This window comes from Platalea leucorodia (genome assembly GCF_965183815.1).
Source record: "Platalea leucorodia genome assembly, chromosome: Z".
Taxonomy (NCBI): domain Eukaryota; kingdom Metazoa; phylum Chordata; class Aves; order Pelecaniformes; family Threskiornithidae; genus Platalea; species Platalea leucorodia.
In genome coordinates, this window is record NC_138858.1 from 26,266,495 (window position 1) to 26,410,673 (window position 144,179).

The 144,179-nt window shown below is 40.0% G+C and overlaps 3 protein-coding genes across 3 annotated transcripts in view; 2 read left to right on the plus strand and 1 right to left on the minus strand.

Annotated features, from left to right (window-relative positions):
• Positions 1-23,096: 23,096 nt before the first annotated feature.
• Positions 23,097-41,555, minus strand: LOC309602433 (betaine--homocysteine S-methyltransferase 1; the record flags this gene model as incomplete). The annotated part of the gene is made up of 8 exons (XM_082336004.1): positions 23,097-23,271; positions 23,771-23,999; positions 29,054-29,236; positions 30,139-30,286; positions 30,888-31,079; positions 33,083-33,201; positions 37,352-37,484; positions 41,517-41,555. The coding sequence occupies 8 exons, from the start codon at positions 41,553-41,555 to the stop codon at positions 23,097-23,099; spliced, it is 1,218 nt and encodes a 405-aa protein (XP_082192130.1).
• A 379-nt stretch (positions 41,556-41,934) lies between these two features.
• On the plus strand, positions 41,935-92,056 carry DMGDH (dimethylglycine dehydrogenase; the record flags this gene model as incomplete). Its single annotated transcript, XM_082335988.1, has 16 exons — positions 41,935-42,056; positions 43,801-43,966; positions 50,899-50,997; positions 52,277-52,441; positions 52,663-52,867; positions 58,113-58,361; positions 59,569-59,767; positions 64,443-64,612; positions 64,777-64,930; positions 65,817-65,982; positions 68,513-68,643; positions 70,092-70,309; positions 71,207-71,364; positions 72,425-72,484; positions 91,027-91,161; positions 91,841-92,056. The coding sequence occupies 16 exons, from the start codon at positions 41,935-41,937 to the stop codon at positions 92,054-92,056; spliced, it is 2,613 nt and encodes an 870-aa protein (XP_082192114.1).
• A 5,459-nt stretch (positions 92,057-97,515) lies between these two features.
• ARSB (arylsulfatase B) overlaps positions 97,516-144,179 on the plus strand; it is a gene marked incomplete at its 5' end in the record, with an annotated part of 71,763 nt that continues 25,099 nt past the window's right edge. The window contains 5 exons of the mRNA XM_082335989.1: positions 97,516-97,803; positions 100,614-100,800; positions 106,315-106,505; positions 107,066-107,273; positions 135,863-136,106. Coding sequence (XP_082192115.1) covers positions 97,516-97,803; positions 100,614-100,800; positions 106,315-106,505; positions 107,066-107,273; positions 135,863-136,106 — 1,118 coding nt within the window. The remainder of the gene's footprint in view (positions 97,804-100,613; positions 100,801-106,314; positions 106,506-107,065; positions 107,274-135,862; positions 136,107-144,179) is intronic.

The window sequence follows — 144,179 nt, forward strand, 5'->3', positions numbered from 1 at the left end:
CCTTGTCCAGCTGAGGAGGGGGAGTGATAGAGTGGCTTGGTGGGCACCTGGCAGCCAAGTCAACCCACCACAGCCACTTATCTTTTTAGTGTGTGATCTTGGCATCTCCCATAAACATGTAAGCTGTGGTTCCTTTGGTCTGAGGGAGAAAAACTTTGAACGCTAAATGAGTCATTGATATTTCCAGTACGTTTCCAGACCATCTGACCCCTGCAGGATTCTGTAGGCCTTATGTTACTGCATTATACGCTGGCGGAGATGAGCATAACATACTACTGTAAGCACAGCCAATGCTGTCCTTGGGTCACAATTTGGATGGTAAAATTTCTAAATATATTCTCTAAAAGGCTAAGAATAGATAGAGTAATGGACCTAAATTACTCGACTGTGTGATTAATGGGTGAGTGTGCCATTTCTAGCCAATACTCAAGAGGTCTTAGCTTGAATCTGATAAATTTAATCTATTAAGGTGACAAAAATCTACACTCAGCAAAGAAAGCATCTGGATTTGTTTGAATTGTTTGTGACTTTCAAAGCTGTCTTACCAGACCTGGAATTTGATCTCCAATCAAGACAACACCTTCAGGGAGTGACAGGAAATTTGTATTTAGCTGTCCAATTAATCCTTGTTGCTTTCTCTGTATTGCTTAAGATTCTAAGCATGATAGAATCATATAATCATAGAATCATTAAGGTTGGAAAAGACCCTTAAGATCATTGAGTCCAACCGTTAACCTAGCACTGCCAAGTCCACAACTAAACCATGTCCGCGAGCACCACATCTACCCATCTTTTAAATACCTCCGGGGATGGAGACTCAACCACTTCCCTGGGCAGCCTGTTCCAGTGCCTGACTACCCTTTCAGTGAAGAAGTTTTTCCTAATATCCAGCCTAAACCTCCCCTGGCGCAGCTTGAAGCCATTTCCTCTTGTCCTATCGCTTGTTACTACGGAGAAGAGACCGACCCCCACCTCGCTACAACCTCCTTTCCGGTAGTTGTAGGCAGCAATAAGGTCTCCCCTCAGCCTCCTCTTCTCCAAACTAAACAACCCCAGTTCCCTCAGCTGCTCCTCCTAAGACTTGTGCTCTAGACCCTTCACCAACTTCATTGCCCTTCTTTGGACACGCTCCAGCACCTCGGTGTCCTTCTTGGAGTGAGGGGCCCAAAACTGAACCCAGTACTCGAGGTGCAGCCTCACCAGTGCCAAGTACAGGGGCACTATCACCTCCCTGGTCCTGCTGGCCACACTAGTCCTGATACAAGCCAGGATGCCATTGGCCTTCTTGGCCACCTGAGCACACTGCTGGCTCGTGTTCAGGAGGCTGTTGACCAGCACCCCCAGGTCCTTTTCTGCCAGGCAGCTCTCCAGCCACTCCTCCCCCAGCCTGTAGTGCTGCATGGGGTTGTTGTGACCCAAGTGCAGGATCCCGGCACTTGGCCTTGTTGAATCTCATGCAGTTGGCCCCGGCCCAAGGATCCAGCCTGTCCAGGTCCCTCTGTAGGGCCTTCCTACCCTCCAGCAGATCAACACTTCCACCCAACTTGGTGTTGTCTCATCAATTATCAAATTAAAGGTCTGTGATTTATAAAATCACAAGAACACTGTCATAATTTTTTTTCACCAAAATATTCTGATGTTTATCATTCTCCCCCTCATTCATACAGGTTCAGGGAGCCCATGGATACTTACTGGTTTTCTTTATTATTCGCTTACTGTCTCAAGGATGCCCAGTGCGTTTTGAGTCACTTGCTAGCCTCACCACAGAAACGAGTGTATCTCCAGCCTGTGTGTAATCTCCCTACTATTTCAGTTATACTCTTCTAAATACCCAACCTGCTTATGTTAAAGCTGCCTTGCATACATTTGTGCAGGATTCAGTCACAGCTCTGGCTGCAGTGTTGGCACAAGAGCAACAGAGTACGCTAAGAGGCAGAGTTGGGGCAGAAGCTAAAACACAAGGCAGACTAACACCAGTGTTAAACAGAATTTGGAACATAAAAAAATATTAGACTTGTATGATGTTTGCTAAGCACGGAGTATTTTCCTAGGCATTTTGAAATTCTGTCTCCTAGTAAAGCTCAAGTCAGCAGGCTAGAGCGAAGTTTAAAGTCTCACCAGCTTATGAGCAGAAATAACTACTGATAGCAGCGATAGTTTGGCAGATATGTGTTCCAGCATTTTGGGATTCAGTGAGATTGGAGACAGTTCAAGACAGAGGACAGCCTGCTGGGTAAAGAAATGCACACTAGTGAGAAAGTCTTGCAACAAAATTCTCCAGAGCACTATGGGAACACTCCACACAACGGCACAAACTGAGCTTGTGGAGTGAAAGGTCACAGCAGTGCTGCTGATGGTACAGGCAAGACTTCATCCCTCTGAGCGTTCATATCAAAGCATGTCAGGATGAAGACCCTACATCTAGGAGATCTGAGGTGTTCTCTACACATCAGTAGAAGGCCTGACATTTAGCTTCACTTACGAAAGAAGTTCTCATCCTGATTAAACTGTTCTGGAGAAATACCGGATAGCATCAGCTGCTTTCTGTAGACATAGCTACACCCAAAGCTGCTACATACTTGAGTCTGATCCAGTTACTCAGTACAGGAGAAACAGATGGTATCTTCATCTGGTTCCATCTTCAGCTGAGTTGCCATGTGATCCCACTGCCAGCACTGAGGAAGAGAAACAGTCCTGGTAAAAAGAAGACCAAATCTTCTGTTGAGGGGCCTCCATGCTTCCCAGTGGATGGATAAAATCCCTCCTTAAATCCAGATGGTCAGATTTTGAAGAGTAGCAAAGTCCAAGAGAGATCATATGGAGCTATAATTTGTAGTTTAAACAAGAGCGATGAAGGGGAGATGAGTTTTGTTTCTTTTTGTAATGTCACTGGGCATTACTGTTTGGCAAGCCAAAGTAGGCATTCTGCAGTGAAGCAGCAAAGTTCAAGGATGTGGGATGGGCGAGGGCGTAGTGTTAGAAATAATACACGTTTCTGTATCCAAATAATGTTTAGCATTTGTAGAAAGTGGTTGTTTCTCTGAGTCTTTATTACTGTCACGTGATTGGTGATGAATAGCTGGGCTGAAAGAAAATCAGGCTTGTAAAAAAGAAGAACAGCTTTTATTTTTAGAAATAAATATTTTTCCTCTCAAGCAGTATCTCAAACTCTTTGCACAAAAATTCACCTTCTGATTGTGGGCCCTTCAGAATGAAAACAACATCCATATCATTAATTTATAAGGTTGTTTTTAGGCAGAAATGAAACGTGGCCTTTTTAACTGAAATTAGAAGGTTACCTCTGTCAGATTTTATGCTACTCTTCTCTAGCCCATTAATGAGTCTTACTGTTTTCAGTTCTTACATTTATGCTTCAGGCAAACAATTTATTCTATGAGCAATGGAATATTCAAAACTATTTTCTTACAGATTTATGTTCTGTATCCTCAATTCAATGTGCTAACTCACCCTGCACCCCGCAAGGCACCACCCCATCTGGGTAAGCATCAGTATGTGCTATGAGTCATCTAAAGCTATGTTAATACGGGTATGTGTGTCTTAGTTAGTCGGTCAGCTGATACAAAGCATAAGCTGTGTGTATATGTGTATGTTAATGGCAGATTTTTTTGAAACTTGTAAAAAATGCATTTACCCTTTGACACTTCACCGGTTGAACCAGATGACCTTTTGAGGTCTTATCCAATCTGAATAATTCTGTGATTCAACACTGTTAAAATTAATATAGCTTTGGATACTTCAGCAGTTGGACTCATCCAACCTGAAGTATTTTGCAATTCAGTGGAAAAATTGGCCAGCACGTTCAAATATTATTAGGTGTGGAGTGACAGGCACATGGACTGATGGGTGGTGATTGTATAAGCAAGCCTTGTTTTCTCAGAAGAGCAGGCTAGCTTTGACATACCCAGCAGTGGGCTCTGAGACTGGCACTTCAGTGTTGCTAGCTCAGGCTCTGCTTCTCATATTACCAAGGTTTACTTTCAGCATCTGTTCAATAAATTTGCTCCATACCTGACATTACTGAAATGAAACCTAATGACACTATATGATACTATCATATATTTTAACGATCACCTATTTGGTTTTAGTATAATATACCATACCATACATAAGACAAACCAACTTTTATTATGGTATTGTATATTTGCTTTAAAGCTGTGGTCTTGTTTTCTTTTGCAGAGAAGCTGGTCATCCATAGGAATAGTTTTTATTAATGATTTCTCATGTGCTTGTCATTAATTACCAGCTGACACCTTTTCCAGCCAGTCTTTATTCCTAGAATTGCATCACATGACAAACACATCTTAACATCCATTGCTGTTGATGCAAGATCTAAAGAATTTGGAGTTGTTATTCAAGTTCCTGTGGTAATTTATTGTCATCATACTGTGGCAAATCCCTTCTATTTAATTTTATCAAAGCTATATTCTGTATGTTTACTCCTTTTGGAGACATTCAGCTTGTCATAACCATAGTTATGAAAAATATAAGATTAACAATGTTTAAAAAAAAGGGAGAGATGTCTTTTATTAGACAAATATAGTTGTGGGAAAAACATGCTCTTCTTTAAATATTATTAATTGATAAATCAGTAGCTGTTAAATTATATTCTTTTTCTTTTACACTGCTTACAGGATCCTTTTTGGTAGCATAAGATTTGTTTTCTTAATTATTATGTTATTTTCTATTTGTTGAACACTGAAAGATGGCTCTGTTTCTTTTGCTTGGTAATTCCTTGTTTAGAAAACTCATTTATGCATTAATCACTCTATTTGTGCTTATTTAAAATATCACTGGTTCTTCTGTAATTAACAACTGCATTCTTTTTAGTGGCTTCCTATTTTCTATAAGACTTGACAGACTAACCTATTCTGTCTTTTGATCATTTTCAGCCAAAGTTTTGAATATGTCTGCTGACAGAAACAGATCTCCTGAAGATCATCACCTGTTGCAACTGATTCAAGTCAGTTGCAATGTATTCTGACTTTATTGGATATGTCAGAGGAGTTCAACATCTTGAATCAAAAATTTCTGTCACCTCATCTCTTGTTTACCTTTGCTCCAGTAAGATACTGATCATTTCCTCTGGGAATGGATGTTTCACTGGTGATCTCATTAATAACAGGAGACTCCCTATCTGGTGCCTTTGTTTAGCATCCCTTCATTTTAATTTCACAAATTGCATTTAGAATTTTCCTGAGGATTCTGAGTGGTACCAAATGTATTTTATATGGCAATGAAAATTATTTTTTACTGCAGGACTCTCTTTTTAATTTGTAGACCTGCAAAAGCTTCAATGCCATTTCAGTTATCAAAAGTATAACTTCAGTGTAGTTGATTTGTAATTCCTTAATACAGCTTTCTGAATATGAGTCTCCACAGTCCCTCAAATCTGCATTGTTATTACACTGATATTTTACAGACGTGTATGTGCTTAACTTTACTACCCTGAATTGTCTCACTGACTTGAAAGGAACATCTTCCATTCCAAGTAGTATGGCAAATATTTCACATAAGCTATTTCTCTTGACATTTTGCAGTCAGAGCAGGCACTAAGAGGCAGGGGAAGAGATCTGGGAAGAGGCTGGTATAAAACGGGCAACCTGCAATGGGGCCATAGGTGGTGGCAACATACTTCTTTTGTTAAGCGATTACCAGGAGCCTGGCTGCAGTGTAATTTGACCACAGCTTTTAAGTGGCTGCTTGAACAGAACTCAGGGTAGGCTTACCTGGCTTAGGTGGAGTCAGATATTGCTACTTTTATGACAGAATCAGGAACCATGTCTGGGAAGGACCTCAACAGATCAGGCAGAACATCCATTCTCCCAGAACATAATCTGCTGCAGGTAATCTGTTCCTGCCAGATGTCCCTGCCCTCTCTTTTGTGATGTGTCCAACAACAGAGATTCCTCACTCTTGTTAGGTGAACTATTATACCACCAAGTTTTCTTTGTGATGGGAAGATGTTTCCTTGTGTCTAACTTATTCACCTTCTGCAGTTTCAATACTGGGTGAAGTCCTTTGGCTCTATATTGGCTAGAATCTGTAATATTAGCAGGGAATAATAAATTGGGGTAGGATGGATGCCTAGGAGTCATGCGTAGAGAGTCTTTCCAAGGAAAGTGGCCACACAGAAGACAGTGCGGAATGATGCTGTGGGAAGAAATGGAGATGCTGTAGTGGCTGCTGAGGCCAGAAGGGAGGGGTAAGCTGCAATGCAGTAACAAATTATACCATAGTTGTAGGACAGAATCTTGAAGGCAAGAATATGAATTATCTGAACTGTAAAAAGACACTCAGGCCTCATCTCATCATCATCATCATCAGAACTGTGTTTTCTCAGGTTTATGTAACCAAATGTAAAGAGACTGAGTTTTAGCATAAAGGACTGCCTTTCACTTCAGTAAAGGATATCAGGGTAAGAGCAGCTCTTTCCTGGGGAGAGCAGAGATGGTTGGAGCTCCTAAGTCAGTAAGGATGGGGAGGTAACCCAAGGAATGGGAGCTAAGCAGTGAGAGGAAGAGCACTGGGAAAAAGAAAATAATGAAGAAACAATGGCACAGTGGTTATAGAGTCATCCGTGGAGGATGGAGAGATGATAGTGGCATCCTGTATTAATTAGAAGCTTTAAGCCTGTTTTCCTGGAACAAATGAGTCAGGAGGGTCAAAGCTATTTATTTGTATGACCCACTGTACAATACTGAGTAATTAAAGTCTGGCCATTCAGCGACACCCAAATGTCCTTCAGCAAACACCCACATTATCTAAAAAAACCCCAGAAGTTTAAACCTTTATTAGCCACAAAGAAAAGAAATAAGCAGGGAAAGCAGCTGAGGAATGTTTTAACCACATCTCTTCCTTCCTTTCTCCATAGCTACAGTAGTGGTTGTTGGTTTTGTTTTGTATCTTATAATAAGGGAAACTGTTGTATTTGGCAGCCTTTTAGGTGGTATTAAAGATGGTAATAACTGTTCTTTTTGGATGAAGAAGTTAAGATGATGAGCCAGAGCTGCATTACTGTTGTGGTAAAAGCCGGAATCTGCCTCCTAAATCATAAATTAAGACAAGCATACACAAAAGGAGAAAGGAAAAAAAATCCAAGTTAGAAATTGCACCTTCTGTTTCTGCTCCTGACTTTAATTTACAGCATTGTTGCTAGAGGAGACGGAGCATAGCACATAGTGACTCCAAGATTTGGCTTTTATGAGCATTGAGCTTTTTAAAGGCATTGCTTTATTCTGCCTCCCTGTTTTAGACTTGCATTGGTGCTGCCAAAAAGAGCGATCTAGCTGGCTAAGAAATAAGCTGAAGGCATAGGAAGAGGAGCAGAAAGAAGATGTTGGGGAAGAAAGGGGGCACAAGTGAAAAGATGTGATGGCAGGAATGCAAGTTGTTTTCCAGCAGCTGCATTTGCTTAAGCTGGAGGAAGAGGCAGCGTCATGCACACAGCCTTCTAGGCACTGCTCTGGTCAGGGTGTTTCTAAGGACCGAGGAAAGGAGACCCAGAGGGGTCACAGTGGATCTACTTGTTTGCCACACAATCTTTTCATGGTCCTTGGATGGGTACCTGGAGACCTTTCTAGCTTTAATCTTTTCTGACTTGTATAGATAATACTGTTTTACAGCCCACTACCTCTGCTTAACACTGGTGTTTCCTGGCTGTCTTTTCCCTGTCTGAGCTTCTTTCAGGGCATGTGTCTTTGAATATCAGATAATCAGATAATCTGAGCTGCTATTATAGTTTGAGGGCCATGCATAACTCTTCAAATACCATGATTTAGCATGCTACTGACTGTGTTTTCTTTAAAGAACCATTACACTTTTATTTGAGCTGGAATGGATACAGGGTAAACATCAACTAGCTCTCACTAACTATTTTCTTCCTTACCTTGGGAGGAAAACCTAATTTAATAAAACAATCATAGAATGGTTTGGGTTGGAAGGGACCTCCAAAGGTCATCTAGTCCAATCCCCCTGCCATGGCAGGGACATCTTTCACTAGATCAGATTGCTCAAAGCCCTATCCAACTGATTTTAAACACTTCCAATGATGGGGCATCCACAACTTCTTTGGGCAACTTCTTCCAGTGTCTCACCACCCTCGTAGTAAAACATTTCAGGACAGTTTGTTTCATGTTTATTTTGCTATGTTTCTTTTAGGACCAAATGACCTCTCTACCTTTCGTTTTTCCCTGGTGTTCAAAACGGTTGGCCTGGCTGGGCTTCCACACGGGCGCCCAAGCCCCGTGTTACTCTTCAGCCAGCAGCATATGTTCTCTTAACCTACATATAATTATATTTCCCATCCTGCAGTCTACTTAGTAGTTCCTATCTTTACCACACAATTTCAGATTAACTGAATATCTTCTTCGTACCACCTGAGCTGGACTCTTGTACTTTGGACAACTTGGGACATGAGTTTCTGCCCCTCAGGCCAGGGCCTTGGTGGGAGGCCAAGCCCCTTCACACCCTTGGGCTTGTAGGCGAAACCAGCTGATTTTGTATGAAAAGATTTGAAGAAAACCAAAGACTTTTTTCAGTTATGTTAAAATTTCTTCTTCGCTTTGACTGGAAATAAAAATTGTTTCAGTGACATTAGATAGAAATGCAAAAAGTTATTTTATTTTTTGTTTTCCTTCTCAAAGGTCAGAGGAAAACATTTTTATTTCATTATGAAAATGAAATTTTGGGAATCTTTTAAATAATATAAGCATTTTCCTTGTGAAATACCGAGCAGTTTCAAATTTATTTTGCTGGAATACTATGGCTTGTAAAGTGCAAAGAAGCAATGGGAGCTATTGTGCCTTTGACCTACAAGACAAAAGGTTTTTGGGGCCCAGGAGGAATTAATTGGTGCCTGAAAAAGGGCTAAGGACTGTTTTGTAATCAGATCTTCCACTGCCCTGAATGAAGCAGTTTCTCCAATTTAGCCACATGAATACATTTTACCACATGTGCACTCTGTCAACGAGAGGAGCTGCAGCCTGGAGGGAAATGGAAGGTGCGGCTGTAGAGGGGCAGGAGACTGCTGGGTGGGAACCTGCAGTGTTGAGTTTGTTGGACTGATGGCTCAGAAGTGTACTCTAAGTAATTTTAATGGACTGTAGTCGATGGTGGAGGTGTGAAGCAAGTCAAGAAAAAGGAAGGTTGAAAAAATGCAGGATGTGCTGTGATGCAAATGCATTTTCATGATGATGCATCTCTACAGTTGTGAAACACTGAGATCTTTGGGAAGGACATGGTAAGTGTGAAAGAGAAGTGAAACAGAAAAGCTTTCTGAGCGCTGCAACAAGAGGTAAGCGGTTTGTTTCACTCTTTCCTTCTGTTCTACTTTCCCTGCTTTTGTTTTCTTCCTAATTTGTTTGTTTGCCTCTTTCCTCTCTAATTCCATCACTTGTATTCTTGTTGCTTGGCCTTCTTTGGGTGTCCCAATTAAAATCTAACTATACTTTTGGATCAAAAAAGGGATTTTCTCTACTACATTTTCCTTTGACAATGTAATTTGACTTAAAATGGTTTTGGTATGTGACAAAATCTAATTGAAATTTTGACCCTATAATATTTTTAAAAGTTTCAAGTTGTTTTCTCCCTTGCTCATGAGTATATACATTATAGAGATAAAGATACTTTATTTTCTTATGTGCTTCCTTCAAAAATCACTAAAATTTAAATCAAAGCAATAGTCTTTGTGCCTTCATCTTTGACCAGCTCTTCTCTGCATACTTTTTATTTCCATTTTCTTTCATCTTGCAATTGGCACTGCCAATTGCAGAGGTTATTTCTGATTTCTAGCTACAACTCCCAGTTCCTGTGAGACATTTTGTAGCCTTTTGATTCCAGTGTGGAGCCATCTCTATGAAAGGGACATCATTTACAACCTCTTGTAAGCTCTTACAATAACAACAGGGAGGAAAATAATATTCTGAGTATATTCCAGTGTTCAGCAAGTACATAGGTTTGTACCTCAACCAAAGTGGTGTCTGGAGCAGCACAGATACACTTCACTGCTCTGGGTATCTGTACACAGACACAATGTAATATATTGGTCTGGTTAAATCACTGCATTGTTTCTTCTTTTTAACTTTTCTTTTTGGTTAAAGGAAATCAAGCAAATAATTGTCTAATTAATTTGTAATACATATATGTGCTATATTTTCTTTTCCAATATAGTAATTTCAGTCAGTAAGAACAACTGTTGTTCTCACTAACGCTGTTTGTATGTGCATTCAGTTTGCTTCCTGATAGACAGGCAAGACGAGGAAGGAGCAGGCGAGACTAAGATGGCAGTCTGCATTCTGGACGTAGCAGTTTGGCTGCTCGAGAAGGCGCTAAGGAGGTCCGTTTGCATCAAAACTGAATTCCAACCTAAGTTTTTTTTTGGTCAACAGTTTTATGTTGACATAAAGTACAGGCATAGCATTGCGCAACTTTCATAAATCAAGTAGTTGAAGACATTCCTTATTTCAATTTCAAAAGCAGATACGCAAACCCCAGAAATTAAACTAGTTGCAGATACATTCCAGCTAATCTTCTGATTTTAGATTTTAGTTCTAGTTCCTGTACAGCTTCCCAAATTTTCTACCTTAATATTGTTACTCCACTTTGGCATGAATAATTCATCAGTTTGGAAGGAATCACAGCGTATTTCCAGTAAAAGAAGAAAATAAAGATGCAGCTAGGTATTTTATAATGCAACCCAGGGCTTTTTAGAGAGGCTGAGCATATTTCTTTGCGTATATTTGAGCTCAAGTAACAGGAGCAAGTTTCTCTGCTGTCAGTTCCAAGCGTTTTTCAGCACAGACAGCCCAAAAGCTGCTTTAGTTTTGTTCATGGCCGTGTTCCTGTCGCTGTTTCACTGGTCGTGTCTTGCCTTTTTTGCCGACTTGTTTGTCTGTATCATCTGCAGAGATTCTCTTCATTGCTCTGTTTGTTAAAAACATGTATACATGTGAATGCCCACACACACACACACACACACACTGCTCTGCATTCAAATCAGTCCCATACGTCTGCGCTATTTCCCACACTTGGGGAGAACCCATGGGACCTTACAGCTCAGCTGTCGCCTCACCCTCGGCGTGGCTTAGTCCTTGTGTGAATGATTTGCTGCAATTCTAGCCATTGCTGAACAAAGGGGTCCCTCTAAATTGTTTCCTGAAATAGGCTGAGTGGAAGATAATTATCATGCCAGCAACTTCAGCAAAGTGCTGCAATTGCTCACAGATCAAAGACTCATTCACTGGGAACTTAGCTGATGGAGAGCTACAGAATATTCTTTATGGCTCTATCATAGGAAATTGAGTAAAACACAGGGGTTTAGTTCTACTTCTGGAATTGCTCTTCAGTGAGCACTGGGTTGTCTAAATGCTACACATTTTAATGACATTTTTTAGTAAAAATTTCAGGTCAACTTTTCTACTTTTTCTTTTCCCATCAGCTGTCTAGTGAATCTGATCATTATTTTCATTAAAGTCTGAGGTTTTTATTAAAGTGCAGGCAGATAGCGCCTAAAGACAGAATTTAGGGCCCAGACTGCCAGTGTGTTCTTAGTTTCCAGAGATATACAGATGGTTATGGTGTGCTGAGACTGAAGTGCAGCGTTAGCTTGAAGTTTGCTACAGGTTAGTCCTGCTTTGGCAGACTCTTCCCATTGCTTAAAGTTTCAAGAGTTCAAAATTCCTTTGTTAATTTTTTAATTTTCTTTTCTGCTGCAATTTTAAATTTAAAAGGGATGTCTTGTAGGTTCTTCTCTGCTGGATCCCATATCTGCCAGCCTTCATTTGTGACACACATCTGAAACGTATATAGAGACTTTTCCTTGCCTAGCACAGAACACACCTCATGGCTGGGTTTACCTTTTCCTCTGGCTCTTGGATGAAGAAGTATTTTTGTCAGTGCAACTTATCAGCTAGCTTGAAACCGCTTAGACAAGCAGTCATTTAAACAATTTTATTTCCAGAGATTTAGCAATAAATATAAAATGCATATTGATCCTTGGAGCAAGTCTTACTTCTTTTTGATGAAGAGCTCTATTTAATTTATACCAGTAAAATCATCTGTTCCCTTGTGATGTTCCTTACCATGAAACAGACAAAGTTATGGTTTCCATGCAATGATATTATCTATCATGGTTAGGGACCTTGTATGTTATGTGCTTATTCACTTATTTTTATAGAATTTACATTTTAGCTTTCTGCAAAGTAATGAACAAGCAATTTTTAGATTTTAGGTTGGATGTGCCCTTGTAGTATATGTTCTTCTATCTTGTTTCCTTCTAGGTTCTCTCTTTGAATGCCACTGAAATAGGTATTCCACAGTTTTGCTTATTGCTATCAAAGCCAGAACCCTGTGAGCCAATGAGGCATTTGTTTCCTGCCCTGTGTCACAATTTTATGTTGTCATTGTTAATATGACAACATGACAATATGAGGTTTAGATTGGATATTAGGAAGAATTTCTTCACCGGTAGGGTTATCAAGGACTGGAACAGGCTGCCCAGGGAAGTGTTTGAGTCACCATTCCTGGGGGTATTTAAAAGACAGGTAGATGTGGCACTTAGGGACATGGTTTAGTGGTGGACTTGGCAGTGTTGGGTTTGCGGTTGGACTCGATGATCTTAAGGGTCTTTTCCAACCTAAATGATTCTATGATTTCCAGGCTGTGTTTATACAGATTGTGATTTAGGACAAGACTGGTGTGGCCTACTTGGGTGTGTGGAAAATGCAAAAGGGTTTTGGATGCCTTCTGTGCTCCCAGTTGTTGCTACCAGTAGAGTGACTAGAGCATGGACCGTAAGCAGATGCAGGTGATAGTAGCAGAGGGGACAAAGCTACTACTATAACCTACTGCAGAGCTTCTGTATAGTCACTGCATTCTATTACAAGCTGCTCGTCTTCTGACAGAGGTGGGAGAGGTGGTGCTCAAGCGTTAGCTCTACACTGGTTAGCTCCCAGACTATGTAGCAGTAAAGTGGGATACTTGCAAGAATACTTTTTCTTTCCCAGAGTAGTGCAAGGTCGTGAAAGGGAAGAATCAGAGGACTATGGAACTCTGATGATGTGGTTCCCAGCCTGTTGCTGGGAATAAAAGCTACATACTGCTTCAGTTGTGTAGGTCATGTCAGGCTGAGAACTGTCTTTTGCTTCTTGGAAAAAAAGAATTCAGAAACTGAGATGAAAAGGGACTTTTCCCAACAGTAAGAGAAATTTTCCAATGGTGGCATCTGGTTCATGCTTTCTTAGCAAAGTAAACTGTGCTCTGCACAAATCTTGGCTACTTTGATCTGAGGCCTCCAGGGATTTGACCCATCCCCAACAGAGAAGGGCAGCATTTATATATTTCTGAAGTATTTCAGCTATCAGCTGTCCTTCAGTCTGTTGCACCTCTCACTGTGGCATAGCCATCACATCCCTTCTGTCTTTCACTAGGAGTAGGGATGAGGATGAGATGGGTCACTATAGCAGCCCTTTATTGACTATAGATTTCTATACAGGGAAAATTATTTCTGTAAAAAGTGATTCTTCCTGGAACCATTACAAACCCAGATGTTGTAGTGGCAGAGAAATATACGCTACTGAGGAATGAGACAGCACTGTGGATTATCATTATTTGCTTTCCCACTAGTGCTCTCAAAAAGAAAGATATTAAATGCTGAAATACAAGAGAGAACGCAATGGAGAATTAGGGTATTATCGGCACCTGACTCTACAGTCATTATACTGTGGAATGGAAGGATGCAGGGATGTGAGGACAAATGACTAAAGAACAAAATATCCTAGCTGAGTTATGGTACTTTCTTGTAGGGAGTATTGTCTGGTTCTTCCACCAGCATTGGGGGATCCAAAATTGTTTCCATCATTTCAAATGCAGAATGATTATTTAATTGTTGAGAAGTCTCCAAACAGATCATCCTGACAGGATGCTTCAGCTGATAGAGATGGCTGAGGATATATTCAGTTTCCTAAAATAAAATCTTAGGCATCTAAGCTTTCACTGGAAACTTTGAATACATCCTCCTGTTCTTAGCATGCCCAATATTAAAAAAAAAATTTTAAAAAAAAAAAAAATCTAAGTCTTTATTTTCAGCCTTTTCTGCAGTATTTGAAAATACATTTGCTACATTTTCTGCAGATTTTTAAATCTCCAGTCAGGATCAGTAACAGGCACTATCCCAAAAGATATCAAAACAGTCCTGAATTCACTGACTGAACTCCCAATGCTGCAAGACCATTTGTAAAGGCAGACATTTGTGCCAGCAGTAAGATTCTTGCAGGACTGTGTCCTTACATCAAATAGAATAAAAGAAAGGAACCAGTGAAATATAAATGGTCTTACCATACATTTGTTTCTATTGCTAATATAGATAGATTAAGATGTTCATGGAATCTAAAGGACTACATTTTTGGCCATGGCACGACAATCTGTTTTATGTATGAGCTGTATGTAATTATATTGAAAACAAACTTTGTTTCGAGAACATTTTTGGCTCCACTGTGCAATAACACAAAGGGCCTTTGTTATGCTCTCAGCAGAGTTATTTATGGATTGCGAAGGACTTACTAAAGGACAGTTTCATCTGATGGTATTCATCTACTAACTCAAATTTAAATGTAGTGACTTATGTTCATACAAATCATAATTACTAATATGATCAACTAGACAAAGATTTCTGAAACTAGAAATGGGATTGCTCTACAGATTCAGACCTGGAACAGCAGTAAAAAGTGGGGTTTCAGATCCAGGGCTTTGAATGAGCCAGAATGGAAAATGCGACAAAAGGCTTTGCATAATTCACATCAATTATAATCATCTTCAGTTGAATTGAAAATGAGGCTCTTGGTCTCTTAAATGGAAAAAAAAGTCACAGAGAGCAGAGGGAGCTAACTGACTGTTGGGAAGAAAGGAATCCCAGGGCAAAGTGGGTTTGTGAACATCTGCCAAAAGCTCCTACAGGACCTTATGAAGGAGACCGTGCTTTCCTCTGGCTCACCTAAAACCACCATTACATTAAAGGATTACTTTCAGAAATCCTGCTTTCCCCCAATTTTTCCTTCCTGGCCTGTGTGACTTGGGAAGCATCCGACATCAACTTTCTGTTATACTTCAAACTCAGCATGACCATGGACAAGCTCTTTAGGGCCGTATTCAGACCACTTGCTATCAGTACAAACCTCTGGTTTTGCAACTGCTATGGCATCTAGGTTTAAGAGTGTGCCACTCAGCAATTCAGAGCACTGTTTGTACAGGACTGGAAGACCCAGCTTCCCTCTGGCACCAGTGGAGGAGGTATTTATGATAGTGAAGTTAACTTGCACCAGTCTGAACATAGCCCCTGTTCATTCTTTTGCTTTGGCTTCCCAACTGTAAAATAGATGGTCAGTAGTTATTTACCTCACTGAGTTCCTGTAAAATTAAACACTTCAAAAGAAAAAACACTTCAAAAGCACTGAGATATTGCAAGAAGGGAGGTTATATAAATGTAATCCAATTATATAAGCTTCTTCAGATGAATTGCACTTTCATTACCATAACCTTCTGCTACGTCCTTGTTGTTTATTCATGCTATTAGTGGCTGCAGAGACTAGATGTTATTTCAGATGAGGAATCCCAGTCTTATTTTCTTTACTCAGTGAAGAATTTTCTTTTGGCCATGCAAACTGCTTGCAGGTCACATTGGCTCCATCTGTAGTTACAAACACTGAATGCTTCTAACCATCAGGGCCCGTTTTCTGAAGAATTTCAGAATTTCTTTACTATAGCATTTCCCTCCTTGACATTGCCAGGATCCACTATGACCTATAGCTACCATTGAACTTAAAGGTCATTGTGACCCTATGGGAAATGACAAGAAACACTGTTTGGACGGAAGGAGGTACATGTAGTAGTCTCAGGAAATAAGTAGACCAACTTGGCATCATCATCAGTTCACTGTTTACAAACTATTCCTTGACATCGTGCTGTTCTTTAGTTATTAACCAAATAATTAAGTGTAATAATTAACTATTTAGTTAATTTAGTTATTAACCAAAAGCACTGGATTCTAAGCAGGTTCTTATTCTGAGTGATTGTTCTGTGGTTTACTTTACCCCGCTTGAGGGGGCAGCAGGTTTTTGCATGGAAAATATTACTGTCTTTCATGTGTAAGGAAATCTTGACCTGTGAGTATCACACATTTTATTATTTTAATGAACTCCATGCATCAGATCATTGAAGATTATAACAAAAATGTCACTGTGTGCTCCTGTAAATGAGTGTCATTTTTGCTGGTTTATGGAAGCTTGATGTATATGTTCTCTGAGTAGAAAGAAACCTGAAGAATGTCCTACCAGATGTGTCTGCAAAGCACATTTTGTAGCTGTAGGGTGCCCGTAGGATTGGATTCATAAGTAAGTCTATCACATGCACAATACACATTTAGACACTGCTTTTAGAAATGAGGCCAGGATATTAGGACAAAAGAATGAGAAGAGCTTTGATTTATTAGCTACAACTAGCTGGCCAAGTAATGGAATAGGCTATGTTACTCAGAAATCTCTTTATGCTTCAGATAAATAACTGTTTGTTAACCAGACACCCTATTAAAACAGATCCTGTTCTAGCCAGACTATTAAACTGAGCCATGAACAGTAAAGACATACCTAATAGGGAACGCAGTCCATGCTTGCTGTTAATGCCTCTGCTGTAGTTAGCTACACTGTGTGACTGTCTGTTTGCCTTGATCCTGGCTACTCAGCGATGCTGCAGGGAAGCACACCAGCCCAGGGGTCTGGAGTGAAGCACTTTGGTCTGTCAGCCTTGAATGCTCACCTGTGTGATATGCCCGACTATTAATAACTCAAGGGAATACTGATCTAAATCCATGATTTTCTGCCTATATTAGTGAGAACAGAATAGCTCATCAGGTTTGCAGAGAATTTCTGCACAGTTTATGCACAAAGCTTTGAACCAAGGGCCAAATCCTTGTTTGGCCAAGCAATTTTCTGCATACAATTTGAAAAGTGCTGACAGTTACCTTTTAGGCATACTCCTGTCTCCTTTCTGCCCTCAGCTGAGGACAATTTCCTGACACAGCTTTTCAGTAACACCTCAGGGTACTCTAAGCTAAATATTCTGGTAAATATTACAAGTAAAAATCAAAGGTCTGAGTTGCAACGCTGTTACACCTTGGGCAGTTCATAATGATTCTGTCCAGTATAAATGTAAAGCATGAACAGACCATAATTCTTTACTTTTGTACGTCTATGCAGCCTTCCTTCCATAGGATTACATAACAAAACTGATGAACTATTTTAATTTTCTAGCCAAAGGCAACTGGAATGCGAGCTGTCCTGGCTACTCTCTCACACCTTTGCAATGTTCCATATTCCCACATGTGGGAAGAAGCTAGGGGGTAAGAGTCAGGCATATCATCTTTATGCCACCCAAGGCTTGCTTCATTTCCAGGCAAGCACAGCGAATCCAGTTTCTGTCCCTTTGTGCTGCTGTACCAGGGTGAATAGAATGGAGCTCATACGGCTTCAGGTCCAGAAACAAAATGCAAGTTGTCTTTCAGGTCAATGGTGCAAATACTAATTATCTTTGAGTCCTGTCTGCCTAGCAGAACCAGCAGAACCAGTCACATTAAACATAGGTGTAGCAGTATGAAAGTAGGGTGGAATCACAATGATTTGTCTGAGACAAGCATTCTCATATGAATAAAAGCATCAGGAAAGGCAGTAGTAGGTTTAAAGAATAGAGCCTCAATTTGCTGTTCAGTTATGGGCAGTCTTGCCAGGACAGCAGACAGAAGCCTGGCAAGGTCTAGCCCTGCAGAAAGCAGTGGCTACAGTGGATGCAGCACTCCACGCCTGTCAGATCAGCTAAACTCTGCCCTACTGTGTGGTAGATGCTGTGCTGTACAGCATTCAGTATTACACACAGTGTCTCTTTGCCTCTGTATTACTCACTGTGTAGGACAAGCACACAAGTAGGCAGATTTAAGGACATCTGGTTAAATTTCTTAACTACTAAGAACTAAACTTTGGAAATTTGCATTCTAATAATGTTGGGACTTCAGAGTAGTGTTAGAGGGGAGGCAAGGAGAAGGTAGTGTTTAGATATATTTTAAGTTTTACATTTGTTAACTACCTTCCACCTTTTTTCTCCACTGTCCTGTGCCTTATAATTTAAATCTGTTTGTCTACATTGTATGCCATATGACTTTTTAAAATAAGAGCTGACCTGGCAATATTCAAAGAAAAACTTCAGTCCAGCCCTCTTATTCTGGCAGTAAAATAAGACTGAAATGTTCCACAACTGGCGACTTAATTAGCTTTGACAGTGCTTGTAAAGAAAACACTTCATTGTTAAGTAACAAATACAGGTGTAATTAAGTCTATTCTGAAATTAAATAGAAATTAATTGCTCTTCTGATTTCTGTCTGTGTATACAAACCTGAAAAGCCATTTGAGATTCCACCTTGCCTGTCCTATAGCCATACAAAGAGTCGCCAGGAGGCAGTATTTGCACAGATTGCTACAAGCCTGTGTATTTAAAGTACAATATGATGGGATTTCATATAGAAAAAGTCTGAGCAGAAATTATATAGAGAGAAACAAGATTTTTAAAAAGCTTTTTCCTTAATAGGACACATCTTTGATTTTCCATGAAGCTGTAGTACTGTGATACTACTGAGAAATACCTTTTTGCAGAGAGGTTTGTAGGAAGAGCCAGCAGGATCTTCCAGCAAGCCAGCTGACATAATTGAAAAGAACATGCAAGCTTTCCTGCATACAAGCCTTTCCTTTTACAGGAGATGACTTCCCTTCCAAATGTGGCAGAAGAACACTGCTGCTTGACCCAAAGAATAGTACAGCCTTTTTATTCTTGTTTTTTCTTGGGTGGAACTGCCCTACTGTTTTTTTATTTGATTAGAAATAAAAAATGGTCAAGGGATTTTGCATAACAGCTACTATAAACCTTGCTACCCTGCCTGCCAAAAGGCAAAGACTAGCTTACTGGGCTGAACAAGTCTGGTCTCTTTCTAGCACTCTTGTGATTTGCAAACAGGTACATTGCAAAGCAGGGCTTACTTGCTTTTGACCATTTCCCTCCTGTGTTTCAGATGTCACTTGATCTCCTTCTTCAATTGCACTGTAACGATGACATGCAAATGTTTGCAAATGAATGCTACAAAACACTCTTGAACCACCCATGGATAACTGGTAATGCTTGTAAAGTGGTTTTTTGATCAATGCATGTTTGCTGTTGCTTTGTTAGTTGTGAGACAGAATCCTGCTTCTTCTCCTTATTCCAAACATACATTTCTTCAATCTGCTTTGAAATTCATTTCTTAGCAACTACCCTCCACTCTGATTGCATCAAGTCCTGTTACCCAAATTTGCTTTTCTTTTCAGATTTACAACTTTACTGGACCCAGAAACTCTGAGATGAAGTTCACCAAAATATATGGAAAGTCCATCTTCAGATTCCTAAAGCTGGGATGTAATTGATTGCTGTCTGTCTCAGGAGTCGTGTGTTTACAGAGGTATACACCATTGACAAAATTTAGTATCTTAATTCCATGAAATTGTATGTAGTGGAGGCTGATATCTCACATAAAACTTACACCAGATACCATCTCTCTCAATAAAGTGGAACATAAAGAAAAGGTAATGAAGAATTTCTGTAATAAAGCAAGATGCTGAAATAATATATTTTATGATAATATTCTGCCCATCCTATTTCAATGGTGTCTATACTTAAAATAATTTAATGCATTGCAGGATGAAATGAGATTAGTTTATGTTCCATATTTTATAAAGTCAACGGAGTAGAACAAGACAGATATATGAATCCACTACTTTTAATGCTTAGGTTAAAAAATGTCACTGAATCTGCCCCTGCAATTATGTACAGAGTTGAAAAAGAAGCCATGAGCTTCTTTACAAAAAAAGTCTCCTTGCTTTTCTGCAGTTTACAGATTATCAGGCCAACACCTGACCATTAAACAGCAAGTTTCTAGGCTTCTTTTTGCATGGGGTTCTGGAAAACTTTGGAGCTGACTAAAGATGTAGCCATCTTCTCATGTGCAGCACAGAGAGCTAGTTTTTTCTGAAGTTTATTATTTGTTCAGATCCTTCTTGTCCTGACATTCAGCCTCATGAGTAATGGTTTATTCTTTAGATAGCAAAGACTTTGGATTTTTCTCTTCTGGATCTGAACTTCCAAGGTTCAGGTCACTTCACTTCTGCTTCCAGGTGAAAAAAAACATAGAGGTAGGAAGCTCTGGGAAAAGGTCTGATGGAGGAGATCTCTGGGTTTATGCTGAATATGACTCAGAGGCCACAGGGAAAGAATGAATGAACAGGGTCTGTTCAATTGAGAGAGAAACAAGGACTCTTCATGTGTATAAAAGACTTCAGCAAAGACAAAGGGAATAAATTCTTCATGTCTGTAATGAGCTGGGAACAAATAATGGATTTAAATTCCATCAAGGAATATTCAAATTAGGAAAAACTTGTTAAGAAGAGTGAAGTAACCACTTCACTGGTTCTGGGTTGGCACAGAATCTCCATCTTTAGATGTGTTTCCAAACAGGTTAAACAAATGTCTTCTCCTATGAATAGCTGCCTTAGGGTACTAAATACAGGAGTTGACCTTCTAAAGCCCCTTTCACTTCCTAATTTTTCAGAGAGGCTTTCTAAGGAAACAAATTTCCTAGGATTGTGCTGTCAGCCTGTCTTTTTTCTTCAACAAGTCATATAATAAATCATTAGAAAGCTTTAACAAATCTAACAGTTCCCTTACCCCTCACTAAGATGTTACACAGAAAGAAACAGGAAATAAAGCTTTGTTGTCTTTGCTGCTTGGGGGGGTGGGGGGGGTGTTAGTTTGTTTTTTGAGAGGGGTATGTGTTGGGTTTTTTGGGTTTTTTTGATAGTTTGGGGTTCTGTAGTGATCAATAAAGCACCCTGTCAACTTGTTTTCATGCTACTGTCAATTGCTTTCTAAGCCCAGCCTGTGATATGAATCAAACGGGGATTGTATAGTTTCCCCCTTGGGTCAGCTCTCATTTTGAATGGCTTCAAATAGCCTTTTAAGTATTTCTTGTCATTGTTAGTGTCTGCTAAAATTAATCCTTTTTAAACTGGGTATCTAAAAATAAATGTTTAAAATCATATTTGATCGTCTTCTTAAATACCATGGTTCTTCAACATTCTAGGTTGTGAACTCATTCATTTCAATACAAATTTTTGCATGTTTGGACAGTTTCAAAATTCAGGCCAGCTGCTTATATAGAGTATGATGGTCAAGCTGCATCCTTTGCCACAGGAAGTTCCTAAACTGGTAATGATTGTTCAAAACACTTCTTTATCAATCGTAGCTTGTATTTTAAGCCACCTTATCATGCATACATCTTTAATGCTGCATCCACTTTGGTGGTGATCAAAGATCTGGCCTTTTTGTTTTACAGATTTTGCATTATTCCACTTTCTGCAGGGGAAACATCCAAAGGGTTTAGGAAGGAAAGGATTTTAATGTAGTGCATATATACTTACATGGATGCTTTTCCATTTTAAAATATCCGCTTCCTTGATTTGTCTACTTTTGGCTTCCAGGCAAAATTTCCAGCTCGTAACTATTTCAATCTGTTATAACCTTGGTGAAGGCAGATGCCTTTTTCTATAAGCTGTCTGCCAATAACAGTCTGAAAAGGATACCTGAAGTTTCCCGTTGAAGTGTTGCATACTTAAATGCTTCCTGAACTGCAGAATATCAACATGGATAGAAATAATGAAATAAGCTTATCCATAAAAAGTAGTACAACAAAAGCTTTCAACACTAACTTTGAGAATGATATTTTAATAAAGGTAGTACCTTTAATGTAGAATGGGTGGGAATGAGATTCTAGAAGGAAATCCGTTGTGTGCTATTTCACAAAAATAAACTATGGAAACGTGTCCTTTATGGGTTCCAAGTGTAGTGATACCCTTCCTAAGAAAACCCTTCTCAACAAATGCAGTGTACAAATATCCATGGGCTTTCTTAACTTTGGTGGATTGATCCATTTCCTAACAGAGTTTTTAATGTATTCTTATAGCTATGATTCTACAGTGAATCAGTCTGCTTAAAAAAAAAAAAAACTTGGAATGTTCTAGTACTCTTACAAACAGGAGTTACATTTTACGAAGCTTCAGTTTTTAAGTACTATTTTCAGATAACCAAGTGTTTCCAATGAGATATCCAGAAATCGGCTGGATCATTTGAAAATTAGTTGTTTACTGGAGGTATGCAATTCTGTTTGAGCTCTTATGATTTAAGGTATGAAGATAATACAATACTATTCTGTCACATTATTTTTAATTTATTTGATTTTTTTAAAATTTCAGAATAATCTCTTAAGCCTTTTAGTCTCCAGAGGAGTAAATCTTGTGTACATAGTACCTTCAGACAAAACAGTGAGTTATTTACCTGTCATTTTTCTTTCACAAAAGTTCTCTGAACCTTTCTCCTGCATATAAGAAATTCCTGCAAGATCTCATTCTCCTTATCTTTTGATTCCAATTATAAGATGTATTTTCCAATTTACTTTTATTCTCTTGAAGTCAAGAAAGTGACTATAGATAAATGTGTGTCTGAAGCATTGGCAGCTTCTGTGTCCCTGAAGTAGCTCTCAACAAATCGTGACATCTGAGGAAGCTCCTACATAATCCCAAACTGAAAACAGACTCAGGAATGGAAGTCCATTGACACCGTATTTATAGATGCCTTTTTCTCTTTTCGCAGGTGAGTTGAGCCAATTATTAGTTTCCATATATTTCTGTGCCCAATGAATGGCACCTAGCTAAGAGAAGCTCAGTTATTACTAGAATCCAGACCTTGTTCTGACTGTGTATGCTCTACACTAGTTGTCCAGAGAAAGATTTTATTATCAAATTTTGACATATTTCATCTGTAATCACATTCTTTCTGCATTTTTTCTCTTTCATTACATGTTAACTGATAAATCAACAGGGTACTCATCTTCACAGATTTTCTTGTTAAGCATGAGATGGTCTGTAGATAAATCATTCTATCATTTATACAGCTGCAGTGGATTAGAACTTCTGCTTTTGGAAGAGCTCCTTCAGCTGTTGTTCACTTGTTGCTTCTTTCTGTTGCATCAGCTCCCTGGCTCCTTTGGTCACACCCCAGCCATCTGGCTTTGACATCGAAGGACAATATGGCCTGCCTGAAGCAGGCTTCAGATTCTCCCAGTATTCTTTTCTTGCCCTAAAGAAAGAAAAGGAAATTAGTTTTTTTTTCCAACACCTCACAATACTAAAGGAAATATGGCTTAAATCACCATTGCAAAGGGTCATCTAACTTGCACAGACTGACTTTATATTTAGATACAGAAGTATGAATGAAAGCATGCAATTAAATGCTACACGCTTTAAAAGTATCTTTTCATCCTTGAAAGGTACACTGTAAGCCACTCACCATTAGTGGCTGTTTTACAGCAGTCTTACTTTTTCATCTTAACTTCCATGAATTACTTTCACATTAATTTAGACCATATCTTAATTTTATAAGAGGGATGAGAATTTCTGGAGCTCTCCTACTGCCCCTTCACCCTCTTCCCCGCTCCCAGGTCAGATTTAATTCTTCAAAATTATTAACATGTACAATGTTTACACTGATATTTAGACCTCCATATCGGTTAAGCCAGTCTGCTGCATGGACCAATGAAAGCCTTTGCAAGTGTGCTTGCCAGTTCAGATATACATACCTTGCTCTGACCCAGGGTTTTGTATGCATGCTCAGGCCATCGCCCCAGCTACCATGTTTCTCAGAAGCTTCTGGCAAAAATCCTCTTTCAGGACCCAGCTCCTCAGCTATTGCTCGGATGTGATATGGCTCAAATCCACAGCAACCTCCAATGTAACGAATTCCTAAGTCATAGGCCTTTCTTGCATAGTTTTGAATATCCCATCTGGTTACAATTCTTGGCTCCAGACCTGCAAAGACATTCATATCTTAAGTTTCCACCATGCTCCATTTCATCACATTTTTTGTTAAGAAATCACGTTGTTGAGATACTTGCACACTGTTTGCAAAGCTGATTGTAGATGTAGATGTACATGTTTGAACTGTCTGAGCTAGAATTAATGATGCAAACTTTCAGAAGTCTAGCTTTTAGATTCTGCTATGCTCTGCTGAGCTATGCTCGTTATAAGCTTTTTTGGCCTTGACAAACAGCACCTAATACCTTCTGAGACTGATCAAGCCCCAAGTCACACGCTTGCCATTCTGCCAGAGTTCTTAGCTGGAGTACTTTCAATGTTATGCCTGCATTTCCAAAGAGTTCCTAATAAACAATCAATATCTGGGAAATCTGATTACAGTACTCTAATCTGTGAAAGGAGACGATATCAGCCTACCTGCAACAGGAATAAGCCTGCTCATTATTCCTCAGGAATGCTTACTACACTTTTTTCCATGGTCAGCTATTGGCAGCCAGTTGTTTCACTGACGGCTGGGATCTGTAGCTATTTCTTAGCCCATCCCTTGCTTAGTAATAATCCCCACCATAAGCAGCTTGCTGCCTCAAGCCACTTCATTCCTTGTGGGAAGTTCTGTGTGTAGGTAAGTTAGGATGCCATCTGTATGTTGAACCCTTCACCCTGTTGCAGGTTGTAGTGAGCAGAGTGAAGGGATAACAGAGCTGAGAGGAAGGACTTGGGGAAGGAAAAGAACAGAAAGTGAAAAGAAGAAGGAAAAGCATACCTCAAAGGGAAGGAGGCACAAGAGTGACAGAAGTGGAAATAAAAGACCAGGGACTGAAGAAGAAACTTTAAGGAATAGAAATACAGGAATAAAGGAATAAAAATCCTCGCACTTCTTTATGCACATCTGCAAGAGATGAACTAGCATGGTTATGAGGTGAGTGCAGCATGATGTCTGTGCACTGAACATTGTGCTGGGCAAACAAGCCGTGGTGAGGTAGTAAGGCTCCAGAAACACAGCAGAGAGGTAGGATTCTTCTCCCTACATCCTTTCCCAAAAATGACTAACATGCAAGAAGGTGATACAAAGCAGATCTACTCTAAGTCCAATGGGTAGTTAAGAGATAGGTTCAGAAAATAAAAAGCAAAGGAAAAAAATGAAATGTTCTTAAACAGAAAATTATTGATCTCAGAGGGAAAGACTGGACAAAGGAAAAGTAGATGGTCTAATATCAGAAGGAAAACCAGATGAAGCTGTCTTAGAAAGCTGTTTAAATAAAAGTAAGCTTGTGTACAGTCCTGCAGATGTGAGAGAAAGCATCAGAAGCACAAATTCATTCTTTCCTTTTCTCTCATATATCATTAAAAAGCTAATAGAAATTTGATACAAAATGATCAACAGTAAGAATGCAGCACCTTGCATTCAATTTATGCCTGCATAAGCAAGTAAACTCCAAGGCAACAGTATAGAGTGTTTCCCTGTCTTCTCCATCACCCACCATGTCACAATCCATGGGACCTGATGAGATGCATCTGAGGGTCCTTAAGAGAACTGGCAGAGGAAGCTGCTAAGCTACTATCCATCACATTTGAAAAGTCATGTCAGACTGGTAAAGTTCCCAGTGACTGGAAAAGGGGAAATATAACCCCCATTTTTAAAAAAGGGAAAAAAGGAAGACCCGGGGAACTACAGACCAGTCAGTCTCACCTCTGTGCCCAACAACATCATGGAGCAGATCCTCCTGGAAACTATGCTAAGGCACATGGAAAACAGAGAGGTGATTAGTGACAGCCAACATGGATTCACTAAGGGCAAATCATGCCTGACAAATTTGGTAGCCGCCTACAGCAGGGTTACAGCACTGGGGGATAAGGGAAGAGCAACTGATGCCATCTACCTGGACTTGTGCAAAGCATTTGATACTGTCCTGCATAACATCCTTGTCTCTAAAATGGAGGGACCTGGATTTGACAAGTGGACCACTCGGTGGATAAGGAATTGGCTGGATGGCTGCACTCAAAGAGTAGTGGTCAACAGCTTGATGTCTGGGTGGAGACCAGTGACAAGTGGTGTCTGTCAGGGGTCCATATTGGGACCCGTATTATTTAACATCTTTGTTGGGGACATGGACAGTGGGATCAAGCGCACCCTCAGCAAGTCTGCGGATGACACCAAGCTGAGTGGTGTGGTTGATGATACTCCAGAGGGTAGGGATGCCATCCAGAGGGGCCTTGACAGGCTGGAGAGGTGGGCCCATGCAAACCTCATGAAGTTCAACAAGGCCAAGTGCAAGGTCCTGCACATGGGTTGGGGGACTCCGAAACTCGGATACAGGCTGGAGGATGAAGGGATAGAGAGAAGCACTGCAGAGGACTTGGGGGTACTGGTGGATGAAAAACTGACTATGAGGCGGCAATGTGCACTCACAGCCCAGAAAGCCAACTGTATCCTGAGCTGCATCAAAAGAAGTGTGGCCAGCAGGTCGAGGGAGGTGATTCTGACCCTCTACTCTGCTCTGCTCTGGTGAGACCCCACCTGGAGTGCTGTGTCCAGCTCTGGAGTCCTCAGCACAGGAAGGACATGGACCTGTTGGAGCAGGTCCAGAGGAGGGCCACAAAAATGACCAGAGGGCTGGAGCACCTCTGCTATGAGGAAAGGCTGAGAGAGCTGGGGTTGTTCAGCCTAAAGAAGAAAAGGCTCTGGGGAGACCTTACTGCAGCCTTCCAGTACTTCAAAGGGGACCTACAGGAAAGATGGGGAGGGATGCTTTACCAGGGAATGTAATGATAGGACAAGGGGTAACAGTTTTAAACCGAAAGAGAGTAGATTTAGATTAAATATTAGGAAAAAAATTCTTTACTGTGAGGGTGGTGAGACACTGGAACAAGTTACCCAGAGAAGCTGTGGATGCCCCCTCCCTGGAAGTGTTCAAGGCCAGGCTGGATGAAGCTTTGAGCAACTCAATCTAGTGGAAGGTGTCCCTGCCCATGGCAGGGGGATTGGAACTAAATGACCTTTAAAGGTCCCTTCCAACCCAAACCACCCTATGATTCTATGAATCAGTCCTTGTGCTTCAAGGACTGTAAGGACAGCAACGACGTAACCTCTCTGAAGAAACAGGGATAGACCCTGCTGTAAGAACCAGCCACACATGGGGTGAACCATGGTGATTGAAAACAAGCATTATTCTATGAAAAGAAGTTGCCACATAGATCATGTTTTGTGGGATTTTCCCCTTCCCAAAACTGACTAACGTTCTATTTTCCGTGCCTGCCAATGCATTTCTTTTCTTGACTTTATCCAGAATTAAATATCTATAGCTTAACAGTTTATGTTAACACTGACAGTAAAAACAGATTGAAATTTTCATCAATTTTTGATGAGAAAATTGTAACCTGCTCCTAGATTTAGCCCCTCTCTATATCTACTCTTGAGCTAATTGGGTATGCTTTGTCTGACCAGGACATTTCTTTCTAAAACATTGTCCTTGCTTAACTGGTGACTTTTCAGAGCGATTGCAGTAACACAGAAGGGAAAACACAGAAAACTGGAAAAACTTCTACAGATGATAAGTAAATACTGCTGGCATCTAGATGCTGGAGTTTGCCAATACAACATAGCCAACGCTTTTCTAGAAACTGAGATCTTGTTGGCCTGTACAGAGGTAATGTACACTTCAAATATCTAAGTACCTCTCTGTGCATGTTGCCTGCCACAGAAAAAAGAGTTAACTGGATCAGTTTAACAATGATTTACCAAACTGTTTATCTGCTGTCAAGTGATCAGTTGCTCCTTCTGGGTATTGAAAACGTTCACAGAACCAGCCTTCTCCAATTGCCTCATGAAGTTTCTGAAAGCTGAGATCTCATACAGATTGCTTATAACATACAAGCCAAGAACCGTAACAAACCAAAGACTGAATCCTTCAATTCACTTGATTACTTACTGCATCTGTTCTATCTTTTTTTGCTTGCAATCAGAGGAGTTATATGAAGGAATGAATAGAATAAATGAGTTCCTAACACTTTTAAACAACCCAGAATATTTTCAGAACTCAGACATGTTATTAGAATTTAATCAATGCCTCAGGCTCACGCTTTATTCTCTGTCCTTCGTTTATGTAAAGAGTGGAAATTAAAAAAAAAAAAATCTTCCTGAAAATCACATCTATCCCTCAAATTTTTTGCTACAAATTCAAGTTTCAAATGTTTTAATACCTTATTTTACAGTCTGATCTTGAAAAGAGGAGTGTATGATACCTGAAAATGAAAGCATTTTTCTAATCAATTTTAAAATGTTTAGGCTGATTTTGTCCTCTTATCTTAAAGGGATGTGATCTTCTACATCCCAGGTGGAAATAAGCCCTAAATACACAAGCCTTGATACACATAAAGTTGTTGAATCAGTCAGTCTTTGTAGAATTTCTCCTGAGCATACCTGAGATGAATCCATCTCCAACCTGCTAACCCATTTGTTAGCAACATCAAAGAACATATTCCCTCTTCTGGTTTCTCTCTAATCTCACTTATATTAGACAGTTACACTTGCAAGACTGAACCATTATGAGTGCAATAATCATGCACCTATCTCCAGTTCTGCATAGGCATTGTACATTAAATCCTTATGCAGGTAAATGTTATCGTGCTTGTGGGATAGATGTCACAACCCAGAATGCTGTGGAGCTCCAATACAAAAACATTTACATCTGGGGGGTTTTACTGTATTTGCTCTTGCTAATTTCTTTGGACTGTTTACAGCTGTCCTGAACAAGGTTCTATAGCACAAGGAAGAACTACATTTTTCAACTGAGTTTATGTTGTGGCACTTTAACTATTTTCATCATAATTTCACTTTCAGTCACATGCTGTGATACTACGGAAATACTCTCACTATGTGGATGACCTTTAATCCAGTATTACACTGCAATCTCTCTATGGAAAATACCAGACAGGACAATTGGGACTGATCTTATTGTACAGAAGGACATCTTGCAGCTTCAGCTTTACTAAAAGCTGGGGGGAAAACGGAACAGACAACAACAACAACAAAGATACCCTTGTCTTACCAAAGGGAAATTCTGGAAGATCAATAAAGCCCTGCTTTCCGCAATCAGGTGTATGGAAAGCAAGTGGTTGGGACATCAGGTGGGCTTTCAGTTTAGCAGCCTGCAAGCCCTCTTTCATCAGTTTCACGGTTTCCAGGCAAGTATCTGGATCAAAATGGCAGTTGACTCCAACAATAGAAGCACCTAGGAGGAGGAAAAGAACTTCAAGTCACATCTCCCCAGGAAACGGGAGGTGAAAGTTCTTAGCCACACCACTCCAGCAGCAGAGCAGTCCATCTTTACACCAGCATTATGAAAACAAGGCAGTTGGGTTACAGCTAGCCTCAACTCTCCTGAGGTTAATCATTCCATTTACATCCCAGTTGCACTCTTCTTTATCTTCCTGATGATGAATCACATCTCCCACCCTCATGCAGTTGCTTTTCTTCTCAGTGCTTAATCAGTGAAGACTGATTATGTATAGCCACATATGCAAATAGCTAGCAGGTTCCTAACACAGGTTCTGCCTTTGGATCTCAACTCTAACTCCAAAGGAAAAGAGTAGTTCAGAACAGATATAATAAACACGTGTACCATCATTCATCATGGCCCTGATTAATTTCTTCTGCCCTTCCCCTTGTTCTGCAGAAAACACAGGCTTTGATAAGCAAAAAGATTAATTTTTTCATCCTCTTATTCTCTCATCCTGGCTTTGGACTATGCTCCATACATTTCTAAAAACAGGAGCAGAGAATAAAAGGTGGCTTTGGATTCTGATTATGTTTCATAATTGTGAGCCCAGAATTTGCAGTTGGCTCTGTAACCAAATTTGAGCAAGTTTAGGATTTTGCTCTATTCAGTATCAGCTGCCTGTGCTATTGCTCCCAATACCATCCTGGTTAACAAGGATTTCATAGCTGCATTTTCATATGTTTTTTACAACACTGCACTAGTAAAGTACACATAAAAACTTTTCTACAGGGTCAAAACTTTTATGAGATATAATTGGGAAGGTATCTACTTCAGATATGCATCCATTTATCTCAATACTTAAGGACTTTACTTTGTTCCATACTTTAAAAGGGCATATTAACACAGATTCTTACCAGCCTTTACCAGTTGGACAGCACATTGTCCAGGGGGCACGCCATGCATGTCTCCTTCTGGACCGATGCACATTGTAGCTGCAACTGGCTTTCCAGATTCTTTTAGAACTTCAACTGCCCAGACAGCCTCTTCAACATGTTCAAAATACTGAAAAAAATTGAAACTTGACTACTTTTGTTTCTTGGAGATGAAGCACAAACACATTAATCCAGACCACAAATTCACCAGCAATGCAATGACTTGATTCTTTTCTGATTTACACTGACAGAATTCAGTTGAGTTCACTGACCACACAGTTTAAAAAAGGATATTAAGAAGTCAGTAATTAAAACTAAATAAAAAATAATGACACTCTTATTCAGAGTAAGAATGCCCATACAGGAGGTTAATCAGGGATTTATCCCCAAAGAACTATTTTCACCTAGGAAAGTCACCTTACGTTGAGTGCCTACAGTGTATGGGAGGAAATAGGAACTAGTTAAGACCACATTAATCTATCCTCTTTGCACCAGTACAGAATTTGACTTGACTGAAGTAGAAATTTAGGTTTCAATGTCCTATTCTAGGACGCTTGGAGATACTGCTGTGCATTTAGAAAAATAGCTGATACTACTGGAATAAAAGTGTAACAGAAAATTTTAAAGGAGGACACAATATATACTTGTACTCCCTAAAGTAGACTATAGACATCTTAACATTAATAATGTGCCACAGGCACATGTGGCATGTACTTTTTTTACATATTTACCTCTGCAATTAGGAAGTCCACATTCTTCTTCATAAAGACATCTAGTTGCTTTCGAAAGGCAGCTTTAACCTCTGCCTTATCCTTGCAGCTTAAGTATGATGGTGTTTGACTGACTCCTCCAGCCACTAAAGCATCGCCTTCATTAGCCACTTCTCTTGCAATGTCACAAGCAGCTTCATTCACTTTCTGGCACTGTATGAACATAGATTATGTCAGTTTTACCTGGTCAGAGATATGAATGTAATTTCAGAGCACAAAAAAAAAGGACAAAAAGAGACAAAAGCCATAATGGCTTCTTCATATTCCTTTGTAATTTAAATGGATTTTTAATAATATTGATTAGGAAGATCAGCATCTTTAAAAAAAATAAGAAATATTAGGAAACAAATTTCTTGCCACGTCTAAGTTATTGTGTTATCAAATATTACAAAAACATATTACCTTTCATACATCTTACACAAATAGTCTATAAAAAGCAAATATTTGGTGTGAAGTGGAATTTTCTTTGCCTTTTAGAAAACGAGTTAGTTACACTTAAGTGTATGCTTTTATTCTGACATTTTATGGGTGGAAAACAAAATATGTACTAATTTCAATCGATTTTTCATTCTTTTAATATATTTTTATATTTAGTATTTTGATAATTTTCAAAAATTAAGATATAATATTCATATAGAGTTAAGGCATTTTTAAAAAGATATCATTAATTATCTGATGATAAAGTTACCAATTGAAGAATAGTAAAGGGAAACTTATCAGTATATATGATTAATCACCTAGACTGAAAGACACGTTCCCCCTGTACCTAAATCAGGATGACCAGAGCAGCTTGTGAAAAAGAGGTTAAGCTGGGAAAAAAAAGATTTTGGGAAAAGAATCATCATTTTGGATAGATAACAAGTACCGATTAGAGTAGGTTTCTCTGCAGCCCATAGACTACTTAGAATCTACACAGGTTTCTCTCAGCTGAAGTTTTCCATGGCTGCCTCAAAAGACCCAGCTGATTTTTAAGGCTATTGCTGACAGATTGTCTTCCATTTGCATTTGTGCTCAGGTACATCTTTGGGAACTCCGGGAGGTGGAGCCATAAACCAGTTAAAGCCTGGAGGAACCTGCTTCTAGAACTGGCAGTAAATCAATCTTGAAAATTTTGCTGCAATGCGTTCCCAATACCAGGTGCTCTTCCAGCCCTTCTTATAATTTTGCATGGCAGCAAGAGTTGCAGCATGGCGTGGTCCAGAGGCACTGTGTTTCTGGGACTACCACTTCAAACATTTCAATGTTGCATCTATTGAATGTAAAGCTACAGCATCGCAGATAAATTTGGTCATATGGCATTTTGGTATGACCTCTTAATTAAGCCTCAAGTGTTTCCCTAGTGTCCAGATTGTTCTAATTTCTGACTTGGGATATCTTTGCAGATACAAAGATATTCCCTCCTCCCTGCGCCCTGGAGAATCTTCTCTGTTTTGCAGAGGTTAAAACAGACAATAGTACCAAAGGGGAAAGGATCAGAGAAAACACTCAATGGCAAACCTTCTAGTCTCAAAGGAACTATCTAGAAATGTTTGTGCCAGAAGTCCCAGTGGAGCTGGGGCCTGCATCTGGTGAACACACTCAACATCCTCCAACTCCTTTGTGTAGGGGGTAAGAAAACACAAACATGGCACTTCTATTGCTGTAACAGATTACCCTTACACGAGAAGGAGAATATTGACCACAGTGTATACCTTGGATTTTTTAGTTGTTATTTTATTGAAGACATGGTTCTAGAAAACATTCTGTTCTCATTAGCCACTCATTATTCTCTAGGATTCTTCGCCATTTTTGCAGTTGACTTGTTTCTCTGGATGTTAGAGCATTTCTTTTTTTCAACTGATTTTATTCTCTGTGCATTTAGTCCTCCCTATACTCTTTGTATCAAAACTCCAGTAAACTAATCTCCTCAGATGGGAAAAACATGATGTGGGCATCCTCTTTCCTCTCTTCATCCTTGCCCCATTTTGTTATTTTTTTGTCCTTTAACTTTGTCTTCCTTGCTATTCCAAACTCTGAAAACGAATCATCTCATTCTCTGGTCCTCAAATATAGCCAAAACTGTTACAACAAACTATGAAAGTACTCAATCTCTCTACTAAACCTTTTGAAATTAATCCATTTCTTTAGTACCTCCATCAAAACAGAGTTTTACTCACACTTATTTTCTCTGCTACATAATTGCCTCTGTTCTCTAGTTTGTCCTCACTGGCATAAAAGGTGAATGTCTGCAGAACATTGGATCCAGCTCTGAGGAATTCCCGGTGAAGCTGACGAACTGCAAAGAATTAAAAGAGACAAAAAAGACATGTTTGGTACAGTTATTACTGTTGTTATACCAAAATTAAATGTTTATTGAAGGAATGTACTGTAAAATAAGTGATACTGTGTTTACTAGAAGAGCCATTATGAGAGAGTAGAAGCAGTACCCCAGTCTCCGTAGAATTCCTTTCTTGCCACTCTCAAAACATTAGGTAGAAAACCTTCTCCTTACTTATTCTCTGCTAAGAATGGCTGAAGATTTCTATTTAGTTTATCACTAGATTCAGTTTTGCATGCCACCTTGCCTATCTTCTGCTTTCTGCAATCCTTCAGACCTTTGAAGTTCACATAGTGGTTTCGGAAGGGAAAGCAGACATCTGACAAAAGAACATGAAAGCATAACAAGGAATACCAGACAAAAAGATCATCAAATGAAAAAGCCATATTTTCTTAGCTTGTAGACTGTGAAGAGGAAAACAGAAGACTGTATCGTGGCAACAAATTAAGGGACAAGATGATATTTATGTGGAGGAATACAGTGTTCCGTTACCTGCTCTATTTTGTATTTTCTTGGTTTCTCCCCCTACAAAACTCTAGTTGAGTCTAGTCAGCCAAAACCAAAGCTCTATTTTGCTAAATACACTCTTAATTAAAAGATTATTTGTTGCTCCAGGAGAGTGACTTGCAACACAGACTTAATTCTTCTCGTAAGTCAGCACATGATGATTTTACTACAGAGCCAACACTTCTTTTGAAGGGAACGTTGGCATTACTTTTAATGGACAAGTTTCCTACATTACGACTTTGGGAGCAAGCTCTGTAATGGTAGTTCTGCCTTCATCGCTCTAAGTAGTACATTGCAATTGCCACAGCAGGAACAGAACAGGAGCCATCAATTGATTTTATATGTATACCCATAGAACAATAATTATAATAATTTCTAGAACACTACTGATCATGTAAAACAGAGTTAAAATGCTCAACAGTTTATAGCAAATACAGGAATAAATTATTCCCTAGATACTGCACCCAGACACAAGAACACTGCAGTTTCTGTGGCAGATACTTGGAAAAGTTTTCCTGAAGTCCTGGTTTATCATACCTCATTGTCTACAGACAATCTGTGCCACTAGGAAAATGCGTGAACGTGTCACAAGAATGAAATCACTCCCTTCAGCTGCAACAAACACAGTCTTCTATGCCAGAGAAGCTCAAATGGCAGTTTGAGTTGCTAGAGTCAATCTGTGTACATACAACCACGTCTGCTTTCAGTGAAGGAACAGCGTAGTGTCCCTTGCTTTTCTCTACTAGTACAGTATTTCATTTCTAATTACAGCCTTGGCTAACCACAGTGAGATTTAACACAATGCTTCTTTTCCCAGCAGTCACAAAGACCTATCCAGGAACATAGATTATAGCAGAGCTACAGTTCAAAAAGTCCCTGGAATCTGCCTGAACTGTCAGGATCAAATTTCAGTCTTACAACCTTTCTGCAGAGTTAAAACATTCCTAGTGCAGGGAGTATTCTTTTTCCCACAGTGTTAAAATGGGCTACTGATCCCAGCTCAAAGGGCTGTCTCTGTATGTTTCTAGTGTTCTGTAGTTTGTTTTTCTACTCTCCCCCCTGAGAAATCATTGATGAAAACTAGTCAAGAAATGGGAAAAGGAAAAAAGAATCTACAAATATTTTCCGCAACTGCTTTATGACATTTTCATAATAAACTAGATTTGTTTACCCCCATGGTTAGTGCTCTTTAAATATGGTTCTTGCATTCCTAGAAGAATGCTTGGGATTTGTGTGAATAAGGATGGTCACATAGGTAGGCAAATGAAACATAACCTAACACATATGAATACAGAAATTAATATCCCAAACTATCAGGTATGTGAACAGGAGTCTCTTAAATCAGTCTACATTTTGAGAGAAAGAATTGTGTTACAAGTATCAGCCTGAATCTCATTCAACCCCAGGCAAATTGTTTTTACCAGTAGAATGTACTGTTACTATTACCAAGCCCACAGCAGTCTGCACTATCAAAAATCCAAACTACTCTGTAATTTACTTCTTGTGTGACTTCCAGCATGTTGCTGAAGCTGTGTTTTCCTCCACTATTTGAGAAATGGGGATAACAGCCACATATGAGGCTAAACAATTATTAACAATTTGGTGCATTTTAGGAGTCAGATGTATAACACTGAGTTTTCATTTCAATTCACCATGAGCAGGACATTTCACAAAAGACGCAGACTTAAGCTAACAGGAGATAGGGGCAGTAAGTGCCTATGCACATTGCTCACTACAGAGCAATACCTGACCTGGCTCAGAAAAAATATTTAGATCCCATTTCTAAACTTGTCAGTCTGGCAAAACTTCTCCTCTCTTGTAATGGAGATAGTGGCCTTGAACTCACTCTTTTTTTTTCCCCATTCCTTGCTGCATTCTCAGAACCTCCCTCCTTCCTTACAAAGACAGAAAGGTCTGGTTTTTACACCAGCTGGCTCAGCCAGTTGCTCCTTCTGTTCTTTACACCTGCTTCCAAAGTAACATGACCCTTGAGCATGCAGGAGCAAAAAGCAGTAATGGAGAGGAGGCAGCACACTGCACTAAAAGAAATGAACACATTTCCACTGAAGGGTGTATTTATAAATAGCCTATAAGGGGGCTTATAAAACATGTTACAGACACGAGCAATATGTTCTGGCAAATCAGTAGCAATTCGTAGTAGGCTGGATTCTAACCTATGACTACTGATCTGTGTAGCAAATCTGTGTGACAATTTAGCCAATTTAAGCCACCTACAACTAATTCTATGTAAGGTAATGTCTTGCATTCCCCATGGACTAAGACGTGCACTTCCTGAAAGGACATGTGGAGAGGGTCAAGGGCTTTTGAGCTGCAAAATAAGTAAGCAAAGGGGAAATAAAGAGCATGGGATAAGTGCTATGATTTGTAAGATGGAATGTGTAAGGGCAGACAAAGGTAGAGGTGGAGAGAAACAGAGAGAGAGGTGATGGGATGTCTTTTGGGGAGATCAGAGTCAGCAAATTAGGTCATCACCCTTTAAACCTTTGCTGGAGTTCTGCATTATCTACAGCTGTGTGACACTAAGTTAGGCATGCTACACATAAAGTGACACTCGAAGGCTGAGAAGGATTAGGGTGAATAAACAGGTAAAATGTACAAAGCAATGTAATAGAGAGGGCTAAGATCTCTCTCTTTCTTCCCCTCCTCTTCCTTCTTCCCCCTGTATAGAGGAAAAAGACTAATTTTGAAGAGCAGACACTTAGAACAAAGAAATTTTTTTCACCAGGATATTCGGACTTGACTTGTGGGATTAACTGCACATCATATTACTAGGGCAAATGCTTTCTTGTAATGAAGCATACATAAATAGATAATAGCATCTGCTTTTGCACTGTTTATGCTAAACACTCTAATCTTTATGCTGGAAGGCATAGAATGATTGCTCATTTTGTCTCCCTCCACTTTAAGAGAGTTACTCCATTAAATATTTATTGCAGTTCTTAGGTTCTTATGAGGTTTATCATTCCCCATTTCACAGTGGAGCCAGATACATTAAATACTCCTCTTCTGTTCCATTTTTTATTAAAAGCTATTTTTCTGAAAGAATTAATAAACAAACATTATTAATTTATAATAATATATATTATAATATAATAATACATATAATAATTTCTATAACAATATAAAAGCCCTAGAATAGCTAAAACACAACAAAACAGCTAATTGCAGAATTATTTTTCATAAGATGTTTTAAATAATAAGCTTTATATCAGCTTAAGGACAGACTGGACAAATCCATGAGAGAGAATCACTGAATGTTATTAAATACAAAGATACTATATCTGGGTCAAAAAGTCCCTGGACTGCAAATTATTGAAGACTGGGAGAGCATTCTGGAGAGGTATCACTATATGCACTACTCACGTTCTTACTCAGCCACCTGCTTTTGACCAGTATTAAGAGCAAGAAAAAGGGGTAAGGTGAGCATTTGGTCTATAGATTCTTACACTATTCTTAACAGTGTAATTCTACAGTGTCGAGGAACACTATTTAAAAACATGCTACAAATTCCTATATATTTCTTATTTATCCAACCATGTTTACATTCACTACAGGATCACCATTTCCCGGTAAAACTGACCTGCTTCTGGGTGTTCTACTGTTGCTTCAGGAGTCCAAGGCCCAGCTTTTACGTATCCCCTCTTTTCAAGAGCAAAGACAAATCCTCCATCTCCAATCACAATTTCCCCAGCATCTAAGCGCTCTAGAATACCCTGAAGAAAGCAGAAGGAAAGGTTAACAATTACAGTTCTTCAGTTTTATGGGCTTCCTTTGTCTTTGTTGCCACTTCCTATATTTGCAAAGCAGACATAAATATTTGTGGGCTACCAGAACCATCTTTGCCATAATAATAAAAAGTAATCAATTTCCTTCTTGAAATTCTCTTTAAAAAATGGTAGATGGTCTGTTTTGCAACATAAGGCTTTAATACGTGCATATACGTTATGTAAGAATATTCATTAGTCAGTTTTATTGCATTCCAGAGATACAGTCCCCAGAACTAGAAGTCAATGGTCCAATTCCATTGCTATTAAAGTAAACCACCATCTTAAATTCTCCTGCAATATACAGGAGAAACTTCTTAAAATGAAACACTAGTATCACTGACCTCTTTATTAGCTCATTTGCTCTTTAGCTACGAAGAGCATCTTCACAGAGCCTTAGCACAAGTAGCCTGTGACACAAGATGGCACAACAGGCATCATAGAAAAATAAGCATCTAACATTGTCCTACCAAATAAGACACATCTCAAAATGCTGGCCTCCATTTTCTGACAGACTTTTTACTGGCCTGGGTTTGCTCACCTAGACTTACAAGACCAAAGAAAATCCTGCTTGTTTTGCCCAGCCCTGAAATGTTTTAAGATGCCAAATTACAAACCTTACAGCACCCTGTGATTAACCTTGCTTCTGCCTTGAACTCCAAAAGTGGTAATTATTTTTTTGTGTAAAGTTGAAAAACATGAGAACAACATATATTGGTTGCACCTAATATATATATATTTGTTCCTTTCATTGCTTCATTGGGTTGTTCAAATTTTCCAAAAAGCACCTTGCTATTACACTAAATAGTACTAATTTCTGCAATTGTATTACAACCATAATTCTACTTTAAAAAGTGGATAAATGCAGACCCATTACATTAATAAACGTAGTGCGTACAGGAAAAGAATTAATCAAAGGTAAGATTTAAATTTCCCTCCATAGTTATCTTTTCTTGATGGCACACTAGCATTTCAGGAGATGACATTTGAGGGAGTAGGAAAAAGAAAAGCCTTGTGGACATAGAGTTGTGTGTCATTTTCGTGCTGAGAGGAAGGGTTTTTTAACAATTAGCCTCCGACCTTTAGTAGATTATCTTTCTTGAAAATTTCTCCTTCATTAATTCAATTATCTCACACCATACATCCAGGAAAGTCAAACACTTGTGACATCTCAGCACCGCCCTTTAGGCAGGATGAGAGCATGCATTTCCAACAAGAAGGTGCACTGTGCCAACTATGCCAGTTCCAGTACCAAGCACAACAGTGTAAGGCTATTTGGAGGCTACAAAGCCTGGCTGAGAGAGTCGGCATTTTTGGCTCAGGCACTGACATGGCAGCAAGGTGACGGGACTTCTCTGTACAGTGCTGCTGTGCAGATATATGAGCCTGGCCCAGTGTTGGCTTGCAAATCTCTGCATCACATTCCATTGCACATTGCGGACTTGCCAAAATATTGATCTGATTAACTTTAACTTTAGTAAAGTGTTCAACGTTTTCTCTTTATTTCAGCAGGACCAGGGCAAAACTCAATCTGCAATACTCAATATCCAAAATTCAGTAATTTTCAACAAGTCTACCAGCCATGCCTGTCTAGGGCAATTCTGTTCTAAGTGTAAATGTCAGGAGGCTTTGTAAAGATTGTGTTTGCAATTAACTAATTTGCAGTGGTAACACAATACCTCAAATGAGGCCAGAGGAAGGCACCCAAGGGATCCCTGGTTGAGTCCCTGCTTCCTCTGCCTGCCAAGGAATCTTTTATAGATGGAGCCTGCTTCAGAAGCTTAATAGGCAGAGAACACGAGTGTGGAGGAAAAAAAAATGTTTAACGTACAAGCAGGCTCAATTGTTGCTTGTTAACTGAACGTTAAATAATAGACAGATGTTGACATCATATATAGATACTATATTTAAATGCACTACAACGAACGGATTTTTTTTCCCTTAACAAGTCACTTCTAGGATTTAACAGCAGTTTTCCTTCACAGTTCTAGCTTTTTTAAACTGCATTTTAAAATAATCTTCACTTTTGACATGCAGAAGCAACATAAGCCATGATTGAATAGAGCATGGCATTTTAATACATAATATATTGTGATATATTAAACCTAGCATCAGGGCATCTAATAGCAGGCAACATAACTATAAAGCATGAAGTACTTAATACAAACTTACTTTGTCAGTTCAGATTGACTTAAAATGGAAATAACTTTTTTGCAAGCTTTATTATAGGTCTGCTATCATCTCTTCACACCATTTTTACTTTGTCTATACTGGGTAAAATACCATTGGTTCAACCAGCATATAGCTAGCATAAATTTAGCATCAACATTGTTTTGTTCTGCCTTGGAGACCTACAGCTGTGTGCTCATGCCCAATCCAGATCAAAATTGTACTGCCAGGTGATCCAGTAGTACACAGATCTGGTATTAAATAACAAGAAATAGTTTCTGTAAAAAGCTAACCGAGGCTTTTTTGAGCCATCTTTTCACTGCTTTACTTTTGCTACCATGAATGAAGTTGCACCACACAGGCCATACATCTGTCCATGGAAAGAGTGCAAATGTCTGTATGAAGATATTTCCTCAATGACCTTTTGGAATGTAACTGAACTATGTAAGTGAAAAGCATGCTTGGTCTACCTATATCCTACCTTTCCTTCAGTGGAAAGAAAAAAGGGTCTCAAAACAACTATTCAGATCTTAAGTGAGCCTTCAAGAGAAGCTTACCTCTGTCCGTTTACTGTAAGGGGAACTGAGGGCAATTGCCTCCTGCTGGGTGCCTGAAGTTAGGTGGCATGAGTATGTGCCAAAAAAGAAAAAGCAGAACAAATACGTCCCCACCTCCTTTCTTTATAACTGATCTACCTAAAAGGCCTAGAGCTCATAGACTTCTTCCCGTATCTTTCTGTTCTCTTCCTCCAGATTTATATGCTACACATAAAAATAAGGAAAACCAGTTCTAAGTGTCCTATTAATGAAAATAGTGTCCTTCTGAACAGGAGACAGACTACAAGATTCCACTGACCTTCACAAGCAGCAGTGCAGGGTAGCAGTACTGGTTGGTATACGTCAGAAAGTTTGGTTTAGACATTGCTCATATGTTTTTGCCTTAATGAGCAGAATAGCCGATGCCTGGCTAACTTTTTATACTGGCTTATTTCTTTAGCTAGATGAGGGTGCAAAGGGCATGCATATAGTGGAGACTGCACTCATATTACAAACACTGTTGGTATTCAGCCATATAAATCAAGGGAAGAGCGATTTGGGGCTTTTAAATAGAGTTGGGAGGATGCTGGAGACAGAAATCCCATCCAATGATGGTTTATGCTTAAAATATTTACAATTTTAATGTGTTGCAAGCACTGCTTAGTTTGCATATCAAATAATACTAAGCAAAATGGTTTTGAACTTTGGTGGCTCCAGTCTATGTGTTCAGAGTAATCAAAATTCTGTGAGATATTACAGCACTAAGTTCAATCCAATCTGTCTCATAACTGTGTCCAAATGTCTTTAATGGCTCGACGCCAAACTGATATAGTTATTATTATGGCTTTACTTTAGCTTTTCACAATATGACCTTACCTGCGGCAGTACCGAGTACCTCACCGGGAGGTGAGGAAGCGCGGTTCGCGGGCGGTGCCAGCAGAGCAGCAGCACCCCCGGAGAGCCTCCGGGCGGGACCCCGAGGCGGCGGCAGCGGCGCCCGGGCGCAGCGGGGCCACGGCGCGGCCCGGAGCCCAGCTCTGCCCCGCGCCGCTGCCAGGCTCCCGCCGCTCCCCGCAGCGCCGGCGCGGGGCTGCCTCTGCCCCGCCGCCCGCTCCCGCCGGGGCAGCGCCCGCGCCGCAGCCGGCGGCGAAGGGGACGGCGGCGGGGGCGCCTCTCCCGGCGCTCGCCGCTGCCCCCACGCCGGGCAGCGGAGCCGGAGGGGCCCACGGGGAGCAGGGCACCGGGGCTGAGCGGGGGAGGGCGGTGGGGGAATTACCCTTTTGCCTTGTTTCGTGGTCTTCCCGATCGGCAGCATCTTCCTCGCCCAGGGACGCTGGCTGCCCGCGTCTACCCGACGGCTCGGCACGAACGCGGCGATACCCCGAGCCCTCAGCCCGCGCTTTTATAGCCCGGGGAGGAGGCGGGGCCGCGGTGGGCAGCGCTGCGGGAGACACCCCCGGCCGGGCCGGCCCCTGACCCCGCGGGGCGCCCAGGCTCGGCCCGGGGCTGCCCCGCGCCCTCCCGCCGGGCCCCCGCCCGGCGGCTCCCCCGGGCTGCCCCCTCAGCCAAGGGGCGGGCCGGCGCCCTCCTCCGCGAGGGCCGGCCTCGGCGGGGGCAGGGACGGGACGGGGCGCCGTCGGGAGAGGCGCAGAGCCAGCGCTCTCCATCCCCGCTGCCGGCGGGCTGTGTGCGGGATGAGCGCGGTGCTGCGGGCAGCCCTGCGGCGGCTGCGGCCCCGGGGCTGCGGCGGCCGGCCCGACGCCCTCGCCGCGGCTGCCCTGCGGCCCCTCGCCGGGGGTGCGGGCGCGCAGGGGCGGTGAGTGCGGGCCGGGCCGGGCTGGGCTGGGCCGGGCGGGGGGCGGTGGGGGGGCGCGGGCAAAGGAGCCGTTAACCGTCGCGGCTGTCGGCGCGGGGCCTGTGAGGGGAAGGTGGCCTGCGCGGTGTGGAGCTGCCTGGCGGGGCCTGTGAGGGGAAGGTGGGCGCGGGGAATGGGCTCCTGCTGCCGGCCCGCAGTGCTCCACCAGCTGCCGGTGGCGGCGGCGGGCCGCCGAGGCCTCTCCCTTTGGGCGGGGGGTGCGGCTTCCCCCTGCGCCTCGCATTTCTGCGTCCAAGACCAGACCCAGCCCGGGGTGAGTCGCTGACCTGGTGCAGAGAGATCCCTTCTGCTGTCTCCTGGGCCGTATCGATGAGTGAAAAGTGACCTGTTCTAACTCGCATGAGCAAGCATCTGGGTGAGCCGTGTAGTTCGCAGGGAAGGCACCCACCAGATTCTTACTGGGTGCCTGGGTTTGAAAAGAGCTGAAAGTCAGGTAAGGAGGTCTCAAGTTCACAGCATGAAAGAAGCATGAGAAAAGCCTCCATGCTTGACCTTGATTACCATGCGCCTCAAAATTCAGTAGAGGAGCTGGCGTAAGTGTCTCATGTCTGGCTGTTAAACAGCTTACTGTTAACTTGCAAAAAATAATGTGTAATCTCAAAAAAGAACACATGGAAGCATGTGGTGCACCAAATACAGAAAACCTGTGGTGTCCAGTGCTCCCATTTACTTTACTTTTCATTCATTGCCACATAGTGAATAGGCATGGTGCATATTCCTCCTGCATTTGTGTTTTAAACGTCATTTTATAAGATCTCTGTTCATAATATATAGAACTAATAGCTTTGTTTTGATGGGTGGAAGACTAGTTACACATTAGAAAGCCTTTTGGCGGAGAAGTTGCAAAAGCAAATGTACAAGGAGGGGGGAGATAAAATTGACTATTGATTAACTGTTCTGAAGGGAGAGAGACTGTGGTTTCACAGCAGTCTGTACTGCTACTGTACTAAGAGGTCCTGCCTTGTCTCACATACAAAAAAAACCCGGCTTTTTAAAATTCAGATAAGTTCCCTGATCTGGCTTGCTACTTGGCTGGCTGTAGATGGGGCAGTAGAGAGGAGGATCAGATGAGATGGAGGAGAATGGGGCTGCCTATCACAGTGTTCTGATTTGCGCTGGCTTAAAGTGGTCGTGAAAATGCAGCGTGGCGTAGTAGCAGGTGGGAGCCATTGACAAAAGCCTGCTTCTATAATATTTAAACTACAGCAAAGTAGAACATGTCAAAATAGACCGAACATGAAAATAAACGTTTCATTGTTCATGAACACAAACACTGATGTAGTCTGCTGACATTGGCTTTAGAAATTTGTTAAGGAGCTTTACTAAGTAGACATTTTTTCAAGATTTTGTCTTGCATATGCTATAGAACTTTTGAAAAGTCAGGTTTTGACACTGTCATTTCAGGGGTACAGTTTCTCATTGAAAAACAGGGTCTACATATAAGGGTATATTGGACAAATAACAAAGATTTAAAGCTGTGAGTGGAAGGAAACTTGCTTTGCTTTTTGTATTACTACTGTTTATGTATATGACCCTTTAAGAGCATTGAAAGAAGAGTGAACAGGTTGGGGTTTACTTAGACTCCCAAACAGGCACCAAGTTATATTGTGATTGCAGCTGTAAACAAGAGATGGACAAAGGTGCAATTGTCTTTTTGTAACTGTCAGTGATTTTTTTTCTCCAGGAAAGAAACACAGTCTCCTTCCTTGGGGAAAGATAGAGCAGATACAGTGATCATCGGAGGTGGTTGCGTTGGTGTGAGTCTAGCCTATCACTTGGCTAAGGCTGGCTTGAAGGATGTTGTTCTGCTAGAAAAATCTGAGCTCACTGCAGGATCTACTTGGCATGCAGTAAGAAATGTTTCGTTAATCTCTCAGATTAACAGCAGTTTGTGTATCACCAACAGTGGTGGAAGTTTCATTACCTTTATATTCCCTGGCTTTAAAGAGATTAACTATCATCTCGGTTATTTTATAGATACGAACTTCAGCACTGAGTTCTTTATAGATTTGCTGTATGAGTTTTGAAAAGTCGATTCAGCTATCCATAGTACACTTTTCTCATTTGTAAAAATTGGGACAAATACTCTATTTTGAAATTACTGGAAGGTAACTGTATTATTACACATTTTTGTCAGTTAACTGGATTTAGACTTTAAACTTTAGTTTAACTTAGACTTTTTAAATTTAAGTTTTTATTTCAAAGGTAGTCTAATTTATACCGCAGACTTTATCATTCGAAGTGGTTGCACTGTCATGCATAAACCAGAAATGTGAAATTTGGCATTACTGTGTGTGTAATTATTTTTTATAAATGTGCCATCCTGAAAAAGAGGTAATCAAGAAGCAGCAGCAGTGTCCAGTTCTCAGAGAATATCACTGTCCCAGAAACTGATCCTTATTAGCGACAAGAGCTTTCTTTCCCGGCACCACTGACATTACACAAAATCTTGGAGGAGCAAAGCTAGCAACTGTACACTGTGGGTTTTTTTAAGGCTTAATGTTTGGCTGTACTCTAAGGAAAAGAATTAAAAAGACATACATGTAATAATGACAGGGTGGGGAGACCTCCTATAATGATGCTACTCACATGGACATATGGGTGCACAACATTTATGTATGTAATTACATATTTTCTCTGTCAATGTCTGGAGTAGGTAGTGTAACAAAATGAAATAAAGCTTGTCACAAGAACAGATGCTTTTTTCATTCATTTCCAGCTATGCTCAGCTGAAATTGGGAGAGTGTTATCCCTATGAGTAGCAATACAAAAGAGTAGAAAAACAAGTTTGCTGTCTCTATAACGCCTCTATTAATACAGTAGAGCATTTATGCAATACTTATAACTATAGTACCTGAGTGAACAAATTGAGGAGGATGACTCGGATGGGTTATATTTGATTTGTATTCTCATACTTCTCCCAGGGCAGGAAGTCTGAAGTTTGAAACACTTCATCTTAGTGCAGATGTTTTGTGCGTATGGAGCCTTATGAGAGAACAATAGTAAAAAATGAAATTAAAAAAGATCACTGCCTGAAATGTATAAGTAGGCTTATACTTCGTTTTACTTGCTTTTCAACAAACAAAGCAAAAGAAAACACACTGTATGGAGTTAGGAAAAACAAAATTCAGTAGTTATGTCTTTTAGAAAGAATGATACCACAGGTGATGCAGCTCAGCGAACAGACCAGCACCATGTATAGTGTCAAATCATGCATCTTGTGTGATTCGTAACTACGAAATGCTCAAAGAAATACTGTGACTTAAGTATATGAGTGAGGCACAGACTGAATTCTGTTTAGCCAATGCATATGCAGAACAATAAGTGTGTAAAAAATAACAAAAATCCCCTCATCGAATAAGAAACCAAAATCACGAAGGGGGGATTGTAACTAAATGTTTCCTTCGTTCTTGCTGTTACACTCGCTCACTCTAGCTTATTGCTCATACCTATGTAAAAGCAACCTCTCCTTCAGTATTTTTGCCCCTGCTTCTTAGTGAATGCAGTGATGGAGCACTGCGTGAGGAACTCTGTTTCAAAAGTAGGGAGAGACCTGGAGCACAGCAGAGAAAATGCCTGCACTGGGCTATTGAAAGGGCTGCTTTGTGGCACCTGCTGCAACAGAACTTGATACAGTTAACACAGAAGGCACCTCCTTATGGGACAGGTTAAAAATGGATAACTATTAGGTAAACGACATGTATACTGTCTCTTTTCATTGAACTCGGAGTGCTGTGTCTGAAGATGAAAAAGTTGATGTTGTTTCAGATGAGAAGAAAGATCAAAACTGTGACTGTGAGTTCTTTGTTATGCCATGTACTGTGCATTTGTCAGTGGTTTCCTCACAGTGATACAATACTAGATGCAGATGAAAATTACACGTCGTTAGCACGTGAGGTGGCACATCGCATATTGCCTGCAGCCCCAAATGTTGAAAGTCTGGGTCAGGTGTTGCTGTACTATACCACTTTTTCCCTCTTTCACAGTCCAGTAGGTCCTGTCAGAGCTCAGGATCATGTTTCATAGAGATCATGTTTCATAGAGAACATATTCCTGCTAGTGTTGCTGCCAAAACTTCCTTCCGCTTCTCAGGTCTGAGATAAATTTGGCTGACTTTCATTTTATTTAACTTAAAACAGCACAGAAAGTGTGCGCATATTTATATTATCACTAATAGGAAGATATAAGTAACAGAGCAACTGCTGCTCATTTTTATACCTATCTAACCATGACAAGTAATCGTTATTATATGTGTGTAAATTAGGTCAGGACTTAGGCTTTAAGAACTCTTGAAGTTGTACTATTCTGCAGGTCAGATCATTTGCAATCTCACTGAAGCCCTAGGGACTGAACAAGGGATATGTAACTCACTCAGCAAATACATTTTTTTGTGTTGTTACTTTTTTAAAGGGTGTTTTCTAAGAAAATGTTCAACGTATCATTCTGTTATGTGATACTTTTTCTTGCAACATCCAATTGATTTTGCAGCTGATTGAATAAAGCACAGCACAAGACAAATAAAAACTTGTTAATGACTTGGTCGAACTTGCAAGAAGAGAGAGTATAGGTGATAGCAGTGTCAATGCCATTTTCCTCCAGAATGCTAATTTAACAAATGGAATTAGTATAAAAGCTGAAACAGATTTGAATAGAACAAAACTGATAAATGAACATTTCAACAAATTTCAACTACAAAAATGCCTTAAAATTGCTGTGTCAATTCTCATAGCAAAGTGGCCATTCTTAAAATTATTTTCCGAGATCATGTTCACCTACAATAACAAAATCTCTGTTTTACAAAAACAGAGCAAAACCTAGAGCAAATGTCCTTCAAATACAAGAACAGTCCACCATGAAACACATACTGGGAGGCCAGCTGGGCCAGACAGGGAGGTCATGACTGAGTTCTGGAGCAAAACCGTGGTATACAGCAGGTGGAAGCAGGAAAAGGCTATGAAGGGGTAATTTAGAAAAATAGCCTGGGCATGTAGAGGGGATGTTAGGAAAGCCAAAGCTCAACTAGAGTTAAGACTTGTAAGGAACACTGAAGGCAACAAGAAGAGCTTCTACTGCTGCATTAGTAGTAAAAAGCTGAACAAGGAAAATGTGGGACTGTTGCTGAATGAGGTGGGTGGTTTACTCACCGTGTACGCTGATAAGGCTGAAGTACTCAATGCCTTCATTGCCTGAGTTTTCAGTGTTAAGGTTTCTCAGGCCTCTGTGCTCTGAGCTCTGAGCAGGGTTCAAGGAGAAGAGGAACTATGAGCAGTGGATGAGGATCAAGACAAGGATTAGTGGGAGAACTTGACTCATGCACATATATTGGACCAGATGGGCTGGATGCAAGAATGCTGCTGATGGCATTGCAAGGCTGGGGATGTATCACCTTTCAAAGACTGTGGAGATCAGGGGAGGTGCCCAGTGTTTGGGGAAGGGCATATGTATGCATCTTTAAAAAAAGCCAAAGGGATGACCAAGGGAGCTAAAGGCCAGCTCGCCATACTTTGGTTCTTGGGAAAATCATGGAGCGACTCTCAGATCATATTTCTGTGCCCATAAAGGAGAAAAAAGGTGATTGGGAACAGCCAGCATAGATTTCCCAAGCAGAAGTCATGTCTGACCAAACCTTATTGCCTTCTATGATAAAATGACTGAATCTGTAGACAAGGGGAGAGCAGTTGATGTCACCTGGATTTTAGCAAGACCTTAGACACTGTTTCCCGTAATATGCATGTATTCAATTGAAGATGTTATGTTCTCTATGGCTGGACAACTAGATAGTTAAAAGACTGTTTGGATGGTTGGACTTAGAGGGTAGTGATTAATTCGTCATACTCTACCCAAAGGCGGGAAACAAGTGCAGTGTCACAGGGGTCTGTCTTGGGACCCATCCTGTTTAATATCTTTATCAATGATCTGGAGTAGGTGACAAAGTACATGCAGTTGACACCAAACTGGGGGGACCAGTCAATGCACTCAAGGGCACGGCTGCCATGCTGAGGGGCCTAGACAGGCTGGAGGGATGGAAGGACAGGAACTTTATGTAATTTAACAAGGAGAAGTGCAAAGACCTGTACTTGGCCAGGGAAGTAGTGCAGTCTCTGTCCTTGGAGATTTTCAAGACCGGGCTGGAGAAAATCTTGGGCAACGTGGTCTGATCTCATAGCTGACCCTGCTTTGAGTATGAGGTTGGATAGAGACCTCCTGAGGTCCCATTCAATCTGCTTATTTTATTATCATTATTTTATGATTCTATGATCTTAATTTTTATGTAGTCCAGTCAGGTTCTAGTTGTCTCCCAATTGCACTCCTGAAATCAGAAACATTCATTATCTGAAGCCAAAAGGCATCAAATGTGTTTAAAATTCTTTTATTCACTTAAAAATGTCAGAGAGAGAAGTTTTGATTTAATTCCTGCAATTAAATAGTCTTGAGTATATATGGGTTTATAGCTATCTTGCAAGTGATTTGTGGTTCATTTGGTTCAAAATTACTTTACTAGCAGTGACCACTAAAATGGAATTTCCCTACACCTGGAAAATATATTACTATGTTTGGGAAAATAACAAAAGACTGGAAAATGGTTACATAAATAAAAAAGACAGTAAAAATAATATGACACAATTTGCAGGTACAAGTAAATTATCTACTCATAGGTTTTTGTAAATGGGTAAAGAAATGTAAACATTTCAATGCCTAATTTATTTCTTTATTTTGTATACACAGAAAAAAGGGCCCTTAGGACTTATTTTTTAAGAAACAAGCATGTTTTAATTACAAATTCTGCAGTAAAACAGCCCTGGGTTTTAGTCGGAGATAATTAAAATAAATGCATTCACAACGTAAAACCACGTGTATCAAATGAGATCAAAAACACATTTAGTCAAATACCTAGACTCCAGCAGTGCCCAGTATGATGATGATCGATATGATAATAAGAAAAGGACAAGAAATATTTTTACAGACTATTAATCTAGCCCAGGGACTTCCTGAATTCAGTGTGCCTCCATTGTGCTTAACATGGCCCTTAGTAGATTTTTCTTCCTCCTACAGATCTGTATGATCACTTTTTAAACTGAGATTGTTCAGGTAATGAACAATACCAAACATACTTAGGGAACTAGAGCCAAATTTATGAATAAAACACAGGCACCACTGAAAAATACAATACTGGTAGATGATTAATTTTGCACATTTTTCCATTGGTTTATTTTGGCATTTCACTCATGGTACACTATGATATTGTATATAAACTTTAAGATATTGGAAAGATAAAATCCTCACAAAGAAAGGTAGGAAAAATTTTTAACACCATGCGTAGCGTAAAGACATATATTCAGTAATGCCAGACACTTGTCATACTCTTGCTCTGAAGATACTGAGTACCTGTCATCTCAGGCAGTAAGTATGATTTATGTTTTTTGAGGGACATGGTATCTGAATGTAAGCCATTTGCTAAGAGCAATTTGAAGCTAATTGTTTCTGAAGAAAAAGATTGTGTCTTAAATGTGAAGCTGCACCAAGAAAGATGGGTCAGAAGAGGCCATGGTTTCAAAAAATGAGGATGTGTGGTCTATTTCATGCAATATATGTTCATGTTAATTATAGAGAAGTGTAATGTTTAGTAGGTTCTTAGCATAATGAAATTAGTTTGAATTAAAATATATCTTTAAAGACCACTAAATCTTGTTTTGTTATTCATATGTATACAGTTATTCCACTAGCTTTAAAAGGTAAAGCCTTAGTTTAAAAAGTTAAAAGTTAAAAGTTTAAAAAGTTTAAAAGTTAAAAGTTTAAAAGTTAAAGCCCTTAACTTTAAAAGTTAAAGCCACAGAACAGAGTTGAGAAGCTAACATCAAAGAATAGTAAAGTATTTATATCAATGTAGTAACTTAGCTTGAAAACCTAAGGTAATTTTGTATTTCTGTTGTCTCACTTGGAAGAAGGGTTTTAGTGAGATGTTGAATTCAGGAGGTACAAAGACATATGCTTAACTTCAGTAACACTTTAACTCTGCTTTTTTTAAGTGCTGAATGTCTGCAGTTATGGATGTCATTAGATTGATGCAGCTGTCTCTTGTAGGCAGGTGAACAGTTTCCTTAAATATAGAACAGCCTGTAGTAACTTCTTGATTTTACCTTTGCATGAACCCAAAAGGGCTTGACAGCTTTCTAAAGTCAGACCTAGTAAAATGATGTGCAAAATACATGTAGTAATTTCTTAAGCTACTTCTGAAATGCAGCAATTGCTCTTCAATTGCCATGAGACAGCTGTTGAGAATAGAAGAATATTGACTTCCACCGCCCTGCTGTTCACACCCCAGTAAAGTAATAACTTCTGTTAAGATCTGGTCTTTGTGAAGGTTTGGTTTCTCTCCCATCTCCATTTGCAAGAAGGAAAAGATCCTAGTACAGGACATTTAGTAGGACAATCAGTTGATTTAGTTGATCAGGAACGGAGTTGTGTGTCTCTTCCAAAAGATTTGAAACTGACGACTGAATAATTTAAGGAAGAAAGGAAACCATAGGAGAGAACAACTGCAACAGTGTCATGGGTTGACACATTTGATGAGAAAAAACAGGTGGAAAAACACGTGTGCAGAGAACAAGAATGCCATAACTAGGGAAAGGATTTTATTTTTGTAGCAGTTGGCTCTGTCCATGTGTTGCTTTTCTTTACAGTATCTTGACAGTTTCTTTTTGAATGACAGTTGGAAGGAGGGAAAGAAAACACTGCATTTCTAATCGTATCTCTATGTTGTTGTTCCTATTTCTTATTTGAGGCTGGTTTAACTACTTATTTTCATCCTGGAATAAACCTGAAGAAAATCCATTCTTACAGCATCAAACTCTATGAAAAGCTGGAAGAAGAGACTGGTCAGGTAATCTCCTTAACCTTGTAATTATTAATTCAGAACAATGTTAACCTTATGAATAGTCTTACAAAAAATTTGGAGTTCACAAGTTGATTATGTTTGTGTTCATGACTATCATAAAACTCCCATTTTATTGAAATATATTCTCCTGCCTGCATATAGTCTGGTGCTTAGTCACTAAGTATTTTAGATGGTTTTCCAGATCCCTCTAAAGTTTAAGAAAATGGTTTTCATCAAACATCTCAGAAGCTCAGCAGACTGAGAGTCTGCAACTTTAGCTTGGTATAGGAGTTAAAATAGCATCAAGGATCTGGAATGAACGGATTGATTATGATACATTCCGGCTTTAAACATGTCCACTTAAAAATTCATATGATATGATGCTGTCTGTACTTGAGAAGATTGCTGCAATTCTTCCCAGCCCTTTCAGAGATGTGTTTTTATTTAGTGACTTAAGGAATGGGTATGCAGAGAAACACAGGGGTCATCTTTTTTATCTGGCATCACTCAGCCATATAGATTTCATTTACTAAACTCATGCTTGCTTCAGACAGCAGCAGAAATTTCATGATCCTCAGTGTACTAGTCTACAAACTTGGTAATTGTAATAAAATGCTTTTTTCTTCATTCTGCTGCTCAGCTAGATAAGATACTACAGCAGATTATCATTGTGAGTTCTACTAAAAGACTTTTTTAGCCATATTAATGTCCTGTGAGGTAACACAGAAAAGGTGAAGTAAATAGTGTATAACAGAAAGTGAGCATTCAGTGTCCAGCTATATAAGGATTTCTACTTTATTAAAAAGACAAAAAGAGGCAGGTGGCTATTCATTGTGTCAATAAAGGTGCTTAGTCAGTTACATTTATTCTGTAGCATCTCAACAGAAAATTATGCAGGTGACAGGCTTTAATATAAACTATTATATATTTATTTTTGAGATTTATCTGATTCTATTTTTGAAAGTGTATGAGTGCATAAATTCAAATATTTATCAAATCTTAATAAAAATAATAATATCATGACATTCAATAAAAGCTTTTTAAAACTGTTTTGAAGATAGTATGTATTAACCTAGGAAGTTAATTTGATAACTTTTTAAAAAAAATTATTTTCTCTGGGAGTTTGCATCTAAGTCCTGTTCCTTCAAAGGCACCTAACTTCTTTGAATCTCTTTTCAGTGATGTTAGTGACAAAATTCCTGTATACTTCCCATAGCATAGGAACATGCCTTTATGGAGATAAATAAAGATTCTTTCAGTAATTCACTTTTGCTCTTTGTTTTAGGCTGTGGGGTTTCATCAGCCTGGCAGCATCAGAATTGCTTCAACCCCCACTAGGGTGGATGAATTCAAATACCAAATGACTCGTGCTGGCTGGCACCCAACAGAGCAGTACCTAATCACGCCTGAGAAAGTACAAGAGCTATTTCCCTTATTGAACATGGATATGGTAAAGAACCTAATTTTATGAAAAATAACTTCCATTGCAATTAAAGATTGGTTTATCAGATATGTAGACATAAGGTCTGTTTATACAAATTGTACTATAAATTCCTGTTTTTCAGTGAAAGAAAGATACATTATAAGAAATTAAGTCTTTTTTTTTTTTTAAATAGTTAATTTTGATAAATTTAAATTTCTCTGATTTTGTGGGATTTTACCTCCACTTAGGTTTTAGCTGGCCTGTATAACCCTGGAGATGGTCATATTGATCCCTATTCTCTCACTATGGCCTTGGCTGCAGGAGCCAGAAAATATGGTGCCCAGTTAAATTACCCCGTCCAAGTGACTAATCTGAACTCCCGATCAGATGGGACATGGGAAGTTGAAACTCCACTTGGAACAATTCGAGCAAAGAGAATTGTGAATACTGCAGGTAACATAAGCGTTTGTATGCAGATCTTCAGATTTACAAACTAGCTGACACAGAGCATCTGTACTGAATTGTGTGAATTACAGCAGTAAGTAATACATGGGTTTGACTATTCACTTGATTTGTGTTAAAACATACTTTGTGCATATTACTTTACAGTATTGTGAAAATTTAGCTCTTATGTTAATTGTCCTTGACTAGGCATTAATAATATTTCTTTTGGGTTTGTCTCCATCATTTACTAGTCAGACTGTCTTGTTAGATTTTAATAGCAGAAGAGGCCTTTACTGGTCTACAGTAAGTTGTGTAGAAGAGACAGGCTACTGTCAGCCAAACTGATGTTTCTGCTTCAAAGAGCTTTTGGGCCAGAGTCCTTCGGATTCATGTTTGTTTTCCTAAACAAGTTGATAGGTCTAAAAACCTGTATTCAATCTAAACTTCACTTATTTTTATGCTGCTTTATACAAGTTACAGAAAAATATATTATTGGTGAAACTGTTGGCATCTCCTACGTGAAGCATGCATTCTGCTTCCTAGTGGAAAACTTTCTGTTTTCAATTGTTTGAAAACATGCTGACTATTTACCATTTGGATGAGTTTTTTGCGGTCTGTCTGTCTCAAACTGAATCATATCTGCATTTTTAGGGTATGAGTCTTTCATACATCCCATCTCAGTGAATAATCAGACTTCAGTAGGAAGCTGTGATGGCTCAAGACCTTCTCTTCTTGGTCAGATGGGACAAGTGAACTGAGAGCAAGGATATGTCTTTATAATTCCTTTTTACATCTGGGCAATGGAAAAGAAAAAAACATCTATTTCTAGTGCAAAGCAGATAAAATTAAGAAGTTGAGTGAGACAGGGACTCCTCTTGTTGGTGCGTAGAATAACCATGGCTGACAATTGGATGTATGAGTGAGTTGTACTGGAAGGGGAATAGACTGGGAGAGTGAAATGCTTGGGAAAGGTTCCTGGAGGTGGCTGGGAGCACTGACAGCAAGTGGAACACTTGTGTGCTAGAGGACTTGCTGAATCAGGAAGCTCGAACCGGGAGGGATTGTGGGGATGGCAACAGTGAGGATGACACCATAGAGAGGGGTAGCGGAAAGGGATCTGACGTGTTTCATTAAGGGAACTGGAGCTGGCGCTTTTCGGACAAAAAGATTAGGAAGGATACTTGAGGAATAGTTGTGTGTGAAACTGAGACTGGAAAACTGAGGCTGCCTGAGCTGTCTGAGCATGAAAGACTGGCAGAGTAGCAAGGGAGACGTGGGAGTAGATTGGAAGGAAGAGAAGGCAGGTGGGACAGGATCTGACAAATGAGGGAGACTGACTCGCACACGGAGTCAAAATAGCTGAAGAGGGATGTAAAGACTGGAGTAAGAAGAGTAGAGTATGAGACTGAGCGGAAAAGAAGAGCAGGTATGGGACAAGCAAGGATAGGGAAGAGAGAAGGTTGGGATAGACAGAAGTTTGGAGGGAATGGGATAAAAAGGCTGAACTCTCAGAGGATGACCTTTACTGAGTGACCTTTCTTTCAGTGTCTGGGATGTAGACAGCCCCATGTTAGATCATTCCAGGCTTTCAGTAAAGACTAACTGGGACACCCATTGAAAAGTGTGCTTTCTCATCATATGCTTCCCATACATAGGTGACCATCTGCTATTGCTGTAAACCTAGCTAAAATAGCAGGGATCTGAAAAAGTTCACCTTGAGGTTCTAAGCATGCTCATGAACTGTCATGTCCATACAGTGCCACATAACGACATTTTGGAGAGAAAGAGGACTAGAAGAGTTCATATGCTTTTTAGAAAGAAAGGAACCACAGAAAGAGGGAAACCAAATTATAAGAATTTTATTTAGACTGCAAAGTCAAGCACTTAGAAGATGGGAGGTGTCAATATTTGATTGCCTTTGGACTGTCAGCTCATGGCTTTCAGGCATGAATTATGGGACAGCATTAGGTTACAAAATCACAAGCCCTCTTACTAATAGGATCCTTATGTCATTTGTTACACAGTATGGATATATTGGTCTGGGAATGATCCAAGATTATGGAATGGAAAGGGAGCTCTTTTGGCATTCACACTTCTTATTTAGGCCACAGACTTCTAGGCACTCATTATTCCTAACCATTGGCCCTGCATCATATGGATGAAGTATCACAGATGTAGTAATTTCCTTATATTCTTGTAGTGTAGTTATCTTTCTTTGGCTTATGTATCAAGTTGACATTAGGCAGAGTTTTGTAGTAAATGCTTTTCCGAGTTTATTTGCAAAGATTAGAATGCACCCTTGTGAAATTTTCATAGTCTTTATTTATTTATTTATTTAGTAAGTTATTAAACCAACAATATATTTAGTTAATTCTCTTGCGTAGTTAACTATTCAGCCAAAATGAATATCTGAAGCACATATTGCTTAACATTCTGGCTAAGGATGTGAAATCAATACTGTATAACACATATCTCTTGTAAATGTTCTCTCAGCTAACATTCATTCTTCTTCTCAGCCTTGCCTCATTCCACTATAGATCATGACTGGTATAATTCAAGGCTCATATTTTAGGCTCATGTTGCAATATGAGCAGAGAAAAATGTATCAGAAGGCTCTCTACATTCTCTCTCCCCATCATCCCCCAACTGACATCTGCTGTGGAACTGGAACAAAGTAGTTTCAACCAATCTTTAGCTGTTCCTTATGTGAGATTTCCATTTTGGAAGAAAGCAGATGCCTAGTAAATAATCCCTGACATGAACTACCTGGTATTGAGACTGCTGAAGTGATTTGCAGCCTATTTATAATGGAATGTTTGATTAAAGTCTGCAAAAATAGTGAATTTAGTTTATATATACAGTATGTGTGTTTGCATATAAGCACACATTTGCAGACATGTATGTACACACTCTATATACAACCCTTTATACATATGTAGTGATGGAAGATTTTCTGTTTTTTTAAAAACAAGGGATAGTCAGATTACATAGTTCAACAGATATGCTAAGTACTACCACCACTGAATATTTCATTATCAGATGTTTGCAATCTCTACAATTTAATCTTTACAAATGTCCTAGAGATATAATTTATGCCTTCGTTTATGTCTAATATATGTGATAGGACTTAACATCTGCTTCCAATTAGAATTTTGTTTTGGAGAACATATTCTTCCTTTTGCCATTTTTGTGTTTGTAATAGCTTTTGCACATGGTTCAAACACTTTAAACAAAGAAACTGTAATATTTTTCATTTAGTAAATGTCAGCTGTTGTTATTCTAAGCAATTAAATAAGCACTTATCATAAATGTGATTTTTTTTAGAAGTACAATATTTAAAATTTGATTTTGAGCAAACCGAAACTATTTGCTTTCAATTCAAAAGCAATTTAAAATCAGCTGTGTTTGCAATGTACTTCTGCAAACTTAATGGCTAAGAAATTTAATATTATTTTGAAGGAAACAAAGTTAAGTTTCAAAGACCTAAAATTAAGCCTACCATTTTTATTTTCTTTGAGGAGCTTGAATATACTTGCTGTCTATATTTTCCCACTCATTCTGTTTTAATGAGTAAGCAAAATAGTGAATTTATTAGAAGCACATTTCCAGAGCATTATTTCTTTTCCAGATATCTCTTTAAGTGCAAGCAATTTTGGCAGGAAGACAGTGCATGATACTAGAGATGAAATTTTCTGCTACTTCAGCTTTCTTTCTCCTTTACGGATCATTAGCTGACCTTACCTTAAAATAGTTTTCTTTGTAGGTGACACAGAAATGCACAAATCAAAAGAAGTTCCATAAAGATTGTTAGCGTCCACTTAAATCCACATTTGTATTTGTCATTTATAATGGAGGAAGCCCTTGCAGATGTGCTAGTAATTCAAATCTATTAGAATTTTTTTGTTGATTTTTGTATAGGGGAGCATAAATCAGGTTTCAGTAGCCTTAAAGGATGTTTTGAATCACTGTATGACTATGGCAGGATCTTCCCTGAGCTAATTTAACTGATTTAACAAGTGTTCTTTAGTGAGTCTCCTCCAAGTGGTGAGGATTCCATTAAGAAGCAACTCTTATGTATGATAAATGCAGAACAACAGATACTCGTTTTTAGTATTTACAGGGCAGGGTCTTTTAATTGAACAGATCTCTCTGTCATGATCCTGGATTTCCTGCTCCCTTGCTTTACCTGGCTGTCAGCAATCGTCAAGTGAGTCACCACAGAAAACATTTTCTTCAGAAACTTTGCATTTTTAAAAAGCAGGACCTGCACTCCTTGATCCAAAGAGTCAGGAGAGTGGGGCTGAAGGATATTGCAAGCTTCGTAGAGCAGCTGCCATCCCAGTCAATTGTATCTGTCTGATTTTCCCATGTATATGTTCCAGCCTCGCAGCAGATGTGAGCCATGATGCAAAGCCCAGACTAGTAAGTTTGACAGTTAAGTGCCTTCCACTCCTTGACTTTGACACAGGTATTTTACTAAGTGAATGTGTCTTACCGGCTGGAAACAGCTAGTCTGGAGGGACCTTAGCAGAGAAGAATTAGGTCTTCTTTAGCTTATGCCTAGTAGTATACATGAAGGGCCTGTATAGTCTTGGTCACGGTCTGTATCAGAGCTTTTAATTGGACAACTATGGAAGAACACACTGACTACTCACCAATACGAACATCATAATGAATTGATTGCTACGTGAGAGGCATAATTAATATGAGTCATGTGATGCATGTGAAAGAGGAGACAAACTTAAATTCTTGAGGTTAGCTGTCTGAAAGTACTGCCTTGCTCTGTTGGGGTGTTAGGACTTGACTGCTGTCTTGGGAAAACATACTAGCTCATTTGGTTGATAGTAAGAGGCTAGGTTAACATCTATGGTGTGAGCTAATTTATTCTGATATTTAAGTGTCTCTGACTTTGCTAGGACACATTGCAGACCTAATTTACTGAAATAAACCATGGGGTTTGTGGGACTGTTGATTAAACTCTCTTCTGAACTTTCAGAAGCCTAATTTATATTTTCCCAATAATAATAATAATAGAATAATATATGGTAGTATAATTAGGAACAAGGACAAAGAATTATAGAGGGAAAATTATGCTGGATAATATGAAAAATAATTTGAAAATTAAAAATTATGGGAAAAGATTTCTTTGTCACATTCCATAAAGTGCAGTGCTTCCTGCAAGTGTTTTACTGTTATTTTCCATTCATTACAATTAGTCTTTGAATATTTCTGTTTTGTTTTTTGTCATCTCTAGGCTTCTGGGCCCGTGAAATAGGCAAGATGATTGGCCTGCAGCACCCTCTCATACCCGTTCATCATCAGTATGTTGTGACATCAACTATCCCTGAAGTGAAAGCCCTGAAAACAGAATTACCTGTGATTCGTGACTTAGAAGGGTCATATTATCTAAGGCAAGAAAGGGATGGTCTTTTATTTGGTCCATATGAAAGTGAGGAGAAGATGAAGCTGCAGGACTCATGGGTAACAAATGGAGTCCCACCAGGTAATTAAGAACATTAAGTCTTTAAACTTGATAAGCACTAGCACATGTTTTAATGTGTATAAATCCCAGCCTGTCATGCTGCCTTATGTGATGGAAAATAGAAAATATTTGCAGTGCATGATTGTAATGCAGAAACCTTTTTTCAACAAACAGAACTCTAATGATAAGAGTGAATAGAAATAAAAATGTAACATAAAAAAGCCTATTTGAAATAGGCACAATACACATATTTACAACATAGTCTTACGCTACTCTCTGAACAGGTTCCTGTGTGTTGTGATTAGATGCAGTCACTAAATCTGTGTTATGTAGCCTTTTGTAACTGAATAGGGATTTTTCTAGGCTACAGTTCTCTCCAGCGTACTGACAGAGGCTTTTGATTTTTGCTGTTCCCACAGAGATAATGTGGTTGTCAAATAGGAACACAGGTATAGCAGCGGAATGTCTTAGACAAAATGCTGTGCTCGGATATAACTGCAAGAGAGCTGTAGATTTGTATAGAATTTTTGTACAAAAAATCCCAGCAATGTCATACTGCTGCTTACTAAAAACAAATTAAAATTACTGTGTTATATCTAGGCTACAGCTTTCCATCCACTTCTAGACAGAAAGTTATATTAAGTCAATAGTGTTGCTGGTTTAAAAAAACACAACGTGTTTCCTGAGGAGAGGAATCAGTGCTGTTGGGCTTTGGGTTGCACTGTCCCAGCTTCCTGAACTTATTGTCTCCAGTAGTGTCCAGTCCCACTACAGAGTGATATTCAATAATGCTTAAAGCCCAGACTGAAGGCTGAAAAATATCCAGGAATTCACTAAACACTGGAAATGATAAGCTGACACAGGCAATATTGTTCTTCCACACCCCAAATTGTTAGCATATTGAGAAAAATAAGTGGGTCTTAGTAACATAGAAGGAAATTTCTGTGTTTCTCCACTTCCTTTCTACTTCATTGTTGAATTTGCATGACCTTAGGGTTAAATAAATATGTAAAAAGGACAGTGTAACTGCAGTGACAATAAACTTGATCCTGCAGGTAATTAGGGATTAGTGCACACCATTTTTCTTGTGTAAGATGGCAAAGGCTTCAAGATACTCACTGATGACTTCCATGTAACTTTTTTATTTATGTAGATTGCATAACTGTATTTAAAATGTAAGTATTTTCCATGTAATTAAGTATATAATAAGAGTCAAATATTTGTGCAGGTTTTGGAAAAGAACTTTTTGAGTCTGATTTAGACAGAATAATGGAGCATATTGAGGCTGCTATGGAAATGGTCCCAGTTCTGAAAAATGCAGACATTGTAAACACAATTGCGGGTCCTATCACCTATTCTCCAGACATTCTTCCTATGGTGGGACCACATCAGGGTGTCAGAAATTACTGGGTAGCTATTGGTTTTGGGTGAGTAAATTCTTCGTGACAACTTTTGTCTGTCATATTGTTAAAATGGCACTTAGCTCAAGCTTTGCAAATTTTTGTGCGTTTGGGGGTTGTTTTGCATGTATTTTATGTAAAAAGTAATTGGAAATAGTCTTAATTACCACTACCTACATAATACAAGCTCTTGCTTACTTCTTCATAACTCTCACTATTTTTTCAATTTGTTTCCTCCTTTTGTTCTGGAGGTCAACATCTGTGACACTTTATGAAGGAGCAAGAAATGGGTAGTACTTGGTACTGTCTGTGCAGCAAGTTATTAAGTCATAGAAGTGCTGGGCTTTACAATACACTTTCCAGTTCGTTTTATGTATTGCTTTGGATTACATTGTGTTCAACAATTGTTTGGCATTTGCAGAAACTAGTGTCACTGAAGTGGCAAGAATGATTGGTACAGGGAGAACTAATATGAGGTATTAACTTTTGGGTGAAGAGTGGAAGGCATACTAAGCAGAAGGCGCTGCCAGCATACTGGGTGACTGACTGCTCTAGGGATACGAACACAGTAATTGGTCTGACTGTTGAAGGCTGAGCTGAGAAATGATGTTGCTGGATGTTGGAGGAAAGCAAATGAGGGCCGTGTGACAACAGGAATGTGTGTTTTACTGGTGTCATTTATTCTCTCCTGCGCATGACGATATTTTCTTTGAATGTGACTTACATCTTATATGCTCTGGCCCTACGGAAGTCAGTGGTAAAACTCTAACTGACTTCTCTTTAATTGCCTTAGTTTGACCAGTGATTCAAGATGGATAGAATGAACTGAATACAATTCCAGGCACATGTTATTGAACACGTTCTGTTTACATTGTTTTTCCAATTGCCTAACTTGCTGTTCAAAATCCAGCTCAGCTTTTTCCAGTTTTCTTGCAGTCCAAACCAAACAAACCCTCAGATCATAAGATAAGGCAGTACCACTAACGTGCTTTCCAAGACACTGAAAATAAAAAGGTTTGGTAATTTTGCAATGATTCATTGTGAAAGGTATTCACCTTTGCTGCTTGGATTTAAAAAAAAAAATTGTTATCTTTTAGTAACATTTGCAGAACTTACAGTTACAAAAGTGGTTTGCCTAGTCCTCGTTCACCAGAAGATTGTTTAAGTTCATTGCTGTGCTGCCAGACTTTGGAGCCTGTTTTCCTTCATTGGTGTTGATGGGAGTAGAATCAAAGTTCCATATAGGTATAACTGAAGACCGGTGTTATATGTTTAAGTTTCTTTAAACAACTTATTTCAGGAATTTGATTAGTCTATAAATGTTTAGACACAGGTCACAGTTATGTTGCTATCATTGGATTGCTTTGTCTGCTTTTCAGGGACTTTTGACTCTCTGTTCTATGCTTCTGGGTCACTGCAGTGTTTCTACCAGTGTTGTAATTTTTTGTGTGCATTAGCAAATCCTTATCTCACAGTCAACTAGCAGGGACATTGTGACAGAGGACTTAGTGCTGTTAGTTTAGAGGATTTTTTTATCTAAAATTAGCAGCTTGCTAGGCATTTTAATGTGCAAAGAAGTTAATAAGTATATTTAGCAGAGCTTGTAGCACTGTTTATTATTAAAGTTGCTCAATGTTTCCCATTTAAGACTGTTTTCAGTTACTTATGACTTTGAAAATGTTAACAACAGTAGGCTAGGATTTTATTCAGAAAAGTTTAAGTCAAAGCAGTGTAACCATTCCAAAGAACGAGATTTTTGGAAGGTATGTTGTTTTGCTGTGTTAAGGTTTTTGGGGTGAAGTCTCTCTTTTGAAAAGCTCTAATTTCCCCATTTTCTGAGAATGAACTTCGCATTTGGCAGATGTGACGTTTCTCCTAAAGATAACGCCTTTCTGCCATTCTTCACAAAATCTATCCATAAAGCCTAATCACAAACCTTCATAAATGTTACAGCTCATAAACACTTAATAGAGACTCACTAAATCTTGCACTAAGATTGCTGCATTCTATCTACAGTAGTGTTCCACAGCCAGAGACTGAACAGGAGTTTTCCTGCAGAAATGGGACAGAAAAATGGCTAAACCTGGGACAAAGACTAGAAAAGGGACCATGGTGTGCAAAGACTCAGATTTCCTAGGAAAAAGGAGTGGAATGAGTGGAAAATCAGTGAGAAGCAAGGACCCATAAGACAAAAGAATAGGACAGGGACAATGGGGAAGATAATCTGGCAGGGAATGGAAGGAGAGAAGGAAAACAGAGAAAGGCATTTTGTGTTCATTAAGGAAATTTTCTCTAAATCCTCATATGAAGACTGAGATTCCTAAACTGTACCACTCTCTACAGCTACTTGTAACATCCCATCCCTGCAAAGCATGTGTTCATTCTTGTGTAGCAGAACTGCAGTGGTATATTAATACAATCAGCTCCCCGTTATCTGAGGTGATAAGGGATTCGGGCACCCTTCATAATTTAAAATCTCTGATAATGTAGGCCCAGCTAGGAGCACCACCATCAACTGATTGCACAGAGTCATTGCTGCAGAACTCTGCAGAGTGCAGAGTCCAGTCAGCCCACATGCAGTGCTGTACCTGTAGTAGCAGCTCCACATTGCAGGGCTGTCTTGCCCCCAGGGCTACCCTGCCATGAGCTCAGCAGCCTTCAGCTGAAGCTGGAAAACTTCATTGTATTTGGTCTGTTCCAACCCACAGTCATGCAGTGGTCTCTGTGCTGTGTTCCCCTGTGCTTTTGGCACAGTTTTTGCCGTGAATGATGCAGGGAGACTTAAGCTGTCTAAAGCTTCTTCTGGAGCCATTCTTGAAGGCGTCGTGGCCATGGTCACAAAAGTAATACCTGGGAATAACCAGGAGTTGCCTAATTAAATTAACTCCAGCAATGGCTAGCTCTTCTGTAGTACTTGCAGAGTGGCAGTTTACAAGTGCTCACCCTTACTGCATCAACTGCAGTGATACAAGCTTGTGCTGAGAATCTGAATATTTATGCTGAACAGCCTAAAGGAGTGTGTTTAGCAGAATTACTTAATGTACTCAACTGTTTGATATTTCTGTTTTATTTAAATAAATAAATAAATTACAGGTAAAACCCCACTATACCAAAGTAATCTCATTAATATTATGAAGTCAGGCATTCTACAGTTAGGAAGTGCCAAAACTAAGTTATCTGTGTAATCTGAATTCATTCTTCTTATGCATATGCATTAGAATTAAATGATTACATCCTTTTTTTCCTCCACAATTTCCTTGCCTATTTAATGGAGGGCATAGGATTCAGAATGCAAAGTTGATGAACAGCAATTCAATTTTGTTTTAGCTTCACTGTTCAGTGTGAGTGCCTGTGATTTAATTGCTGCATGCTAGTCTAAACTTGGTTTTGGACAAACTTACTATTTCTTCAAGGATTTTTCTGTTGTGCTCATTGGAGCACTTCACAAATAACTAAGAATTTATTTCCACATCTTCCCTAGACAGGAGGCTATTTTGACACTTTATTTTTAGACATGGCAAATTAATTCACAGAGGTATTAAAATAAAATGTTTTAAATAATTCAATATTAATAATTATTTGTCATTAAATGTTATGATGTCAAATCTGAGGTGCCTGTAATTCAGGATTACATAGTACTGTTTGGACATATGTAGACTGAGTAGTGACATACACATATTGCATCACAACGAAGATCCTTGTCCCCAGTTGTCCCCTTCAGGTACCTCACAGGAGCACTTTTCACACACATTTTCCTTACAGATGTCAAGATGTCAAACATTTTGAAAGTTAGAATTATGTACAAAATGTTGAAGTACGGAAGCCTTACATCTGTCGCTTCGTAACTTCTGAGCATCTACCGTTGCTGGCTGGTGTGGTTCCTTTAATGCAGGTTTCTAACAAGGGATCTCCTTTACAGTCTGATCCGTCACACACCCATTATGTAGAAACTGGAGAGGCTTTTGCTACAGACTGGTAGCAGAAAACTTCTACATGTTTATTTTGTTAGCATAAGCTTTCTGGAACCAGTTGTCTTTGTAGTTGTAGTAGAGAAGAGAGAAGGTAAATCAGATGAGAAAAAGCAGCTTTCAACTCTGGCAGCACTGCAAACACGTCTTCTAGTTTTATCTGCAGTTCCTCTACATTCCCTGATTCTTTAAAGCTGTTTCGGTAATGTTGTCTCCTGACTTTTGCTGCTGTTGCTCTTGTCACTGTAATGTAAATATTCCCTGTAGCTGCTAGAATGTCTCAGTTTGATTTTCAAATCTGAGTCTGTTTTAATCAAGTCTGATTGAGAAAGAAGAGGCATTCTATGACTAGAAAGTGTGTTTAATGGAAAACAGAAGTTTGAGAACTTTCTTTAGTATTAATTGTTGAAGAGTTCTAATGTCCCTGGAAAAGGTTGTTAAATTCTGAACTTTAGAGAAAGAAAGAGCTTGCTCTAATACCAAGCACCGCAAATGCTGTACATTAGCAATGGAGTTTTGCTGCTGACAGTGGGGCAGTAAAAATATCTGTCAATAAAGCATGTAATCTTGGAAAACAAGACAAAATAGAACAATGTCCCCCCCCCAAAAAAAAAATCAGAGGGAAAATTTTAGAATACTTTAAGGGGTGTATTAGTAGTATATGCTAGTACCGATTTTTAAAAACAAGCAAACAAAAAGGACTTGGCACTACAGGACTTTTTCCTGTTTTTAAGGTATGGCATTATACATGCTGGTGGCATAGGAAAGTACCTCAGTGACTGGATCCTTGAGGGGGAACCTCCATTTGACCTGATAGAATTAGATCCCAACCGGTATGGAAAGTGGACCACCACAGAATACACAGCAGCCAAAGCAAGAGAATCTTACGGTTTTAATAACATCGGTAAGAAGGTATTTTTTTAAGTACATTTATATCCTGAAAATGGATTCCAACAATGCCCCTAGATTTCTCTGTCTATATATATGCATTAATATACATTCTATCTTGGTGATGTACAGTATTTTAGTGTGCCATGGTTTAGGGTTTGGTTTTTTTTTTCCCTCCAGTTGGTTACCCTAAAGAAGAAAGATTTGCTGGGAGACCAACAGAGAGAACCAGTGGGCTGTACAATTTGCTGAAATCAAAATGTTCAATGGGCTTTCATGCAGGATGGGAGCAACCTCATTGGTTCTACAAACCCGGAGATGAGACTGGATACAAGTAAATAAAAGATTACCTTCCCCCTGCCCCCGATAAATTGTCATGACAACAAGGGCCAGCTGAGTTAAATTTAATAAGAAGCATACGTTTATCGTTCATTTCAGCTAAAGGTATCTATTAGGTAGATCTTCCATTATTGTTTTTTTCTGTAGTTTAGAATCCATTTCATTCCAATAATGCAGATGTTTCAAAACATGCATCAAGGCATCCTGTAACTCTTCTAGATATGGGATATCAGGGAGCAGCCTAGCTCAAGGAAAAGATTAGAGAACAATTTGTTCATTATAAATTTGTATTTTTCTCCCTTTCTTATTATTTGATTAGCAGGACAGTATGTTTTCATGAAAAGGCTGATTCCTCCCTGTATAATTCTCAGCAAGGGAGAAGCCTAGTCCTCCTTTCTTTTTTTTTTTTTTTCCTGTGCTTGCCTACCTAGTTACCTGCTTGCATCAAGGAGCATCCAGCAAATGTTTTCCACAGGGATACTAGAGTCCCAATCTAAATGAGGCTCATAAAGGAATAAAGAGACACACTCTTCTGTTCAGAAATAAAGCCTTTGACACCTTAAACTCAAATAAATGATTCAGCAACAAAGTATGCTGTAAATTTACACGACAGACTACTACTTCTTTTAACATTTGAACAGTTCACAGTTTATTGTACAAAATGGTTGATAAAATATCAACCCATATCTTTCTTTGTTGTTAAATGATTTTAATAATTAAGCTATGTTAGACCAAGGAAAATACCGGCTAAGCTACCTATAATTAGGAAAGACTGTCTCTTTTGAATGATTATTAAACTGAAGAAACTGAAGACTACGTTTTGCTGAAAAGAGCACAAAATTTCCAAATTGTGTTTTATGTGTGTAAATGCTCTGTTTCAGACCCAGTTTTCGGCGCACAAATTGGTTTGACCCTGTGGGTCGTGAGTATAAACAGGTTATGGAAAGAGTCGGTGTGATTGACCTGTCACCATTTGGCAAGTTTAAAGTAAAAGGCACAGATTCTGTTAAGCTGCTGGATCATCTATTTGCAAATGTTGTTCCAAAGGTAAATGGGACAGTGATAACTGTTTTAATGTAGGATTTAGACAAACAAGATCTGTTTCAGAAATGGAAAATGAAGCATAATATTATTGCCATATACTTCAGATACCAAATACTCAGATCCTTTGGAGAAATTACTCTGTCAGGAGATCTATATCACTCAGTGAAGAGCACAGACAGTGGAGTTTATACTAGACTAGCCCCACACAGAAGTACCTTTTAGCACAAATCATTGAATCGTAGAATGGTTGAGGTTGGAAGGGACCTCTGGAGGTCACCTTGTCCAGCCCCCTGTTCAAGCAGGTCACTGGAGCTCATTGCCCAGGACTATGTCCAGATGGCTTTTAAATATCTCCAACGATGGAGACTCCACCAGCTCTCTGGGCAACCTGTTCCTGTGCTCAGTCACCTTTACAGTAAAAAAGTGTCTCCTTGAAACAGAGAACCTTCTGGGTTTCAAATCATTGTCCAAAGAAGTCCAAGTGAATCTCACCTGGAATTCTTTTACAGTAGTACTAGAATAGCTTGGCAGCTGCCTGCCTAAAACTGCGCTGTACTGTGGCTGCTTCAGGCAGCAGAGGAAAGCAGTGGAAGGTGCTCTTGCCTGACCATAGCTGGATGTTCTATTCTTCCTGGATGCCCAAGGGAACAGTTTTGTTCTTTTTTTTTTTTTTAATGTGACCCATACTTATTTTCCACCCCCCTCATACTGACTGTTTTACAGCTGGCTGCCTGAAGCAGGCAGGGTTGCAAATATTCATGATATTCAGCTTTCAGCTCACACCTGTCCTTTCTCCACAAGTGTGTCTGCTCACAGATACTCAGAATATGATCCTGTTTTCAGAAATGTCACAGTGACAAACTGCCCCAGGCTTCTTGTTCTTGGTCCTCAGTTTATGGTAGTGCTCCATGACTCCCTTTATCTTCCTGCTTTGTCAGCCACTCTTGTCTCGTGTTTTTAACTTCAGAGATACACCTCCAGCAAGCAGAGTGTTCCTTTCCGAAGTGCTACAGCCACGGGGTTTGCTCATTTCAGCACAGAATTTCACTATGTTTTTGCTGTAGGTGATGGCTTTAGCTGCTTCAGACACCAGAGGGAGGAAGCATAGGGAAACAGTAGGTACACTGAGACTATAGTTATGAAAGTAGAGAACTTCTTCTTAGAGGTCAGAGCCAACTGAATGGGAAGGCTGTGCACAAGAAGGGTGTCCTATAAGTTTAGGAGAAAGAAGAACCTGAATTGCCATGTAGTCATATTTTTTACTGTGTTAATTTTGTGATAGCAATATAGATTAAAAGTTTGTCTTCTTTCTGGCTTGGGGTTGAGGTGGGGTAACTCTTGTCATCACTGGGCATGGATAACACTTGCTGAATATATTTATGTGGTGGGGGGAAAGCAAGATTAAATGGGAAACTATGAGAACACAGCGAGTGCTTTCTATGGAGTTTAATCAAGAAAGATAGAGGGTAAATAGAACAGTTATGAGTCCACTTAAAAATCCAGCATTCACAACAGCTGATTATTTAAGCTATCTGATTTTTGGTACCATTCATGCTTGTCGGCATCATAAAATAATTCAGTGAAGTTACTGGAGATATACTGGTGTCACAACCAGGTTGAGTGTAACTACCATCAGATCCTGAAAATTCAATTATGTGCCTGTAATATGCCAGTAACTATATTAATGTAATATATCCTTGCAAAAGAATGTTAATATCTGCAATATTTTTCTTTCTTCCATTCATTGTCCGGAATCTGGGCACTGACTGGGTGATTGACAAGGTTCTTATGAAAGCAGAATGAAATAAGAGAAATTAAATTCTGCCTCTGGAACCAGACCAGCACAACAGCTATGGCACAGTCATACTTCTGTCTGTACGGATGATATCTGTATGAACATGTATACATTTTATGGTCACAGCTAAGTAACTGTTATTTGAAATTTTGCCTCTAGAGATGACATTTCTACAGAGAACCTGATTCAAATGTACAGAGATGTAGATTCAGAGTCAGCAACTACATAAAATATAAAAGCATACATAAATCAGGGCCACAAAAGCATAAGCCAGCTCAGTATTTCTTTCTTTAAAGTAAGGGGCGAAGTAATGTTATCCTTTTGGGTTCTGAAAGTCTTAGCCACATGACTGAAAAAGCATATTTATGTCAATAACATGTAGAATGTTTTATTCTGATGATCAGAGAAAAAAATAAAATTGAATTTGCATTGAAAATGCATTCTTAAATGTAGCTTAAGAACACCTTGTGTAATACACAATTAACAAATATTTATAAAGGTCTTGATTTATCTTATTTCAAAAATTTCAATTTTTTTCTATGAAGAAAAATGTGAAATTTCCACTGTAAAGCTTAAGCTTGGCCAATTGTGTCTCTGTCTGCTCCTATTATGGCATAGAAGAACAAACATATAAACATTGTTCTTTCAAGTAAAGACATATTTCCATATATTTTGTAATGTTTAAGAATTCAAAGGCTTTATTTTGCGTTCTTAATAATTGCAAATTTTACTCTGTAGGTGGGTTCCACAAATATAAGCCATATGTTAACACCGAGAGGAAAAGTTTATGCTGAGCTAACAGTCTCTCAACTGTATCCTGGAGAATTTATGCTTGTAACTGGCTCGGGGTCAGAACTCCATGATCTGAGGTTAGTTTATTTTTGATACAGGAACTACGCAGTGCTATATAGTCACATAAACACAGAAACGTTTTTACTGAGTGCCAAATTCTTAATTATTACTCCACAAACCTTTTGTTAGGTTCAAGGGAATTCTACTTATTTATTGATTTTGGTTTCTTAGAAACTTGATTGAGTTGAATCCTGAAGTATAAGCGGTTGTGTATTGGATTACTGCTGATGTAAAAAGATGGAGAATTTACTGAGTTATGTAACACACTTTAATGGAGGTAGTTCTTGTTTTGTAGTTGAATCTGTTTGTGTTTGGCATTGTATGATGGAACACAGCGCGGTTGTTCCTTTCTAGCGTTTTCTCTTACGCAAAAAAGAAAATTGGCTTTAAACATGGATGACCCCACAGGCACTGACCTGGCGAATACAGATGGGTAGTACAGTCTTGCTGATACTGTGATAATGTCTTCTGCTTTGGGCTCTGGGGTCACAAAGCAAAACAACAAAAAGAAAGGAGGTAGAAGCAGTTGCAGGATGACTTCATTAAAATGCTTTTCATAGATGAGCATGGTAAGTGACATTTCTAGTGCTGTAAGTGCCTGTACATACATACTAAGAAAAAGAATTTTTCTTACTGGAGATTGCTGACAAATAAGTTATTCAAAATGGATCAGTACATAAATGACTGAAATTTCCTACCCCAACACATGATGAATAATGTACTGTTTCATAACAGTCCCATGGGAGTCAGTAGGACCACTGGCACATTCAGGAACCAAATGGCAGAACCAGACTTAATGCATTTACTTCTACAGAATTTCAGCAGTCTTGCTTGGTAGTCCATTGTGCCTGCGATCTCTTAGCACTGCCTAACAAAGTAGTACTTTATAAGATTTTTAAATATACTCCTTTCATTTATTTTGTGAGCTTACTGAAAGACAATACTCAGCTAATGTTTTTGATGAAATCAAAACTCAAAACTGAACTTCCTGCCAATACTTTAACTACTGCATTCAGGAAGGAACCAGCCTGGTTGTACATTTCTGTTGGCAGAGGAATTTATTTTGAGATTTCTTGTGTTCATGGTGTTTAGTGCTTACTCTTTTTGTATGTTGACTTTTTATTAACACATTCTGGATCCAAAGGCAAATCTGTGTTCAGTTCTATGAGATCACTTCTTTCTCTTATCTCGAAAATACTGTTCCACTGTTTTAATTTTTTTTTCCTGGCTGTATCCCAGATGCCTGTGTTCCTATATCAGTATGTCACCAGAAAACACTGTTTTAACATCAATGATGGATTTGACTATCTAGTGTAGCACATACTTCCATTGGTTTTGAGAAGGTGTGGGACTGGGAGCTGCTGGGAAGGTGAACACTAACAAAAAAATTATTCCTTTTTAATCTTTATCTAAATCACTTATTTTTCATTAAAAAATTAGCATCACTATTGTGTTTTACATGCAGATGGATAGAAGAGGAAGTAACGAGAGGTGGATATAAAGTTGAAATAGAAAACATGACAGATGAGATGGGAGTACTCGGTGTAGCAGGTCCATATGCCCGACAGATCCTCCAGAAGTTGACAAGTGAGGATCTGAGTGATGGTTCATTTAAGTTTCTCCAGTCTAGACATTTGAAACTTTCTGATATTGCTGTAACTGCCATTAGGATATCGTACACAGGTAAGCAATAGAGAAAACAGACTCTTAAGGAAAGAGGCAATAAATAAAATAATAAGTATAACTAAAATTATGTTGAAAAATAAATCTCATCATAAGGATAAAATCATCATAAGCAATAGGTTTGTCACATTTTCTATATAAATGTGTGAGGAAATGCAATGCCTTGATTTTCAAATGTGATCGAGTTAGGGTCTGTGCTGATTTTTCCAAGACCTTTTTCTCTAGAATACCCTATAGTGTAAATATTTATTTTACAGAACAGAAGGCCAGTTCTGATAACCTCTGTGGTATTTGCTGCAAAACCAACATCAAGAATTGTTTTTGGATTACCGTATATTAGTGTTTGTCAAGCGCCTTGAAAAAGTAGCACTGTAACGCTTTTTGTATTTCTCAGTTACTTTTTCTTTTTTTTTTTCATTTTTTTGTCTATCATCTATCTTTACTGCAATGGACTGAATTCAGACCATTCTGAAGCAGCTGAAGTCCTTCTCTTTCTATTGTACTAAATATGATACTCATTTTATGCTTACTTACACTCAGTTACATTTCTTGTTCACTTGCTAAGTCATTATCTGTTTATAATGCCCTTAAGCTTTTCCTCTCATTGTGACTTCACTACATGACCTTTTCTTATCCATTATTCTGATTCCCCCTCCTCCCAGATTTCAGTTAACTGTTTAAATTAGAATAATATTACCACTGCTTAAGATCTAGGGCATAAATAATCTGGTGGTTCTTTCAGGGAATTAGACTTGATATATGAGAACAGAATTGACCCTAGAATGTGAATTAACACTTGCAGCATTGATCCCTACTTTTTACCAAGAATAGGACTGTATTTATTAGGATTGTTTCATTGTTCAGCTGATGAAACCGTTGATCTTGTTTGTATAACAGGTGAATTGGGCTGGGAGCTCTATCATAGAAAAGAAGATTCTATGGCTCTTTACAGTGCAATCATGGAAGCTGGCCAAAAAGAGGGAATTGACAACTTTGGAACATATGCTCTGAATGCTTTAAGGCTGGAAAAGGGTTTCCGAGCCTGGGGGGCAGAGGTCAGGAAATATAACTTCTTTATTATTCTTTCTGTTTATTTTCTTTATTTCATTATGACCATACAGCTTTTAGTCAGAGCTAGCTCAGATAGTATTTGTTCCAGTTTCTCAATTTAGCATGAAAAGAAAATTTACCTTGAGCAGGAAAAGCTGTTATAATTCTGAACAGTGTCTTTTCTAAATAAAAATAACTAGTATACTCCATTGCACTGCTGGCAAAGAAACACTTATTTTGATTCACTGATGTTTTTCCTTCTTGTGTATAACAAAATTATGAGGGTTTTGCTGAGCTCTAGTGTTTTGAAATCAAAGGTTTGGCTGATAGATTCTGAGAATGTTTTATTTCTGTAATAACTATGTCATGAGAGGCCAATTATTCTTGCTTCATAATGTATTTGGAACTTTTTCATTTCCCATTAGCTTGTTTCTGCTCACTCACAATATAGAACTACTCAGGAGGCCCAGAGAATTTGGGGAAAATCAAATTTTTCTGCTTACCTGAAATTTTTCCTAATTTCTTTGGAAAGGAAAGAACTCAGGAAGGTGAAATAGTGGGCATTTAGGGATCCTTTTAGTTTGCCCAGTAATAATTATTTTCATTCTTGCTTCAAATGCTGTCTAAAAATCATTCCCCCTACACCTAATAGGAAGGCAGTAAATAAAACTGGCTTTGTGTTTTATTTTCCTCTCCAACTAAGGCATTCTGCTGTGTTGCAATTAACGTGCATAGCTCAGTTATTCAGTCTTCTGCAGGTTCCATTCTGTTTTGATGAAAAGCCTTGTTTCTTACTGAAATGTGTGTTTACTTGCATATTGAAACTTAGATGAATGATTTACATATCTATACTTTATATTAGGTGTAATAGTAGATATTTTGTTGAAATCTCATGTAGGAATCATGCAGTGTATTCAGATGGAAGTTGCACATATGCAACGTGGAAGAAATTGACCCAGGAGTAAATATAAGGCTGCATGGAATAACTAAAGAAAATCCCCCACCCCTCAACCCAAAAGCTATGGTAGTCCATCATGTACGGATGGCAATTTTTTTTTTTAACAGATGAACTGCGACACTAATCCCTTGGAAGCTGGACTGGACTACTTTGTAAAGCTAAACAAGGTATGTCTTATTATTTTCAAAGTGTTCTATTACGCCCGAAGTTATTCCTTTAAGTGTTTGAAAAGAAAAATGTAATTATCTGTAAAATAAAATAGGTTTAGAAAATGAACTAAGCAACTTCTTTCACTGTATATAAGCATAATTATTAAGTACCAATTTGTTTTAAAAAGTTCCATATTTTTCCATGTTTCATGCTAACAAAATTATACATTAGGTCAGGAAGTTGCCAATACTCAATGTTGTCTACATGAAAAATAACTCTTTGTGATATATTTTCGTAGAGAAATTTGAGTCATGTGCTTTTGTAAACATATAGTATCTATATACAGGTTGAACAAGCCTGTTTATATTGTGAAAACATTTTACCTGCTTATTCCTGTTAAAGGAGTTGTCTGTAGGATCATTTTCTCTGGCTACCACTCTGGTACAGCAATTACTGAAAAAAACAGATTTTTCAGAAGAACTGCTGACTGACAACTTGGATATGAGTCAAATATAAGTTAAATTAATATCTTGGTTAAAAAAATAGTAACAATTAGTTGTTCATAGAATTTCTGAAGAGGTCCTCTGCTCATAACTTGTTCCTGCCTGATTTCAAGTTTAGAGAATGGGAGTAGTTGAATTTAAATATGCAGTAAAAATTAAAAGATATTATTCTATCTCCTCTTATCAGCATCCCCATTTTCTTATATTCATATTTTAGCAAATCAAACTCTGTTATAGTCTAATAGATACAGAAGTTGCTTGTAATTCTCTTTTCTGGTCCAAATGAAACCCAAACCAAGTGTCCTAACTCTGTCAAATAGAGGACCTTTCCATGAAACCCGCTGAAATCGTTTCCTGTGCAGCTCTCATGTCACCTGTTGCTACCAGTTAGTGCATCAACTCAAACAGCAGTTGCCTGCACGGTGGACGTGAAGTTTCTACTGTAAAAAATCAGGTCCTATACATTTCAAGTTAGGTGCCCTAAATGAGAGGATATTTCTGACTTAATCTTCTACCTTGGTTTTTCATCTGCAAAATAGAGAAAGTGTCCAACATTTTTACATAAGGGAGATCAAGCAGAAAAAGTAACATTTGTGAGACATTTAATCTTTTACAATAATGTAATGCGATACAGGGACAAATTCTCTTCTTATTCATATTCCTTTTATACCTGAAAGGGTAATAAATTAGATAATAAATGACCCTTGATATTTTTTGCTATATTATGTGGAGGCACTGTGGAACTGATAAAAGGAATCCCAAACTTTATGTTACAGCTCCAAATAAACACCAAATCTTAAACTTTGGGTAGGCAAGAATTATGGAGGCATGTTAAACCTAAAAAGGTGCTTTCATCTTTATGAGACAATTTCACCAACAGTAACAGAGATGAACCCAGGAAGATGCTTTTCCTCTCCAACTGTTGAACCTGTCTATAGATGTTAAAAGTTCTTCAACCTGTGCAGGATTGATAAAATATTCATTTTTGTCCTAATCTAACACCAGTGTGTGCTCTAGCATGAAATGCAAGTTCTAAACGTGTTCTTGCCCAGCTATGGAGCTCATCCACTGGAAGGCAGGGTGTTCCCCAGGGATGTCAACAGCAGTTCCTACATGTAGTGGAGTTACAGCTGTCTCCATTGGGACAGTAATTTTGCCCTAATCAGAGAAAATGATACATGCAAGGGAAATACAGAATCTTACGGAACAGGATTATGTTGTATTTACTCATTAAGGACTTTCCCATCTTGAGGAAAGCATTAGCAGGATTATGGCAGAATGCCATGAAAAACGGTACTGTTACTGGTTTTTCTTTCCACTTCATTTGAGACATCTGTTTGTTTTCTTTTTTTTTTTTTTTTTTGCCAGTATAAGCAGGAAAGCAGCCATAAGCAGGGAAAGCTGTTGCTTGCCAAGATGCCCATGCAGAACATGCAAAGGCACTAAACCAGAAGCAACAGATACTTAAGTCTGTTTGACATCTTGGTATGTAGGGTTACCGACAGAGATTGTTCCTTTAAGCATGCGCCCCCAACTGGGGAATGTGCTGATTTCTGTGTAAATTAAAACCAAAATGCACTGTTCAGCTGATTACTACAGTGCTTCTTACCATGCAATGAGCAGCTGAATTAGCTCACAAAATGGGCAAAAAGGCTTCAGCATAAGTGAATTTCAAGTAGTATGTAATGGAAAATGTAAACAGTTTCTAAACAGATTAAAGTGCATGAACAACCAAATGCCAGTGAAGGTAATACAATCAAAGAGTATTTTAGTTTCCATAAGAGGGCATTCAAATATCTGAGGAATAAATATGAAGAGATGTAAATTCCAAATAAGATCCTGATATTTCTCTGTGTTTACGAAGTTAAGTGTATGAATCATCTTCAGGTACATTTTGAATCACAGAACCATAGAATTGTTTAGGTTTTTTTTTTAAAAGACCTTTAAGATCATCAAGTCCAACCCTTAACCTAGCACTGCCAAGTCCACCACTAAACCATGTCCTCACCACATCTACCCGTCTTTTAAATACCTCTAGGGATGGAGACTCAACCACTTCCCTGGGCAGCCTGTTCCAATGCCTGACTGCCCTTTCGGTGAAGAAGTTTTTCCTAATATCCAACCTAAACCTCCCCTCGCGCAGCTTGAGGCCCTTTCCTCTCATCCTATTGCTTGTTCCTTGGGAAAAGAGACCGACCCCCACCTCGCTACACCCTCCTTTCAGGTGGTGGTAGAGAGCGATAAGGTCTCCCCTCAGCCTGCTCTTCTCCAAACTAAACAACCCCACCTCCCTCAGCCACTCCTCATAAGACTTGTGCTCCAGACCCTTCACCAGCGTTGTTGCTCCTCTTTGGACACACTCCAGCACCTCGATGTCCTTCTTGGAGTGAGGGGCCCAAAACTGAACACAGTACTCGAGGTGCGGCCTCACCAGTGCCGAGTACAGGGGCACTATCACCTCCCTGGTCCTGCTGGTCACACTATTTCTGATGCAAGCCAGGATGCCATTGGCCTTCTTGGCCACCTGGGCACACTGCTGGCTCATGTTCAGGCGTCTGTCAACCAGCACCCCCAGGTCCTTTTCTGCCAGGCAGCTCTCCAGCCACTCCTCCCCAAGCCTGTAGCGTTGCATGGGGTTGTTGTGACCCAAGTGCAGGACTCAGCAGTAAGCCTTGTTGAATCTCATGCAGTTGGCCTCAGCCCATCGATCCAGCCTGTCCAGGTCCCTCTGTAGGGCCTTCTTACCCTCCAGCAGATCGTCACTCCCGCCCAACTTGGTGTCATCTGCAAACTCACTGAGGGTGCACTTGATCCCCTTGTCCAGATCGTTGATAAAGATATTAAAAGAACTGGCCCCAGTACTGAGCCCTGGGGAACACCACCTGTGACTGGCTGCCAACTGGATTTAATTCCATTCACTACAACTCTTTGGGCCCAGCCATCCAGCCAGTTTTTTACCCAGCGAAGAGTATGTCTGTCCAAGCCATGAGCAGCCATGGACTAGTAATGTTTTTGTGATGAGTAACAGGAGAAACTCTTAAAAGCTTAAGTTGACAATTTTTTTCCCCCACAGTCTATTAAATTATAGCATGACAGTAAGTAAATCTGTTTCCTCAGGATTTCTGTGGCAACTTTCATTTTATCAGTAAGGCTGAAGAGACGGTATTATTCTAGGTGGTTTCCTCTAGACTCTGCTTGATACTGCTTTTTTCTCTTACGTTGGTGTTAGTTGCTTCCTTGCACAGACAGGCGGGATGGGCTGTGATTAAACCAAAGTGGAGGGACAGTAACAGAATTAATTTCTAATTGAAAGTATACATTGTCTTCATAACTTCGCAATAAAATTTGTCTGGTTTAGGCATGGGGGTTTTTTTACTACCTGTTGTCTTTCTTTTGTTTGTTTAATTGGCCTTACATTTAGTAAGTTAGATAAGTTCTTAGCCTCATTCACTAAAACTTTCATCTCATGAATAAGCACTCTGCTACTATTTAAGAGAGTCCTAATGGTCTTTTGTGGCAGGAAATTCACAGAATATCTTTAAAGAAGAAAAAGTTGCTATTCTTTTTTCTCCACATCCCAGAATATTCTTTTAGTTCTGCACATTTGAACTTTCTCAGGTTCAAGTGGTCAAAGATACAGTATGTCACCACTGAATGCTTTCTGTTTTTCAAAACCCTGATATAAATTTAATGTCTTTTTCAAATATTATAATAGAAAAAGATAAACAATCACCAGATATTAATTTACTCCAGACCTTTGTTCTATGGCAGAATCAACTACATATGTGTTTACCTTGCCCTATGTATAAAAATCTCATGTGAAATTACAAAGACCTCTCAGTCCTGAAGATTCCACGGTTTCCCTGGGCAGTCTGTTCTGATGATTCGCTATCCTTATGTCAGAAAATGTTTCTTGCTACACTTTAAACTTATCACTGATTATAATGTTCACTATTTACATACAGAAAAAAAAATATTTCCTTATTTCAGAAGCTGCTTGCATCTTCAAAACCTGCTAGCATGTGCCTTTTTGGTGTTCTGAAGTGGTTGATTATCTTGAGCTAATGCAATGTTTTTAAAATAGCCTATTTTTCTCCTGAGCGTAATGGACCATAAGTACTGTAAAACTTGATGTTAGAGTGAAACACCTCCATGTCAATTTGGGTAGCTCCCAGAAATGAATTCTTTCAGAAGGATTTTCTTCTCTTTTCCATGCAAACCCGATAGTGCCAACAGTGATCAAGAGCGTACAGCTACAGAATTCCATAGTTAACTGTTCGTAGGTTTGTGACTTGTTTTGCTATGTCCTAGACTGCCATCTCCTGGGCACTCCCTCTGCAGCAACAGCTCACTGCGATTTGGGAAGAGAATGTGGTAGATGGTCGAAACCCTTTGGGACTCTGCTCTGTTGCGCTCTTCCAGGCTGGGATCTGAGTGCTTAGCTAAGATTTAGTGTTTTTTTTCTACTAGGGGGAAATACCCTTATCAGACACAGTGTTTCTTTGTTGCAGCCTTGTTTAATTACTGGGGCACTTTCTTTGTTCTCCATTCAGAGCTTTTTTCCAGATTATACAATACCCAGAATCTCTCTTCCTTCACTTTTTCTTAGGCCTACTCTACCAGCACTTTTTTTTTACCTTCTCCATTTTCTGCTTCTTCCCCTGCCTGCTTCTCACTATTTATGTCTTATCTCCATCAACCCTGCTGAGTGACTGCCTGCGTTTCAATGTCAAAAAATGTCTTTTAGACTGCAAGCCCTGCCTCATCTTCTGACTTTGGCATTGGATTCCTGAGGCATCTTTTACTATTGCACCTATTAGACACATGAGCATTTAATTGCTTCATTATTCATTATGAACAGAATTTGTGTCATGCCCACAATTTCATGCAGATGGGTGTATGACTGTAAATCAAACATACAGTCCTTGTGTATTGACCTAACATCCAGCATGACTACATGCAAGTTATCTCATGGGAAACTAAGATGAGCAGTTGTAAGACTGTGCCTCCATCCTTTTTTGCCTTTGGTAGCAGTTTAATCTTACAGGTTCATGCCCTCCTCCTTCCACTCATTTCTTTCCCTCCTGTTCACTCTGCCAGAACTGCCCCTCAGTTGTGTCAGTCCAACTCATTGTGTTACCATGGTCTAAAGTGATATGTCCTGATTTGTTAAAGCACAAAATGATAAAACTTTTTAGGGAAAAGGCTTTTTTTTCATCATTTCACAGATGCAATTTGGAGAAAGAACACTGAAAAAGGTTGAAGTGGCAAATTTAATACGTTTCTCAATGATGAGAGGATTGAGTGTGCCCTCAGTAAGTTTGCAGATGACACCAAGCTGGGTGGAAGTGTCCATCTGCTGGAGGGTAGGAAGGCCCTCTGTAGAGAGGGACCTGGACAGGCTGGATCAATGGGCCAAGGCCAACTGATTGTGCTTCAACAAGGCTCAGTGCTGAGTCCTGCACTTGGGTCACAACAACCCCATGCAGCGCTACAGGCTTGGGGAGGAGTGGCTGGAGAGCTGCCTGGCAGAAAAGGACCTGGGGGTGCTGGTTGACAGACGCCTGAACATGAGCCAGCAGTGTGCCCAGGTGGCCAAGAAGGCCAATGGCATCCTGGCTTGCATCAGAAATAGTGTGACCAGCAGGACCAGGGAGGTGATAGTGCCCCTGTACTCGGCACTGGTGAGGCCGCACCTCGAGTACTGTGTTCAGTTTTGGGCCCCTCACTCCAAGAAGGACATCGAGGTGCTGGAGTGTGTCCAAAGAGGAGCAACAACGCTGGTGAAGGGTCTGGAGCACAAGTCTTATGAGGAGTGGCTGAGGGAGGTGGGGTTGTTTAGTTTGGAGAAGAGCAGGCTGAGGGGAGACCTTATCGCTCTCTACCACCACCTGAAAGGAGGGTGTAGCGAGGTGGGGGTCGGTCTCTTTTCCCAAGGAACAAGCAATAGGATGAGAGGAAAGGGCCTCAAGCTGCGCGAGGGGAGGTTTAGGTTGGATATTAGGAAAAACTTCTTCACCGAAAGGGCAGTCAGGCATTGGAACAGGCTGCCCAGGGAAGTGGTTGAGTCCCCATCCCTGGAGGTATTTAAAGGACTTGTAGATGTGGTGCTCGAGGACATGGTTTAGTGGTGGACTTGGCAGTGCTAGGTTAACGGTTGGACTTGATGATCTTAAGGGTCTTTTCCAACCTAAGTGATTCTATGATTCTAATTGCAGAGAGTATGCCCTCCAGAAGGGAGCACTAGCAGAATTATCAGTCCTGCTCTTCTCCAGAGTGTGCTTAAAGTGGCAGAAAGGAAAACGTACATGCTGGCTCTGGGTCTCTGCAGCGTTGCAGCATATGTAGTAATTTGTATCATCATCTGTGTAAAATGCCACTGTTCTGATCTGGTGACTCTACACTTTGATGACATGGTCTGTGGTGCTGATAAGCAGCAGTATGAAATCAAAACCTTTCACCCACAGGAGAGTCATGGTGAGTAGGGGTAACCAGGAAAGCAACCACTTGTAACCATTTGCTTATGTTTTCCACTTCTTAATTGTTTGGTGTTTTGTTTTTTGTTGGTTTTTTTTTTTTTTTTTTTTTCTTAAGCAATCACTAACTTTATAATGGGAGCTTTGCTTGCAGTAACATAGCAATGATTCATTTTTATCTTCTCACTTCTAAAATCCAGTATAGGGCATGTAGGGCAGGCATAGTAGGTGGAATGCCTGGCACTTGCTATCCAGGTGTGCTGGGAGCGCAGCTCCAACTTGATGCTAGACAGGACAACCCACAAGAGTTTCTGTAACTCCCCCTTATTGCCATTGTCCGCCCTTCCTTCACTTTCTCCAACTTGCATCTCTCCTGTTCTGAGAGGAATGACTTCAGTAGTGATCACTGACCCCACTCCACAAACTGGTATAAGGTTGTGTTTTGTGCCATCTCTACTCCATGCAAGAAAGGGTGGAGGAGGGAGAAAAGCAAGCACAGACTTTACTGGAGAAGGGATAAGGAGCCTGGGGGAAAGCAGAGGGATCTGAAAAAGGATGGAGTGACAGAAAGGTACCCGGTATTTGAGAGGGGGAAGAGTACGTTTTTTTCCCCCTGTCTCTTTTACTTGCCATTTATTATGCCTATAACATGTTTATTCAGTGTACTTTTCCACCTAAATCCTGTCACCATCCAAACTAAAATTTAGGAGTTGAACCATATTCTACGGTTACTTCATTTGATGTCCAGAGGGTCCTAAACCAGAGGATTTATTCCATAAATTATACAGAGTATGAAATACATTAGAAAGAATCTGTTATGATTTTGTTATCTGTATAAAATGCACACCTAGGTCACTCCCAGTGTTTGTTGGGCCATGTAAAGGAATAAGCACCCACTGAGCTAGGAATTTTGAGCCAAACTAATTCAATAATTCATCAGTTGTTTGTATCATATAAAGTTTTTAGAGCTGGCTGTTTGCATACAAGAAGGGCTTAGGCAGATTGAATGAAAGGTGCAGTGATGCAGGTGCCATACATACTGACTGGCCACATCTCCCTTAGAAAACTGTTTTGTATGGTGTAAACTGTAGCTTTGGTTTGCTGCAGAGAAAGAAACTTGTCAAATACTTGCTACCTGCAGAGAAAAATTATCTTCAGTTATCACCCTGGTGAGGGGGGTATCATTTGGAGTGTTACCCTGAAATTATTCAAGGCCATCCAACTAAGAATAATTAATTTCAAAATATTGCATTGACGCTGTCTCCAGTGTGTTGTAACGCGATGGTTATAGCAGATTGCAGCAGCTGTTGGTACTGCCTTCCTCAGTTGGGTGGCTTTGTGTACATAATTTGGCTGTATGCCTGCAGTCATAAGTAGCATACCAAATAAATGACAGCATTTCATTATTAAGAGCTTTGCATATCTTTGCTGCCAGTTATTATTGAATGGATATGACATTTTTCTTCCTAGATACCTAGACTTTATTCTGCTAAACTGCATAATAAAAAAAAATTTTTTTTGAAAGTTTTATAGATTATTTCTATTCCTTTGCTTCCCTGAAGCCACAAAAGGTTTTTACAGAGGATTAGAATTAGTATCTGTATGCTATTGAAAGCCAAGCACACTTGAAACACAGTAAGTTAAACTTTTCAGGGTACATCACTATGCCTAAAAAATCACCTCATTGGCTAATGTCTCCTGAACTCTTTAAAAAAAAAAGTATTTTTATCTTGTGCTAGCAAACACATAGTAACTTACACAAGGTAAAAGCCTGATGAGGACCAGGGCAAGGCAAATATGCATGTGCAGTATGTTAATAGATCAGATAATCAATGGGCTCCCTTTAGCTATATGGTATTTGAAAATCTTGATTGATTTATCTTTGTGATATGAATTTCCATTGTAATCTGTATGTTAGGTAACATAAGTAAAAAGCACAACCCGTTTTTTTGTTTGTTTGTTTTATCTGGTGAACTGCGCTCAAACAATATGAAGCTAAGCAGGAGATACTGTCTTCATCTTGTATCTAAGAAGTGTTTTTATTTTATGTGATAAATATTACATCCACCAAAGCTTAATGCTTTAGGAACTCATGTGAAGATAATGGAAAGTCTTCTGTATTTTAGGCTCAGCTTATTAGGACTCTCCTTACTCTAAGTAGTAAAAATTTAACATTGTTACTACATGTCAAGTGATTTTTTTTTAAAAAAAACTAAGAGACATAAGAGCAGCTTTAAATTTTATATTTGTTTGAGGTTGAAATTGTTTAGGGTTTTCCTTAGTTTCTGTTCTTTTTCTTCTGTTTGTTTGGGTTTTTTTTAATATTCTTTTACTGAATTATACTGTTCTGAATGGGATTTTTTCTTGCATTATATTTATTGTGACAAGCTAAAACCAATAGAAGGAATACCCAAACTGACCATTATTCTCCTAGAAACAGGAAGCAGTTGTTACCAAGAATAGCGAGAATGAGTTTGAATGAATCAGTTTCCAAAATGCTGTTTTGATTGGAATGAACGACCTCATGCACAGACTCATAAACCAAAAATGAATAGTGGTGGAAATCTGCTTAGTGTACAGTTGTCATGGATACCCACAAACTGTAAAATAAGAAGACTGAACTAGTCAGTTTCATATGGTTAGAATTTCTTAAGAAGTTGCTTTAAATGTTTAAAAATATATATATACGCACATATTTTTTGCAGTTGTATATCGTATATACACATATATTTTCATACATACATTTTTATCCATGTTCATATAGTGTTCATATATGCATGTGTGTGTTTATGTATGTCTGTATACTTATATACACACACACATTTTTGCAGAGAGAGTGTGTGTGTCCATATATTTTTATATATTTGTGTATATTTTGCAGAGTTTGAATTGTAGGTCACCTCTTTGTTATTTTTCCAGACAATGATTCTAAAAAAATATTCTTAACCTTCAAGGAACATAAAATAACAGAACAAATGCATTATATGAAATCCCAAATCCATCTCCAGTTAGCATAAGAACTATGTAGTGATTTATGCCAGGTAGCCAAAAGCCTGGCCCAGTTAAGATTAATTGGGTGAGAATTTAATTTTGCATCTGTAACCGGTAGGCAAAGAATGATATAGAGATACATAGATTCTAAAGCCTGCTAGCTGCTTGCTCTAATGGTTTCCATATCTAAAAGATAATTAAGAAGTACAAGTCAAAAATATTTTTGCTGTCAACCTCTAGGTTCCAGTAATCAGTATATTAACAGGAGTTAACTGTCATCTATCCAGTTAATCTGGAACTCACCCATAAAAGCAGTAAACATCTGTTAGCGGGTCGTACTCAAGGCTCTGATTAAGATTGCTGCATTAACCTTTATTGAAACTGTTTTTCCATTTCTAAATGAGGAATTCATAGAAGTATAAATTAACCAGAAATCTCAAATTTAAAAAAAAAAAACAAACCACAACCCCAAACATGAAAATTATAAGTGTTTTATAAGGCTTTCATCTCTCCCTACATCTATGCACTTACAAGTATCTGAATACTCCAGAAAAAAAGAGCCATGCTCTCAGTACAGCAGTAGGTACATCGGTGCTCTGTGATACTGCATTCCCAAAGTCACCGATTACAATTCTTTCCTCTAGAAAACTTGATGGTGACTCGGCCAAGGAAAAGGGCACAGCAGAAGAATGCTGTCGGAAGCTGGTTCTGATAGAGTCCTGCCTGTTGCCACTCTTATATTACTAAGAGACATAAAAATGGGAATTCACAGACATTCATACTGATGTTTTAGATGCCTTAGTGTATCAGTAACATCCACAGTGGATTGGCAGATACAACACAGGACTGAAGGGAGACCTAACCTCTTCCAGGGCAGCAGCTGGAAGACAGAAGGCCCCAGGGTATATGACATTGTATTTGAATACTTGTGTTTAGTTACACAGTTACATTCCTTGAGACTAAATACCAGATGCTATATTAGCATGTATAGGAAGGAGCTGATTCAGTGCTAAGTGTACCTGTAGAATATTTACTTCCTTGGTTTTTCTGTGTGTCACGCAAAGCATTTTAGTCTGTGTGTCATGCTGTGGTATACAGTCTTATTTGTCCATTAGTGGACAGGGGAAGAGCTACTGATGTCATCTATCTGGAATTCTGGAAGGCCTTTGACATGGTCCCCCCCGACATCCTTCTCTCTAAATTGGACAGAAACTGATTTGATGGATGGACTGTTTGGTGAATAAGGAATTAACTGGGTGGTCACATCCAGAGGGTATGGTAAACAGCTCAATGTCCAGGTGGAGATCAGTGATGAGTGGTGTCCCTCAGGGGTCCGTATTGGGACCAGTATTGTTTAATATCATAGAATCAAAGAATCATTAAGGTTGGAAAAGACCTCTGAGATCATTGAGTCCAACCGTTAACCTAGCACTGCCAAGTCCACCACTAAACCATGTCCCTAAGCACCACATCCACATGTTCTTTGAATACTTCCAGGGACTGTGATTGCACCACTTCCCTGGGCAGTCTGTTTCAATGCCTAGCCACTCTCTCCATGAAGAAATTTTTGCTAATATCTAATCTAAACGTCCCTTGGGACAACTTGAGGCCATTTCATCTCGTCCTGTTGCTTGCTGCCTGGGAGAAGAGACCAACGCCCCACCTTGCTACAACCTCCTTTCAGGTAGTTGTAGAGCGATACGGTCTCCCCGACCCTCCTCTTCTCCAAACTAAACAACCCCAGTTCCCTCAGCCACTCCTCATAGGACTTGTGCTCCAGACCCTTCACCAGCGTTGTTGCTCCTCTTTGGACGTGATTCAGCACCTCAGTGTCCTTGCAGTGAGGGGCCCAAAACTGAACACAGTACTCGAGGTGCGGGCTCACCAGTGCCGAGTACAGGGGCACTATCACCTCCCTGGTCCTGCTGGCCACACTAGTCCTGATACAAGCCAGGATGCCATTGGCCTTCTTGGCCACCTGAGCACACTGCTGGCTCGTGTTCAGGTGTCTGTCAACCAGCACCCCCAGGTCCTTTTCTGCCAGGCAGCTCTCCAGCCACTCCTCCCCAAGCCTGTAGCATTGCCTGGGGTTGTTGTGACCGAAATGCAGGACCCGGCACTGAGCCTTGTTGAATCTCATACAGTTGGCCTCAGCCCATCGATCCAGCCTGTCCAGGTCCCTCTGTAGGGCCTTCCTACCCTCCAGCAGATGGACACTTCCACCCAGCTTGGTGTCATCTGCAAACTTACTGAGGGTGCACTCGATCCCCTCATCCAGATCATCAATGAAGATATTAAACAGAACTGGCCGCAGTACTGAGCCCTGGGGAACACCACTCATGACCGGCCTCCAACTGGATTTGACTCCATTCACCACCACTCTCTCAGCTCGGCCATTCAGCCAGTTTTTTACCTAGTGAAGAGGACACCCGTCCAAGCCGTGAGCAGCCAGCTTTTCCAGGAGAATGCTGTGGGGGACAGTGTCAAAGGCCTTACTAAAGTCCAGCTAGACAACATCCACAGCCTTCCCCTCATCCACCAAGCGGGTCACCTTGTCATAGAAGGAGATCAGGTTGGTCAAGTAGGACCTGGCTTTAATAAATGCATGCTGGCTAGGCCTGATCCCCTGATTGTCCTGTATGTGCCACGCGATGGCACTCAAGATGATCTGCTCCATGACCTTCCCTGGCACCAAGGTCAGGCTGACAGGCCTGTAGTTCCCCGGATCCTCCTTCTGACCCTTCTTGTAGATCAGTGTCACATTAGCTGACTTCCAGTCAGCTGGGCCCTCCGCAGTTGACCAGGACTGCTGAGATGATGGAAAGTGGCTTGGCGAGCTCCTCTGCTAGCTCCTTCAGTATCCTTGGGTGGATCCCATCTGGCCCCATGGACTTGTGGGCATCCAGGTGGAGTAGCAGGTCGCTAACTTTTACCTCTTTGATTATTGGGGCTTTATTCTGCTTCCCATCTCTGTCTCCCAGCTCAGGGGGCTGAATACCCCGAGAACAACTGGTCTGACTATGAAAGACTGAGGCAAAGAAGGCATGAAGTACCTCAGCCTTTTCCTTGTCCTCTGTCACTATGTTTCCCCCTGCATCCAACAAAGGAGGGAGATTCTCCCTGGCCCTCCTTTTGTCACTGATATATTTGAAAAACATTTTTTGTTATCTTTAACTGCCATGGCCAGTTTAAGTTCTGGCTGGGCTTTTGCCTTTCTAATTTTCTCCCTGCATAACCTAACGATATCCTTGTAGTCTTCCTGAGTCACCTGCCCCTTCTTCCAAAGGTGGTAAGCTCTCCTTTTTTTCCTGAGTTCCGGCCAAAGCTCCCTGTTCAGCCAGGCCGGTCTTCTCCCCCGCCTGCTCGTCTTTCGGCACATGGGGACGGCCTGCTCCTGTGCCTTTAAGACTTCCTTCTTGAAGAATGTCCAGCCTTCCTGGACTCTTTTGCCCTTCAGGACTGCCTCCCAAGGGACTCTGTCAACCAGGCTCCTGAACAGGCCAAGGTCTGCCCTCCGAAAGTCCAAGGTACCAGTTCTACTGACCCCCCTCCTTACTTCTCCAAGAATTGAAAACTTTGTCATTCCATGGTTGCTGATCCCAAGATGGCCTCCGACCACCCCATCGCCCACAAGGCCCTCTCTGTTCGTAAACAGCAGGTCCAGCGGGGCACCTCCCCTGGTTGGCTCGATGACCAGCTGCGTCAGGAAGTTCTCTTCCACACCCTCCAGGAACCTCCCAGACTGTTTCCTCTCTGTATTTCCAGCAGAGATCTGGTACGTTGAAGTCTCCCACGAGAACAAGGGCTAGTGATCGTAAGACTTCAGCTTGGCCACCTGTAGAACTCTTCATCTGTTTCTTCATCTTGGTTGGGTGATCTATAGCAGACTCCCACCAGGGTATCTGCCTTGTTGGCCTTCCCTCTGATCTTTACCCATAAGCACTCAACCTTATCATTACCATCATTGAGCTCTATACAATCAAAACACTCTCTAACATACAGAGCTATCCCACCACCTCTCCTTCCTTGCCTAGCCCTTCTAAAGAGCTTATAGCCATCCATTGTGGCACTCCAGTCACGAGAGTTATCCCACCATGTTTCCGTGATGGCAACTATGTCATAGTTTTCCTGCCATGCAACGGCTTCCAGCTCCTCCTGTTTATTGCCCATGCAATAAATGCACTTCAGTTGGGCTATTGATCTCGTCTCCAACACAGGCATGCCACCCCTAGGCTCCTCCCTAGCAAGCCTGGTTTTATCCCCTTCCCTCTTTGCATCTAGTTTAAAGCTCTCTCAATGAGGCCTGCTAGCTCCTGAGCCAGAATCCTTTTCCCCCTTTGCAACAGGTGAACCCCATCTGTCTCCAGCAGGCCTGGTGCCATGTAAACTGCCCCATGATTGAAAAACCCAAAATTCCACCGCTGGCACCAGCCTCTGAGCCACGTGTGGATGAGCTGGGTCTTCCTGTTCCTTTCCGTATGCCTCGCGGCTACTGACGGGATGGAGGAAAACATGACCTGCGCTCCTGATCCTTCAAGTAATCACCTCGGTTCTCTGAAATCCCTTTTGATCATCTTTGGACTTCTCTCAGCTACCTCATCGCTGCCGACCTGAACAACCAATAGCGGGTAATAACCAGACGGTTGTGCCAGCCTAAGGAGCTTCCTAGTAGTGTCTCTGACCCAGGCCCTGGGGAGGCAGCAGACTTCCCTATGGGATGGGTCCGGTCGGCATATCAGGCCCTCTGTTTCCCTCAGAAGGGAGTTGCCTATGACAATTATCCTTCTTTTTTTCTTACCAGCAGCCGTTGTAATGCATGGGGTTGACTGGCTCACCCCAGTCAACCCCCTGGATGGATCTTCGTCCCCATCATCATCCTCCTGGCCTTCAAGTTCCAGAGCCTCATACCTATTGTGTAAGGGCACCTGGGGGGGTGAGGTAGGCCAGGAGATGATTCGCCTGCTGCACCGAGCAGGGATCTGTTTCCATCCCCCTCCTTCTCTTAGGTCCCCTCCTCCTGCCTGATGGCAAGAGGGTAGGGGAGCCTCTGCTTCTCTTGATGTTTCCATCTGGTGTGCTTGTCTGCGGGATAGTAGGGAGTGGCTCCACCAGTCTATCTCCCTCTTGCACTCCCTGATACTCCTCAATCTTTCTACTTCTTCTTTCAGCTCTGCCACCATGCTGAGCAGATCCTCCACCTGGTCGCACCTCACGCAGGTGTCGTCTCAGCCCTCAGTCACGAGAGCAAGGCTCTGGCACTCCCTGCAGCCAGAGACCTGGGTGGCTGCATGTTGTAGTGGGAGCCGCATCTGGGTGGCCACGTCCTTTCTGGCGATGACTCTTGCCCGGGTGGAAACCATGGCTAGGTCTCTTCTGGGAGGGCAAAGACCAGAAGTTGAGCTCGCTGGCTGACTGCGCCCTGCCTGCGTGAACTGCTGTGCAAACTGCCGCACTGCGCCCTTTCTGACGTGCCACGCCCTGGTCGTGGTGCTCCCCAGTGGCGTATAACTCTCCCGCGGTTAGCCTGGCAACGCCCAAGGCCTGTCCGCCTCGCGTGCAAGAGCTGCTGATTCTTGGCACAAAAGCCCCACGAGGTTCTTTATCAGGTTCCCTGGCTCAGGAAACCCTCTTTTCCACCCCAATCTAGCACCCAGTCACAGGCCTTACCGTTGCTGCCACCACATGCCTCACTGACTGAGTCAGTATCTTCATCAACGACATAGAGAGTGGGATTGAGTGCACCCTAAGCAAATTTTCAGGTAACATCAAGCTGAGTGGTGCGGTTGATGCGCCTGAGGGACGAGATGCCATCCAGAGGGACCTGGACAAGTTGGAGAAATGGGCCCATGTGAACCTCAGGAGGTTCAACAAGGTCAAGTGCAAGGTCCTGCACATGAGTCGGGGCAATCTGTGGTATCAATACAGGCTGGGGGGTGAAGGGATTGAGAACAGCCCTGCTGAGAAGGACTTGGGGGTACTGGTGGATGAAAAGCTGGACATGTGCACTCACAGCCCAGAAAGCCAACTGTATCCTGGGCTGCATCAAAAGCAGCATGGCCAGCAGGTCGAGGGAGGGGATTCTGCCCCTCTACTCTGCTCTGGTGAGACCCCACCTGGAGTGCTGCGTCCAGCTCTGGGGTCCTCAGCACAGGAAGGACATGGACCTGTTGGAGCGGGTCCAGAGGAGGGACACAAAAATGACCAGGGGGATGGAACACCCTTCCTATGAGGACAGGCTGAGAGAGTTGGGGCTGTTCAGCCTGGAGAACAGAAGGCTCCAGGGAGACCTTATTGCGGCCTTTCAATACGTAAAGTGGGCTTATAAGAAAGATGGGGACAGACTTTTTAGTAGGGCCTGTTGCAATAGGACAAAAATTTAAAATTAAGAGAGGGTAGATTCAGACTAGGTATAAGGAAGAAATTTTTTACAATGAGGTGGTGAAACACCGGAACTGGTTGCCCAGACAGGTAGTTTATGCCCCATCCCTGGAAATGTTCAAGGTCAGGTTGGACGTGGCTGTGAGCAACCTAATCTAGTTGAAGGTGTCCCTGCTCATTGCCGGGGGTTGGACTAGATGACCTTTAAAGGTCCCTTCCAACCCAAACTATTCTGTGATTCTGTGATTTGCATTTCTAGTTGTAGGTGTTTCCTTTCATAAATGTTCCTGTGTAGTAGAAATGTAATTCTATAAAGCGAGAGAGAGCGGCCAGTAGCTGGTTATTGTCTGGTCTGAGATCTTTGCTTTATCTTTCCCAGCAGCATCTTGAAAGTTATATTCCAAAATGAATCCTGACAATCCCTTCTTTTTCTGATCTGGGCTGTATTTCATGCTGTCTTTTCCCAAAGGGGGCCATCTGTGATCCTTATGTGCAACACCTGCCTTATGCTCAGTTGGTCCACCTTGATTTTCAGACTAAACTGCTCCGTAACTGGTTCTTAAGCTGTTTTCCACTAGTGCTTACAGAGTCTAATCTTTCAGAGTTCAAAAACTCCTCATCGCTTTAGTAATTTCTTTTGAGCCTACACATAGACATATGTGAACCTGAACAAGAACTACAGAAATAAGAACTCATGAACTAACTGCGTAATAATCTATTCCAAGTACAAGTATAGCATATGTTTCTTGTAATTCTGACAGTGCAATAATTCTCTACAGAAATTAAAGAACATTACCAGAAATAGTATTTTTGAAGTCTTCAACAATATTTCCCTTCTATTCTCTTAAACACTCATCAGATGGATATAATTCCTGCCTCAGACCTACTAGAGCTGTCACAGTGTCCTAAGATCAAGTGTCTTAAAATAACTTTCACTGCTACTCATCTTCTCAGCAAAGGCTGGAAAGCTAGAGGAACTTGTAGCTGCTATTATGTTTCTTGCCCATGGGGGCAGGCCGGTGTGGATCTGGGAAATTAGTTGAATACAAATATTTTCTTCTGCCTGATCTATACCTTTAAAGAATAAATGAAGAGGCAGACTTTGTAAGCCACTGTTCCTAATATTTACTGCACAGTTATTAGCAATAATGATATCCAGCCTGATTACTATTCTATCTTCTGTCCAAGCTGCCAGCATCTTTGAAAGAGGCTTTCTCTTGGTTCTTGAGGCATTCTGTGCAGGACCACAAAGATTATAACACATCTTCTTTCTATGGCTTCTCTTTCCAATTTATTCTCTACCCAGCCAACTAAATAAGGAAGTTGTCTTGAGTTACATTTAAGACCTAGGAGATAACAGTGTGAGACAAGTCAGGTTCACAGCTACCGGTAGGCAAAATAAACTTATATCTGTGAAACTGGCCATGGAATCAGACTAGTTCAGTGGAATCAGCTCAATATTATCACATGCAATAAATACTGTTTTATATACCCTTTAGGATTCAGAGACTTACTGATGGCTCCCCCCATACTTGTCACCCATTTATGCAGCCTGCTTCTAGAAACATCACAATCTGCTTGTACCTTTTTAGGCAAGCTGAAAAAGGGAACTGCAAATGATAGTATTATTCTTTAAGTAACATGCTGCATTATCCCATAAAATGGTAGATAGGGGAGAAAAAACATACCGTAAAACAAGAATATGGAGCAAACTGCCAGCTCTGCAGCCTGGCAGAGACGCCAAAGTGGAATAGTAACAACTTACTGTCGTGGTTGCTGATGGCATCAAAAAGGATGTGTGTCCACATAGGGAGGCCAGGGCTTTAGGATTTGAGTGTTGGTATTGCAGGGTTTTTATAGAAACTGAAATGAAACGCAGTCTTCTGGCTCACAACATTAACTGGGCAGTCAGTCTTGTAACACACTTCTCACTACATATGTATTTCTACTACATTTGGAATTACGGATATTAAGAGACTGAGAACTAGAAAAACTAATATACTCAATAAAGTTACCAAGATATAATGTACCAGTATAAAACCACCAAGATACAATATACAATATCTGGCAAAGATTTTATTTCATCTATGTTTCATACAGAATACTTAAGTGATAGGAAAACAAATGAAGACAAATTTAAATGCTTGTATCTCTAAACATTTTGCATAACCCAAATAACCATATAGCATCATTATCTTCTATTTTTTTCAGCCAGCAGACTTTACAGGAAAGCAAGCACTGAAGCAGATTAAAGAAAAGGGGCTCAAACGACGACTGGTATATCTCACTCTGGAAACAGATAACGTCGATCCAGAGGGAAATGAAAGTGTTTGGCATAATGGCAAGGTAAGGACTATAGATCATATTACAAGAAACTAATGTTAATTCTCCACAAACAGAATCTAACTTTGTGTTTCAAGTGTGAATGCATTATTTTTGTTTTACCGGCACAGAACAATTTGAAGCTATGATAAGCGTTTTCTAATCTTCAAGCAGGAAGAAAAGACTAACTAAAGATCTACAAAGAAAATGTGAAATACCATCAAGTCACAGAAACTAGAGTTGGAACAGACTAAAGTATTAACTCATCCATTTCTTCTCCTGCAAGTTCACCGTGGTCCTAACAACAATTTTGCTATTCACTTAAAAGAAACAGAACAACAGCAAAGTTTAGGCCTCCACACTTCAGCACTGATTATGTGTTGAAACACTCACTAGCGGTTAAATTATTGTATATGACAAACATATGCATGTGTATAGTGTTTGTTCTGGTGAAAACTTAATTGAACACAATAGAAATAGACTGTTTTTTCAAGGAGCAAAAAATTCACAATTCAAGGTGATGTCACCCCCAGTAGAGAATATTATAAACTGCATGACACGCTTGCAACTTGCTTGATGTCTGAAGTGTGTATACCAAAACCAGTATATGAGATGTATAGTTATTTGGTTTGTTTGTTGTTTTTTTTTAAGAAAACCTCACTGCATCTTGAAAATAAAGATAAATGTTTGTGTTTTTTTTCAGGTTATTGGCAACACCACATCTGGAAGTTTTAGTTACAGTGGTCAGCAGAGTCTGGCTTTTGCATATGTTCCCACAGAACTCAGCAAAGTTGGGCAGAAATTGGAAGTTGAACTTTTAGGAAAAAATTATCCAGCAACCGTTATACAAGAGCCACTGGTGCTGACTGAACCAACGAGAATGCGCCTTCAGAGAAGGGGTGAAAGTCCCAAAATATAAACAGAGATGAGGATACAGCAAATTGTGCAGTAGGCAATAGTTCCATTAATATGCATGAAATTAAGAGAAACAAACTACTCAGATTTGCTAATTACTAAACACAAGATCCTCATAGCCATACATCAGTGAGAAATTCAATGGTGTTACCCTCTTGCTTCCTTGTATGGGCTATTCACATTAGAGATCTGAGCACAGTCAGTATGTGTTCCCCCTTCTCAGTAGCACTTGTGAGCAGAAGTGGCAAGGAATGAGTAGATCCTCGATTCAGCTTGCTCCCACATTGACTGGCAGATCTGAATTAATGTGGAGGAGAAAGTTGCTCTTGGTATTGGCCAATACCAAATTCTTCCTCCTCCTTGACACTCACAGTTTCTCCTTTGCCTGTCCTCAGGGTAAAGTAGCTTATCCTGGCTCCTTGCAACATGACATTGCAAACTTATCATTAGAATAGTATCACTAGTATCTGCACAGAAATGCTTCCTAAGGAATTGAAATACATCCCAGCAATCATTAAAAATAATAAAGGCAATATTAAAGGCAAACTGAACTGTTAACATTTTTTCCCAATGTGTCACCCTGGCAGAAGTTCTCACAGAAGATCAAAATCTAGTTCTTCTTAATGAAACAGCTATAGGAAGCCCATTCGTCATTATTTTTTATGAATCATCTGGTAGATTACATGTAATATTCTACAACACACAGGGTGTTATTGCTCAATTTTGAACAGAACTTGAAGTATTGTATCATGGATTTACTGTTCTAAATCTGAAGAGCTAGACAGACAGCAGAGAACTTCTCTTCTTCCTTTTAGTGTTAATTATAGATTGAACAGCAGTAAGATCCATATGTTATTACACAGAAATATTAACAATGAAAAAAATATAATTAAATTCACAGCAGAGGAGCTTTATTCAGTGCTAAATATTCAATAACCTGAATAAGCAGGATTGGGATAATGTAAATGATGGGAACACACTAAATTATTAAAACACTCTTCTGAATTCCATAATATGCTCAACAATTCTTTTGAATAAGAAGAATGTCACAATTTCCAACTTACAAAGAGTAACACTCTCCCTTAGGCTATAGATAAACCTTTTTGAAGTACATATGAATATGAATAATGTCCAAAATGTACTTTCTCCGAAGGAGTTGGTGCCTCTAAATCTTCAGCAAAGAAGCAAATGTATAAATAGAATATACCAGGAGAAACACAATATGAGTAACGAACACTTACTCTTGCTAAAGTAAGCTGCCATTGCAGCTTGACCTGAGCAGGTCAAAATAAAATATACAAGGTTTGGCAGGTTTTTATGTAGTACAATCATCTTGAGTAAAAATCCATTCAGAAATTATTCTCTGTTATGCTTTCATGAGTGATTTAGTTCTACTTTGCTGAACCAATCAGAGATGTTACTTTTTCTAAAGGTAACATTATTTGTAATGAAGCAGTTAGCCACTATGTTTCCTTGAGAATTTAAGCAATCTAAAATACAACACAATGCAATATTCTTCTATTTAGGAACATAGTTTTGAATTTCAGTATTCCCCAAGAACATGCAAATTTACTAGACACCATGTCCTGGAGCGTACAGACAGTTATCCTGAGACAGGATTTCACACATACTTTCCTAATAAGCTTCACTATGCCAAAACTCTGTTTCAACAACACCTTCCACATCCCAATCTAGAAGTTAGAATCAGGTTTGTAACTCCTCTTCCAGCTTGGAAAAAAGAAATACTATTCATTAACATGTCAACCAGATCAGTCTGACTGTGTGGAAGGGGCAGGCCTTCTGCAGCCTAAGCAAAAGGTAATGAATCACAGACGTAATTCCTACAGTCAAATAAGCTCAGAAACTGTACCCTCCATGGGCTTGTACCGCATTTCCAGCTGTAACCTCACAACCACTCATTTCTCCTTGTAGCTGGTGCAGACAGCTACCTGTCTCATTTTACAGTGTAGTATTATAGAGGCCCAAACACCGATTTCCTTGTGGGTTTCTCATTGACCGCTGTTGTCACCCAAGCTTCATGAAGATCGAGCCTTGGCCAGTTGATTTTCATTTAGTTTCAAGATTTAGAGAAGCTGACAAAAACCGTAGCATGCTGCTTCTGGGACAAGGCAATGCAGAGTAAAGTTTCTTTCCTGCAGCCAACTTGTAAGACCAAAAGAACTCCCTGTTCATCACTGGCCATAAATAAGACAAATGGAGTCTCTGAGAGCTTGTTGCACTCTGTTACCTCTTAAGAACAGCTGTGCTTTCTGTTTAACAATGCATTCAGGAGCAGAGATACCTGAAGTAGTTTTAAACAAGCATGTCTGAGTATTAGAAGCACTGTAGCATAGATAGATAGTCATATCAAGACAGGGCTTCCTAGTTGGCATAACTTCTTTTTTACTGCTCTGACACTCAGGTCAGCTTAATGAGTGTTTATTAGGATAGCTCAACATTGCATCACTTTGCACAGCATGAGTAAACTAAACTGTAAGGGGATGAAGCTTTACAAATCATGCCCACAGAGAGGCTCATGCATTTAAGTCAGTCTTTCATAGTTACAAAATTAAAACGATAAACCTGAAGAAATGGGGGGGGAAGTGTTCAGCGGCTTTCGTGGTTTCCTGTCACTGCTTCGTTTCATTGTGTGTTGTGATATGGTGTTGCATAGACTTGTGGTGTCAGGATACAGCAAGAGGAAGTGAATAGGAGCAAGAATGTTTCAGTAGTACATCCATGTTTTAAGAGGGCTTCTAAGCAATCAAACAGAAATACCAGGGTAGAAAGACTGGCAGGGACATCTTGTGAGTCTTCCGCAACCCCATTAGCTAACAGAGGAGACACCTCTGTAATGAGGTGAAAATGACAGTTGGTCGTCTAGGAAATTTTCTGAAATATTCAAATTTCTGTGCGCGGAGAGATCAGGACATGTCAAAAGGCAGTTTTCTCAGACACATTTTTTGTCATTTTCCTTTATTCTTTTTCCAACTCCAGAGAGTTTTAGTACACCAGAGTAGATGTTACTACTACCATTTGAATTTTTGTTCCCAAGTTCCCATGTGCTATGGCAAGATATGCCATGTACATACTTTGTGTGGAATGATAAATAGACATGGATACCATAATCTTGTGTGTCACTCTAATGACTTCATTAATCATTGACCTCAAAACAGCATCCAAATTATTCAACCCCAAATTCAGAAAAGGTACACTGAAACATGGTGGACTGAACACAGACCATTTCCAGGATTTATTCTTGTGATTCAAGAGAATACTCTCTGATATAAATAGTATTTTCTAATTGGGGTTCCAAAATCCCTCAAGCAGTAATAAAAAAAAAAAAAACAAACATTAAGAAAATATGACAGGCAGCAGCATCCAGACTGTGACTGTGCAGTATCTGCTGTGTATGTTTTAGATGGTACAACTTAATGTTTAACTCTGGCAGTTCAGGCAACCAGGTTATCCAATTCTGGTGGAGCAGGATAAGCAGTAAGTAACTCTTGACACTCCTCTACAAGGGAATATGAGTTCAGCTGCACTTGAACACCGTCATACCTTCGGAAATATGTCAGGTGAATAGCTATTATGAATTTTATTCCAAAATTTGTATCCAACATTTCTGATTTCACCAGCACTGTGTATATTTTCAAAGTAATTCTTTTGAATGAACAAGAATGGTTTCCATGGGAATAGAAACATTTGAATGGAACTTTACCTATAATAAGGACATGGAAGAAGTTAGTAAAATATACAATTTAGTGAGACGACTGTGACTGGTGATGGGATCTGAACTAAAACCAAGATAAATTGGAACTTTCCAGCCTGTTGAACAGTATGAATCACATCTCAACAAAGAAAATGTAACTCATAGTCACATACCAGCTTCTCAGCAACCCTGGAATTTACTTCAGGGAAAACTGACTTCAGGACAGTATTGTTGCGTGTTGTTCCAATACCAGCTGCGGACACACACATTCTTATTGTAGAAAAAAATGTGGCATCACTCATTGCTGTTGTTTTCAAACCAGCTGGGAATTCTTCGGCATTTATAAAAAAATGTCTGATAAATTTGTAGACTTATCCACTAGACTTCACTCATAGGAGCAGGAACTTTCTTTCTGCAGAGAGCTGTCAATCAAAAAGAAAGCAAACAGGAGTCTGGCATACTCAATATTTGCCTTTCTTACCGAGAAATATGTTTTTTTGATGTGGATTGTTCTTTTACCTGTTACCAAACAGCTACGTAAATTTGGAAATGCACGTGTGTACCATACCATTCCACCTAAATGTGAAACACATGGTTATTTGATCTTTAACTGGCCACTGAAATTTATATGTATTCCATGGATGAACAAAATCGATCAGAGTTGACAGCTATTTCTGTCCTTTCACAGCCTTAGATATTTCATCGAGATTATAACTAAGGTAATGGTCGTTTACAATATTGCTTTAGAAGATTACACAGTTTGGAGAAACAGCCCTGTTGACATAGCTGTTATTTCTGCTTCTGGGTTGCTTCACTTCCTTCCTACTCAATAACAGTCACAAGCACCATCTTACAGCCAGACCTCGATCAAGACTTCTCATCCATATGAACAAAATGAAGCGAAAAAAAGCACTGGGTTGCTCCTGATTTTGCAGAAGGGGCGGGCAGGGGAGGGGATGAGAGCAGGAGCTGGTGATGGCAGGAGAGAGGCCATGCACTTTTCTCCTACGGGAATGATTGCCATCTCGCACAGCTCAGCTGCTTCTTCAGTGGTGGTGGCAATTTGTCTTTCCCAGGCTGTAGCATGGGAGGACAGGCAGCAAGGCCATGGCTGTTTTGCAGCTGTTTCGCTTTGCTTACACACAGAATGAACGCTGTTGGCAGTATTAAACCTGGATGAGCTGCCACGGTGTTGCATATGAAGGCAGAAATAAGAGTCCAGTTACTTGTACTGGAACACACTGTGTCCTCAAAGCGTCGTGCTGACTTCCTTGGAAACACAGCTGACTTGAAACACACACTTGCAAACAGCTCCCTGGTTCCCCGAGGAGAGCCCATGGCTTAAAATGGATGTTTCACGTAGGAATTGCAGGAAGATGAACTCCAGCATCGCTGAGTTGGGTACTCTGCCAACACCGCCAACAACTTTGCAATCTCTTTTTTTTGACTCGTTTCATGAACTAACGGGCCTAAAGCCGCACCGCCTTCACCCAGCAGCAGGCAGCGCGGGCCCTTGCGCACCGCTACGCAGGCCCGGCCCGGGCCGGAGCATGGGGGCGCGGCGGGCCGGCCCCCGCCCCGCCCCGGCCCGGGCCCCCGCCCCGCCCCAGCCCGGCCGGGCCGCCGCCGAGCGGGGCGCCGCAGGCCGCCGCCCCCGCAGCCCCGTCCCGCCCGGCGGGAGGAGCCGGGCGCTGCCGCCGCCGCGGCCCGTCCCCGGGGCGGTGCCCGCGGCCCAGTTCCTGGTGGCCGGGATGGCGCGGCGGGCGGGCGGGCCGCCGCCGCTGTGCCTGCTGCTCTGCCTGCTGCTCTGCCTGCCCTTCTGCCTGCTCCCGCGGCCGGCGGCGGCGCGGCCGCCCGCCCCGCACCTGGTGCTGGTGCTGGCCGACGACCTGGGCTGGGGCGACGTGGGCTGGCACGGCTCGGCCATCCGCACGCCGCGGCTGGACGCGCTGGGGGCGGGCGGCGTGCGGCTGGAGCGGTACTACACCCAGCCGCTCTGCACCCCCTCCCGCAGCCAGCTCCTCAGCGGCCGCTACCAGGTAGGGCGCGGGTCGGGGGGCGTCCGCGGAAGCTCGGTCCCGGAGGGGTTGCCCCGGGGCGGCGAAGCCCGCGGGAGAGCCTCCGCGCTCCCTCCCCGGCGGCAGCGGCGCCCTGCCGGCCCCTTCCCCTCCCGCCGTGTCAGCAGGTGGCTCCGGCTTGCTGCCGGGGTGTCGTTTGGCCGTGCGTCTCATGCAGAGGTGCGCTTGGGAGGAGGCTGCTGCACGAAAACAGTTGCAGACAAACTTGTTTCGCTTCGTTCTGGCTCGCTAGCTCGGCAACAAACTAAGCGTGGGTTTAGGGCAAGTTGTTCTGCTCCTGAAAAGCTGAGATGCTCTCTACACTTCAATTGTATTAACAGGCATGGCGGCGTATCATGAAAAATATTCCTGTTGTAGTCACGTTATCTGCTTCTGAACTGGACAGGCGTGCAGTCAAGGTGCAGCCAGAAGCAGATAAGAGCTACATTCTCAGTTTATGCAGCTTGTTTTCCAGTGCAGTATGTAAATGCATCCTAACCTATGCATTCTCCTTCATATGGTAACATGGGTGTAGACATTTGTGCACCTCTTGATGGAGTGCACACAGATTGATCCTTAGTCAGGGTGCCTCGCTGCTTCGTGGTCCTAGTCATAATGTTTCCCATTTTTTTCAGTTGCCTAGGTGTGAGAATTGGGCTTTATCATACTGCTATACTTCCCCCATCCCCCTTCTTTTTTTTGCAACTTCGGCAAAAACAAGGCAGGGCGTAGGGAGAAGAATACAGCCAGAGAGAAAGGAGAAACTCACAAAGGGTTAAGTGTATTTGAGAAACTTCCCCTCTCTCTCAAAAAGTCCTGCACATGCATGTTAACCATAGCGATTTGTCAAAGAAACTGTTCAGAATGAAAATAAATGTCATCGTGTATCAGCAGATGTTATCTCCTGTTGTCGCAGGAAGGTTGTTCTAGCTGGTACTTACTCTTTCCAAGCAATGTTTGTTCTGTTCCTAAAACTCCAAGAGTCAATAATAAAGAATACAAAGATGTAACTGACTACTCTTTTTTTTTTAACCAACTATTTATATTGTTTTGTGTAAATAACCTAAAACATTTTTTCATTTTGACTATTTCTAAGAATACAGTTCATATTCTGAACATGCTTATCTAGAAATGGCTCAGGGTTAACTGGACAGTACTGCATCTGATCTTTAAAGTGGAAGTTGGAAATGCTCATAGTTTAGTCCTGATTTACATTCATACAATGCATCTGACTTGATAATTTAATCATCTTCGTGTTGACCTTGTTATAAATCAGCAAAATAATATTAGAAAATGGAAGTAATTTTTTTATAAAATTGAGGAGACATTGTGTGCAGGAAATAATTATGTAGCAAATATGTGGGATTTTGTTTTGTTTTACCCATTGGTATGATTAGCAATGGCTCAGAGATTTGAAAAAAATAACCTAAATCTGGTCCTATCGGGAGCTGGAATTTTGATAGTCACCTTGCAGTCCATGAAGAGAGAAGAGCAAAGGTATTGGTTTATGAAAGCTATAGTTTTTTTTCTTTTTAATTATTATTATTATTTTTTTCCTCTCCTTTTTCTTGTGTTCTAGAGACAGTGGAAGAAATTACAATGCTTTGCTAGCTTGTGTCTGTCACTATATTAATAACGTTTTTTGTAATACTGCATTTAAAAAAAAACAAGTTTTTTTCCAGATCCTGTTTCAAAGAAAATTAGTAGGCCCTTTGTGGGAGTCTACTTACCCACTCGTCTAAGATCAGGGATTATTTGGTTTGAAAGTGAGTTCAAAGTGTTGCTAAAGTGGTGCTTTTAAAATTAATCATGCAGCTTGCTACACTGGAGTGCTTAGTGGAGTTATAAAACCTGTTGTCTTGTGCTTTAGGGAGTCTTGGAGGTTCTGTGCTTTGACAGAGGCAGATTACTAGAAATATTTAGTAACTAAGCAAGATATTTATGCTTGTATGTGTATGTTTGCTGGCATTTGCTAAGTTTAGGGTAGTGCTGTTTTTTTTTTTTCTGGAGGAGATAGGAGAGTTGACAAAAGTTAGCTTATAGTACACAGTAACTGAAGAGGTTTCTTGCATCAAGCAAAGTGTAGCGGTCAGAGTATCGTTATCAGTCATACTTTTGTAAAGAGATACAAAATTCACCACTGGTTAAGATTGGAAACTTAATGGAACTATTAGAGGTCAGACCTAGGCAGTGTCTAAAACTTGTGTTATCCCCGGTATGCTTTTTTTTGTAGAAGTGCTCACACTCAATTTAAGTACATAAATATATAAACATGTGTATATAATGTACATTTAGAAGAGTAAAGCAAAAACACTGTCTTGGCCTTTAGCACCCTTTCCTCCGGTGACTGTTCTCTCATACAGACAAAAGCTCGGTAGCTTTACCTGCCGTGTGCCTTTTTGCCCATCTCCATTCCATTTGAAAATCTCTCACTCCATGTTGAGATGTTGTCCCTAGCCATCAAAGAGACCATAATGGTAATTATTACCTGTAAGATTTTTAGATGACAGCGCAAAAGGCTTTGCTTTTTTTTTTTATTGCACTGGATTTATGCCTACAAACGCCTTGTAAACCCCTGCGGTACTATTTCCTTGTCTTCCTCCACGTTCTCCCTGCCCTCCCTCTGCGGCTTCCCCATCTTCCTTGGTGCTACATCGGTGAAGACAGGAGGCCCTAAAACTAATGCTAGCATCTGGTGTAGCATTGTTTCTTTTTGCACCTGCTTATAAAGTAGCCTACGGTAACATGTTGCTGTGTTGTAACTCATCTCACATACTTCTTTTCTCTGCTAGATCCACACAGGTTTACAACACCAGATAATTTGGCCGTGCCAGCCCAGCTGTTTGCCACTGGATGAGAAACTCCTCCCAGAGCTACTTCAAGAGGCGGGATATGTTACTCACATGGTGGGGAAGTGGCATTTAGGGATGTACAGAAAAGAATGCCTTCCAACCCGCAGAGGATTTGATACTTACTTTGGTAATGGCTAGATTTAACATGGGCAATAAATAAAGTGTTAAAAATGATAAGAAACTGCCCAATTCTTCTAAGAACAGCAGATTTACTATTAGTGTATGAGTAAATCATTTACTGGGCATGCATGTTTCTGAAGTATAACTGCTTAAAATAAGTTAGTGCCTTACATGCATGCCCAAGCCTTACAACTTACTGAAAAAAAATCATAATTATTGAGTGGCTCCAAAGAAGGTATTTCTCTCTTATGATCTGGATTTAGTTTGGTTCCATAATGGTTAGAAGATTTAAGGTGTAGTGACTGGTTTGTTTTTTGTGAGTGTCTTCAATCTCAATGTTTTGTGTTAGATCAGACAGTAGACATCGCTTGCTCTGCAAATAACGCTGCATTTCTAAAAGCTGATATTTTCAAGAGAGAAATTGACATTGTACCATACTGTGTTCATGCTTTGTGAATTGGTTTTCCAGAGCCTGTGGCAAGGAAGATGGTGTGAGAGCCTCTATAAAATGGTATCCAAAAGGCCTGTTGCAGGAACTCACAAGTTATTGAGTTAAATCCTCAGATTAAAAAAATAATGCCAGAACTAGATTGTCCAAGTATGAATGTCTTGCAAAGCAACTTGTAGCTACATGTTGTTTATTCTTCCTCTTGCAAAGGCTCGTGTCCCAGTATTGATTGGACATTTATTGGTTTTGCACAAGTGCCACAGGTGTTATGTGAATCAGGCAATACGTCTTGTTCTGTGTGGTACTGAATGCAAAGTTGTCCATCTCCACTTGGTTGTTTTTAAGACACTTTCATTGAATGGATAATTTCGAAACAGTTCATCGTCTTCAAAATAGCTTTGCAAGTTGTTGATACTACTGCTGCCCACTTCTGAGAAAGTAAGGTACAAAGAAACTTAACCTGAAGTCCACATTCTTCTTGTCTAACTTTAAGTACTTAAATGAAGAGCCTGGTTATGCTACATGCCTGTTATAGACAGTGGTGATGCTGTGGTTTAACCCAGCAGGCAGCTAAACACTCCACAGCTGCTCGCTCACTCCCCCGCCCCACAGTGAGATGGGGGAGAGAATCGTGGGTGGGGGGAAGGAAGATTCGTGGGTTGAGATAAAGACAGTTTAATAGGACAGAAAAGGAAGGGAAAATAATAATAATAATAATAATAATAATAATAATAACAATAATAATAATAATAGTGATGATAAAAGAATATACAAAATAAGTGATGCACAATGCAGTTGCTCATCATCCGCTGACCAATGCCTAGCCAGTTCCTGAGCAGCAGCCCTCCAGCCAGCTTCCCCCTCGTTTATATACTGAGCATGACGTCATACGGTATGGAACAGCCCTTTGGCCAGTCTGGGTCAGCTGTCCTGGCTGTGCCCCCTCCCAGCTCCTTGTGCCTCTCCAGCCTTCTCAGTTGGTAGAGCATGAGAAGCTGAAAAGTCCTTGACTTTGTGTAAGCCCTCCTTAGCAACAACTAAAACATCAGTGTGTTACCAACATTATTCTCATGCTAAATCCAAAACACAGCACTATACCAGCTACTAAGAAGAAAATTAACTCTATCCCAGCTGAAACCAGGACAGTATCCACCCCTGATTCTGTACCGTCTACGTCATGCCCAGGTCCTACCCTTTCCAGTACATTCCAATTAATCACCGCTGCTTTTCCTGTCTTTTTATGTATATATATACACACACAGATATCATTCCCTATAAAATGTTCATTGTGTTCATTTAGTCCATAACTTTGGGCTCCCATAGAGTGCTTCAGGGCAGGAGAGATGACGTGTGGTGTTGGATTGTTTTATGCTGAAGCGAGTTCTGGTTCCATTATCACTGCGCTTTGCTCAGTTTTCATCAAAGTTCATTCTTCATCAATCTAGGTGATTCTTACTGTAATACGATTGATATGGCATATAGCCACCATAGAATTGATGATATATAATGTTTTATATAGCAATTAGCATAATACAATTTAATTTATTGGCTATTCTCACCCAAAATCAAATCCCCTTGAGGTACACATTGGACTTCCCCATCCTCCTGCATTACCCACCAAGGGCACCCAGGTCCTGGAGCTAAAGCAATCCCACAAATGGGATTACCTCTGCCTGACGCAGGAATAACCCAGCCTGTCTTCCCCATCATATTTTTTATGTGCACTACAGGGACTTTATCCCCTTCTAGAGTGTATAAAAGCCTCAATTCTATCTAATGTGCCATAAGACTGTTTTTCAAGGCCAAGGGTAGTGTTCCGGGTGGTGGCATGGGGCACGGGTTATGTTTCCAGCCATCCGGTGCTTGCTTCCCCCATTGTAAGCACGTGGTGCTTGCCTTGCAGGTTTGTGGGAGTGTGGTATAATCAATCTGCCAGGCCTCCCCATATTGATATTTCAGCCATCGTCCTCCATACCAGAGAGGCTTGAACACCTTGGCTTGCTTGATCGCAGAGCAGGTTTCATATTCATGGATAACCTGTGCAATAGTGTCCATGGTCAAGTCCAGCCCTCAATCACAAGCCCATTTATATGTTGCATCCCTTCCTTGATGGCCTGACGTGTCAGGGGCCCACCAAGCTAGAAATAATTCACGCTTATGTTGCCAGTCCTGACCCACCCAAGCCACTTCAACCTTAGCAGCCTGATCCATCTGCTGGTTTATGTTCTTCAGTGGCCCAACTCTTGGGTACGTGAGCATCAAGGTGATGTACTTTTACAGCCAGGTTCTCCATTGGGGCAGCAACATCTTCCTACAATGCAGCAGCCCAGATGGGTTTGCCTGTGTGCTGCCAGTTGCTCTGTTTCCATTGCTGTAACCACCTCTACAGGGCATTTGCCACCATCTGTGAGTCAGTGTAGAGATAAAGGACTGGCTGTTTTTCTCATTCAGCAATATCTAAAGCCAGCTGGATGGCTTTCACCTCTGCAAACAGACTCGATTCACCTTCTCCTTCAGCAGTTTCTGCAACTTGTCGTAACTTCAGCAGTTTCTGCAACTCCATACAGCAGCTTTCCACCTCCGATACTTCCCCACTAGACAACAGGACCCATCAGTGAACAGAGCATATTGTTTCTTACCCTCTTACTCCATGTAGCATCAGTTGCATGATGTGTACAGGCGGTCCTCCCTATGAACATCCAGCCCAGCACCGGCAGCTGGGGTGCCAGGAGGAGCTGTGCTTCAGTACCAGCCGCTTCCGAAGCGGCTCGAACCCCTTCACATGCTGCCAATATCTCTTTTCCAGTTGGAGTATAGCAGGCCTCAGATCTTCTGTATCCCCGACTCCAAAACCCTAGGGGTTGACCTCGAGACTCCGCCGGTGCTTTCTGCCAGAGGCTCCAGGTAGGGCCATTCTCCCTGGCTGCAGTGTAGAGCACATTTTTTACATCTTGTCCTGCCCGGACTGGCCCAAGGGCTACTGCATGGACTATCTCCTGTTTAATTTCTTCAAAGGCTTGTTGCTGCTCAGGGCCCCATTTGAAATCGTTCTTCTTCCAGGTCACTTGATAGAGAGGGCTTACAATGAGACTGAGATTTGGAATATGTATTCTCTAAAAACCCACAACGCCTAAGAAAGCTTGTGTTTCCTTTTTACTGGTTGGTGGGGACATAGCTGTTACTGTGTTGATCATGTCCATTGGGATCTGACGACATCCGTCATGCCATTTTATTTCTAAAAACTGGATCTCCTGTGCAGGTCCCTTGATCTTACTTTGTTTTATGGCAAAACCAGCTTTCAGAAGGATTAACCAGCTTTCAGAGGGATTTGGACTATTTTCTTCCCTTTCTCAAAATCCTCTTCTTCTGTGTTGCCCCACACGATGATGTCATCAACGTATTGCAGGTGTTGCGGAGCTTCACCCTGTTCCAGTGCAGCCTGGATCAGTCCATGGCAAATGGTGGGGCTGTGTTTGCACCCCTGGGGAAGTCAATTCCAGGTGTACTGGACACCCCTCCAAGTGAAAGCAAATTGTGGCCTGCACTCTGCTGCCAAAGGGATTGAGAAAAACGCATTAGTGTGTCAGAAAATTAACTCTATCCCAGCCAAAACCAGGACAGGCGATCCAAACTTTAGGTGGGAAGAACCGTTCCCTTAGATTGTTTGTTTTGACTCTTCGGGGACCTTGGGGCCATGGTTTCACAACTGAATTAAGCTAATATATATGGATTGTAATATAATGTCTTGTTGCTTAAACATACATGCCTCCTCCCATGCCTTTGCAGGAGTCTGGGATCTTTTTGACAGCATAGATGTAGGTAGGCTCGTTGGTGCTCCTTGTGAAATCTCACCCTGGGACAGAGCAGGCTCTTAATGCATGGGCCTTAATACAGGCTGGCTCTGAGTGTGGTCGTTGGGTGACCAACGTGACATTATTTTTCAGAGACTGTAGCAGTTTAATATCCTATAATGTTCATGTAATTTCAGTAGGTGTTGATTGCAATTAAGGGGCATTTGATTCTTCAGCAAACTTGACGCGGTGTCTGCCCCACTGGCACTCAAAATGGAAAAATGCAACTGGCGGCTCTGAGTACATTGATGTAAGCAGTCTGCCCACAAAATCTCTCCTTGTGCTTTGAAACAAAAGCCATTTTTTCCTCCTAAAAATGTATTAGAAGTTTATGTTGTATTTAAAACAGAACTTCATTCTTCCTGTACATACTTTTTTGCGCAAGTAATTATATTTGAAGCTGCTGAACAGAACTTAAAGTGAAGTTCCTCCATTTGGGGTTTTTGTCCCCAATTTTAGTTTGGTTTTGGAGAACTTCAGAATATATTTTTGCAGATTCGTCTCTTTTCAGGGTATTGGGGAATAAAGCTGAAATCTAATTTCCAAAGTAATAATTACTGAGATTAAAAAAATTTTGAAGGGATTTGTTTCTGGTCAATAAAAAGCAAAGGCACTCAACGCTTAACAGGATAGCTTTTGATAGGAGCAAATCTATACCTCTGGAGTTTTTGCATAGTTTCTTTTGGGTATCTTTAAATAATAGTGTCTTTTTTTCACCAGTTGGTGTCAGCAGTGGATCAGAAGTTGCTTTACAGCTGACATAAAAAAATGCTTCATGCTTTGATGTTTTTGAATCAATAAAAAAAAATCTGAACTTTCTAACAGAGAGAGAGGTCTTATGTGAAAATATAAATAGACAAAATCATACCAACTGAAAATCGGAGTAGTACACAGATAGGTCACTGCCTTTGCTATCAGTGCATTAGTTTAATGCTAATGTATTTGATATCAAGTTATGAATATAAAGTCATTGAACTGCTTTCAATATGTTTTGTGTTTTGAAATTACTACTTGCATTAACAGTAAAAAGTCTATGAAGTATTAAATGTTGAGCTACTTAGACCTATCAAGGGATGTCACTACAGATGGTCAAATATTGGATGAGTGTTTCTGCTCAAAACCACTAAAGTTTTGACATTTATTTTTTACTTCTTTTCCCCCGATATATCTGTTTATATGACATTATGTTGGCCTGCTTATTTGACATCTTTTCCTGTTCTAGGCTATCTTCTGGGGAGCGAGGATTATTACTCTCATGACCGTTGTGTCCTCATCAAAGCAAAGAACATAACGCGCTGCGCTCTGGACTTTCGAGATGGAGAAGAAGTTGCAACTGGGTTTAAAAACACGTACTCTACTAATTTATTCACAGAAAGAGCTATAGATCTTATAGCCAATCATAAAACTGAGAAGGTATAGTCAGCAGCTGTTTGATAACTTTAGCACTAAAGAATGTTCAAAAAAATGTTAATGAAATATTAATGGAGAGACCTGCACTTGAGCTGTAATTTGGGACTTTTCAGCAGGGTATGTAGAGCTAAATGTGAGAAGTAGCACTGGTAAAACTTGCCTCGTCTGCTGTCAGAATCAGCTTTGGCTGCACAGCCCTGGCCTGCTACCCTTCTCCATTTCTTTTTTAATAATACAAGTAATGAATTTATAGAAATGATTTAGCATATAGTTTGCTTTTCTGAAAAGAGAATGGAAAGTTTAAAGGGAAAAGTTCCATAGAAAGAATCTGTTATCAACTGCGTTTTGAAGAAAAGATACACCTGATGTTTTTCCACATCTTCGCAAAAGTCCTTTATCAAAGTTTTATTAGTTCATGTTTAGGGATTAGAAGAGAGAAGTGTAGAAGAAATCAAAACACAGTGCCTGCAGCTGTTGATGAATCAGGGCTGCTTTTGCTGCAGTAACTTTTGCATTTAGTACTTCATGTTCAATTGATTTCCATTCTATCCCTTCCACCCCAGCCCCTCTTTCTCTACCTCGCTTTTCAGTCTGTCCATGAACCTCTCGAGGTCCCTGAAGAATACATGAAAGCATATTCTTCCATTAAAGATGTAAAGAGGCGCCATTATGCAGGGATGGTGACTCTTATGGATGAAGCTGTAGGAAATCTTACTGATGCTCTGAAAAGATATGGTCTTTGGGACAACACAGTTCTTGTTTTCTCTACTGGTAAGTTCATTTAAATATTCTTTCAGTAATATCTTTGATAAAGTGTCTAACAAGCTGACTGCAGAGACATCTGGCCCCTCTGTCCTTCCTCATGTATTTTCTAACTACAGAAGAGCCATGAAAGTGAAACAGGACTTTATACCAGAAGGAGCCATTTCTCTCCCCCCTCTTATGGCTTTCTCAAGCATGACAAAAACAAGTCTGAAGAAGTGTCTGTGCAAATGGGGGATACTCCTATCAGAGTAAAAACAGCATTGTAAAAACTGAGGAGTGTGGTGAAGTTGGAGGCATTTTACTTGCTACTGCAGTTACTGAGTATCTGTCAGAATTGAATCCTTACTGAGAGCAATCTACCAAATTCATTTGTCCTGAGCTATAAGTAGGTGTCTGATCAGTCTATAAATTGCCATGTGTTGCATGAAGCACAAACAGCCAGACAGCAAGCAGTTGGAAGCCAAAACTCGCTCTTTTCCTTATTTTCATGTGTCATGGAATTTTTGTCTTGCTTGAAGTATTTCACTGGCACCTTACTCCCATGAAGCAGAGGTCTGTTAATAAAAAAGCTTAATATGTGATGATACAGTCTAGGCTGCCAGATTACAGGCTAAGTTGTTATATGTACTAGCACACGATATGGTTTCTAGATTATTAGGGTAATGCAAATAATACATTACAAAGCAGTGTCCTTTGTTTCCAAATTAGGAATAAAACAGAACCTTTTTGAGATACAGCTGCTTGGCTGGGTTTCAGGAGCATAGCTGTTCTTGTTTGTTTGGGAGTGGGAAGTAGCCTTTCAATGCTTACAGTTGCTCTTTTGTCCAGGCTCTACATATTAGGGCTGTCAAAGTGGCAAATTAATTTTCTATGAACACTTTAAAAAAAACACCACCGCCAACAAGAAAAACCCCAGACCCCAAGGTCTGATGAAAATGCAGTGATGTGTTTTGAGTTTAGCAGCTGCATCCTATAGCACTTGGAATCTTAGAATTTCATTTTGAGTCCAAACCTGTTTGCCTTGTGGTGTTACATTTATGTCCAGGTTTTGGCTCTAACAGGATTTGATAACTGTTCTATGCCTGTTTCTGTTTGCACTGTTTTCGTATTTAGAACTGAAAGTAAGCAAAGCCATATGGAAAGTGATACCAATATTTATTCCATATGGAAAAAATCCAGTCTTTGCTGATGGGGTCCTGGTAGAGTTATTTCAGTAATGTTTGTTCAGTATGTTGTGGAATAAAACTAAACAAATCTGAGTTGGAATTACAGGGTATGACTGAATTAAAAAGGCAAATTTAGTTTTTGTTTATGAAACATTTTTTTCTGAAACAATGACAGTATACCCTGATTTTAATAGTAGTTATCTTGCAATCAATTACAGGTACGTTTCAACAAGAGTCAAGCAGTCAGGAGAAACCAGTGTCTGCCCTATCTAATCGGACTGATCTTGAGTTAATTGACATTTTAAACTGTGGAGAATGGAATTTAATATGATTGAAATGCAGGGAAATTGGGCCTAGATCAAGCAGGCCAGGGGACAGTGATTTGGGTTTTTTCAGTGTTCTTTCTTCACTTCAAACAACTATTCTTTACGGGCATAAAACATTGCATGCATTAAAGACCCGGTTTCCAAAAATCAAATATTGAAACCGTTAAGCATTTAAAAAAAAGGCAAAAAAAAGCAAAAAAAAAAAAAAAAAGCATGAAATCTATTCGGCTTTTCTATATTATATTTATTGCTTTTGCGGATGGTGTGTTTTAAAATGGGCATTGTAACGTAGTTGAAAAGAAACACGAGAGGGTCTGCAGTTGAGCGTCTGGTGCAGAGTTGTGCTGTGTGAGATCTCTCTGCACAGCTTTCAAGTCCTTTGTAATTGGGAGTCTTAGTGTGCACTGGTAGCTATAGTATGGGTGTATACTTATAGTATGCTATTAGCTTCAGCTCTTGAGGGCATGCCTGCTCGAGGAAGCTGTGCCCCCTCTCCCTGCCCCAAGTGCTCTCCTGGGACTGGGAGACCCTCCTGTTGCTTGGTATGGCAAGAGGCATGCATTTTCCTCAGGAATTCTCTCCAAGAAAGTTCTTCCCATGTTGCGGGGTTAAGAATCATTTAAGGATTTAAATGAAGACTGCAAGGGAGAATCTACGGAAGGATAAAGTGTATCCATAATTTTAAGGAGCAGTGTCTATATGTCTCTTCAACATAGTAGTTAAAGACACAGGATCGTAAAAGCACTCTCTGTTTTATTATAAACCTGTGTGGTTTGATAACTGTGGTGTTGGAAACCTGTAGAGGAAAAAGAAGCGGAGATCCTACTGTTGTGGTAGATTTTACTAGATGCATTGCTATTCTCTGTTTAGTTGCGGCCAATATTCACACTTGGATGTTTGCATCTCTCATGGCTTCAAAATTCCCCATGAAAAAATAATTTACTAGTGATCATTTGCTAATGTGTGCTATAGCAAGTAGCATTACAACAAACATACAGTCTTCCGGTTGATTTTTTCACTGTGAAGTGTCGACCCCAAAATTAGAGACCTTTTTAGTGGGTGCTCATTGAAATACTCTAGAACATGATAAAATCTTTGCTCTCATGGTAGATTTCTTTTGTTAAACTCTTTCGTGTTTCTTGCTATTTGTATGTGTTATGGCTCAACCAGGATTACCTTGAAAACATGCCAGTTGGCAAACGGAAATACTGCACATTTTAAAAGGGCCTTGTAAAATGCATGGAAGAACTCCAGTTCCTTTTTAAAGTGGGCTGATGGAGACACCAGGCCAAAAATGAAGTAATCTGGTCATTAGCAAAGTCTGACTCCATCAGTATATCGTGTAAATCAACATCTCTGGTGTCTTTTTGAATAGATACACAAGCTATTTCTACAGCTAAATAAGAAAAAGATGTGGTAGTTCAGTAGTATGTGGTGTTATATTTGTGTATCAAGTAGTAGCTTGAAAAGTCTTGACTGGTGTGATACAAAGTAGAATTTGCTTTTATGGAGCACCTTCTGTACTGAAGATACAAGTCAGTCTATGCTAATGAGATCAGTGGTGAAAATGAACTTATTGTCTGTTCAGGCTAAACAGATAAAAATGGATGCAGCACTGTCTTGGGTACCCATGGCCTTTTATCCACTTGAAATCAAAAAGAATGAGACATTCAGTTTATTTTTCTTTTTAGGATACTTAAGAGACTATAACTACCAACTTTGCTGAAGAGGGCCTTGATTTAACATAAAGGTCATAAAAAGCATTCAATGGTACAAATTTACCGCAGCGCTATTAACACTGGCTTAGAGTCCAAATTTTGCTTCAAATATAGACCTATGATTTGAGGTAAGAAATGGAGATTTGCTGTAAATACCATGCGTTTATAGTTTCTGCAACATATTACAAGTAATTTTGGTGGAAATTCGCCAACTTTAGAGCAAAGGAATCTGGCCCCTAATTTCAGTTCTGTATTAAAGCTACTATCCATTGCTTTATTTAACTTTCAGGTTTTTAACATACTAAATAATTTTGGAGCAAAACTCCTTGCTGTTCTTTCTTCCAATATGTCTGTTAATTCTTAAATGTGGATTAGCATTGTAGTGTCTGGTAGTTGCCATAAGAGGGCATTTGAACAGTAAAATATGTGGAACTGTTCAAGCCTTGGTTTATATTGCTAAGAGGAAACCACATAAATCCTTTCCATAATGGAGCATGTGACAGCAATGACTGTTTTCACTCCAAAAGAGGGGTTTTTTATCATTTTAGAATTATGATTAATAAGAGCACAGATTGTCTTGGACATAATTACTGATGTTTATACAGTCTCTCTCTCTCACACACTTATAGATTTTTTTTCCCTCAGAATTTCATATGACCTGAATAAAGACTTTCTCAGTCTCTTTCCCCCCCACCCTCATTCCAGCCAGCGTATTGTAGTTGTTGTCTAATAAAATGTTGGGGTTTTTTTGCTTATTTCCAGCTCCTACTTTGGTAGAAACCAGGGTTCTGACTTTCACGGGTTCCCTAAGGGCAGTTTTTTATCTTCTTCCTGATGTCTTTGTTCCTGAATGAACTCCTGCTCCTTCTCTTTTGCTGGTAAGGGACTTCAGAGAGACTTTTAATTGCAGATTGTCCAAGCCAACTGAAGGACAGATTGGTTAGAGCAGTTATTCTCTGGCTGTGGTGTCAGAGGTGCTAATTTTGAAGGTTGTGTTGTCAGATTTTTTTAGTAAATCTGCTCAATTACAGATCTGAAGACCTGCCTTAACTGGTCTTGCCAGGAGGTTCTGAGAGGTTCAGTGCATTGCCAGCAAGGAAGATGCCCGGGCATCTGCTGCCTGAGCATCTGCTGGTTTCTAAGAGGAAATAAACACAGGTGCCTTAGCTGCAAGCACCTTCAATCAAACTAGTTATTTGAGTCAATATATTCCCAAATACTGCTTTTCTATTTCTTGATTATTTAAGCGTGTTATTATATAGGCAAGAGTTGCAGCTGATCACTGTACTTGCACTGGTCAGAGTTGTTGCATGTCAATGATAAATAGTGAAAGGTGCATGTGGTTGGTGTTTTATACTCCAGTGTTGGCGTTTATTCTTTTTTTAGGCTTTTTCCACATTACAGTATGGGTGGTAAGAATAAATTTTTTAGAAATAAAAGAATATCTTTTCTGCCATATGTTGCAGATAATAGTAATGAGACATGTAGACTGATTTGTAAGAATATATTATCAAAGGCAGAAATGTTATCTTATGATGGAAATTAATTTCAAAATGAAAACTGAGAAGATGTTCATAGTCAATATATTATATTTTTTCCCCCTGTTTTAAAATCCTGTGAAAACCCAAAATGTTTTGTAGGAAGTGTTTATTTATCTTCCTTCTAGCATTAACCCCTCCCCACCCACCCTGCTTTTTCCATGCAAAACGTAACACTCCAAAACCGAGTTCCTGAACAGAGGATGACCTTGTGCCAGAGACAGTTGCTTCTTTTTTCCGTTGGTGTTTAAAAATTCCAACATAAGTGGAATCTTGAATTTTTCTTCCTGTTTTTAGCAAATGCTAGTGCTTAAAGTGTAGTTCACTTCTAGATGAAGCTCAGAAGTTAATTTTACCCAGAGTCGCAAGCTGGCCATTTTTGTCTAAAGCTTTGACTTTAGTTATCCTAGCAAATTTTTTCTCAGACTGAGATGAATGCTGAAAACAACTTGTTTTACATGTTAACAACATTTAATAATTTCGCACAGCTTTCAGAAGGCTGTCTTAAGCTATGATTACTATTAAATTATACGAGTTTGTTCTCCATTATAGTGTTTAAGAAGCCATTATTCTTTGTGTCAGAATCTTCTACAAGCACATCAGTGGTCAGGTTCAGTGCTCTATCACTGGGACAAGTCCAGAGTTTTCTTCACTATGTCTCATTTAACTTGCTTACTGCAGCCATATGAACAGTTTGTCAGGTTATTCCCGTTGCTTTTAGGTTAAAATTTCCCTCTGTGTTTCTCTTGTGTTTAGTGACGGTCAATACTAGTGTAGACCTGACACAGCAGGGTCTGTAACTACTGAGACCAGTTTAATTACTGAGACTGCTTACAATAAAAGCAGTCGCCTGAAACTGTCTGTGCTAGGATTGCTCCTATCATGAAAGCTGTGCTGGGAGGAAAAAAAAAAAAAAAAGAATTGAATAGGATGAAAAAGGACATTGTTCATGCAGCTTGTGTAAGGCTAAATTTGTAACTATTGGAATCTCGTGTACATCAAATGCATTTTTTTTCCATGAGATCCGTTTTCCCTTCCCCCCCCCCCACCCCACCCCACCCCTTTAGAAAAGTCAGGAGAATAAAGAGACAGTTCTGGTGAGTTACAAAAAAAGGTAGAGGTTAATTTATCTGAGCACAACTCAGTAAAAGTTACTCTGTAAATGCTCAGTAAAGTTGCTCAGCAAATGGTGCTCTGATGCAGGAGAGGTATTATGTTCCCTTGATGGAAAATAAAAGCCCTATGGGTGTATTTAAAGCACAACAAGAATTACATTAGCAGAATTTTATAGTAGAAAGTCTAGTTCTCTGTTTCTATTGTCCCTCTAATGGAAAGGCTTTCAGTAGTTCTTCCATCGCATACACACAAAATTCTGTATTAAGCACTGAAAATATAATAATGCGTCAGCACTCTGAAGACACTTTTTTGAGTGGCTTTTCTGCTGCTTATATTGAACCTTCAAGGTTATGCTTTCCACTGAGAGTATACAGCATCAGACTGAAGTATACAACAGATGTTTTTTCACCAACTGATCTTAACCAAATGATTTTGGTTTGTTGCATTGGAAATGTATGTTTTGTGTTAGCCATCAGAGGGAGTGTGCTTGCATTTCTGTCACACTTGCAGCATGATTGAAAAACACAGCAACAAATGGATCTTTCAGATGCAATATGGGGAAGCAGGGAAGAACTTGAGTTCAAATTAAGGGCAAAGTTATTCTCTAATTCATGCTGCGAGTCTCTTATCCACAGTGTAGATCTCTGCTGTGTATTCGGTACTCTTTTCTTTCTTTTTTTTTTTTTTTAAATGAAACCTCAATGGGAGTTCCGCACTTGGAACATGTACAGAATAAGCATTATTCATGCTGTGAAGATCAGAGGGGAGAAATTTTACCCAAATGTGATCCTTTACCGCTATTATCGACAGCGCTCTCTGTTTAACTGTGAGTCACAACCATGAGCTTAGATCACACAAAGGAAGGGCTCTGAAGTCCTGTTCTGTGACCTAGACTTTCAGCAAGAATGTTGGAGGTCAAAAATGAGATGCATTTACAGAGCTGTGCATTGAAGCTGTCTGGTGCTTGCTTGTATTGTGTCTGGCACTAGTAAGTGCTGTTTAATTCCCTTTCATATATATGAAATTCACGCAGAAAATTTAAAAAGTTTTAAAAAAAAGCCAGCAACAGCTAACTGCCTGCTTGATTTGTTGGTATTGGCAACTAATTGTAGTGTTACATCCAAACTTCTGTGTACGAGAATTGTGCATGTAGACTTGTCTCCTGCTTATATCCATCACTTCATTTTTAAATAAGTACATATTAAATGGTACGTAGTTGTATCATGTCCACTAAATAACTGTGGGGGTTTTAAACTATTGTATCAGTGTTGCTTGTAGTTCCCCTTCTTTGCTTTTTATTACTGTGATCTATTGGCTGCGTCCATAATTTCAATAGTATTTAAAACAAAATCATACAAAGACCAGTTTTGCATTATGGAACAGAGATGTTGGCACTTCATGTAAACAAAACTGCTGGGGTTTGGCTTTTCTGTAGTCTCCCCATCAGAAACAGGCAACAGCAAGAAAGGTGTAGGGGTATGGGTTTTGTCCCATCTTCTGTCTTTTGTATATCTTTGTCTGAGATTGTTTGCAGGTTGCATGCCACTTCTTTTGTTTATTTTTAGTTGCAAACTTGAGAAGTCTGCTTTGTGAAAATGTCATAGGTGGTGTGAGTCACTTCATTGACATGCTCTGTTTTCAACAATACCGAGACACTAACATTGTTAAATTGGCTTCTTAAACTCTCTAAGTTACATAAGAAATAATTTCACAGTTAACTTTTAATATACTTTCAGTTCTGCTTCAGTTGGATGGACCCTCACACTGACGTCCATATGGTTCTGATTAAGTATAAGAGCATTATTGCTCTTAAAGCCCCAGCCCTTCAAAGGAGCAACAGATATATAACGTGTAACAAATGTTTACAGAATTAAACTGTGGATGAATTGGATAAGCGATTTTATTTCTGCTATCTTTTTCTGTACTTGTTACACTCATTATTGTTTAGTTGTTGAGGATTAAAGGAACCTATATGGTCAGTAGTATTCAAGGTTAAATTGCATTTGATTTTTGAAATGCAATATTACAATATCAGAGAGAAAAATAAAAAACTCAGTATTGGTAAACAAAGCCAGAATTACACAAAAGAGAGAAAGAAGCAACATCTTCCATCATCCAGTTTAGTGGTTCATACTGTTTTGGATCAGTGAGACAAAAGTGTTTGAAAATCTGTCCTCAATCTCTCATCCCCTGTAATTCATCCTCTGTTGAGGGAATTGTGCTGCCTGGCTGATGGTGGCACAGTGGTAGGATCACTTCAGATGCCGTGAGATTCAGGATTAGAAGTGTGTTTCTGTTGTTGCTGTTTACAACTCATAAAATCTCCTAATGCAGTAGCACAACAAGAAAAGGGGGAAAAAGTCCAAAAAGCATGTGAGTTTGAGTTACTTTTTAAGCTTTCATCATTCTGAGCTCAGGTGTTGCACAGTGGAAATGTATCAGAAACTTGAGGAGAGGGAAGGAATTTGCTCCTTCCCTATTTTACTAGGACCCAGTGGGTGTGGGTTTCTGTCTGTTTCCCTGATTGCCCATCTTAGGTATCCAAATAGTGAAATGTTTTCCAGTTTCTGTGGGAGACTTTCTTCTAATGTAACACTGCAGGTGATATCAAAAAAGCTTAGAAAAACTTTGAGTAAATAAGCTTTCTCTGTTTTTCTTCACATCTGTTTCTTGCACAACTTTTAGTATTTCTTCCTTGTCCTGTACGTTGTTTTAGACTACTGCCATGAATTCACATATATATTGGGTATTATTAAATTAACTGAGTACTATTAAAGCTACTAAATATTAAGATGTAGCCAAAGATATGCCATTTACTGATCAACTAGTTTCCTCACCAAGATTAACAAAGGAGATGGCTACAACATCTCTTTTGTCTATTGCCATTGTTCTCTTAGAACCTAAGTTTCTTCTATAGCCAAATTTTGAACTTCAAATGTACAAGGAAAAGAGGAATACTACTGTTAGTGTCACTAGGAATCACTCAGCAGAGTGGATATGTACTAAATCTGTCATGTAGAGCACTAATATTTTTTAATATCTGCTACTATGTGGCTGGAACACAGGAAAAAAAGGAGAGTTTATGACCTTTGGAAGAAGGGGCAGGAAACTCAGGAGGACTACAAGGATGTGGTGAGGTTTTGCAGGGAGAGGATTAGAAGGGCCAAAGCCCAACTAGAACTTAATCTGGCTACTGCCGTAAAAGACAACAAAAAATGTTTCTATAAATACATTGGCAACAAAAGGAGGGCTAAGGAGAATCTCCGTCCTTTATTGGATGCGGGGGGAAACAGTGACAGAGGACAAGGAAAAGGCTGAGGTACTTCATGCCTTCTTTGCCTCAGTCTTTCATAGTCAGACCAGTTGTTCTCGGGGTACCAGCGCCCTGAGCTGGAAGACAGGGGCAGGGAGCAGAATGAAGCCCCCATAATCCAAGGGAAAATGGTTAGTGACCTGCTACACCATGTAGACATGCACAAGTCTATGGGGCCAGATGGGATCCACCGAGGGGTACTGAGGGAGCTGGCAAAAGTGCTCACCAAGCCACTTTCCATCATCTCTCAGCAGTCCTGGCTAACTGAGGAGGTCCCAGTTGACTGGAGGTTAGCAAATATGACGCCCATCTACAAGAAGGGCCGGAAGGAGGATCTGGGGAACTCCAGGCCTGTCAGTCTGACCTCGGTGCCAGGGAAGGTCATGGAGCAGATCATCCTGATTGCCATCACAGGGCATGTACGGGACAACCAGGGGATCAGGCCCAGTCAGCATGGGTTTATGAAAGGCAGGTCCTGCTTGACGAACCTGATCTCCTCCTTTGACCAGGTGACCTGCTTAGTGGATGAGGGGAAGGCTGTGGATGTTGTCTAGCTGGACTTCAGTAAGGCCTTTGACAGTGTCTCCCACAGCATTCTCCTGGAGAAACTAGCTGCTCACAGCTTGGACGGGTGTCCTCTTCACTAGGCCAAGCCGAGAGAGTGGTGGTGAATGGAGTTAAATCCAGTTGTAGGCCAGTCACAAGTGGTGTTTCCCAGGGCTCAGTACTGGGGCCAGTTCTGTTTAATATCTTCATTGATGATCTGGATGAGGGGATTGAGTGCACCCTCACTAAGTTTGCAGATGACACCAAGTTGGGCGGGAGTGCTGATCTGCTGGAGGGTAGGAAGGCCCTACAGAGGGACCTGGACAGGCTGGATCGATGGGCTGAGGCCAACTGCATGAGATTCAACAAGGCTTACTGCTGAGTCCTGCACTTGGGTCACAACAACCCCATGCAACGCTACAGGCTTGGGGAGGAGTGGCTGGAGAGCTGCCCGGCAGAAAAGGACCTGGGGGTGTTGGTCAACAGCCAGCTGAACATGAGCCAGCAGTGTGCTCAGGTGGCCAAGAAGGCCAATGGCATCCTGGCTTGTATCAGAAATAGAGTGGCCAGCAGGACCAGGGAAGCAGTCGTCCCCTTGTACTCAGCACTGGTGAGGCCGCACCTCGAGTACTGTGTTCAGTTTTGGGCCCCTCACGACAAGAAGGACACCGAGGTGCTGGATTGTGTCCAAAGAAGGGCGACGAAGCTGGTGAAGGGTCTGGAGCACGAGTCTTGTGAGGAGTGGCTGAGGGAGCTGGGGTTGTTTAGTTTGGAGAAGAGGAGGCTGAGGGGAGACCTTATTGCTCTCTACAACCACTGGAAAGGAGGTTGTAGTGAGGTGGGGGTCGGTCTCTTTTCCCAAGTAACAAGTGATAGGATGAGAGGAAATGGCCTCAAGTTGTGCTAGGGGCGGTTTAGGTTGGATATTAGGAGAAATTTCTTCATCGAAAGGGTAGTCAGGCATTGGACCAGGCTGCCCAGGGAAGTGGTTGAGTCCCCATCCCTGGAGGTATTAGAAAGACGTGTAGATGTGGTGCTTAGGGACATGGTTTAGTGGTGGACTTGGCAGTGCTAGGTTAATGGTTGGATTTGATAATCTTAAAGGTCTTTTCCAACCTAAATGATTCTATGATTCTATAATTCTATAATTCTTTTACATTTTTTTAAATGCCTTGATTTTATAGAATCGTAGAATGGTTTGAGTAGGAAGGGGCCTTTAAATGTCATCTAGTCCAACCCCCTGCAATGAGCAGGGACATCTTCAACCAGATCAGGTTGCTCACAGCCACGTCCAACCTGACCTTGCATGTTTCCAGGCATGGGGCATCTACCACCTCACTGGGCAACCTGTTCCAGTGTTTCACCACCCTCATCATAAAAAAATTTCTTCCTTATATCTAGTCTGAATCTGCCTTCTTTTAGTTTAAAACCATTACCCCTTGTCCTATTGCAACAGGCCCTACTAAAAAGTCTGTCCCCATCTTTCTTATAAGCCCACTTTACCTACTGGAAGGCTGCAATTAGGTCTCCCTGGAGCCTTCTCTTCTCCAGGCTGAACAACCCCAACTATCTCAGCCTTTCCTCATAGCAGAGGTGTTCCATCCCTCTGATCATTTTTGTGGCCCTCCTCTGGACTTGCTTCAATAGGTCCATCTGTTTCTTGTGCTGAGGACCCTGGAGCTGGAGGCAATACTACAGGTCGGGTCTCACCAGAGCACCTCCCTCGACCTGCTGGCCATGCTTCTTTTGATGCAGCCCAGGAGACAGTTGGCTTTCTGGGCTGCAAGAGCACATTGCTGGCTCATGTCTAGGTTTTCATCCACCAGTACCTCCAAGTCCTTCTCCACAGGGCTGCTCTCAATCCCTTCATCCCCCAGCCTGTACTGATACCAGGGATTACCCTGACCCAGGTGCAGGACTTTGCACTTGTCCATGTTGAACCTCATGAGGTTCACACAGGCCCACGTCTGGAGCCTGTCCAGGTCCCTCTGGATGGCATCCTGTCCCTCAGGCGTGTCAGCTGCACTGCTCAGCTTGGTGTCACCTGCAAACTTGCTGAGGGTGCACTTGATCCCGCTGTCTATGTCATTGATGAAGATACTACACAGCACTGGCCCCGGTACAGACCCCTGAGGGACACCACTTGTCACTGTTCTCCATCTGGACATCAAGCCATTGACCACTACCCTCTGGATGCGACCATCCCACCAATTCCTTATTCACCGAACAGTCCACCCATCAAATCCATATCCTTCCAATTTAGAGAGAAGGATGTTGTGGGGGACCGTGTCAAAGGCCTTACAGAAGTCCAGATAGATGACATCCGTAGCTCTTCCCTTGCCAACTGATGTAGTCACTCCATCATAGAAGGCCACTAGGTTGGTCAGGCAGGACTTGCCCTTGGTGCAGCCATGCTGGCTGTCTTGAATCACCTCCCTGTCTTCCATGTGCCTTAGCACAGCTTCTAGGAGAATCTGTTCCGTGATCTTCCCAGGCACAGAGGTGAGGCTGACAGGTCGGTAGTTCCCAGGATCCTCCTTTCTACCCTTTTTAAAAATGGCTGCAATATTTCCCTTTTTCCAGTCCCCAGGGACTTCACCTGACTGCCATGACTTTTCAGATATGATGGAGAGTGGCTTGGTGACTACATGAGCCAATTCCCTGAGGACTCTGCGATGCATCTCGTCAGGTCCTGTAGACTTATGTATGTTCAGGTTCCTCAGGTGGTCATAAGCCTGACCTTCTCTTACAGTGGGAGGGACTTTGCTCCCCCAGTCCCTGCCTTGTGGTCCATCCACTCAAGAGCTGTGGGAAGAGAGGTTGCCAGTGAAGACTGAGGCAAAAAAGTTGTTGAGTACCTCAGCCTTGTCCTCGTCTGTTGTTACCAGTTTGCCAGTCATGTTCATGGATGAACATCGACTAGATGACCTTTAAAGGTCCCTTCCATCCCAAAGCATTCTATGATTCATCAGTGGGGGGGGAGGGGGGCGCACTTTCTTTAACCTTCCTTTTCTGGCTGACATACCTGTGGAAGCCCTTCTTATTATTCTTTGCGTCCCTTGCCAAGTTCAGCTCCCAGCCGTGCCTTGGCCTTCCTGACCCCATCCCTACACAACTGGGCACCATCCTTATGCTCTTCCCAGGATACCTGCCCCTCCTTCCATGGCCTGTGCTTTTCCTTCTTGCCCTTTGGTTTGACCAGCAGGTCTCAACTTAGCCGTGCCAGTCTCTTGCCTTCCTTTCCTGATTTCTTACACCTGAGGATCGAGAGCTCTTGCGCTCTGGAAAGCGTCCTTAAAGATCTGCCAGCTCTGTTCTGCTCCCTTGTCCCAGAGGGCAGTTTCCCAGGGGGTCCCATTGACTAACTCCCTGAACAGCTGGAAGTTTGCTTTCCTAAAATTCAGGATCCTGACTTTACTATTCGCTTGTCCCATGTCCCTCAGGACTGCGAACTCCACCACTGCATTATATTACAGAAGATCATACAAAATGATCAGAATGGAAATACTTAGCTTTTTATAAATTTGGATTTCAGTATTTCTTTAATAATTTTTTAACAAAACAAATGCAAATAGACTGAAGTTTGAAATTTTATGTACATGAATTTTTAGATTTCCTTTGTAACTGATTAATATTGTTTGGAACAACACAGAACTGTTTCACACAAATCTTTTATATTTATTTAGAAATATTGCTTCTTCAAGAGACTTACTTTGTCAATCATGGACAGCTCTTGCTTCTATGAATCAATATGGAAACACAGGGAAAATCTACCATTGATTAACTTGGGAAAGAAGCATGCAATATTGTCTGGTCTGGGTTAAGAATTTGGATGAAGCTGCAGGTGTTGTAAGATGGCCGTAGTCAAATAAGTAGTATCTGAAAAAGATTACCTGAATGCCTGCTGACATATTCTGGATCTGTTTTCCTATTCTCCTTTTTAATTTTTTTCATACCTATACATTCATATGAACTATGATTTGGTTAGTACATCTGTTTCATATATTTATGAATATTCCAGAATTAAAGTACGCTCCAAGTAAACATGTGAGTGAAGGCTAAACTGTACAGAAGAAACAGAGAACTTCCAAATAAAAGCTCTGCACAACTATCCTTTGTATACTTTTCTCTCTCTCAGTTTCCATTATTCCATGTTATTCTTATGCATAGAATATAATAGATCTATATTTGTGGACAATTTTACTTTAACATGAGTTAAAGGAGCAAGATTTTCCCTCTCTGCCTTAATTAATGGGGGAGTAAAACCAGCAGGATTTACTTAGAGTGTCAGCATATAGATGTGCTGAACGCCAAGGAAGCCATACATTTTACAGATTTTTGAGTTAAAAAACCCAAAGAAACACTAAAATCCATAAACGCATGTTAGCTATTCCAAATTACAATTTATTTATAGTAAGATATTGTACCAGTTAAAAATTGGTTGACTTTTTTAAAGTGGAAGGAAGGTTTTGTATCATAGTTTTGTGCTCTTGCCTATAGATTTTCCTGATCAGCTCTTTCTCTAAGATTCAGAAGGGATTTAAGCTTAGATGGGCCTAGTGTTGCTCATCTCCTGTGCGTGCAGAAAAGGATTTTTTTGGTGAAACATGGTTGGGAAATATAATGGAAGGTTTTAATATTGGAAAAAAATCTGTAGCATAGCTAAGGCTAGAAGATCGAAAGTGTCCGTCTTCAGAGCTAGTGAAGTTGAGCAGGGCGAGTTTGAAACTAACTGTGTACGTTAGTCATGGATGTTAAGATTTGGCCGTGAGTGAGTGTATCAGATCATGTAAATGTCTGATGTGAAACTGGCTTGGAGAGCTCTTACTGCAGTGTCCATTGCAGGTTTTTTAGCTCTTTGTACTAACACTGGAGCTAATAAGCTAATTTCCCCTCCTTTGGTAAAGATCCTTGTTTGTATTTTTCAGTTCCTTACAACTCAGTCTTAATCTTTCCTCCGCTTTCTCTATACGTTCCTACTAATTGTCTTTATGCCCTTTACAAATCCCTGTGTCTCTGGATACCTTCATGTGCCTCCTATGACTGGAATACGTGTCTCTTACTATACAGCATCTATCTTTACATTTCTCTTTAAGCAGGAAGAAACACCCCCACTTTTTATCTGAACTTTGAGCACTGCTGCCATGTGGAATGCTGCCTGTGCCTGCTCTTAGGTTTGACCTCTAATACCATTTTCTCAAGTTAAAATATAGCCAGAGCTTTGTATACATTGAAGTGAGCTGACCCTGAATTCTGTATTAAGATTCCAGACTTGCTTGAACTTGGTTGGGAAGAACCAGAAATCTGCAGCAGTAATTTCACTTATAGTTTAGAGTAAATGGCTTTAACCAACTACATATAAAAACAAATAATGCAGCAACTGTAGTACATGTTTTTCATTATTAAATTCTTGTATTATATACGATTTACACGTTTAGGCTGTGCAAAAGGTTATTACTGGTCACTGCAGAGAACTGCATGTATTGGAGCACTGCACTGCTTCTGATATCTTTCAAGAAGATATTTTATCAAATTAACAATGAAATAGAATATGTTGATGTCTGATAGGCAGAATTTAACGACAGTTTTAATACTTACATCTCTTTAAGTCTGCTTTCTGTTTGCACTGCAGCATTGTGGCATATTTTACAAACAAATAAGCATTTGTAATAAGTGGATCTTAAGAATGATATCCTATGCATGCTTTTCTGTCAAATCCGAATTTTTTCAATAGTATTCTTCCATTGCTGTTCTCATGGAGGTAAAATGAAGAAGTGGCTTCCATTACTTTTCTCATGAAACTTGTACATAGTTGCAGTTGTGACTGCAAATGGTATGAATTCCTATCTGCCTACTTGAACGTATCACACATTACGCTGCCATCAAGCTGTATTCCAGTGATTTCAATGGATTGAAAAAGCAAAGCCTTTGTTTAAAACAGTTTAGTAATTACATTTTCCTGACCACAAATGGTTCACATTGACTAGGAGATATAAACTGCTCCTGGCCAACAGTTACAGTTCATTAGAAAGTCAAAGGCAGCAGAAAGAATGCAAATGCAAAAAAATTAAAAGGAAAAATGCATGCCTCAGGAGGAAGAATAGCTGTGTAGACAGTGATGGTGATGACTGGGAGTAAGGTTTGGGGCTTTTTTCTGCCCACAGGTGCCTCCCATCACAGGCAATTGCCCCTGGGGTCTCTCAGCTGCGTTCAGGGACTGTGTGTGGCTTCCTGTGATTCTCTACAAGTGACCTTGGGTAGCTTGAACATTTTTAATAGTGACAGTGGTTTTGGGTTATTAATCCAGATAATTTTGACAGAATTGTGTTAAAAGTAAGCACACATGCAATTATACCCGCCTTTTGTAGGGACTGTTGACCTCTTGTGCAATCTGAGAGCTTTTAATTAGCTTAACTCTTTAGTTTAGTCAGAGCCACAAGAGCACATCTTGCTGCAGCCTAAGGCAAATGAGGAGAGAGGCTTTAGGAAAACATGGACCTGAAGACCTTGACTAATTTAATGGTCACTTATTCTGTAATCCTGAGAGGGACTTGAAGTTGGATTTTTGAAGAATTAATAACTCCTTTGCCAAAGTGGGAGTAGGGGGAGGATGGGACTTCTGGACTCACATATATGGGTCAGGTAGTGGTTACTCAGGAGAGCAGAGGTCCTTATAAGGAAGATAAAACTGCAGCTGTAATTGTGGAGATTGGAGGAGCTCACCACACAGGGTGCCAACATCCCTCTTGTCTCACCCTTGTTTACAAGCCCATTTGACTGAAACAGCAGATCTTTGCTAGTGCAAGTTTGGACTGAGCAGGCTGAGGAAGGATCATGTGAGTGGTTTTGTCAATAATATGAAAGAGGTGATAAATTCTGACTGTTGGTGGCATGATGGATGACAAGCAGTAGTGCACAGACTGCTTTTGCAAACACAGGTTGAAGCATAAAGTGGATGTGCTTTATGGCTTTAGTATCACTACATTAGGTAATGAATCTGCAGAGAAAAGGCAAGACGTGTTCTGAAAATGAAGGGATTGACTTATTTCTGAAGTATGGGTGTACTGGGAAACACTTGGCCATCCAGGGCTAAAGCTCTGTTTAAAGTAAAATACTGTCTTTGAGCAGAGGAATCTGTTAGTGCATTATGGGTTTTTCTGCATCTTTCCCAATCAGGAATGGAACAGGAAACCAGTTAACCTGTAAAGGATAGAGTTTAGTTAAAATCAAAATGCCCACCAAGAGCAAAATATGAAATTTGACTATTCCTTTGAAGTCTACAGTTGTTTCCGTTGTGCATATGAACAGCTCCCCTTCAAAATCACTGAGAGTTATATGTGTATATTTGAGCACTGGATGTGGTCTGTAAAGCTAGATAGTTGCCAAGAGGAGAGATTTCACAACTTCAGGATTCAGGAAATATGATCAAAAGTGGCAGAAAGTTCAAGGATGATGCTGTTGGAGAAAGGTTGGATGTTGCCAAGAGGAAATTGCTGGTGACCTTACTGAACTACCATGGTGTCTTGCAGGCGTATTGCAGAGATTCCAACATGGGAACAATTAGAAGAGGGCATGTTTTGGCATGTAGCTGGGAAAAAAGTAGATCACAAAGTTCGAATAAAATAATTGTTATTAAATTAAAAATTTGGAGTTCTTGTCACTCATTTGAATGTAGCATCGATGTGACAAAATTAAGGAGGAGGGGAGGAATATTTGGCACACTGTAAACACTAGGAGTTTTTCTGTTTATTTGGAGAAAATACGTTCAGTTTTAGCCAGCTTAACATCCTTTTTCTGAGATTCAGCAGTGTGTTATTCAGCCATTATTACCTGTCACCCAGCAAAGATGTTAAAGAAATAAATAACAAGTAAAAAATTACTCTGAAATATTCATTCAGCAAGTATGTTCTTTTCCATTTCCCCATCCTGAAAACATAATCCATTGCTGAAAAACAGATGCATGAAAACTGGTTTAAAATGCTACTTAGATCATTAAAGGGAAAGAAAATTATTTATGTAAACATCCATTTCTCTTCGTTACCTGTGTTTTTATGTCACCATGTTACCGTATCAAATAATCCCTTTCCTCCCCTGTAAGTTTGATTGCATTTAGCAAAAGCTGAGGTTAGCTGTTGGGAGAGGCTTGGACATTGCTGAAAGTACCTATACAAGACTGATGCATTTTCCACCTTGTCCATGCATGCTGAATAAACTTACGTGTTTCATTTCACTGTCAGCCCCAGGAGAATGAAACAGCCTACAGGAGACGGAATAGTTGCAGCAGATCACAAAGTAATTAACCTTCCCCCCCTGCTCCCCCAGAAGTTTAAGACTAGTGTTATAGAGAGCATTATTTTCTTTACTCTTTTATTGATATATTTGGTTTAGAGAATTGTCGGATGGAATTTCGGGTTTTATGGTTTATGTGCTTGGTGTGATAGTTAGCTTAGGGACAGATACTTCTTACTAAGGTGCGTGCTGCCCTTTTTTCAAATGTCCAGTGTAATAAGTAATAACTGAAGAGTTTTCTTTCATTTTTATGTCTTCATGCCAGCAGACGTGTGTTTCCTTCTGCTACTGAATTGAGCCAATATATTCTGGGTATAGCTAGGGCCTCAAGTGATTAAAAACTCGAGTCACTCCTCTCAAACAAAAGCGATGTGAAAAACAGATGTAAATCTGTCCAATTGCCAGAATCAAGTCATAGTTTGCACTGTGCAAAGCCAATGCATGTGCCTACACTTAATATTAAGAAGAAGAAGAAAAAAAGACATCTGACTCATAGCGGATGAAATATAGAAGCTGTAGACACACAGGAGGAGTTGGGCTACTGCTGGATGAGCCAGGATCAGCTGAAATGTTCCTGAAACTGAGTGGTGGCCCTGCCACTCCTGCTGTTAGGAGCAGACTTCTTAATTCCCAGCGTTGAGGTTTCTGCTGTTCCTGGGCTGGCTGGAGCATTTTGACACAGGGCAGTTTTCCCTGGCTGCAGGCAGCGGTGTTGGAAGGTGCCCATCTGCACTGCCTTCCTGTGCGCAGGCTCAGCTGGACCACGCACCGCCCTCTTCTTCCTCCCCAGCTTTTCTCCTGAAACCTTTCCCAGCTGTATCCTGATGTGGTGAACCACTTAAATTAGCTCCAGATTGCTCTATTTATTTTGTGCCAGAGAAGTGACAGAAGGCAGTCAGAGCAGTCCCCCTCAAGTAAACACCAAGGAAGAGGGGGTACAGGATATTAGGATGGAAAATGTGGGTTCTGGGCACAACCCTGAGGCTTTAACGCCTGTATATTAGATCATTTGCCTCTGCTGTTCGCATGTAATTCTAAGTTTTGGCAGCTTCATATCCCTGGAAGTGGTTTTTTTTGTTGTTGTTGTTTTCTTTTTAAAGGAAAAAAAAAAAAGGTGTTGGGTCAAAGGAGTCATTTCTTCCCTCTCCCTCAAAAGGCGAAACTGGAGAAAGGTGAAATAATGGTCCTCTAAGGCCAGCAGCCTTCCCCGCAGGCCATGCACACCTCTAGCGCTTCTGCTGCATATGAAGTCACGGACATCTTTTCTTGCCCACAACTCTGATGAGCAATAGATGTAAAACTAGTTTTCTGCTGCCTCCTGTCCTCATGTGTTAGAATTGGAGCCTCTTTTCTTACCTTACAGCTGCAGCCTAAAGTACAAAACCAGCAGGCCTGAGGTCAGGTATTTTCCATACATCTGGAAGTACGGATGCATTAGTTTTGGCTGATTGCTGCTTATGCAGGGTGTCTGTAAGCACAGTAACAGTGGCCTGACTTCCTGCTTTTTTTCCTTCAAAAGCTGCTATAAATAACCCTCCTAATTAGATCCATAATGTTGTTTGGATAACAGCACAAGGTTTGTTCTAAGAGAGTCACGCTGCTTCCAGCAGCAGAGGAAGAAGCCCAAATGCATTCAAAATAAACTTCCGAATACTTTTACTGAATAAAAACACCTAGATGTTTCCAGCTATTGGACACTTTCTGCACTTAGAAAATGTAATGCTTGAAATTCAGTGCTTCCCAGCATACTTGCAATCATTTGTCAGTCCTATCCAGTTGTCCTTTTATTGAGTGTCTGTCTACCATATGGACATATCTCTTCTGTTTGGTAGGGAGAGGCGGGGGGATGCACTTGGAAACTAAACATTTTTCTGAGTTACATTTACAACACTTACTTATTTAAAGGGAAAGAGGGAGCATATGGGAGGGAGTCCGTTGTTCCTTTTAGCAAAGAGAAAGCACCTTACTTCCACTCTCCTCTTCACAAACCAATTAATCTGTTAATCAGAAGCAAGAAACTGGAACAAGTACCAGGAATTATTATTGACAATATTTCCCCTTCAAACATTTTGTGCCCATATTTCATGCTAGGTTACATGCAGTTGATGGCTTTAGTATGTAGGCAGCCTTTAATTTCAGGAGTAGCAGGAGCTTACGAGGTTCCTTTCTCTCATTATTTTGAAGATGCTTTAATTTGATAACGTACTGAAATGCTGAAACCTGCATTATAAAATAAAACAGAGTTTTGTTTTTTTTTTCTGGTCTGTACTCACTTTTAAAACACTGTGGCTTTAGACATGCCTTTCAAACAGAGCTTGGCATGGTTTACGTATCAGACAGATGTGCACTAGATCAGCTTACTGCAGGGGCCCATGAGGAGAAATTACAGGGTATGGGAGTTTTCTCTTGCAGCTTCAGAAAAATTCATCAATTCAAAAAAAGCAGGAGCTTAAGCACAGGTGAAAAACAGAAAAAAAAAGCTGGGGCATACCAATGTTGGATTTGAAAAGTACTGTAGATACAGTTAAGAGTATTTGTCAGGTATTTTTTAACTGCTTTCAGGAAAAAAGGAGATGTAGGTGTTTGTAGCCAGGAGCCAGAAATGTTAGGCTGGATCCTTTCATGCTCTAATGGTTGGCTAAAGTTGTTAAGCACCAGTACATGATAAATAATTAGTGAATTGAGTTGTGATATCTAATTGTATTTGTATGCTCCTAGATGCTTAAAGTTAAGTTTTCTTCTTACTTTGCCCTTGCAGATGTATTACTTCAAACGCTTCCTTTGTGCTGTGTTCTGAATAGGATAAAAAAGTGGTTGCATAGTCAAAGACCTTTTTGGCATACAGCACTTGATTTTTCTCTCTCCCTTTTTCTTTTTGACTGATTCCTAATTGTATACTTCCTTTAAATGTTGGTTGGTTATTTCTTGCTCTGTGGATGTATGAGTTATATACATACAGATCTGTTAAACTTTTGGATGGCTGTTTTTAAAAATGAACATAGGTATCCAAGAGAAGCTATGTATTTAAATTTATTAACCTCATTATCATAAAATATTTTGCATGTTGATTTTTTTTTTTTGGTGATATCAAGTAGTTTTGGTCTTCTGTTACTTACTGCTAAAATTTATTTATGCAGAATGTGTTGTGCTTTGAGACATACAATGCAAAACAGTCCAGAAATACTTGTCCTATTGGATTGTTGTGCTGAAAGAGTTTTTTTTAATTTTCTGTTAAGACTGTTGTTTTTCTTATAGGAAATAATTAATTACTACTGTATTTTCCAGAGTTACTGTTGTAAATATTTTCCATATTCTTGGTTCACTCCTTGCTCTACAAATGCCAAAACCAATTTTTAAACTTACCATGATAATTAGGTTTACTGGGACACATATATAGGATTACAGTTCTGCCATTGTAACTGAGGTTGTATAATACGTATCACAAAATTAAACTCCCTGGAGAACAAGAATGGAAGGTTTAGAATAAATAGAAGTTAAGGACAGTTTATGTAAACCTTGCATATTTTTATGAGATATTCTTACTGTCTAAAACAATTCACACACTAAATGTAGTCAGCAAGGGTAGTATTTTTTTTCTTTTTCTTTTTTTTTTTTTTTTTTTTTTTGGTAAGGAGACTTATTAGTAGTTCTTTATTTGGAGAAAGAAAATACAAAGACTGAAAAGAAATACTGGAGTTAAAACTGCTTAATAACTGCTTAAATACAGTCCTGGATGAATCTGTGGAGAAATTCCAGGAAACCCTCTCTGAGGAGCTTGTCTAGAACAATTTGCCAGGCATGTCAATGGGACTGCGGGGCGTAGCTCAGTTGTGGTCATAAGAAGAATGCAGCAACCTGAGTGGTCACAAGGGAGACAAAAAAAGGATGCTGTTTAAAAAAAAAAAAGGTACTTTGCTATAGTATAATTGAAACAAGATCTAGTTTATTAGAAGAAAATAAGTAGTTGTACAACAAGGCACACTGTCTCTTTTGAATAATATACAAAAAATGCAAAATTAATTTCTGTATTATTTACAATTTTTAATTTACCCACTTAAGTCCTACATAAGAGTGGGTGAAAAAGCAGTGAGGGAAATCATTAAAGTGAAGTCCAGTTTCTGGCCTCTTTGCAGAGAAAATAGCACCTTTATTCTAGACCATTAACCTGAAGCAACATCATGAGCAGAAACTGCTAAGATAGCGTGTGCAGGCAGTAGAAGTCGCAGAAGGGAAATCGGTTGGGCCACTTGTCCACGTGGTGAAGAAAGTTACCATGTTGGTCATACTGTACTTAAGTGTTCTTTGGAAACTCTTCATATAGTGTTTTTCGCAGCATCCAAAAAATCAAACACAAAGTCTCTTTATAGCTTTTAAAATAAGTTTTTCATTCCACTACACAGGTAACAATGATTTTTGTGCGTACAACTGGGGCAGATTAAGCTTACTTTCTTAGAAAACCGGCCCTATACAGTATTAGAGGACTTGTTTCCATTCAATTTCTTCTCCCAGCAATAACTTTCGAGCCCATTGGTCAATTTAAACTGAACTTGTCAGAGTCATGAGCTCTGACGCATGAAGTTTTGACAAATCTATTAATGCTATTAATATTGCCCCTGAGTTCAGTAACCACTGTGGAATTGTCTTAGCAAGGAACGTGCACAGGCGAGAGATATTTATGATCCTAGGAAGGACATTTGTCAGGGGTCATTCTTAAGTCAACACTTCTGCCTTTTTTGGTTTTCTATTGTCTAATGAAGTATAAATCCTAAATGAAGCTTTTTCCATAGTTGTGAGTATCTATTGCCGATATGGGTTATCTTCATAGTATGAAGCAGACTGTTGCTTCAATTCCAGGGTAATTCAATAAAAAAGTGAGTCCCTCTGAAGACTTGAATACATACATGCTTCATTAGTTATTGATCTCAGAATTGTTTTATTGCTGTTTTTTATTGTCCAACTGCTCTTCAAAGAGGTTTTAGTCATTAAACTGTTTACTAGTCACATACATCCCACATCACTGCATATATCTGCTGCCCTAGTCAAAATGTTTGGCAGCTGGCAACTCTTCAGAGAAGCGTTTGGTAGAAACAGAAGGGCCTCTCTGTTGAGTTTTGTTTATTGATTCCTTTAAGAACTCCTGCAAAACATCTTTGACAGTTTACAAATTACAGATTTAACAAATTAAACTCTTTCTCATATATATGACAATGAATATTAATTACAAAAGCAGATGTTTGTGAGAAGAAAACATTGGCCTTAATTTTTAAAGGTATATTCAAGATGCATAAGCTTTACCTTGCTTTTATTTTGCTTATGTTGAAAGGTTTTTATTAAATTAAATTCCTCTTTGTTACCTTTAACAAAAAAAACACAGTAGTTTGAAAGACAGTTACCTTCTGTTGTACAAAGATTTTTTGAAAACAAATTATATTCTCTGATTTTCTGTGTGGGAAATGTGTCCTATTTTCATTTGGCATGGAGGTGCTGCAGATTTTTGTTTTCTCAAATCATTCCATTAAAGTATTTTAATGTGAACAGGATTGTATCGACTTTAAGATGAGAAAGTGATGAGATGTCAATAGGTGTATGGGAGTGAAAGAATGTAGAAATAGTACTATAAGAAATTATTTTTTTCTTGAAGGCATATTTGGGCAGTTGCTAGAATTAGAAGAAAAATATTTGACTTTTTTCAGATGTTTTAATCAAAACAGAAGACAGAAGTTGTCACTTCAAAATTTGGTTTTGCTGTAGCAATGCATGTTATTTACTGAGGATCAGCTTTACCAGTACTTTAAAAAGTATTCAAGGGGCTAGGGTACTATGTGTGACTGTTTTGAAGACAAAAGTTACTTCATCTGGAGAGCTTTATATCAATCCGTTTTATCAGGATGCATGTCTCACAGATACATTCATATGGAGAAACTATCATAAAATGTGGTGGTGTTCTGGGTTTGGAAGCACTGCCTTGATTTTGGGGGGCAAGGGGAGGTTAGTCCTACTAATTTTGTTAGTATCAGTTCCAATAGAATTATTCAGTGTGGCAAATTTTTTTTTAAGATATGTTCAGATCCTATCAGATTCCTGCTCCTTGGATACTGAAGGACAACACAACATTAAAAGAGAATTATGCTACTCACATGAGTCATGTAAATTAGCAGAGAATGAATATTAGAGATTAGCCTGGCTTTTGTACCTAAAGACTCTTTTGACCAATTCCTGACCCTCAGAAATATTTATTGCGCTTAAGAAACTGTTCTGTCTGTGACTGCATGGTTCCCTCAGATATAACCTTTGCAGGCTCCCTCCCCAATGTTGACAACTGTCAGTGTGCTTCCTTTGCTCTTTAGGATTTCACTTTCTCTTCCATAGCAGGAATGACACTTCTTCCCAAATTAGTGCAGCATATCATTGATATTTATGATACAATTACTGCATTATGCAGATTTCTCCATAGTTTCTTCATAGGCTGATGTTAGTTCAACAGTGCACAACTTTGATCAAAACTACATTTTAAGGTAGCTAGGATGCTTCTGTTTCTCTCCTTTATTTTGTCATTTTGCCATTTACCCTGCATATGTCTTCTGTGCATTTTTTTTCTTGGTGGTGGTAATGCCTGCTATAAACTCTGTTTTAGCCCATTCTCCTATCAGCAAGAATGTCACTCCCCAATGTTGTCTTTCGTTGTCACAATTTTCAGCTTGTAAAAGGAAATTCCATCAGAATGGAAAAAAAGCATCTCTGTAACCCCCTCCTTAAAATAACACAGAATGATGGGAGTGATAAAAATACTGTGAGAAAATAAAGGTACCTAAACACCTATCAAAGCAAGCCAAACCAAGCAAACTACAAAGCTCTTTAAAAATGTATGATGCTTCCATTTAAGAAAACAAACAAAACTGAATAAAATAGCTAGGTAACACTTTTGCCAAGTACCATAATTTCTACATATAGCCTTATTCTCTCCCCTTTCATCCTTTCTCTAGGGACAAGAGCTAGTTTGTTTTATGATTTTTCTAATGTACATAATATGTTGTGGGTACTACTGAAGTCTAAATTGTATAGATGTAATTACAAAAAACATTCTTACAGATAGGAAAAATATGCTCACTACATTTTCCAGACTATTTCACTATTATTATTAATGAAAATCATATTTGATGTTTGTCTCCAGGAAAGAGATAATTGAAGTATCATGCTTGGGGGATGCTTGTGTTCTCAGCTGAAGTAGCAAGGCTAAAGCTTTAATAATAAGAAATGTTATAAATCAGGGCCTCTAGTTATAGGCACCTTGATTCCAAAAGCTTTGCTCTGGAGACTGTCTGCTGAGATTAGGTATTACGATGAGTCATGGAGAGAAACAGTTGCAAAAATAGACGATAAATCATTCAGAAAATATTGTTTTGAAGTGGATTTAGAATTGGATATGAAGCCAGTGTAGAACATGAAGCAACAATCATCCTGTTTGTCTCTTACCTAAGTGGATATTAAGTGTGTGTTTTAAACTACTGGGAGTTTCCATATGGACTTTGGAGTTTGTTTCATATTTGAGATACTTTGCTAAAATAGCATTAGGAGTTAGTAAGGAATAGCTTATTTGGGAGAACATGAAAATGGCTGTGCTTCCACAGATGAGTGATCCATCTAGCCAAGCATCCCCTCGCTATAGCAGTGCCTGGTAGTACACGTCTAGGAAAGAGTGTTGGGACTCATTGTTTGTCCCTTTCACCAAAAATTTTGTGAAAACTTTCAAATCTTCCGCAGTTTGTGGATGAAGAAATGCCTGAGACAGAGGTGATGTCTTTTCATGTAAGAACTATCAATTATTTTTTCATCTTTAACTTCTCCAGTGGCTTTCTGAACGCATGCAAGCTTTTAGCATCAATTGTATACATCGACAGCTGTATCTTAGGGGAAGGGTATCTGAACACATACACAGCAGCTACCCATTTTGTCTCCTGCTGTCTAGACGTACCCTTGTAGGTAAGACTGACTAGAACTCCAGTTACAGTCCTGTAGTGGTTGTTCATGCCTTTCTTTCTGCCATGTCTGTACCTCATGCAATCAGTGGCTTCTTGTTTACTCCCTCCCAACAACTATTATTATTTAGTGGTTAGCTTAATATTTCATCAATACGGACTCCATTATGATCTTTCATTATTATGTAGCTTGCTCCTCTTTAACAAATTGTTGATATTTGAAGTCCTAGATAATATTTCAGACTGTACGGCAGTAGTTATCTATAACTTTGAAAAATGATATCACTTAGAAACTGCCAGTGACACATCAGCTCTGTTCTGCCTACCTAGAAAGGAAACAAACTTCAGTAATCAAACCCGAAACCATCCTTTTCCCTTCTTCAATACTATCGTGATAACTCAGTCAAGAAATGAAGCAGAAGGGGTCTCTTGAACACGAATTTCTGAGGGAGAAGGAAACAGTAATGTTCTAGCAATGTGAAAATGAGAAGTCAAAATGAGTGGGATGAAGCTTGTTTCATATGTCGGGTTTTTTCATTTACATATCAGATAAGCTATCAAAACGATTTTTTTTCCCCTTTTTTTTGCTTAGTGTACTATGTCTGAATGCTGATATCACACATGACTTTTTACAGGATATATGTTAGACAGACTCCTTGTCTCAGGGAATTTATTGTATAATGAAACTGGCACAATGTGAATGTCTTCAACTCAACTACAGAAAGTAAAGAAAAAATAACTATAGTAAAGATTTGACTGTAACCCAGGAAATGCACACTTTTCTCTCTCTATTCTTCGAAAAGACAGTTTACTTCTATAATTTTCTTGCTACTTTGTTGCTGATATTCAGGACTAAAAAAAAAAAAAAATCTCTTGTGCTAGTATTAAACTGATCTGGAGAGTAAGTAGCTTGTGATATGAAGAAGATATTTAACATACTTAAGATTTGATCCCACTGTATGTCCAAACTCTAATATAGTGTAGATAAGATACCTTTTATTCTAAGGCCATCAAAGGTTAAAAGCTACTGAAAACTCCGTCCCATGTGTATCTCTGACAGGAATTCCTGTTTACACTAAGATTAGAAGGAATTGTCAAAACTGATTTTTTTTTTTTTTTGTAACCAGCAACTGCTTAAGTTCTCAGATCTCGGTGCTCAACATTGTTGTGTGAGAAATATTGGTAGCTAGTATTTGGTTGCCTGCATCTCATACTGAAGACAATAAAGCTCTTAATTTTTTTTTTTAACGCAAGAGTGCTGAACACACAAGCAGCCTTACTGGAAGCTGGTTGGGCCACAGCACACTTCACACTTTTCAAATCATGCTATTTTTTCCAAGTCCTTCATTTAGCTTAGGCTTCCACCTTCTACAGTCTTCACATGTGGAGACAGGCACTATTTTATTCCTTAGGATAACAAAAAGGGTTTCTGTGTGCAGTAGAAGGACGCTCACAGTGGGCTTTACATTGATCCCTAATTAAGGAAACAGAAAGAAGATCATTTTGTTGTATTGTGGTTACAGTAAAGTTCTTCTGTAAGGTGCTGGACATGTACTTCTTGTTTCTTCCCTCAAATTCCTGGTTTTTAATCAGAAAATACAATATAAACATGTCATATTACACTGAGTGTCAATTCAACGACTACTATTTGAAATAATTTTAACCTCATTAGCATACAGAAAAATTATACCTAAAAGAATTGTCATCAATGACTCTTCTGAGATTGTTACATTAGGTTTGAACAAGAACAACTGCACAGCAGTACTAAAAGTAACTTCAAAGAATCACTAATTCTGTTAACTTCAGGAATAAGGATTTTATTCTAAGTGTGGAAGCTTGGCCAGAGACAGTTAAAAAAGAGTTACATGAGCTATCTCTAATTCATGTAGGTATTTCTTAGTTACTGTAGTCACAGGTCAACTTTTTCTGTTATTGTTCTTATAGGTATATCTTATGTGTTGTCCTCACGAAACCCAGTAAATTCAGTATATTTCTGAATCGCTTCAACTATTTTAACTAGTTTCAACTCATTTCAAACTGTCTGTTTTGTGTGACATTACAAATCAATGTGGCTGCCTGAAAATCTAGGAAAAAAATGGTTCTAAACTAGGAGTACGGGTATTGTCCTGACACTGGAATAACAGTTTTCCATTTTAAGTATAACTTACTGATTTGGAAAACAGCGTATTCTGAGTATTAATGATGGCATTGATAGCAACTCTTCTTGCGGTCTGTAAAGTAGTTGGAAGTAAATTTTTCAAGTCTCTGATTCTGGAAGCTTTGGATGTCTAATGATACTTAGAATCAATGTCAGAGTTGCTCTTAACAATGTCTTTCTAAATCATTGGCTTGTGGTATGGTGTCATTTCTGCCTAACCATAACTTTTCTTTGTAGTAATTTGTAAGACACTGGCAAGAATTAACTTATGTTTGTGACATGCTCTGAACATGCGACATATTGTATGAACGCTTAACAGCACTATGCAAGTACTTGCATGACATGCCTATATTGTGAAAATATTTTTTCAAGTGGATGAATAAATGTTGTGGGGAGGATTGTTCTGTTTCTTTCTTACCAATAATTCCTTTTAATTACTTGTTTTCCAGATAATGGAGGACAGACTTTGGCAGGTGGGAATAACTGGCCGCTGAGAGGAAGAAAATGGACCCTCTGGGAAGGAGGAGTGAGAGCAGTAGGGTTTGTTGCAAGTCCTTTACTGAAACAAAAAGGTGTAGAAAGTCATGAACTCATCCACATCTCTGACTGGCTGCCAACGCTGGTGCACCTTGCTGGAGGACATACCAATGGCACTAAGCCTTTGGATGGCTTTGATGTTTGGAAAGCTATCAGGTAACTTGCATGTCAAATCACCGAGTCAGCATTCTGGTATGAGAAGAATTTAATCAGCCCAGAGAACAGAGGTGGAACTGGGGGGAGCCAGTGGGGGAATATTATGTCTTCCTTTCCCTAAATAAAGGGAAGGTATAAGGGCAGTTAACTTTGCTATCCATGAGAGAATTATCCAGGTTGCAAATTAATCCTAGTCACAGATGCAAAACCTCCATACAGCTTTAACTTGGTATGTTGACTTCGTCAGTCTGGGCACAGCAATGCACAAACGTGGAATACTTTTTCAGGAGCTCACTGTGATCCAGAAGTACATTAACTGATTTTGCCCAGCATGGAGTACAAGTTAGTAAATTTTATGGACCCAGCCCTGCTCTCTACAGAGCCCAGTTGGGTGTCTCTGCAATATGCGTCTAGAATTGAACATGTGGGAAATCTATGCAGACATTAAACTCACTGAGCATGGATTCCACTTTGATGGTTTGTTTGCTCAGTACAGGACCTGTCAGGCTGGCTCCAAGTGTAACCATTTGAATAGGTCTGTATCATGCTCTCCAGTGTCTCAGAAAGCCTGTGAGGTTGAGTACAAAAGTAGACCTGACTTGGTTCCTGAGAGGTCATGATGTTGTGCCTGATTTCAGGAAGCTGGAGCACTCAGGAGTGCAGTGCGGACATGCTTAGATGGCTGGAAAAAAGAGGCAGCATAGCTCCAGCTGGGTTGGCTCTGAGACCAAGCTAATGACTTTTACTGGGCTCTCTCTGACTCTGCACCTCTCGTGCTGTCTGGATTAACTGGGATATCCCAAACTCCATTAGTTCAGATAATGGAGAGTCTTCTGTGCATTAAAAGGAAAATGAGTTAAATCCCATACATTTTTCCTTTGGAAAAGAATAATAAAAAAGTTATCACAAATGCTGAATACTGGGGGCTCTGGGCACATCTGAATATATGCTTATTACTGGTGCATTGGGCTCAGCAGAGTAAGTAAAATAGAATGTAAAAGAATAAATGAAATAGGCATTAACTGATAAAGGTGATTTTTTCGCTGGAACAAACTATCAGAAGAAACTCTGGTGTTGCCCCTTTGTGACATCTTCAATGAAGGCTTATATTCAGTCAGTCCTTCATCTCTGAAAGCTTTTCTTTTATTCTAATGTTCTTTTATTCTTCTAAAATGGATTACAAAGTCCTTAAAACCTGAGTTTCTGCAGAATTTTAAACTTCTGTGACCAACCCTTAGTTTTGCAAAAATTGCATGGTGACATTGGTTTAAATTCCTTTGTTTCTCCCTCTTCTGTGCTGCATGTAATGTATTCACTGATGGGGCTAAATCCTATTGTCTATGTTCTTAGAAGTTATGTTTATTTTAGTTGGTCTTTGAATATAGTTTTACTTCTCATAAGAATCATTTAGGATGGAAAGTTTAATACTGCTAAAGCAGAATAAAAGGACTAGCAATTCTATTTCCTACATGCTGTTCATCTGAGAATTAGTGGTTTGTTTCTTTTGATAGCCTTTGTTCTGTTTTTATAGCAGTCAGACAATGTTATATTATGTGTGTTATAACCTTTTGTCCCCTTCTCAGGGTTCCCACCCCAGCTTGCAGGAGAAATGTAGCTATTTTCTGCAATTTTCTACATAGCACATCATGATAAACAGTGATTTTTGTGTCTTAGCATCCTAGACTGTGAATTACAGGAGTTAGTTCCTAAACAAACATGAGCAGCAAGTGTTTGAGTTAGGGATTGAGATGAGCAATTGAGAGTTAGAGAAGGCAGAGTTAAACCCATCTGCCCGTCCCTGGTTAGCCCTATATAGAGCTTGACTTAAAAAAAAACCCAAACAAAACAAAAAACCAAACCAACCCCCGCCCCCCGCCCCATATCTTGAGTTCAGAATTGTTTTGCTTGTACCTTTTGTCGGATTACCTGTTTTGAAACTGCTAAGCTTGATTTCTTAGTGCTGCCTCTGTTTCTGAGGAGCTATGGGGTAGCTTCCTGTACTAGCTGGAGTTTGCAGAGAGCTCATGGCCTTGTGCCCAGGTGTACTGTATGGCTCTCTTCCAAGTGGAAGAAGATAAGGATGTGTATAATTGAGGCCAGGGACCATTAACTGCCAGGAAGGAATGAAGACTCCTGTCCAGCCAGAGACAGTAAAATGTTTCACATGCCTATGTTACTGTGGGAAAAAGCATCAGCAAGATCCTGGGGTACTCCTAAACCATAGACTTTTCTTCCAGCTACCAGGAGAATTCCTGCCTAATTCGCATTCAGTTTCAAGCAGGTATTCTTTGTCATGGACTGATCTTCTCAGATCAGGTTACTTCAGCAGGAGAATTATATGTGGGGAAGGATGGGTACAGCTGTGCATCCCCTGCATGCTCCTGGCACTTGCATCTTACCTCTTTGTGAAGGAACTGAGTGCGATATTTACTGGCACTGCTAGGGAATAGGTGACCTCCAATATTTTCAGTAGTGCCAACCGGAGGGTGTCTGTCCAGAGTGGGGAAAAAAGACAGTTTCTGTGAACCGTTAGGCTGCTCTTTGGCTGACCTTGCAGCCGAAATGTCAAATTTCACATGATTTTCCCATGTAATCAGGAGAAATGAGCATATTAAATTTCATGATCATAACTCAAAAGGTCACTTGAATATTGGATAGCAAACAATGAAGGTACAGTGCCCTTTTGGTGACATCTGATGTAAAGTTCAACTATGTTGCTTATAATGAGTGCAATTAAATTTTGCTAAGATTCTACCTCATTTGAAAAAAGGCAATTAATAGCCAATCACTGTGTTGCATCTGTATTTTTTTCAGTCCAGTTTAATACAAGTAGCTGCATATGCTTCTTGTGGGTTTGTTTTTTTTTTTCATTGACTTTAATCCTAAGCCTACTGTTTCATATGTGTGTAATCAGAGGGAAAAAGGATATGAATTTGGAACCTTGATTTAGATATTCAAAAGAATATATGAGACAATGCAGATACTCTCAGAAGTCACAAAAATATTGGATCCATTCCAGTATCTGTCTGATCTCTGTCTAAAAATGGTCAGTTTTCAAAGGACGTGTTTTTAATATGATATTTATACAATAAACAGAAATAATATAATTCTGAAAATAACTACATATAAATATATAATTTTTTAATATAGATCATCATATAAATAATAAGAAATTAGATATAAATTTTGAAATCCTAAATATAAATGCTGAAATCCTAGACAAAAATTAACTTTCTATCATGATTTTAAGATGACTGGTAGTCCAAATTAGGAATTGCATGAACATGACACTGACTAATATTAAGTTCTTGTAGTAAATAGAAGTGCTGAAAACCACGCGTGTATACAAGTGTTCGTTTCATGCCTCCTCTACTTAATTTTGACTTGAAGAACTACAAGAAAGTAAATGGTTAGGAGCAAATGGCATGAAAAGATAAAGTTCAGGAGCACATGTTTCTTGTGGACAAAAATATCTTCTTTTGCTTTCTTCTTAGCTAGCTATACTTTACATTTCTTTCATACAATGCATGAAACTGAGGAAAAACAATGTTCTTGTTCTCATTGTTTGCACTTGTTTTCTTAGGTAAAAATTCGCATGCCACTTAAAAGCTCTCTGATGGGGACTTGAAGTCAAAACCTTGTCAGCTCTTCCCAAATTTATCTGCTGACTTAGTAGTGTGGGAAATACTGTTGCAACACTGTATCAATGAGAGACCTAATAGAAGAGGAATGTGATTTTATTTAAAATAGAAACTGAAATAAAGCAGGTTTTGCTCGCACTCTTACGATCTGACACTCACTTACCAAAAGGTGTGTGTCTAAGAAGTCTGCCCAGCAGCCAGGCACCAGGGCAGCGGTTTTCAAGCCATCCATCTGGCAGCCAGGCACCACGATGCCTGTGACCAGATGTTAGGCCCAGGATCTGTTGCAATGGTGCAGAGGTCCAGGGACACCGGCTATGAAGTCCTCTAACATCTTCTGTCTTCTTAGGTTGGTGACCATGAACAGGTTCTGGTTATGCCTTTTTGTAGCCTTTTGGTGCTGCTTCTCTGTCCTGTCCCACCTCTGTGAGTCACCAGCTGCCATCACTGTTTTGTCTCCCCATGTCCCTGTCCTGTGAAACTGGCCTAGATGTGTTGGGGTCCTGCTGACCTGCTAATCTGGGTGTCATTAACACAGGCTGTTATGAGAGCCCTTTCCCTGCTGTGTGTTTGTGCTGTTGTCTTCACATGCAGACCTTCCCAGTCTTTCTCTATTCATACCAATCTTGGCCTCTCTGCTACAGTTTTCTACAGTAAAAGCTAGTAGGCCACCAAAAAAACATTTCCATTCAAAATTTTGTTGCAGCGTATCTTGAGACTGGTAATTCCTAAACTTCACTTTCTTCCAAGTACCTTTGGAATTAGATTTAACTTTCCCTTTAATGTCCCCACCTTCTTTTTGAAAATAACTTAGGATAGTATGACTGTACCAACCCATTTTTGGATATCCATCAGACCATTCCAATCTCAGGTATAAACCTTCTACATAAATCATAGTAGATTGCACTTTTCTAATATCTTAGATTACCATGGGTAACACTACAATATAGCTGGAACCTCTAAAACCATGTACATATTAGAAATTATATCTAAAAATACAGGATAATATCACTAATATGTTCTACAAAAATAGTAACTAAGAATACCAAGAAAAATTAATGGAAAGCAACACTAAAATGCAACTAGTCAAGGAATCTAAACCGTACTGCATGTTTCCAAGCAAGTATCTCACAATGCACTTGCATTTCTAAGAAACATCTGTTCTCCAGATGCTTACTTCTCTATTGAAATAGAGACACGAGGCAAAATAATTTTACTTATGTAGAAATTTGCCCTGGTTGATATATCAAAACATTGTTTTGATATATTTTGGTTTTCAGTACTGAATATCTAGTATGTCTGTGCTCAGAAAAAAGATTTTATTTTGCATTAGCAGGAAAATGGAAAACCAAATGGCAGAGCACATGAAGCAGTATGATAGGCACTGAGAGATTCAGGATAAAATGCAGTCAAAATACTAATATTTTTTCAAAGCTTGTTAGCAAGAGTAGGTTTTCAAGTTTTACTCATACGTTTTGCAGGGCAAGTTTCAGTTTTATATTTTTGTAATGTTGGAAATATCACAATTGACTAGATGAAGTAAATGAAGCAAGATCAACTTGAATTCTTGTGTACCAAATCGTTACATTCATTTTGGGAATTAAACACCTGATTGAAAAAATTTTCATTGTCATGGTATAAATTAATGCTGAAGAAGGAGCAATGTAAAGCTGAGAGTAATGTTCATTTCCAGCATATCTGAAATATCATTTTTTTAGGAAAGTGTATACAGATATGACCCAGAGAAATACAATATATGGCAAGGTTATAAAGGTTCATATTTTGCTGAGAGACACTGAGGATGTTTTTGTGGAAGATAAACATATTTACCCTGAAAAACCTTGGATTCCTTCCCAAGGACATCTTCTGCATATTTAACAGCAACAACAACTAAAGCGAAAGATCGCATGTAGATGTTTGTTCACGTTCACTAAGGAGTATTAGATCTTTCTGTAGGTTTTAAAAAATTTGCAAAACAGAAGACAGAGTGATGTTCTCAGCATAAACTAGCTGATTCTCATACCAGCTCTGAAGTTAGTCTGTGTGTTTTCATCAAGATGTTCTTACATAGAGGACGTTTTTGGAAAACAGTTCCTTTTAACTGCTAAATTAAATAGTCAGACATGGTAGAATAATAACCAGAGAAAAGAAAAAGTTCCTTATTTTTAGGGAGAGGAGCAATATATTAGAATATCGGAGTCTAAAAATAAGTATTCTAAAATTAGAGCATTGTAAGATATGGTTACAGTGGAAGCTACTGAAATACAAAGGCAGGATTCCCTAGAGAATCTTACTGCTCTCTTATTCTAGGTCTGTTGGCTAGACTGTATTCCTGATGCAAAATATCCTCGGCAGAACATCTGCCGAGGTGAATCTGTTGTTGAGGCTGTGTCTTTTGAGGGGACTAAGGTCAGCATGGAGCTCCATAAAGGGGAAGGAGAACAGCGTTTAGGCACAGGGAAAGGGAACTCTGCTACAAGTGTAAATTCTTTATTTGTTTTCCCCAGGACGTTGTTTCTGTCTTCCTGATGTCCTTTTCTGTTAGCCAGCCACTTTCTTCAGCATACAATGCCATCTTCTTTTCTCTGACTATTGTTTTGTGAATAATATATGATGGTTATTAACCTCCATTTTGTGTGCAACAGAATTACTGGAATAACACCCAAACTGCACAAGCAGTTCAGTACCAGCTGATAATGCTACAGAGCTTAATACTGTAATGCCATAAACTTCAGGGAGTATACCTCATGATTATATATAAATCAGATTTCCAAGTTACTAATACCAATATTCTATCCTAGAAAAAAATGGCTCAATAAAAATGACAACTGCAGCCTGAAAAACTTAAATGAATGTGGGTGTAATGTTTATATTTTGTATTCTACCTGCTGTGTAATAACATTTGTAGCCATGTTTAGTGTACAGTATCCACCCTCCAGATTAAAAGCCATAAAGGAAATTACCTTTAATGATATGATAGTATACTAGTCTGCTTGAACAGCATGAATATCCTTGGTTCTGACTTTCTACGTGGCATGGTACTGTGTGAATACTGGATGTATAAACAGGAGAAGCACATAGGAGTAAGTTACTTCTTTCTTCTGTATTTGACCCTGGTGGAAGATACTAGATTACTTAGCATAATTCTGGTGTTTCGTTTCTTTTAAAAGGATACTGAAAAATGTAGGTACACTCAGAAACTGCAAATTAAGACTATCTCCCCAAGCAGTAACTGCAGAGTCATTCACATGCTATAAATTCACATCCTAGTTTAACTTGTGTTGGCTGGTTCATGTTACTGTTACCTGTGAGCAGATGGCAAAAGGCACACTTGACCACAGCTGTAGATGGAGCATCTAGAGACAGTATGAGTCTATTAAATCTAAGATAAAATTTGGTTAAATAAGGCCAGGCATTCCTTAGTTAAGTATGAGACTACTATAGATACTAGGGAGCGGGGGGCGGGGGGGGGGGAGTTAACCTTTCACAGACATTTTGGGAAAAACATTTTTGTGGCGAGTTTTTATACACTGAATTACTAGCACTGTAGGTTAATTATTGTACTTGCTCTGTATTAATTCCAAGGCTGTATTATCTGAATACATTTAGTCTTTCATCCACTCCTCCTTGTTAATTTTGTACTTATTCAAAATGTGTAGCATCCAGAAATGGTTTCAGAAGTGGAAAAGAACAATATTCATTTTAGTTGTTATTGAAAATTTTAAATTACAGGTAAATATTGTATAATTATATATTTTATATAATAAAATAACAGCCATTTTTGAAGTTTCCACTAAGTTTTATATTACCTGATTTTTTTATTCTCAACGTCAAGTGGCTTAGGGGTCCTGGTTGAATTTTTGAGTCTTACAATGAAGCTCCTTAACAATAAGAAAACAATTTAAGTTATCTGGAAGTTTCTAAAAAGGTGTTTAGGTTCACTGTCAAATAATAAAATATTGTTGTGTCATGATGTAGCCAAAGGTCTTTCTAATTGTGCCTTCCTACTCATGTTGCCCTTTATAAAGAGTACATTTCTTTTACTCAGTTTTTTTAGGACTGGGATTTACTTAACTCAGAAAATTTATGGGTAAGTTCGGAGGCTCATTCCACACCATACCTATGGAGTCAATGGCTAGAAAAAGAGGGATGATTTTTTTTTTTCCCCACAAGAAGGTTCAGAGTATCTAAATAATTCCTGCGAACTCAATTACAAATTGAAGGTGGGTTTTTGAGGGGTAGCCAATGCCTCTAGTGTTTCTTGAGGCACCCAGCCAAAACACTTTCAGCACTCGTTCAAGTGTGCAGAGAGCATAGCAAGTGCCATGCCAGCTTACGCTGCAAAATTTGATTTTTAAAGTTCAGTAGGGACAGTTCTGTACTCTGTGAACTTGTGAATAATCCCAGTAAACACCAGTGAATTCAGGGAAGA